The sequence below is a fragment of the Carica papaya genome, chromosome 9 (genome assembly GCF_054855325.1).
Source record: "Carica papaya isolate Zhongbai chromosome 9, ASM5485532v1, whole genome shotgun sequence".
NCBI lineage: Eukaryota > Viridiplantae > Streptophyta > Magnoliopsida > Brassicales > Caricaceae > Carica > Carica papaya.
In genome coordinates, this window is record NC_142317.1 from 12,805,863 (window position 1) to 12,921,372 (window position 115,510).

The 115,510-nt window shown below is 36.2% G+C and overlaps 1 protein-coding gene and 1 long non-coding RNA gene across 9 annotated transcripts; both read left to right on the top strand.

Moving 5' to 3' along the window:
- The first annotated feature begins 9,489 nt into the window (after window positions 1-9,489).
- On the top strand, window positions 9,490-19,145 carry LOC148239991 (uncharacterized). Its single transcript, XM_088211438.1, has 2 exons — window positions 9,490-13,160; window positions 18,827-19,145. Exons 1-2 carry the CDS (start codon window positions 12,473-12,475, stop codon window positions 18,883-18,885), a joined length of 747 nt encoding a protein of 248 aa, XP_088067564.1. The 5' UTR covers window positions 9,490-12,472; the 3' UTR covers window positions 18,886-19,145.
- A 2,176-nt stretch (window positions 19,146-21,321) lies between these two features.
- LOC110808778 (uncharacterized) lies at window positions 21,322-90,579 on the top strand. Of its 8 annotated transcripts, XR_015816561.1 has the most exons (5): window positions 21,386-21,903; window positions 33,867-34,350; window positions 83,535-83,617; window positions 83,992-89,319; window positions 90,231-90,579. It is a non-coding gene; the product is annotated as an uncharacterized LOC110808778 (long non-coding RNA). The 8 variants fall into 8 exon arrangements; XR_015816559.1 differs by lacking the exons at window positions 83,535-83,617; window positions 83,992-89,319 and adding an exon at window positions 35,309-36,470 and having other exon boundaries at window positions 21,427-21,903; XR_015816560.1 differs by lacking the exons at window positions 83,535-83,617; window positions 83,992-89,319; window positions 90,231-90,579 and adding exons at window positions 35,309-36,470; window positions 51,455-51,724 and having other exon boundaries at window positions 21,427-21,903.
- Window positions 90,580-115,510: the final 24,931 nt, after the last annotated feature.

Genomic DNA, 115,510 nt, shown 5'->3' on the forward strand with positions numbered 1-115,510 from the left:
ATGCCGTTGAACTCTAGAACATGAATATCAAATCACCCAAAGTCCATCAGGACAATTGGACTACATGTTCCATGAAGGAACTAAAACCAACACCCATAACCTAGTGGCTCTAGAATAAATAATCAAATCAAATACTCCTTGAAGAACATACGGTGAGTCGAATTTAAACTAGACTTTATGTTTAAGTTTTAACTTATAATTTTCTTTGTATAGTTTAGAGTTTTAAATTAATTCTAGAAACTAAAATTTTATTTTGTTTATTCTTTTAAACTTAATTTAATTTTTTTTGAATTTATTTATTAACTAGTGATTTAGTTATTTAATTTTTTATCAAGTCAAATTAAGCCATAAATTTTCATATTTTAATTTCACACATTCTTGATTCCCTTTTTACTTATCCAATGTTTGAGAAAGAATTTCCCTCATGCCCGCACTAGTGGTACAGGAGGCACTACCTGAAAAGATCCCTCAGCGTTTATAGATGTCTGTCAAATCAACATGGCGCATAGGCTCACTGCAATGTAGCATGGTGTGGGACAGATATAGAAGTGCGAATGCATCCCAAATACAATCTTGGTGCGTATATATGCACCGACGTGCATGGCAACACCATATTCATGTCCGCACGACATTCTCGGCACACTCGATGCTTGATAATGTTCGATGTCCGTATTGCACAGCTTTGTTGTGCTAATCCATATGCATGGATGTCTCTAAAAAAATCTGGGTGCCCAGCAGCATCCCTTCTGCACGGCTATAATGGAAAAATTTAACCTCTATTTAGCAGCAGCAATACGGTGATACTGCTTGCTATAAACAGAGCCTTTTTGGCTCATTTTCTCAAATTGATCTTCATTCTTTTGCTTTCCAAACATTGTTTCCGATTACCACACTGATAACTTCAAATTTCTTTCAAATTAAACTATTTTAAATTCATGAAAACCATATTATAACACCCACATACGCACACAACAGGATTAATTCACCAAAACATGTTATTTAAAACATCTAAAAATTGCATATCATGCATCAACAAGATTTCAGTCTATCTTGTCTGATGTACATGTAAGATATAAGCAAATGTTGCACGAAGGAATGCTGAAAATTTCAAAAAGTCTCCTCTGCAACTTACGGTAATTAAAACAGAGTATGGTGAGAGTTTTGATCAATTTTCAAGTTCATGATTCATTTAACTTTGAGAAATAATTTCCTAGCACTCCTAACTTGTTATTCTAACAACTAAAAGATTTTGGAAAGGAAAACACAAATTAGAAAAGAATTTAAACGAAAAAAAAACCTACCTGAACAAGGGTGTTGCTACTGTAATTTCAGTGATTGGGTAATGTATATAAGTGATCATAAACATCTAAAGAAGTGTGAAGGATGAAAATATGTTTCTGTCATGCACCCAAAACAAATGGATGCTCTACGTTGGGTGCATGGTTTCTCTCTCTAGCTTTCTCTTTCTCTCTTTAATGTTTTGCTCTCGAACTCCTTTCCACTCACTAATTAGCTTTCTCTCTCTCTCTCTCTCTCTCTCTCTCTCTTCGGTATATTTATATATAATTTAAATAGAGAAATAAAGTATATTCTAAAGGAAGAAGGAAGAATCACTTGAGCTTCTTCTTTAAAATAACTTCTAAGGTTTGATGAGCCTGTCATGAATTCTAGTTCATAGTCATGCAATATCATTTATGTGCATTGATTGTATGACAAAAGGAATTGTTTGGACATATAAGGTAATAAGATGATATGCACATAAATTTTAAATAAAATTCACTTAATTAGGTCATGCATGCATATGAAACTGGAAACATTTTAAAGACAAGGCGTTGCACGAAGTTTTCATATATAATGTAAATGGGGGAAAGAATTTTTTTTAATAAACAATAATAAGGGACGATAAATGAAGTTGTATATCTTGTTAACTTTATGTTAACAAATAAATTATTCAACTATAAACAGTTAATATTTACCAAATAAAAGTACATGGTAAGTGGACTATTTGAGAAGAATCTTTTTCATTTGCAATCTTCTTTAGTTTGGAATCCATGAATCCTATCTCTATAGGTTTGATCATCTGTATAATGACATAAAACTAAGTTACGTCTATTAATCTGCCCACGAATAAAAATATCAATTTCAATCTTATAGCATTAACTACTTGATCAATGACAGAAGGCATTTCTCTTGCCAACCCCTTTTGATTTTCCTCCTTGGTTGATATCTATAAATTAACATGCAAACCAAGTATATTTCAATCAAAATCTCACACATTGATGAACTATTTTATGCATTTATAATATTTTAGTATTAGAAAATTAATGATGACTTTAACATTTTCAATATATATATATATATACATATACTCAAAGGCAACATACAAAAGTCATCTTTTTATCTGCATCCACTACTTTCCTTGGCCTACCAACCTTCCTTCATTCTAAGGTACTCCCTTGTTCCCCATCCAACTTAGTTTTCCTTGGCCTGCCTACCTTCTTCCTCACTAGAGTATTCTCTTCTCCTATTGGCACTACAGAACTTCTCCCTTCTCTAGTTGACACTTTAGAATTGCTCCCTTCTTCTGCTTTTTGTTTTCTTGGTTTGGGAGTTGGCTTGTATGGTAGAACACACAAAGTGGAAAGTCAGTGACTTACACCATTGATCAGAATAATCCCTGTGATTCTCTATGTATAAAATTTTATAGTCCCACATCAAGTAAATGCTGTCAAGATTTTGGGGTAACTATAGATGCATGATCTAAGAAACCAATTTATTCACTTAAAAAAATTAACGAGACCTACTAAATCATATCTTTTAGTTGTAGGATGATGTCTTTCAATCGTCCACCTTTCAATTCTTTACTGAATTATGTAATGATGATTATTTTTGGGTGAAATAAGATCTTCAAAAGTGTACTATCACCAAGAAAATTAACCATTTAAAAGCTTTTCAGAACACCCGTATGACCTACAAAATGATATGAGAAATTTAAGTGATAAAAAACTTCATTAACAAGTTTAACATTATTAGCCATCTATAGAAGATCCTTAAGAAAGGTAAACGAAATTGTGTCTCTTCTAGCTATTGGACACTTGTTTCGTTTCTTGGGTGGCCGTAGACCCCCCACACACATTAAGTACTCTATGATCTAAAAAATTGATATACATTTAAATATATATACAGATTGTCGAAACAACATTTTAGTGTGTTCAAGAAGATGGACAATTTCTTGTACAAGTTTTCTGTAAGAAATGGGGACTGTTTGCTCGGCCTTAGGTGCAACATCTATCCCCTCTACTGCTTCATGTGCTTTCTTCTCATTTTTTTTTTCTTGAACCTTTGCTCTCAATTCCCTTACCATTTTTTGTTTTAAGATGGAGCATTTGGATAAGTTCCAAAGAAAAAAAACCATAAAATCCTTCCTATATTTGTATATTTCGAAACTTACTCCAACTACTGCTTGTACTTGATCGACGATGTTGGATACTAAGTTTTAATTTTCCCCACATTCTTTTTTACGTGGATTAGTATATTGTTGTATCTCGCAATCAACAAGTTTTGGCTCTTAATTTTCAAATGAAACATTTGTTACACATAGAGAGAGAGAGAGAAATGTATATCTAGAGAAGAATCAAGTAATGAATGATAATGCAAATTGAGTGTGGCGGTCTTGGATGGACTCTTCATAAAGAGATGAAGATATTTTATTACGATTTAGAGAAAAAAAATATTTTATTATATTTTATTCTTTTCGTCTAAACCTAAAAAATTATTAACTTTTATATTTTTCCCAGCCCATTTACATCTCTTTTTTTTTTCTCTCTTTCAATCAATTCCCTTTGCCCACTAATAAAATTAATACCTATGTTCTACATTTTTAATAAATCTAATCAATTTAAATATAAAAATTTACAATTATTTAATAACCACCTGTGTTGTAATTTTAATTATGATTTTATCTAATCCCACTAAGCCTTATAATTTATGTATATATATTTATAATAGTACAATATTATACATATAGTGATAATTTAAAAAACCCTTCTATCAAAATCTTGAGCACAACTAAAATAATAACTTTATGTTTTATTTATCATAAAGATATTCTCTATACAAATTTAACATTTTTATTACCAGGTTTTTTAAAAACTATGAATAAATGCACAAATGTAAACAAATAAATACAAAATATGTAAATGTGTTTACCTAGTTCTCTACTCTCTTCAGTATTTATTAGTAAGTATTGTTGGTTTTCGTATTAATAAAAATATATATTTAAATTTCTAAAAAAGAACAAAAATCTTCATGCATGTTGGATAACATTGAGAAAACGATTTATACAAACTATTGTTTAGTAGAGAAAGTAAAATTACCTCATGAAGTTCTTATTGATCATTGTCTTCACTTTGACCTTTCAGCATTTAACTTTTCCTCAGGGAAAATGAGTGTTGAATCTTTAGTTACCTTTAGTTAATTGGGATTCTCATGAAAAGGCTGCAGATAAATAATACAAATGAGTTTTATGTAATAATGAAAGTAAAGAAATTAATTTGTCTTACTAGGTGATGAGCCATCCATGAGATCAACCTTAGGGAGCTTTGAATTCTCAATATAACTTGCATAAGTCTTTACTACGCGAATTGACTGCGTGTACTCCAAAAAGAATAATTATTTTAAAAATTATGAGTAACTAATTAGAAAAAATCTAAATAATTAAAGTTGAATTAATTAAAATAAGCTTATGAAGTGATTGGTCACATATCCAAAGCAATATGTAATACGTCATGACTAATCTATTATACATGACTGATATGTTTGATGTTAAAACTATGTTGTACCTATACTTATTAGTTTAGTGTTAACTAAAACTGAAAATGATCAATTTGAGGATTTATAGAGAAACCAACAGTAATTTTGTACTAAGTTAATTTGGTTGTAATCTCTTCTTGAAGAACTTAAAGTTAATTTTTCTGAATCACTCGTCTAATGACATGATACCATTAACAACACAACACATGTTTTCTATAATATTGTGTTCCATGATAAATAAAGCACATAGAATTAAAGTTTCACTTTGTTGGATAACATGCTGCTTTTCATAAACTAGTAATACATGTCATTTCCAACAAAGATAATGGGTATGGGTTTATTGATTGAACTATTGGACTAGAAATTTATTTTAAAGTTTAAAGAAAACCTAAAGGGGTTATTTAAATCCAATCAAGCTCAACCTTGTAATATTTACTATTTTAAAATACATTCAATGTCATTGGTTTTATATATCATCTATATTTAAAGGAGTGTTAGAATTTCAACAAGTGGCAAATAATACAATCTAACATTTATACTTGATTTGTGTTATATTATTTCTCTACTTTCTGCTTATTAAATTTATTACATATTAAAAATTTTAAATAAATATTTTATTTTTCAATGTAAAATTATAACTATTGTTTCAAATTTTTCACTATGCACTAATTAGGACCTTTCTTCTTATACTTGTGGAGCAATTGTGCACAACCTATAAATATAAACAAGGTGTTGCATAAAACTAGCGATGAAAGTACCATATATACCTATATATTTATATCAATTATTACTCACATGTGGATATATATATACAACTATATGTGATTATGTATACATATAAAAGTTACTGCATACAATTAAATAAAGTAAGTAATATATATCATAATTATCTTAATTATTTAATCGTAGAAGCTAAAACGTGTCGATTATAAAAATCTCTTTGGTTATATATTATGTTTAGTTCAGGAAATATATGTATATTAGAATACTCAATCTTCTGAACTTATAAGTAGAAAGAAAAAAATCACGTTATAAATTTCTTCCTGCATGCAATTTCTTGGAGGAGTCAATAATGTTGTGGCAAATTCATATTCAAGGTACTCTGACACCATATTTGTACTTTTAATGTCCGACTATTGCACATGGCTATGCAATGGCTGCTATTCATCAATATTAATTTCATAATTTGTATATAGAGAAATTAATTAAAGTAACATACATAAATTTAATTTTTAAAATAAATTAAAATTACATAGAAGCTATTTTATATAAATACAAATAATCATTTCTTTTAGAAATATTTCAACATTCTATTGTGTTTAAGACTTGATAATATAAGGAATAATAGTTCTATATATGAATATATTCTAAAGGCAAATATGAGAAAAAGTATTATCGCCCTAATATCTTCTTGAAAATGAATTCTAGTGTTTGATGAACTTACCGTGAATTCTGTTTTAGAGTTTTGCAATATTGCATCTTCACCAATAAATTTTGCTCGTTTGATATGTTTGTCTATTGACAGCACAACAAGAGGAAAAAAAAGGTTTTTCATGGATTGATTAATTAATTTCAAGTAAAACTCACTTAATTGATATATGCATGCATTAGCAAACATATGCAAAGAACAACATTTTACACACTAGTAAAAAGCAAGTATATCAGTGTCCAATTTATATAGGTAAACAAAATCTTTTAATAATAAAAAATAATAAGGGATATAAATAAAATTATATATATCTATACGATTTTATTTAACAAATTATTGAACTACTTTCCAATAAAGTAAGTGGTAAATGGTAATAGGCTAAAATTAAAAAAAGAATTCTTAGGTTCAAAATTGATAATTTTCCTTACCCTTCGTACACATTGCATAAAAAATTGATAAACATCTATAATAAAGTTTTCAACAGTGATTCCTTTCAATATGTAAGATAATATTCCTGAAGAGACTATTTTGTGAATGATATTTATAGAAAATGTTATCCAAGTGTTAAAATATGATAGAGACAAAGTGTCAGATATCCATATGGTTCAAATAGAAGTTCTATCAAAGTAAAACATTAAAATGGAGGTAATACTCTTCCTTAGAGAATTTTTTATATCGAATAAATTTTCTAAAAAATTATGTTATGCTATTTATTCAAAACGTGAAATTTTTTCATGATTTAAGGATTTTGAACTTTTTTTTCATTGAGACATTTTTTAGATTTTTCTTAAAGAACTAGTGAAAGAATACTTGGTGTTATGAGTAGCATACTAATCATCCAAGTCTATATCTATGAGAAGTAGAATGCTTTACGTTTTCCTTTAATAGAAAATGAGGTAGTAAATTTCATAACAAGGTAGATTTAAGGTACACTTTTAAAGTTTACTTTGAGAAAGCTTTTCTAATCGATGTCAATGAAGAATAAGATTTCCCATTAATCTCTCTATTTCTTTTCAATCTTTTAGAAGAAGATATTCGAGTTATAGTTAATTTTTTGGAATAAGAGCAATGGCTATTAATTCTAGAATGATTCTTGATTTTGTTAATGAAACTTTTCCTTTAGCCTAATATGGGATGGTCAATGGAATTACGAGGGAGTCTAGGTACTTTCTACCGATATTAGACCATAAGATCAATTTTTCTAAAAATATTTTATGAGAATTGAGGCAGATCAAGAGTTGATAGATATAGAAACTAATTAGATTAATTGTTAAACGATCATATCTTCTTTAAACTATATATGAATATATTCTAAATGTTAGAAGAAAATGAAAATCACTTGAATTTTCTCTTAAACATGAATTTTACTATTTAATGAGCTTTAAATGGAATCTACTTCAAAGTAATACAGTGTTTTATTTGTATTTATAGTCTCTAGTTGTTGAATATGTTTATTTATTGATTTAGAGGAAATTTTTTTATTTTTATAGTTAGTTAATCAAATAGTACATATATAAATTTGAAATAAAATTCATTTAATTAATGTGTGCTTGCACACATAAATGAGCACATGAAGAAGATGAGGTTATGTATATTACTCACAAAGGAAGTATATTTATATATAATTTAAATAGAGAAATAAAGCATATTCTAAAGGAAGAAAGAATGGAATAATCACTTGAGTTTCTTCTTGAGAATAACTTATAGGGTTTGACATCATGAATTCTACTTCATAATATTGTAGTATTTTATTATTATCTATAGTCTCTGACTGTTGGACATTTATGTGCATTGATTGTATAACAAAAGAAATTTTTTAGACACATAAGGTAATCAGATGATATGCGCATAAATTTTAAATAAAATTCACTTAATTAGGTCAGACATGCATACGAAACTGTGAACATTTTAAAGACAAGGCTTTGCATGAACTGTTCATATATAATGTAAATGGGGAGAAAAATATTTTTAATGAACAAGAATAAGGGACAATAAATAAAGTTGTATATCTAGTTAACTTTATGTTAACAAATAAATTATTCAACTATAAACAGTTAATACTTAGCAAATAAAAGTACATGGTAAGTGGTGCCTATAATAATAATTGAAAAACAAAAATTCTAGGTTAAAATTTGATAAGCTTCAATAAATAAAATTCTCAATCTTCATTTTGAAAATACAGAATTATTAGTATAAGAAAATATCCCTTGAGAGTTTATTGGAAATGTACTAGAAATATTGCTTAAATGGTAAAATATGATTAAAAAAAAAGTTAGATCAAGATTGTTTAGATATATGTTTATCAAGGAATTAACATATAGGTAATAATTTATTTGGAAATTCTTTATATCGAACAATTTTTTTTCAAGATTGATTTCTTTATCTTTTTTTATTTTGAAGGATGATAATTTATCATTAATTTAGCATTTTACACCAATTTATTTGATATTGGAGATTTAAATTTTTTTAGTGAAAGTGCTAATGCATATAATGCTTGATATAAATTATGGATGGAATAATTAGCCACTCCTAGTTTGCATTTAAGAATAGCATAAAACTTTTAAATTCTCTTCCAATAGAAAATAAGTTAATTGAATTGATTATTAAAGAAAAAGGTCAAGAGATGTCCTTTTTAAAATTTACTTTCAAAAATTTTTTCAATCAATTAGCCTGTCTTACAATCCATATAAGAAAGAATTAGATTTAATTAAAATGAATTTGTTAAATTATGCATTGAATGCTTTTATTTCTCTATTTTAATTGTAAATTGTTCTCTTATTAATAAGTTTTTCAAGAAAAGAGACACTATAATGGGGGATCAAATGTCTATTTCTTTTCAATCTTGTGGTTGAAGGTTTAAGAGTTAGAGATAGTGCCTTACATATTTTTTTCCTCTAGATCTAGGGTGATTCTTTAGCTTGTTAATGGAACACTTTTTCTTTCCTAAGCTAATATACACAAAGATCATTAATTTAAAAAAGTTTTTGTGCTTTCAATTGTATCCTTAAGATAATTTGACTTACGTAACTTTCTGCATTAAAATTGTAACACCCCAAGTGTATTATTATTTTTATTTATTTATTTTATTTTGTAATTATTGGAATTTTATTTGATTTTAATTTAATTTAATTTAAATTGATTTAATTTAATAAAAATAAAAATAATAATAATGATAAAATTAGGTAAAAATATTATTTAGATTTAATTGAAATTGATTTTGGGAAAAAAAGGTGAAAATTTGGATTCTGTTGGTGTTTTTGAAAAGAAAATCGGAAACCGGGGGTCAAAACGCAATTTAGAAAAATTGTGCCACGTCAGCACTACGTCAGCAGCCACGTCAGCGACCCGGTCAGCAGCCCCGACCAACCAGGACGCGCCGCGTGGCAAGGAAACGCTGACCAGGGGACGGGCCACGTGGGCGATCCGCATGCGCGCGATCGGACGACCCATATCCGTTCCCGCGCACACGGATGGCCCATATCAAACATGCGCACAGACGGTCCAGATTCACGCGCACGGACGGCCCAGATTGCATCGCGATGAACGGCCCAGATTTAATCTCAATTAAATCGCGATCGAACGGCCCAGATTTAATCTTGATAGACGGTTGAGATTAAAAGGCAAAGGGTATAAAAAATCCCACCCACACCTGACTACAAAAACCCTAGCCGCCAGTGTCTCGCCGAAAAAGAAGAACTAGACGCCGGAGGAGCCGGCTGCCGCCACCCGCCGCCGCACCGGGGAAGTTTCCGACCGCCGATCGAGGTAAATTTTCTCCCCCTTGCTGTTTTTCGATACTGAGTCCGCCTATGGCCAAATCGGAGCCAAACCACCGGCCAAACAGCCAGAAAAACCCAGCCGAAGCCCAGCGGCGCCGCCGCGTCCCTCCTCGATTTTTGCCTCTAATGAGGCCCTTCCCAGCCTCCGTTCGATGCAATTTTTATACCACTGTGATCACCGTTCTTTTCTTTACAGGTTGATCGGAGCCAAACATCAAAACGCAACTCACGCCGGAGGAGCCGCTGCACCCGAGAGCACCGCCACCGGTAAGTTTCAGTTTTTCGTGATTTTTTGGCCCACCGAGGGCCCTAGGGTTGTTTTATCGCAGGGACCGATGCAAGTGTGGCCGAATTCGGCTGAAAATAGCCAACCTGAGGCGAATCACCGCCGCAAGCGGCAGTGCCATCACCGGAGCACGGCGGAGCCGCCGTGCCGGAATTGCGATATTGGCCGAAAGGGGCTCCAGGTCTGATTTGGAATTTTTTTGGGACACGTGCAGGTACCGGTAGTGCATTTTAGTTTTTCAAGAAAAATTCAGGAAAATTAGGGACAGCCTGTAGGCGCACTGTAGAGCCGTATTCAGACCCCAAAATAAGTAAGGACCCCTCACCCTATTTTCTATCACGGTATTAAAGCTAAATAAATAATTAAAATGTACAATGTGACTTTATAGATGTATAATTGATTAAGGTTGCCAATGGAGCCCAAATCTGATACTGTGTTGGTCTGTTATTGTTTGATTTAATTTCCATTATTAAATGCAGCATGATGTTTGATGTAATTATATTATGTTCTCGTATGCATGAATCATGGTTTGTTTTATTATGGTTGGTATTATGCTTAACCCGATACTGTGTTGTCTTATTTGGTGTCGATGACTAGTTTACATGTTTGTGTATGATTGGATGGTTGAGACCAAAGGAAAAAGACAAAAAAGTTATATGAATTGATAAATAAAAAATGTGGACAGTCTGACTAGATATCCTGGGAGATGGTGGACGGACCGGGTCCGTAGGGAACCCTACCGGGAACGTAGTCTCTCATACCAGACGGGATATGGAGACCTTATGTGTTTTGACACCCATACCGGACGGGGTATGGGGACGGCCCGTTTCACCCTCATACCGGATGGGGTATTGAGGTTCATGGTTTTGGCGCCCATACCGGACGGGGTATGGGGACGGCCCTGGAATCAGGTTGTAAATGTTAGTGGTTCACGTGTAGCGGGGACCCCCTATGGATCCCTAGGGATACTAGTAGGCTGGTAAAAGAGGAAATATATTTTCTGATGATTGAAATGTAAATGTATGATATGTGTTATGTTATAAAGTCTATATGATTTCATGATGATGATAACGTTATTGCTTTCATATGTTGTTTTCATGAATCTCACCGAGGTAAGTGGACAGTAAAGGTTTTTATGTTAATAAACGAGTTCGTTATAAATTATGCTCCATTGGTCATTTTTGTTTTCTACCCACCTTTACTTCCGTGGCGATGAGATAGTGTGATGTCTTTACTGGGCTGGTGTAGCTCATTCCTTATTTAACCATTTCAGATCAAGAAGACATCGTTCCCGAGCCCGTTCCGCAGGAAGACGGCGAAGGGGATGCCTAAAGACTCCATAGCTATATTTATAGTTCTTATCTCGATTATCTCTCTTAGTTAGTTTGTAATTTCATATTTTGAGTACGTTTTGGTTATTGTGTAAGGGATATTAATCAAAATTTTTATTACGCTTCCGCATTTGACATTTTTAATACATATATTTCATTTAAATTTTCGGGATCGTTACAGTTGGTATCAGAGCCGCGTTCCTCAGACCCATCCCTTACACAATAATGCTTAGAGAAATATTCTCCGATAAACCGTTACTCAACCATTCCTTATGAAATGCAGGTGCAGAGAGATGAGGAGAGGAAGACCCCCACTAAACCAAGCAGCCCAGGATGATTCCCTTCGAGAAGATGTGGACAGAATATTTGAGATACTGGAAAGGATCATGGCCGCCCAGCAAGATCGAGAGGGGAGAAGGGAGTTACCTGAACCTCCCCCACTACCACAGGTTGAGCCACTGCTACAGCAAGCGGATCCCGAGCCACCCCGGCACGAGCCTGCTCCACCACAGTACCACCGCCGCAGTATGAACCGGTGCTCCAACCACCGTACTGCCCGGCATCGCCACAGTACAATCCGGTGCCTCCACCATTTCAGCAGGTGCCACCACAGGGCCCCACAGTCTATCCCCAACTGGGTCCAGTCCCTCCTCCACGGGACCCCGCTCCTTCCTTGATCGACCCGGACTACATAAAGAGGTACAGGAGACTGAACCCTTCCACCTTTGCAGGGGGATCCTCTTTTGAAGAGGCCCAGTACTGGCTGGCGGAGACTGAGAGAGCTTTCAGGATCTTGGGAGTAGTTCCTGAGCAGAGAGCTGCCCTTGCTTCCTTTATGTTGGTAGGGGAAGCAGGATGTTGGTTGGAGCTCAAGCAGACCACCCTGCCTACACCAGCCACTTGGGAGCAGTTCCTAGTGGCCTTCCATGCGAAGTATCTCCCTGAGCACATCCGACACCTAAAGGAAACAGAGTTTGTTCAACTGGTTCAGGAAAACATGACAGTATCAGAGTATGCTTGTAAGTTCCTAGAGCTGGACCGATACTCCTTGATGGATGAGGGCCGAAAGGCTAGGAGATTCCAGTCAGGTCTCCGCCCAGAGATCAGGCAACACCTGGTAGTACTGGAGCTCAAGACATATTCAGCAGTCCTAGCAAAGGCACAGATCGTAGAAAGAAGCTTCAGCACCCGTCCACAGCTAGGAGGGAGTTCACGACCCTCAGCTCCATTCCGCAGGCCAGCACCTACTGCGCCTGCCCAACCAAATAAGAGGCCTAGACCAGCCATCCAGGCCCCTCCTCAGGCTCCAGGGGCAGCACGTGGGAAGATCTATCACCACTGCGACAGAGATCACGGGGACCGACCCTGCTACCGCCTCAACAACACTTGTCGTATTTGTGGCAGTGCCCAGCATTATGCTAGAGAATGCCCGAGGAACCAGAATCAAGGGAGGCCTCATATCCAGGGCAGAGCTTACAACCTTACCCAGCAGGATACCGACGCTGACCCGGATGTAGTACAGGGTATGTATACTATCTGTGACCATATTGCTCATGTTTTATTTGACACTGGTGCATCACACTCTTTTGTTTCACATGCTTTTGCTTTCAAAATTAATGTATCACCTGATAAACTTGAATCATTGTTGTTTATGTCTACTGCCGGGGGTGAAACACTACTAGGGGAAGCTATCTATAGGGCTTGTGCTGTAGAGATAGCAAATAGGAAACTGAGAGTAAACCTGACAGGGTTAGACACGGGGAATTTTGATGTAATCTTAGGAATGGATTGGCTAGCGGCGTATCACGCCACCATAGATTGCTTTAACAAGAAAGTTGTATTTAATCCTCCTAACGAGGAGCCATTTACAAATTAATAAAATTATTCAGTATGTATTCCTTGATGGCAAGTTTTCTTAACTTCTAGTGCCTTAATCTTGTTGTTTTCTCTGACTAGGCACGTCCAAGAAGGAAATTTGTGTTCAAGAGATTCTGGTAGTCCGGGACTTTCCAGATGTATTTTCGGACGAACTGCCCGATCTGCCAGTGGATAGAGAAGTCGAGTTCACTATAGACCTACAGCCAGGTACCCAGCCCATTTCGGTTGCTCCTTATCATATGAGCCGCATTGAGATGGAAGAGCTGAGGAAACAGATCACTGAATTGCATGACAGTGGTTTTATTAGACACAGTGTGTCCCCTTGGGGTGCTGGAGTCACTTTTGCAAGGAAGGGAGATGGAACGTTGAGACTGTGCATTGATTACAGAGGATTGAACAAGGTCACGATCAAAAACAAGTATCCCCTTCCTCGGATTGATGACCTCTTTGATCAGCTGCAGGGTGCACAGGTATTCTCTAAAATAGACCTACGATCAGGTTACCATCAGGTGAAGATAAGAACAGAAGACATCCCCATGACGGCCTTCCGAACCAGGTACGGACACTATGAGTTCCTGGTCATGCCTTTCGGGCTAACCAATGCCCCGACAATCTTTATGGACCTGATGAACAGGGTCTTCAGATAGTTCTTGGATCAATTTGTCATCGTGTTCATCGATGATATCTTAGTCTACTCAAAAAGTAGAGAAGAACATGCTCACCATCTGGCCCAAGTTTTGCAGGTCCTCAGAAACACGAGGTTATATGCGAAGTTGAGTAAGTGTGGATTCTGGCTTGAGCAGACCGCCTTCCTAGGACACATCATATCGAAGGAAGGGGTATCAGTGAATCCCGAAAAGGTTGAAGCGGTACTTGGCTGGGAGAAGCTGACATCAATTAAGAAAATCCGTAGCTTCCTGGGAATGACAGGTTATTACTGCAGGTTCGTTGAAGGATTCTCCAGTCTAGCAGCTCCTCTAACCCGACTCACAAAGAAGAATGCCAAGTTTGAGTAGAATGAAGACTGCGAAAGAAGTTTTTCAGAATTAAAGAAGCGGCTGACCACTGCACCCGTGCTGGCTTTACCGAGTGGATCGGGAGGATATACAGTTTATAGTGATACCTCCTATCTAGGCCTGGGTTGTGTCCTGATGCAGCATGGAAAGGTTATAGCATACAGGTCCAGACAGTTAAAGAATCATGAGAAGAACTATCCCACCCATGACTTGGAGCTTGCCGCAATCATTCATGCCTTGAAAACCTGGCGCCATTATTTGTACGGAGAGACCTTTCAGATCTATACCGATCACAAGAGTTTGAAACACATATTCACTCAGAAGGATCTCAACATGCGTCAAAGAAGGTGGATGAAACTCCTTAAGGACTATGATTGTGACATTTTATACCATCCGGGTAAGGGCACCGTGGTAGCAGATGCCCTCAGCAGGAAAAGTGCAGGTATCTTAGCTCATTTGATGGTTTCATAATGCAGACCAATTGGGGCCACGCAACAGGTTCGACTTCATGATCTGAGGAGAGTAACATGTTTGGGCCGCCTGACAGTCCAGCCCGAGTTAATCCAGAGAATAAGGGAAGCCCAGACAGTTGACCGTGCCCTGGTAGCCCGCAGGAAGGATGCAGAACAGGGAGGGAGCTCAGAATTCTGAATCTCTGCCGATGGATTACTTCGTTTCCAAGACAGGGTCTGTGTCCCAGATGACAGTGAGTTAAAAAGGGACATCATGATGGAGTCCCATAGCTCGAAGTTTGCCATGCATCCAGGAAGTACCAAAATGTACCAAAGCATGCGACCCCGGTTTTGGTGGCATGGGATGAAGAGAGACATAGCCGACTTTCTATCTAAATGCTTGGTATGTAAGCAGGTCAAGACAGAGCATCAGCGCCCAGGTGGGTTAGTTCAGCCTTTACCGATCCTGGAGTGGAAGTGGGAACATATCACCATGAACTTCGTATCGGAGCTACCCAAGGCACGTTCAGGATACGATGCCATATGGGTAATCGTTGACTGACTTACCAAGTCTTCCCACTTCCTAGCCATCAGGATGACCGATTCATTGGACAAGTTGGCAAGGATGTATATCTGGGAGATAGTCAGATTGCATGGGGTTCCAGTGACAGTAGTGTCCGACAGGGATCCCAGGTTCACTTCTCGGTTTTGGAGTAGCTTCCAGTAAGCTATGGAAACAAAGCTGTCTCTTAGTACTGCTTTCCATCCCCAGACTGATGGACAATCAGAAAGGACAATTCGTACACTTGAGGATATGCTCTGAGCTTGTGTCCTTGACTCCAAGGGCCATTGAGACGATCATCTGCCCCTGATAGAGTTTGCCTACAACAACAGCTACCAAACAAGCATCGGCATGGCTCCATATGAGGCGTTATATGGGCGCCCGTGTAGATCACCGATTTGCTGGGAGGAAGTGGGCGATAGAAGATTGTTCGGCCCAGAGTTGGTAGAGGAGACCACGTCCAAGATAGTTAAAATCAAGAAGAACATTCAGACAGCTCAGAGTAGGCAGAAAAGTTATGCAGATATCCGGAGGAGAGACCTAGCGTTTGAGAAAGGCGACCAGGTGTTTCTTAAGGTCACTCATTTCAAAGAAATTAGTAGGTTCGGTAGGAGGGGAAAATTAAACCCCCGATATATTGGACCCTTTGAAATCTTAAACAGGATTGGTACTACTGCCTACAGACTAGCACTGCCTCCAGAGCTCTCCAGAGTTCACAACGTGTTCCACGTATCCATGCTATGTAAGTACAACCCGGACCCTTCTCATGTCTTGGCTCATGAACCGCTTCCACTCCAAGAGGACTTGTCTTATGAAGAAGTACCAGTCGGTATCACGGACCGAATGAGCAGAATACTCCGCAACCGGGAAATATCATTTGTAAAGGTCGTGTGGCAGAACCACACGCCCAGGGAGGCTACTTAGGAGCTAGAATCAGAATTTAGAGCCCAGTATCCCCATTTGTTCGACCAAGAGTAAGAGGCAAATTTGGGGGACCAAATTTCTTTAAGGGGGGAGAGTTGTAACACCCCAAGTGTATTATTATTATTTTTTATTTATTTTATTTATTTTATTTTTTAATTATTAGAATTTTATTTGATTTTTATTTAATTTAATTTAATTTGATTTAATTTAATAAAAATAAAAATAATAATAATGATAAAATTGGGTAAAAATATTATTTAGATTTAATTGAAATTGATTTTGGGAAAAAGGGGTGAAAATTTAGATTTTGGGGGTGTTTTTGAAAAGAAATCAGAAACCGGGGGTCAAAACGCAATTTAGAAAAATTGTGCCACGTCAGCAGCCACGTCAGCGGCCCGGTCAGCAGCCCCGGCCAACCAGGACGCGCCGCGTGGTAAGGAAATGCTGACCAGGGGATGAGCCACGTGGGCGATCCGCGTGCGCGCGATCGGACGGCCCAGATCTGTTCCCGCGCACACGGACGGCCCAGATCAAACGTGCGCACGGACGACCCAGATCAAACGTGCGCACGGACGGCCCAGATTGTATCGCGATGAACGGTCCAGATTTAATCCCAATTAAATCGCGATCGAACGGTCCAGATTTAATCTTGATGGACGGTTGAGATTAAAAGGCAAAGGGTATAAATAACCCCACCCACACCGACCACAAAAACCCTAGCCGCCAGTGCCTCACCGGAGAAGAAGAACCAGACGCCGGAGGAGCCGGCCGCAGCACCAGGGAAGTTTCTGACCGCCGATCGAGGTAAAGTTTTCTCCTCCTTGCTCATTTTTCGATGCTGAGTCCGCCTATGGCCAAATCGGAACCAAACCACCGGCCAAACGGCCGAAAAAATCCAGCCGAAGCCCAGCGGCGCCGCTGCGCTCCTCCTCGGTTTTTGCCTCCGATGAGGCCCTTCCTGGCCTCTATTCGATGCAATTTTTATACCACTGTGATCACCGTTCTTTTCTCTACAGGTTGATCGGAGCCAAACATCAAAACGCAACTCACGCCGGAGGAGCCGCCGCACCCGAGAGCACCGCCGCCGGTAAGTTTCGGTTTTTCGTGATTTTTTGGCCCACCGAGGGCCCTAGGGTTGTTTTATCACAGGGATCGATGCAAGTGTGGCCAAATTTGGCCAAAAATGGCCAACCCGAGGCGAATCGTCGCCGGAGCACGGCGGAGCCGTCGTGCCGGAATTGCGATATTGGCCGAAATGGGCTCCAAGTCTAATTTGAGATTTTTTTGGGACACGTGCAAGTACCGGTAGTGCGTTTCAGTTTTTCGAAAAAAATTCAGGAAAATTAGGGACAGCCTGTAGGCACACTGTAGAGCCGTATTCAGACCCCGAAACAAGTAAGGACCTCTCACCCTATTTTCTGTCACGGTATTAAAGCTAAATAAATAATTAAACTGTATTGTGTGACTTTATAGATGTATAATTGATTAAGGTTGCCAATGTAGCCCGAATCTGATACTGTGTTGGTCTGTTATTGTTTGATTTAATTTCTATTATTAAATGTAGCATGATGTTTGATGTAATTATATTATGGTCTCGTATGCATGAATCATGGTTTGTTTTATTATGGTTGGTATTATGCTTAACCCGATACTGTGTTGTCTTATTTGGTGTCGAGGACTAGTTTACATGTTTGTGTATGATTGGATGGTTGAGATCAAGGAAAAAGGCAAAAATATTATGTAAATTGATAAATAGAAAATGTGGACAGTCTGACTAGATATCCTGGGAGATGGTGGATGGACCGGGTCCGTAGGGAACCCTACTGGGAACGTAGTCTCTTATACCGGATGGGGTATGAAAACCTTATGTGTTTTGGCGCCCATACCGGACGGGGTATGGGGACGGCCCGTTTCACCCTCATACCGGATGGGGTATTGAGGTTCATGGTTTTGGCGCCCATACCGGACGGGGTATGGGGACGGCCCTGGAATCAGGTTGTAAATGTTAATGGTTCACGTGTAGCGGGGACCCCCTATGGATCCCTAGGGATACTAGTAGGCTGGTAAAAGAGGAAATATATTTTCTGATGATTGAAATGTAAAGGTATGATATGTGTTATGTTATAAAGTCTATATGATTTCATGATGATGATAACGTTATTGCTTTTATGTGTTGTTTTCATGAATCTCACTGAGGTAAGTGGACAGTAAAGGTTTTTATGTTAATAAACGAGTTCGTTATAAATTATGCTCCATTGGTCATTTTTATTTTCTACCCACCTTTACTTCCGTGGCGATGAGATAGTGTGATGTCTTTACTGGGCTGGTGTAGCTCATTCCTTATTTAACCATTTCAGATCAGGAAGACATTGTTCCCGAGCCCGTTCCGCAGGAAGACGGCGAAGGGGACGCCTAAAGACTCCATAGCTATATTTATAGTTCTTATCTCGATTATCTCTCTTAGTTAGTTTGTAATTTCATGTTTTGAGTACGTTTTGGTTATTGTGTAAGGGATGTTAATCAAAATTTTTATTACGCTTCTGCATTTGACATTTTTAATACATATATTTCATTTAAATTTCCGAGATCGTTACAAAAATAGATCAAGAGTAGAAGTCAGTTAGATAAGTATTAAAGTATTGTATCTTCTTATAACGTGTATGCATAAAATCTAAAGACAAGAAAAAAAAGAAGAATTACTTGAATTTCTTCTTGATTGATAATTATATTATTTGATGAGCATATTATTGAATCTTCTTCAAAGTATTGTAATATTGCATTTCTACTTCTAACATTTGATTGTTGAAAATATTTGTCCATTGACTACATAACAAAATGTAATTGTTTTATACATATTATTTAATTGAATAATACTTGTATAATTTTGAAATAAAGTTCACTTAATGAATGCATACATGTATATACAAGTAGATACATATGTAAACAAGGCTTTAAATTAGTATTTATAAAGCAAGAATTCTATACGATTTTTTGAATAATAAACAAACAAAGGATAATAAATAAAATTATTTATATATTATGTTAACAAACGAATGAATTTAAAAAGTTAATATTTATCAAATAATTAAATCATAAATGGTGCCTACAATAATACTTAAAAATATTTTGTTAGTTAAAAACTAATAAATCTCTCTATAAATAAAAGTTCAATAATGATTATACAATTACAGAACTATCAATTTATAAAACAGTATTTCTTGAAAAAATAATTTAGTGAACAATAAATATAGAAGTACTGTTCAAATGTTAAAATATGATAGAAGAACTAGATATAGATAGCATTCTATCTAGGAGAGATGCTAAGCATTGAAATAGAAGTAAATAAGATTTCTTAAAGAAATCTTTATATTGGATAAATTTTTTAAAAATTCATTAATCGTTCTTTTATCTTATTCATTTATTTTGAATTGTATGGTAATGGTATTGAGAATTGTATGGCATTAAGTGATTGTGTTGTTAAATTGTTTTCGTAATGGATTGAATTGCATTATAATTGTTTTTCACTAAACGCATTAAAAAGGACTTTCAAAATGTTAATTGCGACATACTAGTACTGCTATTCTTATTGAGTTGACTGGAACTCACTCCAATCCAGGCTTTCTTTTCAGGTTAAGGAACCCGAATAGAACAATAGAGGAGGTGTGAGGAGAGTTCCCTAGCTTTGGGGTAGAATTGAGGTGGTAGATATTAATGTAAGTTTTTGTTTTCAATTTTTATAGTTTAAATAGTCTCATGTAAAATGATTTCACTCATGATTTCATTTCAAGGGATGTAGTCCATTACATTTGATAATAATTTCCTAGTCGTTTTTTTGTGATATCAATGGCTGGTGCCTTATACCTTGGTATTAGGGTCGGGATGTCACAGTTGGTATTAGAGCATTAAGGTCCAGAAACATCCCTTATACATGAGACTTAGGCTATTTAGAATATCCAAGATTTTAGAAAACTTAAGATATCTATTTAGGTACTATCTAAAATTCTTGGAGATGAGAGTACCACCTTAAGACTATGTATAGAACTATCCATTTGAACCACTATTCTGCATGGAAACCTAGACTTCTATTTCAATCCTAGTATCCTGTAATCCCTATCGCATAGAATAGTTGTGATAAGTTTTAGTGATCAAGGTAGCCAGATTTTGTTTAGAAGCCAACCAACCTTGATAGATAATTGGTACTCATTACTTTGCTTAGCAAATGCTAAGAGAGTTCCTTGCAGAGAATGCTTCCAAAGTGGGAAAATAATTTGGTTTTCTCCAGTCAATCGTACTCCACAGTAGTATTTCCTAAGTCTAACCAAAATTAGAAAGGAAATACAAATTCCAAATAAATAGGTTACCATTATAACCTGGCTCTAATACGATGCCTTAAAGGATGGAATTACACCATCTGTTCATTAGGAACCCAATTGAACTCATCATATCTTTGAATTTGGATATTTGATAGGAAAATATTATGATCTGAGTGGTTTTCCTGAAAAATATAAATCGTAATTATTTTTGTTTTAGGGAAACTATTATTTGGGTTCTTGGCTAAAACAAATTTTGAGGACTAAATTTCTAAAGGAGAGGAGATTGTAATATCTCAATTTTTTTTCTAAGCGTTATTTAAGTTATCTTTTAATTTCTAAGTAAGAGATAAATTTAGAAAATTTTAATATCTACTATTAATTAAATTTAAATTTAGAAGGATGTAAATAATAAATTAAATATGATGAAATTTAAAATATAGAAATTAAATTAATTAAATTAAATTTTCAGGGCTTAAATGAATATAAATTAAAATTTTAGGGGACTCTGGAATTAACAAGGGCCTAAATGAACAAAACTTTCCAAAACAGGACAGAAATGAGGTGGCAAGGCGAACCAGGTTGTTTTGCCACGTGTGCGTACATGTGGCAGGATTTAAAGAGGTATGGCTCAAATTGGGTCTGATGTGATCAAACGATTGGGAAATTAGGTACTTAAGGATGGTTTCCTTTCATTTGGAAAAGAGCCAAAACCAGGGGAGAGGGAGAGAGAAAGTTGAGTATGAGTGGGAGAGTGAGAGAGGGAGCAGAGAACGGCAGTCCGAGAGGGATGAGGAGAGAGCGGCAGAGGCACAAGATCAGGAAGAAGAAGATGACAGTAAAGGGAAAAGAGAGAGATCTACAGACGTTATGCAGAGAGAGAGAGAGAGAGAGAGAGAGAGGGAGAGAGAAGAGGAAAAAAAGAAGAAAGAAGAAGAAAAAGGCACAGTGACTTGGCATGTGCGGTAGAAAAGGTGACTCCGCGCGCAGCGGGTAGCGGATTTGTTCAAATCTACGTTGAGTATCATGCCGTGAATGCCAAAAAAAAAAGAAAAAGGGAACCCAAATAAGATGAGTCTGACACTGCAAAGATTTTCCTGATTTCATTTCTGTTTGAAATTCTGGTAAGAGTGAATTGGTATTTCTTTTCAATTTATTTTATGTATGTGTGTGTTTATATAATTGAATGTGTATGCAGCATGTATTATATATATGTAGGCATATTTATATGTATAGACAGGTACTATGGTTGGATACATGTGTATGCGAGATTTAATGCACGAAAATATACTAGTATGTATATGCAGGTGTGTGGATATATATATATATATATAAATATATACACTTGCAGACATAATCTATTAGGTATTTATATAAATATATGTATGTAATAACCTAGTAAAATCGGACCCCGAGTTACGTAAACAAAACTTAGAAGATTATTTGAAAATTTAAAAATAATTTAAAAAGAGGATTTAAAAATAATTAAGTTTCCTAATATGTAAAAATAAATTAAATTAGAAATATTAGGGGAAACAAAAAAATAATAAATTAATAAATTAAATTAGGAATAAATTATAAAATTAATTAAAGAATATTAAATTATGTAAAATAACAATAAAATAAATATTGGGATAATTAAAAATAATATTTAAGTCCAAGAAGTTAAATAGAAAATTAGGAACCTATACTCAAAAAACCAGAAAATCAGAGGTCGTTTGGGCCTAAAACAGGATCCGAGGACCTAATTGAACAAAGATATTAAAAATTGGGGTTTTTTGCAATTTTAGGAATTTCAGCCACGTTAGCAAGTAAAGTGGCCATGCAACCAACAGCCTAATGTCGTGTGGCGGACACGTGCGCAAGTCTACGCAAGTGTGGCTGCCCTAGTGGCGATCCGCATGATGTAGATAACGGTCTACATGTGCAAGGAAAGGTTTGATCATGGGGCCAAGATCCTTCCCTTTTGTGTTTTTGATGAATGACCATGATTGCATCTGGGCAAGCTAAATTGATGGGTAGAAGAAGACTTCATGTAGATTACGATTCAATAGTCCGTGTGTGTCACGATCGTGCAGTCAGGATTCGCTTTCATGCAGATTACAATCCAATGACCTAGATTGTTTCTGCCAAATCTGATCGAACAACTCATATCTCTTCTTGTTTGAAATTCAAATGAACGGCCCAGATCACATGAGATATGATCCAACGGTTGAGATTTTAAACTCACAAAAAGACCTTTTTTCCCTTAATGAAACACTAGATCGTGTTGCCACGATTTAAGGGGTTTAAATCCAACGACCGAGATTGTATCTCGCATGTAAAAAGATGGAATTACCACCACTTTGATCGAACAACCTAGATCTCACCGTAAAGATCTAACGGCCAAAAGGAAGAACATAGAAGGTAAACACAATTAAGGTTTCCCTCATTCAGGCCACTAGTGGCACCATGGAGGAAGAGAAGAGATCGCCCTTGCACGATCTACACTAGAGAGGGTGGCTCGCGGCATCCACCATGAGCTTGAGAGAAGAAGGGATCGCCCTTGGCGATCTTGCCGAAGAAGAACAAGAGAGAAAAGAAAAGAGGAAGTGGGGAAGGGAAGAAGAAGCCGCGAGCGGTGCGGTGCCACAGTGGAGAATGAAAAAGAAGGAGAGGAAAGGAGAAGAGAAGAAGGGGACCGATAGAGGAGAGAAAAAGGTGTGGTTTGCAACGACTCTACCATGTGTAGAGTGACAAAGAAGAGAAGGAAAGTCGAGGAAGAAGGAGGAGAGGAAAAGAAGAGAGAGAGAAGGGGTCGTGCATGAGTGGCTTATTTATTTACTATAGGTTATATGTATACTGTTTATTTATTTGTTTGTAAAGGTTATTACTGTTAAAGGATTAAAATGGAAATGGAATGCATGAATTGTAAAGGGAAAATGGTAAAGGTATTGTGACAATATGGTGAGTGACAGGTACGTTATGGAAATAACATGAGAGGGGGAAATAGTAGAGTTAGGTTGAATTAAGTATAGGATAGCTTAAGGTTTTATCTCCAAAGAAAATGCGTCAAGTATCTAATAGAACTTAATTCACCAAGTTGTCTAGTCTAAATTCGGTCCCTCTGATTTCTTTGGAGGGGTATTAATATTGTTATTGGTTGGAGTCACTAGGCTATGGGTGCTAGTTATTGGGTTCTATGTTGGAAGTTGATGGGTGTTGAATCCACCAAAAATAAATTTTTATTTAACCAATAAAACAAGATTATAGTAATGGTAGGCAGGGTCCGAATCCACAGGGAATTAGAAATCAATATTCTTCATTGACCAACGAATGAAAAGTAAACAAATGAGGTTTTGTAAAATCTAATACCCAAAAATATAAAATAAGCAATAAGCCAAATAATATGAAACAAACTCTTGGCTAGAAATTAGAAACTAAAATAATTATAGGAAGAATTCTTAATTGATGTAATAGCTAGTTCTAGTAATGTAGTTGATCATAGATGAAAAGATTCATTTTATCCAAAATATGGCAAATTAGTTATAGTTGTCAGAAACGTTTCGACAACCAATCCTTCCTTATTCCTAAATCAACCAAGAAACATTTGTTAGTTGATTTGCTGTCAAGTAGTCCTGGGAACGTCCACAGGATTTAACTTGTCAACGACCTTGAGAGCTAGAAGAACCTAATTCAAGTTATCAGATTCATCCGTGTTAATCGATCAACTAAGTGTTGGAACAACTCAAACGATTACGAATTTTAGGAGTTCAACTAGCTGCTTGCAATTTCGCTTCATGTATTGCGGGCCCTAGTCAAATGGATTCAAAATAATAAATATATATAGATGCAGGATGTAAATAAATACTAGTTATGAAATAAAAAATAAATTAATTCGATTAGATCTCATAAATACATTCCTAGATTTTGTTAGATCTATCAACTAGGGAAAAAAATAAACTAGCCACTCATGGTGGATTTCAATACAAAAGAGTTTTTCTAATGATCAAAGAGAAGGAAGAAGATGAAAGGAGAGTGCGGAATCTACCACTAAAGCTCTATGCGGTGTCGGGAAGAAGAATATGATCATCAACCTGCTTGGCAGCCACCATCTTTATAGAAAAGGGGTTTGGATTTTTTTTCTTTTGTTGATTAGGATTCTTTTCCTTGATTTTTGGCTTATCCCAAGATTTTCATAATATTTTTCAACCCCAGATCTTGACTGGAATGATATATTTTTTTAGATTTGAAAATTGTATGTTTTAATTTAAATCTACTACTGTGCGCGACTTTTAGCCTTGCCCAAGGCTAAGTTGTCTATCTGTTGGAACCAAGCCTTGTCCAAGGCTTGTTTATGGGTTGATGACTCTCTTCACTAACTCTTCCTCTTTTCATATTGTTTTTTCTCGTTTCGTTCTCATATCCTATCCTGTAATAAAATATAAAAATATCTTGGATTAAATAATATAGCATCAAGTTTAACAACCCAAAAGTGGATGATAAAGATGTCATTTTAAGGCTCTATCAAACTCCCCCATACTTATCTTGTGCTTACTCTCAAGCACCGCACAATACACACCATAAATTCTCATCTCCTCACCTCTAACCAATCGCAATCATTTTGCCACAACTCGTATGTCATATCTCAACCTTCGAATTGCGAAAATAACAATCACTAATAATTTGTAGGTTTGAGCTCCATGGACCCACACTAATGAATGGTTAATTTGACTAGTACCCAAATACAACTTGAGAGTGTTTTTCAATTTTCATTATGAAAATAAGTCAAGAGGAACAACCAATACATACTAGAACAACTATTGAACTTGTCTCGATATAGAGGTTTCATGCAATTGGTTCATGTAGAAAATATAAAGGCTATTAGTAAAAAAACTTGAGCACTTATTGCTTACTTGAAATGTCACCAACCTTTTGATGCAAGCACAAATATTTATAATGAATGGCCTTGGTTACTCAGTTGGTCACAGTTTCAAGTTGCTACTAACACTACTCATAGTGTTTCGAGATATCATTAACTTTTTGACCTGAGTACAAACATTTGTGATGAATGGCCCCAGTTATTCAATTAGTGTTCATTTCGAGTGACTAGAGGAGTAGATTATTATGCTTGCTTTTTTTTTTTTCAAGTACTAGGCTTGAACCATAGAAATTTAAACATGTAAAATACAAATAAGTTGCTATAGAGTTCTTTTATAGACATTGGTATCACTCAAATATTAGAACAATTCAATTTTGAATAAGCAATCCTCAAGCACGTAATGCTTAAAATACATAACCAAAGATAACTATTTCAGGTGTAAAAAAATGAAAAACAAACTACAATTTCTAGGAGATGGTTATAAGTGCAAATTGATTTTTGAAATGCTCCATTTGAGTTGTTTAAAAATAATAGGAAATGTTGTGAAGTTTGGAGTCAAAAATTGTTTGGAAGTGCAAGTGTGGTGTGATAAAAATTACCCAGGATGAATGTTAAAAAGAAAAACTAGCAACCTAAGATGCAAAATGCCTTTCCCCCATACTTAAACTACACATTGTCTCAAATGTGATACAAGATAAATAGTATGCACTGCATAAAATAGAATAAGAAATAAATAAGAATAAACAATAAAAAGAAAAGAAAATAAAAATCAAAAGAGAAGGGTAAGAAGACTCCCCTGGGGGTCATCGGTTGTGTGTGCTGATGTGTGCCCGGTTTGGGTTAGAAGCTACGTCAAGGAAAGAGGGGGTGGCTCCACTAAAAGTGATGAGGGGGTTGTTAGGGTTTTGGTTTTAAAAGGTTAAAATGGGCGTCGGGTAATATAAGCCTTGGGCAAGGCTTATGTGGGGAATGACACATAGTCGTGCCTCCCATGAACAAGATCGTGCTTCCCTTGCAAAAATGTCATGATGATACCGCATAGCCATGCCTTATGGGCAAGGCATGTATGTTGCCATCACAGAGCTGTGTCAGGAGAACACACACTTGTGCCTCCTATACAAAAGTGGTCGATTGATAGCAAATGGCCATGCTTTATGAGCTTGACATTAGCCTTGGGTAAAGCTTGTTCGGTCGTTCAAAAGTTGGCTTCCTTTTTAGTTTTATCACCCGAATTCCTATTCGTGTACTTTAATCACCATAGAACTCATGTTAACTTAGAGAAAAATGCTGTAAATAAATTAAAATCACTAATGCTAATAAATTCGAAAGAAAATAAAGAAAGAGAAAAATAAATAGGTTACTTCCCATTGAGCACCCTTATTTAACTTCCTAGGCTAGATATTATTAATTTTTAAGCACTCTAATCAATTTATCTTCTTCTAGCCTACTTAGTTCGTTAGAACTTATCACCAGAAAAGTCTCCTATCCTCCCAATAACAGATATTTCAAATGTTCAGGTGGCAGTTTGGACTCCAATTCTTGTGCCTTGGTCCTTGCATTTGGAGGGGTAGTTTCCTCCGAATTATAGAAATATTTTTTCCCACACTTATCCTTTCATTGCAGCTCAATTTTTTTTGTTGGTGCATACCTCCTTTAAAAACATGGCATATTGAGGTACCTATTTAATTACACTAAGTCAAAGACTATTTACCTCAACTTTGCAAAATGTTTTTAGAATCTCCTTTTTTTTTTCTTTCCTTAATGTGAAAATGGTGGAGGGATTATGGAGGATGCTGGTTAGTTAGAGTCTGGCTTTGTCCCATCTATCTTGCTGTCAATTACAGCTTCTGATTCTGTGCCTTTTTGTAAGCCTTGGTTAAGGCTTATTCCACTAGGATTTTTCAGCAACTATTTACCACTTCTCAATATGATAACACTTCCATTTTTCCTTGTATTGGTTTCAGTTTGGGATAATAATTTACCTTGGGATTCCAGCCTCTTCATAGATATCGTTAATTCGTTCACTTGGGTCTCTAAACTTTGAATGCTTGCTTTTGTTTCTTGTTAAAATTGTTGGGTGGTAGTAGCAAGTGATTTAACAATTTCTCCAAGAGACATACCTTGTTTTAGAGGTGTCGTTTGTTGTTGTGGGTGCAGTCTTGGTTGGTATTGTTTTTGTTGCCTTACTCCATAGCCTAAGTTAGAATGATCCCTCTTATCTCAGGTTACAAGTGTTAGAAAATGGGTCATATCTCATTTGTGTTTGGCCGAAAAATTCTCCTATAGCATAGACATGATGTTGGTCATCTTCTTGGAGTGTAGGACATATGTCTGTAGAATGTTTAAATTGCGCACAAATTCCACAAAATCTAACTTATTGTGTATTATCTGCAACTATATTTTGCACTAAAGTAGTTAGTTGTGAAATTTATGATTCAAGAAAAGAAAAACTTACCTCATTCACCCGCCGAAGGGTGCCTCGGTTGGAACCGAATTACTGGGAAGTGGATGCCATGATCGATATCATCTCCCTTGCTTACTATAGAATTTTGTTCATTATGGTACCACCACTTGTTACATCTAAGATTCTTCTTTCTGTGGGCAGCAATCCTTCATAAAGATAGTGAATGAGAGACAGACTATTTTGAGATATCATGTTGTGAGCAAATTGTGCACAATCGTTTGAACCTCTCTCAATAATCGTGTAAGCTCTCAGAATCCCTTTGATGGATTCTACATATTTCTCTTCTAATGTTGGCTACTCGAGATGCTGGGAAGAAGCGATTTAGGAAGGCTTTTACTATCTCTACCCAAGTCGTGATTAATCTAGGAGATAGGTAAAACAATCAATCCTTGGCCACATCATCCAAAGAAAAAGGGAATGCCCTCAATTTTATCTACTTTTTGGACACTCTATATGGCTTCATGCTTGAGCACATGACATGAAATTCGTTGAGGTGCTTGTGCGGGTTTTCATTCTATAAACCTCTAAACTTGCGCATCAACTGAATTAGGCCATATTTTAGCTCGAAAACGACATCCAGATCTTGACAAGAGATGTAGAGGGGTTACTGGTTTGTTGGGGGTGGAGGAGGGGGGGGGGGAATGCAAGCTCCTTCAGTGTGCGTTCTTGTTCACTAGGACGCTGGTGTTCAGCCTTGATGGGTTGGTAGGTAATACATTTGGAGATAAAGTCTATGATATCCCTCTTCATCTCGGGCCACTAAAATCGAAATCTCAAGTCATGATACATCTTGGTGCTACCACGATGAATTGATATATAGAAATAAGAAATAAGAAATGAAGTTATTTCACTCATAAAATTTATAAATGTATAGTGTGTAAAAATTAATCTAATTACAATGGGATCAATCTCTTTTTCCTTCCTTGTTGCCTTCCCTGTCATCTATAAGTACCAAAAAATAAGTTAATGCAATTTTCTTTTTTATGCACCTATTAATCACTACATATTATGTAATTAGGTCAAGTAAGTTACTTGAGTAAAATCATTTTCATTTCTTTTGGAATCCATGCATCCTCTCCAAAGACTTCATCATCTGTACAATGGCACAAAAGCAAGTTAAATGTAATAATTTGCCCACCAAAAACATATCAATTTCAATCTTATAGGTTAATTAACTACTTCATCAATGATAGAAGGCATCTCTCTTGCTACCCTCTTGTGGTTTTTCTTATTGGTCGATATCTATAAATTAACAAGCAAACCGAGTATATTTTAATCAAAATCTTACACATTGAGAAATTATTATATGCATTTCTAACTAAGTGGCTTAAATATATGTATATATAAAATATATACACTCCTCCACTCACTGATGGAGTCTTTTCTTTCTCCATCTTCTTCATGGGTTCCCTCACCACATGCACCTAGCACAACAAAAAAAAAATAAAACAAATCTAGATAAAATATTTTACTACTAGAAACTTAATGATGGCTCTAACATTTTCAATATGTATATATATATACCCAAAGCGACGTATAGGAGAAATCCCTTTTTCTCCATCCACCACTTTCCTTGGCCTGCCAACCTTCCTTAGTACTGGAGTACACCTTTGTTCCCCATCCACCTTATTTTCCCTTGGTCTGCCTATCTTCTTCTGCACTGCAGAACTACTCTCTTCTTCTACTTTTTTCTTACATGGCTTTTTTCTTCCATATAGGGGAAATCTCTATTTCCCCTCTTCTTCCAAAACCTTTGCGATTTAATCCTTTCTTTAAATTTTTTGTAACATCTAAAAAAATTTGTTCCCATTAAATTTTTGCAAAACTATCCCTAAGGTTCACCATTCAATCCTCGGGATGTTATAAACTACCCCACTTAAAAAAATTTGGTCCCCCAAATTTTGCACTAACAAGGATTTGAAAAATATTGTCTTTATTTAATTCCCAATGACTTCTTCACAAAATGGTGAGATTATAATATTGTATCTGTATAAGAGAATACCATCTTGGTTTATGTTGAACTTCCCAAGTTTTTTAATGCCTAATATCTCCTAATAATAATTTAGGTAATTGTCATTACTATTAAACCCTGGTTAGAAGCATCACGACTTATTTGCTCCTCCACTCTAAAGAGTCATTTAGCATACTATACATTCCCTATTCCCAACAAGGATGAGCTCTTAATTAATTAGATAATCCCAACACCATGGTAGGTTTACCTTCTTTCGAAATTTACCGTGGGAATTTTGAAAAATGTTTTATCATTCAATACTTTTTCTTCTTTACTCAATGGATCTATTGCCTTAGTAATCTACTCTTAGTTGCATCATGTTGTTACTAAAATTCCATCAAGCTTGGATGATATCTAATATTCCTCTGTACTTTATTAGACTTTCCTAAAATCCTTTAACATTTAAGCAAGCAGTTCAAAATTCATATTTACTACTGAAAATCATTAGGAGTCCTTGGTGGAGGAGTCATTAATAGCCTAACTAGCATGGGTTACACTCTCTACCTATTTAAATCCTTCCATGGTCAAATATTATATAATGTCCATGGCTTTCAAATAATTATTCTTAGGTATGGTCCTAAGAGATGGTTCATGTGATCATCACATCATCAATTATCCATTCATTGGTTTGGAAAGCATTCTTCCATATGTCATGGTTTACGGGTCCCCCACACTTTTGTTGCGATACTCTAATTGTATTTAACTTGGAGATTTATCCCGGTATTTATATATTAAATAAAATTTATGTTCCTCTTCGGTGTAGGATCATATTTTGGGGTATCACTTTAAGTGTTTTGATTACAAAACATGTTTTTAGGAAGTTCTCTTCCTTCAGGGATTTAAATTTAAAATGGATAAAAATTCATTAGGGAATGTTTTTGTCAAGTATACTCATTTCTTTAAATGTTTAGTTATTTCCTAAAAGAATAGACTGTTATGTGTAACAGACTATTGAAAGTTCAGTTGGGTTAGTTGGATCATCTACATTACTAATAGTCATATAATCTTTTATAAATTCATCTAAGAAATATTGGTCCATGGTATTATGATCAAGAATTGATCTTGTAATATGTTTGGATTTCTTTTTCTTTTATAGCATGATTGGCCAAGTATAACTAGCATGCTTTTATCAACAAGTTGGGAAAACTCGAGATCCTTTATAGATGAAAGCGCAATGAGGTAGTATACCCTTGTATTAGAAACAAACTGAAGTAGTATTAGGACTACTCACCATGTTCCTACTATACTTGATTTGTATATATGGTGCAAATTGAGTTTAATTTGTATTCCACTACATTCCATCCCCTAGGGATTTCACCTATTTCATATCTCTGATATATTTTTGTTTTCTATTCAAAAGACTCTCTGTAACACGTCGACGTGCAGCTTGGAGTCATATCTAGGGTATTATTTATCTTGGCACCTTAAAACATGATTTGTTACTAAACTTTACTCTTAATTTGTAAGTAGTTTATCTAGACATGAACTTCTTGTTTCCCACAAAACTTTGGTAAATATTTCTTCTTGGCACTAACAAGGATCTAGTCATAATTACTCTATTCCTTTTTTTAAGAAAAAATGGGTCATCTGGCCCCACCAAGTACAAGGCAATTCTCAACATAAATTTTCACGTCTACATTCTACCCAAAATAATTATATTACCCTATAGTGTTTTCTGCTGGCTACCAAAATTAAGGGTGGGTGAATTTTGGGAAGTGGGTTTTTTTTTGTAGTTACTACTGGGGTTTGGCTTCCCCGTTATTGCTTCCTGTTCTTGGTGGAATCTACGATTTTTTTTGTAGTTACTACTGGGGTTTGGCTTCTCCGTTATTGCTTCCTATTCTTGGTGGAATCTACCATTCCTCTTCACAAATTTTCTTTCCTTATTGGGTTGACCATCATCTTCAGGAAGTTGAGTTTCCAAAGGTGTTTATTGGTGTCTTTTATGTTTGCTTCTCTCCTCTTTATTTTCTTTCCAGAATCACTTGCCCGCCTGTAGCCCCTTTTCCTCACCTCGGTTCTGCTCCTCTCAAATTCCTTTTCTCACATATAGTCCCTTATACCCACCTATGCTCATCATTTTACAGCTTGCTCTCATTTCTACCTTCCGTTTCACTCAAACAGCCCCATCTACCGTTAATACTTCCCTTCAAGCTAGCTGTTACACTCCCTTGGTATCTTTTATCTATTCATACTTTTTGTTTTAACTGTTCTTCTTCTTTTCTTAGTGCCCCCTATGGTCTCCTCAACTCTAGGATATCTTTGTGATACCATTCTGCCTCATGATGTGATATATTGTCTCACATTAGCTCTCCCCAAAAAACCTCTCATTTAGCCATTATTCAAGTAACTAATCAGTAAAATAAATAGAAATAAAATTAAAATAGAATAATGTCATCCATATATTCATCTGCTTCAACTTCAGATAATTTCTCCAACAACACTCTCGTTCATTTATTGCCCAAATGTCCAAACTGATGCTAAGAAAAAAAATTAAAAAATAGTAAACAACATCCATTATATCCTTCTACTTCACCTGAGCCTCTCCGAACATGACTCTAATTTAATTACATCATAGATAACCAAACATATGCACATAAAAAGGAATTTAAAAGAGAAACATCATCCCATTGATTCTTTTGCTTCACGTTATTTTCTCTCCTTAAAACACTCACACAATTACTGCTCAAATGACCAAATAGATGCATAGTAAGGACATATTAAATAGTATACCTCATCCTATGGATCCATCCATTTCACCGTTGTCTATGGTGATAGTCATACCTCATTCTACCCGAATCAGTGAGCCATACTAGAGAACATTTACAACAATCAGTTCATGAAATAAATTCTAACGATATAAAGTGTATGCACACAATTATCAAGCAATGTCTGACCACTTAGTGGCCATACACACACCCTGTCATCAAATTAGGTTTTACGATATAGTTGGCTCTTTATGCTACTCAATAAGACCAATCCCCGGTGCTTCCCAACACTGCGCCCCTAGGTTCTTTGATCAGACCCAACAGTCCGTGTCCCTACTAGATATCTCTCTTAGTTGGTCCTTTGTTTCAATTTCAAGTCATCCTCCACCTCAATTGAATTTTCCCAGATTATTCCCCAAGATTATCTCTATTAGTGGCTCATCCCTGCCTAACTATTCTCTCTACTCAAGTAAATTTTCTTCTCTCTCTGAATCTGTTCTTTGTGATTTCTCTGAATGGGATCCGGTTAAAACTCTCTTTGTTTCTTAATATTTCAGTATTCTGTCAACTAAGAATGAATAATTGACCATTCCTAACTAGGACCACAACTCGTTTTACTCTCTCAACTCCCAACTCATGCATAAAATTAGATTTAGTATAATTACCCAAAATGTGAACCTCAATTTCGGGGTTTAGAACTCATATTAGTCTTACCTTAGAGGTTATCTCTTTTGATTTGTATATAAGTATAGATAGCCTAATGCCTCAATGTTCAGTTTTTGTTTATTGTATTGGAATGAATAGCTCCGCTGCTATGTACATATCTTTCTTTATGTCTGCTCTATCAGACATTAACGCCCCACTTGGCATTGGGATATCACAAGTAGTATTAGACCAGATTCTAGGGACATCTCATACAACTGAGGCCTAGGGTTAGGTTTTTTTATAATAGGATAGTATTCTATTAGATAACCTAGAACTCTAAATTTATTAGGAATGTTTGAACTGTTCTAATTCCTAAGTTTTTCTTTCCTTGTGTGCAGCATGATACGAGGAAGTGATTTTGTGGAATGCATTGAGGGTACCCCTACTTGGGCAGAAATCATTTGGCTTCTTCAAGTCATCCAAAAATTTGTTTTCATTATTGGTCATGATGAAACGCATAATGATGACCACCCTTGTTCAGTGGAGGACTAGCTTAATCCTGTTTGTGCTTTAGCACTCAGGGTAGAGTTAGTTATTGCCTAGCTCTGGTGATGCAACAGTGTTAGGATCTAAAATCAGCTAAGAAGGGGGCAACTTGACTGAGGTCTTATTGCTAGGAGGCCCAAAGTGACACCCATTATGGTTTTCACTCCTCTTTAAGTAGGCACTCATACTTCAGAGACACGAATACGTGTTTTAATTGCGGGGATCTAAGGCATTATACTAGAGATTATCCTAATCCCCACCGTCGTTAGGCTACATGGAGATGTGGGAACCAGTTGGTTGAGCTAGTTGCTGGGGTTACACCTGTAGTCATGGAAGGTACACTTTTTATTTCTAACTATTTTGCATGTGTCATCACTAATTTGGGTGTTATGTACTCTTTCGTTTTAATTAATTTTGTTGAAAAGATAAGTATTAATCTTGTACCCTAGGAAAGATAGTAGTGCCAAGAACACCAGCTAAGAATTTAGTTGCGTCTAGGTGATGTTTAAATCTTGTAAGAATAAGATAATAGGTAAAAACTTACTAGTTGATCTTCTACTCTTTGGTTTTCAAGGGTTTCAGGTAATCATGAGTATGGATTGGCTGGCTGTCTATCTTGTTACCCTTGATTATTTCCAAAAAACAATAATGGTTCATTCTTCGCAATAGAACATCTTATTCACAGTAAATGAATCAATATAAACAATAAATAATAAAGATATCCTATTTTGTATTTCTCTTATGTTATAATGTAACTAATTAAAAGTTTTCCTAAATATAGTTTAACCTACTAAATAAAGTTTTCTTTAACAAGAAGAGAAATGAATTTTAGAATGGGTATCTATACTAGTTTTAGATAAGTATGTTAGTTGCGTCTAGGTGATGTTTAAATCTTGTAAGAATAAGATAATAGGTAAAAACTTTCTAGTTGATCTTCTACTCTTTGGTTTTCAAGGGTTTAAGGTAATCATGAGTATGGATTGGCTGGCTGTATATCTTGTTACCCTTGATTATTTCCAAAAAACAATAATGGTTCATTCTTCCCAATAGTACATCATACTCACAGTAAATGAATCAATATAAATAATAAATAATAAAGATATCCTATTTTGTATTTCTTTTATGTTATAATGTAATTAATTAAATTTTTTTCTAAATGTAGTTTAACCTACTAAATAAAGTTTTCTTTAACAAGAAGAGAAATGAATTTTAGAATGGGTATCTATACTAGTTTTAGATAAGTATGTTATAGTCTTTATCGATAACATACTTGTCTATTCTCATAATATGACAGATCATTCAGTACACTTGACACCTGACTTGGAAACACCTACGACAGAACATGTTACATGTTAAATCTAGCTAGTATGAGTTCTGGTTTCCTTGTACGCACTGATGGTCTCTGAGTTTTTGTTACTCATGGCTACCCAATGCTTATCTTAGGATATCACTATAAGAGATTTGTACTCGGGGTAGATTTTAAAACTTGGGAAAAACTTTTATTTAAGAAGGGGAGAGAATGTAACAGGCAGTTATGTGCTACCATAAACTTTTATCTAATAAGGTATTTTAGTCATATGATTTATTAACTAATTTAAAATAAATTTTAAAGGAATTAACAATTTATGTACAATTATATGAAAGTGGAAAAAAATGAAACTTCAAAATTTTAATGAAAGAGATATTTTCAATAATGGTGTTTTCTAAAGATATTATAATTCTATTTTTTAATTGTTATTACTTTAAATGAATTAAAATATATATAATAATAATGATAATAACAATAATAATAATAAACTAAATATATATATCATATATAAACTGAAGTAAACTTTTGTATATAGATATCTGTGTGCATAAGTAAACACATTCCTAAATACATAAATGAAGGAGTAAATATATATGTATAAATATAAACCCAACAAAAATAACATTAATCCAGCCTTAAAATGGTGTGTTTATTATTATGTGTAGTAGATTAAAATTAAAACTTCGCTTATAGGTGTGTATATATATATTTACATACAAACTAAAGGGCGGGGTTGGGGAGGGGGGTGGGGGAACAAGGCAGACCCACAAGTGACAACTTCAGCCTGGTTTGATGTGACACCGTTACGCCAAATGGTGTTACTGCCTTAACCAGCTGGCTAGGACAAGCTTCTGGCAGGCCAGATGTCGCAGCTCTAGCTTCACTTATGGTAAGTTGTTGACCATTTCCTTACATGTACAGTTTGGAGCAGCTGCATGTGAATAGAAGGTTTAGATCAGTTGGACCTTTTCTGTAAGGCTTTTTCTACAACACACTTCTTCCTCATTTCTTCCAACAATAAACAAACCAACAAAAAAACCATGAGTTGAGAGAAATTAGAAGCTTCGGCGGTGAGGACGTTTGGGAAAACATAATGTGTGAGTGTGCGAGTGAAGATTGGGAGTCCAAAATATGATTTCTGTTTAATGTAAGCTTTTTATCTCCTGTATTCTTTCACTCTTCCTTCACACTTAAACATGTTTCTTAATAACCTTAGGAATCCGGATTATGCAGAAGCCTTATGTAATATAGAATCATAATAGGATATTAGGGATTTTTTAGAAATTAATTAAACAAAACTAAACACACTAGGAAACTAGAAATTAATCTCACTTTCTGCAACAATTCCGCATATTACGGAACTATTCTTCAAGCTTTCAATCCAACCTTTTCTTGTGATTCTTTGGCTTGTTGCTGCTACTTCTTTGAGGTAAGATGGGTAGTAGTTTAGTTCATACAAAGATGGCATTTGTAGATTGCATTTCATGGGATGTGTTCTTTAAAAATGCATAGATGAAGTGGATTTTTAAATGGAAAAAGGGTGGGTGTGTTCATCTTGTGCTTGATAGTTATGTAATATGTTTTAATTGTATTTAATAAGTTTTTTTTTATGTTTGAATGTGATTGATGATGATGAACGTCTTAAAACCATAATAAAATAGAAGAGGGACGAAAAACAGAGACCATTATCCTCGGTTAAGCGTTTGGGCATCAAAATGCCCCAAAAATTGTGTTTCACAGTTTCTTCACATGAAAGAGAGGGATTTTAGGTACAAATGAAATAACCTGAAACCACCTCTAGCAATTTGCCAACGCGCAAAGGCTGAGTCAAAGAGAGTTGAGAGTATTCGGGCACCTAAGTTTGCCAAAACAAAGACATAATAGTGTGCCTCTGCACATGGTCTATTCCCTTGGAGCGATAGCCTTGTGCAATAGGCCAGCAGGCCGTGCTAGCCCAACAGACATGAGAGCATGTTGAGGGGCCTTCACGGAAGCCCACTGGGCCACGGGCCAAGCATGGGGACTTCCCATGGGCTAAACATTTGGAGAGGTTGGGGCCTTTGGGAAGAATCAAGAAAAAAAAAATTAATTAACAAAATTGGAAAAAAAAATAAGTGTAATTAAGTGGAAAGTTATAAAAGTTATATTGGAAATGGTTAAGTGTAACATGAGCTAGAAATTTGGGTAAAATTTATGATGCTAGCATTGAAAATAATAATAATAATAAAACTTAATTTAAGTTTAGAAAAAAATTTAACAAGAATAAAAAAATATTTAAATTAATTAAAAAGAATAGAATTAAAAATCTAAATAATCAAAATAGTATAATTAACTACAATAAAAGTTTAAGTAGAACAAATAAACTACATAATAATAATAATTTTACATATTAGTAAAATAAATAGGATGAAATAACATATTAAATTTAAGGGAGAAATTATTAAAAAGTCTAAAATATAAATAATACAGTGTCTAATTAAAGTCGATGCACTGATTTCCTTGGAGGGATATAGAGGATAATATGGAAACCATTAGACTTTGAGTGTGATATTAGGTTCCATTTATAGAACCAGGATCAGTGGTTGATGACCATGAACTGATTGCATACATGTCTTGGAGCTCCAGGATATGGACAATAGTGACTGGAGTGATAACTGATTGATGACGATCGAAGAGTACTTAGTGATTTTTATGTATTTACGTTTTTATTATTACTAATTTATTGTGCTTCCATTCTTAGCTAGTTGGTGACTTGCGCCTCTATGGAAGTACTGTAAGTAGTTGCACGCGTAGGTTTTTAAACGGTGAAATTAAAATAATAATTTGGTATTAAAACTGAGTCAGAAAATGTGTCTAGTCGTGGGTGCGTATGTGTGAATTATGTAAGTGCATTGAATACGGTATTGATCGCCACTGATGGTTAAATTATTATTATGTCAATTGAGTTGTATATTATCAGTGTTTCCCAATTATTGCTTTTATCACTGTTTTCTTTAAATCTGCATTAAGAAAATGTTTTCAAAGCATGTTTGTACACCATTAATATTACCTATCTTGTCTAGTTTTCCTTCCAGGAGGATTTGGAGCAGACTTGTATATTTTGTTAAAAATCTTTAGAGGCTACTATATTTTATATAGGTTATTTCTTTTTATTTGTATATAAGTATAGATAACCTAATGCCTCAGTGTACATTTTTTTGCATGTTGTATTGAGGGGAATAGTTCCGCTGCTATATACATATCTTTCTTTATGTTTGCTCTATCGAGTGTTGGTGCCCCACTTGGCATCGAGACAATGCATTTTATATTTATAGTTAATTTTTAATGTTTAAATAATTATAATTACAATTTAATTAATGACATGCGTACAATTTTCAAATTTTTTTAGTTGGCACAAGATATAAATAGAAGGTTTATACTAATAGAGAAAAGTATCTTACTTATTTTACCAAAAGACATTTTCTATTTATATCCAAAATTTATGTATTTTCCTTATAGTGAAAGAAAAATGTTTTTTGATTGCTTAATAATAATGTTGTAGGTAAAACGAGTATACTAAATTGAATGTTATGGATTTTGCATATCTATCTTGTTCAGAATTAGATACTAAAGAGCATGAACCTTATTACCCATTATTAATTACCGTTTTTGTTTCTATTTAATTAAAATAACTTCCTAATATTAATTGCTCTAATTCATCTTCATCTTATAACCTATAATTATTAAATTTCTTTTTACTTTTCTTTTTAAATGTGTAAATGTAGGCCGCACTCTGAATTCCAGTAGCATAGTGAAAGAAGTGACCCTTATATTTTGTATATTGTAGTCATTTCTGGCCTCAATTTATGTATGTACTTAGAACATTATATATATCTGTAAGTGATTTGTTAAGGTTTGATTTTGCTGCATAAATTTTATCGTGCACTCGTTATTTTGAATCTATATCTAACACCCATTTGCCTTAATTAGAATATGAGATTTCACAGTATATATCCACATGGGAGTAATAAATGATATAAATATATAGGTATATATGGTACTTTCTTTGCTAGTAGTCTGCAACACCTTGTTTATATATGTAGGCTGTGCACAATTGCTCCACAAGTATATATAAGAAAAAAGGATCTATAAATGTAATTATTGCATAGTGAGAAATTTGAAAAAGTAGTTAGTATTTTTTATTGAAAAATAAAATATTTATTTAAAATTTTTAGTATGTGATAAGTTTAATAAGTAAAAAGTAGATCGATAATTAGCACACAAATCAAATATAAAGATTAGATTGTATTATTTGCAACTTGTGTAAATCCTGACACTTCTTTCATAAGAGGTGATATATAAAACCAATGAGATTGAATGCATTTTACAGACTTGTGGATCCACGAGATCCTTATAGACTTCAAAGGGTAGGTTTGCTTGCGGTTCCTCATTTTCTTCCTCATCTAGGGGAGTATGGAAAGAGTGAGTTTCATATGCTCAATAAGAAAAACAGTATTAAATTAACATTATAAGATTTCAAAAGTTTATTATTTTACTTTACCGTTTAGCTTCCTTCCTTACCTAACTCATCATTACAAAAACTATTTATTTAAATATAAAAATGGTATGTTAGCATAGAAAATCAAATATATATCATGCCAAATAATAGAGAAAATCAAATAAATTATGAAATGCACAGATTTTTCGTATTATGCTTCGCGAATTCATTACAAACTTCCATCTCTAAGGGCAGATGTAGATTTTCAACTACCCAAGTGGAATGACCAGATCAGATACACATACGACAATTTGCTCAGGCCCACTTTTAACTAGCCAAACCATGGTATGATCTATGACAACGGTCGTACTAACCATAATGGTCTTAACAAATATCTATAGTCACGACATTACTTAGCCACGGGTGACCCCTACAGATAGTGCGATACCATTCTCGTGAGAGAACATGCCGTCATCCACTAGGAGCGGTACTCTTACATCTTTCCAAACCAGATAGGGAAAGGATAAATAGATACCCCTTAGAGATAAAAAGCTTAACAAGATACTTGATGCAATGTGCATGTCAATACAGATACATTTCGGACCATACAGGTTTTATTCTACTTTTTTTTTTATTATTATAGGCTACCTATTACATTTATTAATGCAAATTCATCAAGTGTCAGTAATTCATACAACACACTTGAAAATTAGAACAATTTGACTCATTTGAACACAAAGGTATGTAAAACAAGCAAAATAACAATCATATTAAATTTGCTTCTCTAAAAATACTACTTAAGACGTCGAAAGTAATACTAGATTCTTTACCAAAACCTCGATGTTTTCTTCTTCACCGTTTTCCTTTCTTTCTCTTATTCTCTCACTAATTTACTATATCTCTCTCTCTCTCTAAACCTTTGAAAAATGGAAGAAATGAAAGTGTGGAGATGAAGGGAAGGGGTAGGGTAATTTATAGAATTTTGAAACCCTTGGATTCGCGCCAAGTGGTTACATTCGGTGAAGAGAGAGGAGAAAAAAATTCTTGGCACCAAAAATAAGGGAGGAAAATTTCCTCCATCGACGGTGGAGGCATGCCGCCCAAGGTAGTGGCGGTGCACTGCCCGAGGTGGCAGTGCCCGGTCGGTACGTTGTAGGCTAGCCTGGAGGCACACAAGCCTACTACCACGCAGGCAGGCCCTAGGCCCACAAGGCCTATCTGCGCAGGCCTGCTGCCCGGATGATGCGCACATAATGTTCAGCGCTAGTCTGTGTGCGAAGTAATGAGCGTATGGCCTGTCAGCATGTGACAGGACGCGCGCGCAAGTCTTGACCCCACATCATACGTGCGGAGGGGACGTGCTTGTTGTGTGCCTGTCCTGTGCGCACTGGCATGGGGATGGGACGTGCACGCTATGCGCACGCCTTGCAGCAACTGTGCATGAATGCACGCGCGCATAGTGCCCAGCACTTGCGTGGTCAACAGTTTTCTCGTGGGACTTTTCCCACAAGTAGGTTTCTCCCGTTTCGCCGTTTTTCAAATTTTTTTAAATTTTTCTTTTAAAATAAAATAAAATAAAAATAAAAATAATGAAATAAATAAAATATTAAAAATAAAAATAGATTAAAATCACAAATATCGAGAACAGAGTAAATTAATTTAAATTTAAGGCGGCTAAAGGCCCAGAAGAATAGAGTTTCCAGATCATTTTAGCATAATTATAGGTGGGATGTTGCAAGATAACTCAGCGAATAAGTTATCACAAACATCTTTATCGACATCATCTAGGAGGGCCCAGCATAGAAATGGTGAGTTCTATGAGACTAAGTATGACATACAGTATTAATTTGACACAACAAAGAATTTTATAAAACTATAAATGTTTAAGAAATGCATTTTGCAACTTACCATTTACAATGGTCCGTGGGAGTAGGAATTGTAAGAAAAAAAAACATTTATTTAGAGATACCAAGATCATCAAGACAATGTTATTAAGTCTTTTACCATACTTCGCCTAAAACCTGTTACGACTTTTTATCTACTGGCTAATACAGATTTCCAACTACCACTGTGGTGACACTATCGGTAACTAACAACTTGCTCAACCATAGGTGATTTACAGCTCGCTACACTATAACTGATTTGTGGCTCGTCACACCATAACACGATCTATTACCATGATCATGCCAACCATTGTGGTCCTAAAGACTGTGACCGTGATTGTACTTCACCATAGTGGTCCTATGATCTCCTATGCGCTTTTGCACCGTCATCCACAGGGAGTGGTCATTTCACATCTTTCTAGATAGAGTGGGGACAACAAAAGTAGATAAAATAGTCTAACAGATTAATTCATGATTTATGTATCCATTCATGCTTTTCATGCCATGTCAACAATTTCATGTAATTCTTTTCTCGTATCAATTACATTTCAATTTCATTCATGAAATAGCAAACTAAACCTTTACACAATGCATGTATAGTTAAAATCACGTTATAATTAATAACTCATCACACCCTTAAAATCATACTACAAATCATACAATAAGATCAATAATCGCTTTTACATTTTTCTAGAAATGCTTCTTAGAATGTGCAAAAAAATATTGAATCCTTTACCGATTACCAATGACTATTTGTAAGCTAAGCTAGCCCCTTTTTCTTCTTTTTTCTTCTTTCTCTCCCTAACTTTCTCTCTCTAAAATTTTTGTCTTAAGAGTAAAACTGGGTGAGGAAGAATGGGTGGAGAAGGTCAACTATTTATAGAAAGTGAGAACCATCGGATTTGCGATAAGTGTCACAAATCATAAAGAGAGAGAAAATGATGACATCATCTGCGTTAGTCGGCCAAGAGGGAGGCATGGCTCCTGAAAGTGTGGAGCGCGGGGCTCGAGGCACCGCAGGCAACAAGCTGCTTTGCGTGCTCGAATAATGCACTGACGCGAGCGTAGGATGAGGTCTACACGCAAAGGTTATCCTACACATGTCGTGTCGCGTAGGCACTCGCAGAGTGGCGCGCTTGACGCAACAGGGTTGCGCCTGGGATCTGCACGCACAAGGCACGCACTGAGCCGTACGCCTAATGTGCGCATTTGCTCATGGGATTCGCAAACGCAAACTGGGCATGGCATGGGCTCCCAACTGATGGGACGTGCACCTACGGTCACCTCCAGCAAGCTTGGTGCGCGTGCGCGTTGGTGTTTCTATGCAGGCGTTCCTGTGCAGGCTGGTTTACCCACAAATTTTTCTTCTTAATTTTTCCTTTGTATTTCTGAAAATCCTTAATAAATTAAGACAATAAAATAATATAATAATAGTAATAAAATAATAAAATTTTTGATAAATTAAGGAAAAATAGCAAAAATTCAATATAAAATAAAATGAAATAATATTATACCACAGAAGTTTAATTGCCAAAGTCCCGAATAAAATAGAATCTTAATACCACATGAAGCACAAAGATGTAGGGTGTTACATTCCCCTACCTTTAAAAATTTTGGTCCTAAAAAATTATTATGAATAGGTGGAGAAATTTCTTTCGCATTTCATTTTCCAATTCCCATGTAGCTCCTTCGGGGTGTAGTGTTGCACTACACCTTCACCATCGGGATCTTTTTGTTGTGCAACACTTTATCGGTCCATCCTAGTATCATTGTTGGGTATTCCGTGCACACCAAGTTTGAGTCGACAGGAGTTTCTTGAGTTGGGATGATTTGATAAGGGTTAGGATGGTACTTTTTAACATGGAGACATAGAAGATGCCATGCACATCGGAGAGCAATGCAGTATGCCACAGGATTAACACGCTCTCAAATTTCCATAGGGCAAACATGTCGAGGGCTCAACTTCCTGTTCTTCCCAAACCTTATCGCTCCTTTGAAGGGAAAGACCTTGACAAATACTCAGTCGCCAACAGAAAACTCTAAAGGCCTCCTACGGTTGTCAGCGTAACTCTTCTGGTGACTTTGGGCAATGAGGAGGTTCTTTCGGATAAGATCCACTTTGTAAATAGTCTCTTAGATAAAGTCTATCCCTGTATATTGCCTGTTCCTAATCTCATTCTAACAGGTAGGGTATCTGCATGGCCTACCATAAAGAGCCTCAAATGGAGCCATACAGATGCTGGAGTGGAAATTGTTGTTGTAAGCAAACTCGTAAAGAGGGAGGTGGCTACTCAAATTACTTCAAAAATCCAGAATATAAGCACGCAACATATCGTTTAATGTCTGAATGATACGCTCTGACTACCCATCAATCTAGAGATGATAGGCAGTACTGAAATACAAGTTGGTGCCAAGAAGCGGGAAGTAAATCGAGGATCTCTATCCGACACAATAGAGGAGGGTGCACTTTGAAGTCGAACAATTTGATCAACATATAAAGATGCAAAATTACTTACAAGATCAGTGGTTTTGATGGTAAGGAAATGAGTGATGTCTTGGTAATCTATCCACAATAACCTAAACTACATCGCAACCATTAGTGGTCCTTGGTAGACCAGTGATGAAGTCCATGGTCACGCGTTCCCACTTCTATTCAAGAATGGGAAAGTTATAAAACAACCCATCGAGTCTTTGATGTTTAGCCTTAACGCTTTGATAAATGAGGCCTCGAAAGACTTAATTCACAATGTCCATCTTTATTCCTGGCCACGAGTACTAATGTTTCAAATCACAGTACATCTCAGTGTTTCTTAAGTGGATAGACAACTTGGATACATGAGCTGCTTAAAGAACATCATTCCTGACAGTAGGAGGTGCCCAAACACTATTTTGGAACTAATATAGACCATTGTCTGATATCATGTAATCAGGGAATTCATTTGAGGTGAACTCACTGAGGTTTCGTGCGAGCTTGGGATCAGTAGACTGGGTTTCCCAAATCTTCATAAAAAGACCTGGTAGGGCTCAGATCTTTGCAAGGTAAGCACAATTATCATAATGGTTTAGATAGAGAGACTGCATTGAGTCTATTAACTTCCAACTGGATATCATTATTTCGGCCAACATGGCTGATTCCTTCTGACTCAGGGCATCAACTACTACATTACTTTTACTGGGATGATAAAGGATCTTGCAGTCGTAATCTTTTAACAAATCAATCAAGTGTCTTTGCCTCATGTTTAATTATCTTTACGAGAACAAATACTTTGGGTTCTTGTAGTCGGTGTAGATATCAAAAGTTAGCCCATAGAGTTAATGACGCTAAACCTTCGAAGCATGCACAATAGCTATTAACTCAAGGTATGCGTGGGGTAGTTACGCTCATGGATTTTGAGCTATCAGGAACCATATGCAACTACCTGCCCATGCTACATAAGGACACAACCCAAACCAACATGAGAGGCATCATAGAATACCTAAAACCTTTTTGTGTTGTTGGGGAGGATAAACACAGGAGTAGTGCAGAGTCAACGCTTCAATTCCATAAAAGATTCTTCATATTCCTCGTCCTAATGGAAACTCCCTTCTTGGTAAGGCGAGTCAAAGAGGCCGCAATCTTAGAAAAATCTTTGATAATACACTGATAATAGCTCGCCAGACCCAAAAAACTACAGATGTTGCTGACATTGGTTGGCTGTTTCCAAGTCATAATTGCCTCAACTTTTCAACTTTAGACGGATCGATAGAAACTCCAACACTAAAAATCTCATGGCTAAGAAAAGATACGTGGTTCAACCAAAAGAAATACTTATTAAACTTGGCATAGAGATGGTGCTCACGAAGGGTGATCATGACACGGGTAAGGTGAGCGGTATGCTCCTCTAGGCTCTTTGAATACACTAAGATGTCATCAATGAAGAAGATGACGTATTGATCCAGTGCATGATGAAAAGTTCTATTCATTAAGTCCATAAAGGTTGTGGGATAAAGTCTATCCCTGTATATTGCCTGTTCCTAATCTCATTCTAGCAGGTAGGGGATCTGCATGGCCTACCATAAAGAGCCTTAAATGGAGCCATACAGATGCTGGAGTGGAAATTGTTGTTGTAAGCAAACTCGTAAAGAGGGAGGTGGTTACTCAAATTACTTCAAAAATCCAAAATATAAGCACGCAACATATCGTTTAATGTCTGAATGATACACTCTGACTACCCATCAATCTAGAGATGATAGGCAGTACTGAAATACAAGTTGGTGCTAAGAAGCGGGAAGTAAATCGAGGATCTCTATCCGACACAATAGAGGAGGGTGCACCTTGAAGTCGAACAATTTGATCAACATACAAAGATGCAAAATTACTTACAAGATCAGTGGTTTTGATGGTAAAGAAATGAGTGATGTCTTGGTAATCTATCCACAATAACCTAAACTACATCGCAACCATTAGTGGTCCTTGGTAGACCAGTGATGAAGTCCATGGTCACGCGTTCCCACTTCTATTCAAGAATGGGAAAGTTATAAAACAACCCATCGAGTCTTTGATGTTTAGCCTTAACGCTTTGATAAATGAGGCCTCGAAAGACTTAATTCACAATGTCCATCTTTATTCCTGGCCACGAGTACTAATGTTTCAAATCACGGTACATCTCAGTGTTTCTTAAGTGGATAGACAACTTGGATACATGAGCTGCTTAAAGAACATCATTCCTGATAGTAGGAGGTGCCCAAACACTATTTCGGAACTAATATAGACCATTGTCTGATATCATGTAATTAGGGAATTCATTTGAGGTGAACTCACTGAGGTTTCGCGCGAGCTTGGGATCAGTAGACTGGGCTTCCCAAATCTTCATAAAAAGACATGGTAGGGCTCGTATCTTTGCAAGGTAAGCACAATTATCATAATGGTTTAGATAGAGAGACTGCATTGAGTCTATTAACTTCCAACTGGATATCATTATTTCGGCCAACATGGTTAATTCCTTCTGACTCAGGGCATCAACTACTACATTACTTTTACTGGGATGATAAAGGATCTTGCAGTCATAATCTTTTAACAAATCAATCAAGTGTCTTTGCCTCATGTTTAATTCTCTTTACGAGAACAAATACTTTGGGTTCTTGTAGTCGGTGTAGATATCAAAAGTTTGCCCATAGAGTTAATGACGCTAAACCTTCAAAGCATGCACAATAGCTACTAACTCAAGGTATGCGTGGGGTAGTTACGCTCGTGGATTTTGAGCTATCAGGAACCATATGCAACTACCCGCCCATGCTACATAAGGACACAACCCAAACCAACATGAGAGGCATCATAGAATACCTAAAACCTTCTTGTGTTGTTGGGGAGGATAAACACAAGAGTAGTGCAGAGTCAACGCTTCAATTCCATAAAAGATTCTTCATATTCCTCGTCCTAATGGAAACTCCCTTCTTGGTAAGGCGAGTCAAAGAGGCAGCGATCTTAGAAAAATCTTTGATAATACATCGGTAATAGCTCGCCAGACCCAAAAAGCTATGGATGTTGCTGACATTGGTTGGCTGTTTCCAGGTCATAATTGCCTCAACTTTAGACGGATCGATAGAAACTCCAACACTAAAAATCTCATGGCTAAGAAAAGATACGTGGTTCAACCAAAAGGAATACTTATTAAACTTGGCATAGAGATGGTGCTCACGAAGGGTGATCATGACACGGGTAAGGTGATCGGTATGCTCCTCCAGGCTCTTTGAATACACTAAGATGTCATCAATGAAGAAGATGACGTATTGATCCAGTGCATGATGAAAAGTTCTATTCATTAAGTCCATAAAGGCTGTGGGGGCATTGGGTAGTCCAAAGAGCATAATCCTTAACTCAAATTGGCCATACCTACAGCGAAAGGCTGTCTTAGGGATGTCTTCTTCCTTTACTCGTATTTGATGGTAGCCGGATTAGAGATCAATTGTCAAAAACATATAAGCACCCTGCAACTGGTCAAACAAATCATCTATGCGAGATAGAGGATGCTTACTTTTTATGGTTACCTAATTTAGTTTGCGGTAGTTAATACACATGTAGAGGGATCCGTCCTTCTTGGCGAATAAGATAGTGCACCCTAAAAGGAATGACTGGGGTTGATGAACCTCATTCCCTATAGTTTGGAAAGCTGGTGCTCTAATTCTACAAGTTTTGCACACATGCGCTATGGGGGTTTTAAAATTAGCTGGGTACCTAGAATTAGGTTAATCGAAAACTGTATCTCCCATTCGGGAGGTAGGGTTGGTAGCTTCTCCAAAAAGACATTTGAAAAATTGCATATAACGGGAATTGAAGAAATTTCTGGGTCACAATCCATGTTCCTGCCTAACAAACATGACCAAAACAACGAAATTTTTTAAAAGAAAACACTTTTTATTTATTTTACGTAACTTTTACAAACATAAAATAAAACAAGTTTACTGCCTAGGTGAATGTAGTTTTACAATTTGTTTCTCACAATCAGTAATTGCCCTATATTTTTCTAACAAGTCCATACCTAGGATTACATCAAACCCTAAGAAGTCTACTAGTATTAGATCTACAGTGAGTTCTTTCTCTGAGGCATTTACATTACAAATTTTATATACAAAAAATGCTTCTAATAGTCCCCTAAATGATGTCTCTACAGCTAAAATATTTTTTAGGGATTTCGGTTTAAGGTTTAATTTACAAGCAAAATTACAAGATACGAAAGAGTGAGAGGCACCTCTATTAATCAATGCACGTGCGGTAGTATTATGAATAGGAGTAGTGGGAATCTTGAGCTCGTCCAGGTGGTAAACACATCTTTAGGAAACTAGTCTAGTGAGGTCCTTAGGCCTTTGTGGGCAATCCTTCACCAACTATTATGTACTCCTACACTTGTAATAGGAGTGGTTCAGACATCGATAGGGCTGGTCACCATGGTAAAGACCACAATGTCAGCAAGGGGGAGAAGTCCGAATGGGATCTCTGGTACGAGGTGGCAAAGCAGTAGGGGCTGGGAATACAGGGGTCTCTTGTATAAGCGGTCAGGATCAGAGTGAGGAAATCTCTTTTACTGTTACTGTTTTGTTGTTTGCAAAAGTGGGTGATGTGCTACTTGTAGGTCGAGATAAGGTCTTCAGCCAACTGGGCATTCTCCAACACCTCACCATAGGAACTGGGCTTAGACATGGAAACCTGATAAAAAATATCTAGGTGAAGACCCTTAAAGAACTTTTGGGCCTTCCGAGCTTCAGTGGATACCAACAATGGATACCAACAATGGAGCAAACCTCGACAACTGAATAAACTTAGCTGCATACTGGCCAACCGTCAGGTTTCTGTGTTACAGTTCTATAAACTCCTCTTCCTTCTTATCCCGTACACAAACTAGAAAGAAAATGTTATAAAAGTTGTCCATAAATACTTCTCAGGTGGTGGGAGTCGACAGTAAATCCTTCTTTACTTTCCACTAATGAGCAGCTTATCTAGTGAACATAAAAGCAGCTAAGGAAACCTTTTACTTTTCCATCAAATCCAATACTGTGAAGAGTTTCTCCATTTTCTAGGTCTAGGCTTCAGCGACCATGGGATCAGGACTGCTGTCAAAGTGAGGAGGGTTTACTCTCTCAAACTCTGCGATGTGTTGGGAGATATGATGGTTAACGGGACGACGCTCAGGAGGTGGGGGAGGCTAAAAATTATTGGTGTGATTATGCACGATAGCTGCTGTTAAGCTCTGAATGGCTCAAAACAGCTCGATAAATTCAGCCCTGGTCAATGTGTCCTAGGCCTTGATTCTTTCTACTGATGGTCTCCCCCATGTCATTTTCCTATAAAATGAAAAGGAAGACAATAAGTAGGAATTTCAAGGAAGTTTCTAAATAAGGTTTTTAGAAAGAAGTCTCCTATATGCTAAGATTTTTTCTAACTCTAGATTAGCCTCAGTTTAAGAGATTTTTCTACTAATTCTGCTCTAATACCACTTGTGAAATCCCAGTACTGATTACAGTATAAGGGTGCTCGATACTAATATAAAATATGAGTGCATTTAAATAGAATATATGTAGTGAAACTTTTATAGTACAAAATCTCTTACAAAATATATAAGTTCCTAATTCAGTATACAACTAAGACAGGAAGTGGCAACAAAATATAAAATACAAAAAAAGGCCACTTCTTTCTCTATGTAAATGGATTCATCAGAGTGCAGAACAAGACATGCACTCGTCAACGATCATGGATCCACATGATCCAGGCAAGACTTCAAAAGTTAACTTGGCATACAAATCATCACAAATATCCTAGTCGACGTCACATGGGAGGGCCTAGCATAGAAAGGGTATGTTCTACGAAACTCTGTAAGACATACAGTATTAAATTGACATAACAAAAATTTTTATAAAACTAAAATAATTTAAGAAATACATTTTGCCACTTACAATTTGAAATAGTCCATTGGAGTTGTAATACTTCGCCCATCACTGTGCTAAAATGATTTGAAAACTCTATTTATTCGGGCCTTTGACCGTTTTAAACTTAATTAATTTATGATGTTTAACATTTATCGCAATTCATGATTTTGATTGATTTTTATTTATTTAATTAATTTTTATTTTATTTTAAATTATTTTATTTTAACTAAATTATTTTAAAAGGGGAATTTAGAAAAAAATTGGAAAATGGTGAAATAGGAAAAAAAATGGCCAAGAGAAAAATACCGTGAGAGGGTTGTTTGCCCCCGCGGGTGCTTGGCACTGTGCGCGCGTAGAATGGTTGCGGGGTGTGCGCATAGTGTGTATGTCCCATTTTCACACCCGCATGCACAGGACGTGCGCACAACGCGCACGTCCACTCCACACACCAGTATGCTCGAACGCACGGGACGTGCGCACAACATGCACGTCCCTTTCGCACACATCCACGCACGGGACGTGCACACAGCATGCACGTCCCCTCCGTACACACGCATGCACGGGACATGCTCACAGCGCACACCTCCCTTCCGCACATATGGCACTGAGTCAAGACCTACATGCGCGTCCTGTCGTGCACAGACAGACTGTCTGCGCATCATTTCGCGTGCGAGGAGGCACCACACACTGTGCGCGTGCTGTCCATGCAATAGGCCTCCGCGGATAGGATTTGAATGCCTGGGGACTACGCGTAGTAGGCCTGTGTGCACACTGCCCGACACGACTAGGCCCTGTGCACCGGCAAACTAGCTCCTGTGCACGCGGCAGTAGGCTTGTGCGCCTGCAGGCAAGCCTGTAAAGCGTTAGCTAGTCGGCCTGTGTGCACACTGCCCGACACGACTAGGCCCTGCACACTGGCAAACTAGCTCCTGTGCACGCGGCAGAAGGCTTGTGCGCCTACAGGTAAGCCTACAAAGCGTTAGCTAGAGCACGACCAAATCAGGCAGTGCACCACCGCTGCCTTGGGCGACGCACCGCTGCCGCTGGGGAAGGAGCCCCTCATTCCTCATTTTTTGTGCCAAACATCTTTTTTCTCCTTTCTCTTTAAAGGTTTAAAGAGAGAGAGAGAGATAGTAGTCTGACATCATGATTTATTTGATTTTCTCTATTATTTGGCATGATGTATGTCTGATTTTCTATGCAAACGTATCGTTTCCTTAATAAATAAATGATTTTTCATATTGTAAGATAGGTAAACGGAAAAATAAAATGGTAAGATAAAATAATTAATTTTTGAAATTTTACGATGTTAATTTAATATTGGTTTTCTTGCTGAGCATATAGAATTCACTCTTTCCATACCCCCTCCAGATGAGGAAGAAAATGAGGAACTGCAGGCAGACCTACCCTTGGAAGTCTATGAGGATCCCGTAGATCCATAAGTATGAGGACATGACTGTTCCTGCACTCTGATGAATCCAATAGTATAGTGAAAGAAGTGGCCATTATGTTTTGTATTTTGTAGCCACTTCTGGACTCAATTTATATATGTATTTGAAACTCATATAATTTATAAGGGATTTGTTATGATTTGATTATGCTGCATAAATTTTATCAGACACTTATTATTCATAATTTGTATCTGACACCCATTTGACTTAATTAGCACTTGGAATTTCACAGATGGTATTCGAGCAGAATTTTATAGAACAAATCTCTTGCACTGAGGCCTAGGGTAGATGAACCTTTTATAGTGCCTAGGGAATAAATAAGTCCTGTTTTCAAAGATTAAACTTCCAACTCGTGTCTTCCTTTCTTTTGTAGGAATGACGCGAGGAAGACCATCCATAGAGCGTATTGAACAACCTGAAGCCCCGGATCATCTGGTTAAGGCGGAGTTTGCAGAAATTTTCTGAGCCATCCAAGGATTAACTGCAGTCGCAGGACAAAACTAGGCTAACCCTTATCCACCCCTTGCCCTTGAATTCTCAAATACAGATCGGTCTATCTCCCACAATATAGTGAAGTTTAGGAAACTTAATCCTTCACACTTTGAAGGTGGCCCTGATCCTTTAGTAGCCGAAGGCTGGATCCTACAAATATAGAAGCTCTTCTCTGTCTTAGACCTAACTGAAGAACAAAAAGTTTTTCTTGCCGCTTTCATGTTAAACGGTGAAGCCGAACACTGGTGGCTACTTAAGAAAGAAGTCCTACTGACCCCTACTACCTGAGAAGTTTTCATGGATGTTTTCATTGATAACTTCTTTCTTGTCTATGTTCGGGAAAAGAAAGAGGACGAATTCTAGGACCTCCGATTAGGAGGCCTGTCTGTAGCCCAATATGCAGCACGTTTTATTCATCTGTCTAGGGTTGCCCCTTTGATGGTCACCTCCGAAAGTTAAAAAGCTAGGAATTCCTCAAAGGCCTTCGTGTTGACATTTATGGCCAGGTCGTGATGCTGAGACCTAGCTCATATGCTGAGGTGCTTGCACATGCCCAGTTGGCTGAAGATCTTATCTCGGTCAAGCACTAACTCTTTATCCGAGTCTGTATCCAACAACAACCTTAACAGCTTAGAAAATGATTGTTTGACAAAGTAAGTAACCCTTCAGACAAACGAACTAAAATTATCCTTCCTCTTGCCTTACCCCCACCTATAGCTACATCTACCCGAACTAACCAACCTTATCAGCATTGTGGTCACTCGCATGGTGACTTGCCCTATCGGTGTATCAATAACGCCTTCTATCGGTGCAGAAGAATCCAACACCTTATAAAAGACTGCCCTCAGTGACCAAAGGATATAGCCCGACCCGTAGCACAAGGTCGAGTGTACCACTTAAATGAATCCGATGTCCTCCCTACTCCTGTCCTCATCCAGGGTCTGATTTCAATTTATAATACTTATGCCAAGGTTTTGATCGATACTGCTGCAATTCACTCTTATTTTCTATGCATTTTCTTATAACCTAGAATTTAGATAAGAGGCTTGAGGAAAAGCACTGGTGGTGGAAACTCCCTCTAAACGACTACTAGAAGCTCTTTATGTATATAAGGACTACTATTAGATTATGTAGTATTTGATATAATATTATGAATGGGGATTGATTGAAAAAGTATAGAGCTATAATAGACTGTGAAAGTAAAATTGTAATCTTACGATCTCTGAAAAAGAAATAAAAATTGTTGTTATCATTTTCCTAATAATTGAATGAACAGGAATATGGATGTTGATTCTGCTGTGTGTTCCATACCAATTATTTGTAATTTTTTGGATGTCTTTTGCATCAAACTTCTTGGTCTACCTCCCAGACGTAAGGTAAAGTTCTTGATTGAATTGTTGCTTAAAACCCAGCCGATCTTGAAGCCCACATATCGTATGAGTCGCATTGAGCTAACAGAGTTGGAACATTAGCTTTTCAATCTTATCACCCGAAAAATCATTCACCCTAGCCACTCCCCTTGGGGCGCTCTGGTGTTGTTCATAAAGAAAAAGGATGGTGCCATTCGACTCTGCATGGACTACAGGGAATTCAACTGAGTGACCATTAAAAGCAAGTACCCCTTAGCCCAGATCGACGATCTCTTTGATCAACTGCAAGGAGCCATGGTCTTCTCTAAGATCAATCTCAGGACCGGGTATCACTAATTGAGAGTTAAAGAAGAATATATTTCAAAAACTATCTTCCAGTGCAGATACGGTTTGTACGAGTTCAGAGTGATGCTATTCAGATTGACCAATGCCCTAACAACCTTCATGGACCTAATGAACTGAGTCTTTCAACACGCATTAGATCGGTACGTCATTATTTTTATTGATGACATTTTGGTTTATTTTAAAAGCTGTGAGGGCTTTATTGTGCATTTGGCTGAAGTGTTGGAGACTCTCCACCAAAACTAACTGTCTGTAAAACTAAGTAAGTGCTCTTTTTGATTGGATCGAGTTTCTTTTCTCGGTCATGTAATCTCATGCGAATGAGTTTATGTAACCTCGTCCAAGGTAGAATCGGTGATCAGTTGGAGTCCACCCATAAATCTGGCCAAGGTACGTAGTTTCCTTGGCTTAGTAGGCTATTACTGATGATTCATTGACAGATTTGCCAAGATTGCTGCCATTGACTCACCAGAAAAGGCCTACCCTTCATTTGGAATTATGCGTTCAGTGAAAGTTTTATGGAACTAAAGTGTCGTCTCACGTCTACTCCTGTGTTAATCCTCCCTGACAATGTTGGGAGATTTCAAGTTTACTGTGATGTATCTCATATTTGTTTAGTGTGTGTCTTGATGCAACATAACAGAGTAGTCACCTTTGGATCTCGACAGCTCAAAGTTCATGAGCAAAACTACCATGCCCACGACCTAGAGCTAGCAGCCATTATCTTTGCCTTGAAGATATGGTGACATTACCTGTATGGTAAGACTTTTGAAATCTACACCAGATCATTATTCAGCCCTCAGATAAAGAGACGTCTACCCACCCAACTTTGGATCACTCCCCAACGGAAATCAATGAAGTAGAAAATGCACGGGATAGCCAATTGTCTTGAGATTTCGAGCACTAATTTGATCGTTCATGATTCTGCTCCATCTGCTCTCAATACATTGATGAATCAATCCACTCATGATGATATCAATGCGAGTAATCCTCCTTTACAGCAGTCTCATTGCCATATCTCTGAGAACAATCATTCTGATATCGTTCCAAAAGAAGGGACATTGGCAGATATCTTTTCGAAGAAATCCTATTCTGTTTATAGAAATGAAAAGATCTTTCTTGCAGTTCTCTCTCTTAAATGCATGCATAGATAAGACTGGGCCCAAAGCATTGCAGGTAAGCAGATCAGCAAGTCTTAAGTACATCTTTTCTCAAAGGAAGTTAAACATGAGGTAAAGACACTGGATGAATGTTCTGAAGGATTACGATTGCTAGATCATTTATCACTCTGGGAGAGGGAATGTAGTCATCGATGCTCTAAGTCAAAAGTAGCTTACTGTGCTGGCTCAAATCATGGCCTTCAATTGAAAGATGATAGACATTATACAATCACTCTGCCTTAGCTATTATGACAAGGGCACCTATTTTGCCTAGATATGAGCCCTACCGAATCTCTTTATGAAGATTTGGGAACCATAAGTCATGGATTTAGAAATCATCAAGAATTTGGGTAAGTTCACTTCTGATGAATCTCCTAATTTCAAGATTTCTGATGATGGAATGTTCAGATTTTAGAACAGAATTTGGGTCCCCATTACTGTATGTATAAATATACTCAAGACCGCCCATGCTTCCAAGTTATCCATTCATCCCAAGAGTACTAAAACATACTGGAACTTAAAACAATAATATTGGTGGCCGTGAATGAAGAAAGATATAGTTGACTATATTTCATGATGCCTCACTTATCAATAGATAAAGACAGAACATCAGAGATGTGGTGGCTTGCTACAGGGTCTTCCGATTCCCGATTAAAAATGGGAGCATGTGACTACATACTTTGTCCTCGGATTGCCCAAGACATGTTCTGGTCGAAATGCCATTTGGGTAATCTTGGATAAGCTGATAAAAACTTCCCATTTCTTGCCTATTCGAACCATAGACTCCACCAGTAAGTTAGCCCGCCTATATGTTGATGAGATTGTTCGACTTTATGGAGTTTCCTAATCCATTATGTCCGACCGCGACCCTCAATTCACTTCGCACTTTTGGGACAACTTTCAAGAAGCTTTGGGGTATGGGTTGTACTTCAACATCGCTTATCATCCCTAGATGGATGGTTAGTTAGAACGTACGATCCAAACATTATAAGACATGTTGTGTGCTTACATTTTCGACTTTGGTGATAACTGGTATGAGTATCTTCCTCTTTGTAAATTTGCTTATAATAACAGTTATCATTCCAGCATCGATATGACCCCATATGAAGCATTGTATAGAAGGCCTTGTCGTCCCCCTACTTGCTGGGTGAAGTCAGGAACCAACGCCACCTAGGACCAGACTTCATTTAAGAGATCATTGAGAAGGTCACAATCATCTACAAGAATTTGGAAATTGCCCAGAGCTGTCAAAAGCGTTACGCCAATAATCGTAGGCAACCCTTGGAGTTTATTGTGGGAGATTAAGTTTTCCTAAGAGTCTATCCCTACAAAGGCAATATGCGATTTGGAAAGAGAGGGAAGTTGAGCCCTCTTTATATGGGACTTTTTTTGATCATCAAGCACATTAGACCAGTGGCATACTGCCTCACTCCCAAGAGTTTGCGAGTCTGCACGATTTCTTTCATGTCTCGATGCTCAAGAGGTACTACCCTAATCCATCTCATGTTATTTCTCGTGATAAGGTGAAAGTACAGGCCGATATGACCTATGAGGAGGTTCTAGTGGAAATTGTCGGGTTGAGCGATAAGGTCTTCTATAACAAGACGATTCTTATGGTGAAGGTACGATGGCAAGATCATACCTCAGAAGAAGCAACATGGAAATTGGAGGATGAAATGAGGAAAAAGTATCCAGACTCATTCGAGACAAATTTGGGGACAAAATTTTTTTAAAGTGGGAGAGATGTAACACCCCACCCATCACTATGCTAAAATAATTTGAAAACTCTATTTATTCGGGTATTTGGCCGCTTTAAACTTAATTAATTTATGTTGTTTAATATTTATCGTGATTCGTAATTTTGATTGATTTTTATTTATTTAATCCACTTTTATTTAAATATTATTTTATTTTAACTAAATTGAATTAAAAGGAAAATTTAGAAAAAAATTGCCTTCGAAAAAACTCTCGTGATAGAGATGTTTGCTCACTCCGGTGTTGGGCACTGTGTACACGCATGCATGCACAGTGGTCGTATGGTGTGCGCACAGCGTGCATGACCCATCTGTACGCCCACTCACACGAGATGTTCACACAGCGTCCCCTCCGCATGCACGCCCGCATGGGATAAAGACCTGGGCGCACGTCCTGTCACGCGCATGCAGCCCATTTGTGCGGGTCCTGTCGAATGCAGGCGGGCTATCCGTGTATAATCTCGCGTGCGGATAGGCACCGCACACTGTGCGCATGTCGTCCGCGCAGCAGGCTTGTGCGAATATCCCCTGTGCGCTTGGTGCTTGCACGCAATAGTCCTCCGTGCCCAACACCCAACGCGCCTAGGCCCTACGTGTGCGCGGTAAGCTTGTGCACCTGCAGGGTGCTGGTAAGAGCACTGCAACCTTGGGCTGTGTGCCATTATTTCCTTGGGCGGCGCATCGCCGTCTCTAGTAGAGGAGGCATTCATCCCTCATTTTTCGTACTGAACATCTTTTTCTCCTCTCTCTTTACGAAATTTCACCACTTGGCGCGACTCCAACGGTTTCAAAATTTTATAAATTGCTCTCCCCTTCCCTTCCTCTACACACTTCCATTTCTTCTAGTTTTTAAAAGTTTAGAGAGAGAGAGAGAGATAGTTGTCTAGTGAGAGAAGAAGAGAAAGAAAGAAGAACGGTGAAGAAAAATCATCGAGGTTTTGGTAAGGAATCTAGTATTACTTTTGACGTCTTAAGGAGTATTTTTAGATAAATGAATTTAATATCATTATTTTCATTGATGACATTTTCATATATTTCAAAGACTGTGATGATCATGTTGTCCATCTAGTTTATGTCGTGAGGACTCTCTGATGGTATAAATTGTATGCCAAATTCAACAAGTGCTCATTTTGATTGGATCAGATCTCTTCCCTTGGTCATGTCATTTTTTATGATGGCGTTTTTGTAGACCCCTCTAAGGTTGAGGCAGTGATCAATTAGAATCAGCCGACTAATGTGACCGAGGTCCGAAGCTTCTTGGGATCGACATGATATTACTACTACTTTATTGAAGGCTTTTGATGTATAACCCAAGATCAACTAATATGATTAAAAACCTCACATATACTTTAGTATTCAGAATATTTAAACTCTCAAAAATCCTCCCAATTTAACCTGCATTCAACACATGAATGTCAACTAAGGTAACTAGGATAATGATTTGAATTGATTAAACGCCACAAGACAGAACCTTGATAAGTGAAATCAATTAAGAGGGATTGCTAAAACACCACAAGGACTTACCTTGATAAGTTAAATCAATTCCTACTCAATAATAAGGTTGACAAAAGCTAACTAGTTGAAAACTAAAACTTCATAGTTTTATTATTCTCAAAATTGAATTATTACAATTGTGAATTGAAGAGCTATTTATAGAGTAGGCCATGTGCATTACAAGAAAATAAATTTCCTAAATTAATAGTAAAAATTATAAGAAAATTAAATATTGTCTTGAATAAGAAAATAATAAAAATTAAATTTTTTTTTAACTAGAATAGGCTAGATAGGATCTTCCCTTTTTAAATGGGAATATAATAATTAATTATCAAAAAATTAGGATAAGTAAATATGGTTAATTAAGGCTAGCCATTAAAGGAGCAAAGTGGCCACCCATATCTTTCCTAAACCATGGGGAGGGGGGGATTTGGTTCTTCAAGGAATGAGATTTAATTTCTTCTTCCTTTAAGATATAACATTGTTTAGGATAAAATCTTCCCTCTTGGATGATTCTCCCTTTAAAGGAGAAGATTTTCTTTTTCCTTTCCTTGCTCACATAAACCACTTCTTCTTATAAAACGATCCATCCTCAAATCAGACACTTCTTATGTCGGGATTTCACCAATTTTGCTTTCTACGAGAAAATATCATCAGCCAAGATGTTGTATAAGATCATTCTAAAAAGTTACAGGAAATAGGTAGTAAACAAAATAATACTCCCTCACTTTTCTTCCTTCAAGCTTAATGTCAAAATTGAATTCTTTTAAATCAAGGTAATCAAGTGTTGTTTAAGACACTTTAAGGAATCTTAGGAAAAGACAGTGGTAAGACAATTCTAGAAGTAACGAGTTCAAACACATAAATGAAGATAACGTATGTTTTATAGATGATATTGAGTAACTAAGATGCAAATTAGTTACTTAAAGATGTAACAGAACAAAAACACAATGCAAAAAAGAAAGTTAGAGGACAAGAAGAACAATATGGATATGATTTTTTTTATTTTTTTATTTTTGATGTGTATGAACGGATACAAAGTGTGTTTTTTCCCTCTTTTTTTTACTATAAAGAACAACAAATATGTAAAATAAAATATACAAGATAGTAAGATTTATCTTGAGTCTAAGCTCTGATACCGAGTTATGCAGAACCCAAGATCAACTAGCATGATCAAAAACCCCCCACATATAGTTTAGTATTCAGAATCTCTAAACTCCCAATGAACCCTCACTATTTGACCTGCATTCAATATGTAAATGTCAACCAAGGTAATTGGGATAATGACATGAATTGATTAAAAACCATAAGATGAAACACTGATAAATGAAATCAATCTAAGAAGGATTGATAAAATGCCACAAGAACTTACCTTGATAAGTTCAATTATTTCCCACTCAACAAGAATGTTGATGAAAGCTAACTAGTTGAAAACTAAAACTTCAAAGTTTTATTATTCTCAAACTTAAATTATTAAAATTGTGAATTGAAAACCTATTTAAAGTAGGCCATGTGCATTATAAGGAAATAAATCTCCTACATTAATAGTAAAAATTAAAAGAAAATTAAATCTTGTCTTGAATGTGAAAATAAAAAAAAAAATTCACTAGAATAGGTTAGATAGGATCTTCCCTTTTAAATGAGAATATAATAATTAATTGTGGAGGAATTAGAGAAAGTAAATATAGTTAATTAATGCTGGCAATTAAATGAGCAAAGGGGCGACCCATATTTTTCCTAAACAATGAGAAAGGGGGGATTTGGTTCTTTAAAAGGAATGATATTTGATTTCCTTTTCCTTTAATATATCACATGGTTAGGGTGAAATCTTCTCTTTTGACTGATTCTCTCTTTAAAGGAGAAGATTTTCTTTTTCCTTTCCTTGCTCAAATAAGCTTTTCTCGCATGCCTGCTTCTTTGACCTGCCTTACCATGAAAGGTGTTCAATTCTATTAAGATCCCAGTTGTGAGGAGATTTTTTTTAAACTCAAGCATAGGTTGACTACCACCCCAGTCTTGATTCTTCTAGATAATGCCAATGGTTTTTAGGTATACTGTGATGCATCCCATATTGGCCTAAGTTGCATGTTCATACAACACAATCGAGTAGTAGGTTATGGTTCCCGACAGTTGAAGCCACATGAACAGAACTACCTCACTCACGACCTTGAGTTGGCGGCCATTGTTTTTACTCTCTAAATATAAAAATACTATTTTTACAGTCCAACTTTTGAGATTTATACAGATCATAAAAGTTTCAAGTACTTGTTGTCTCGGTAGGAACTCAACATGAGATAGAGATGTTGGATGGATCTATTGAAAGGTTATGACTGCAAAATCTTGTACCATCCAGGTAAACACAATGTTGTTGCAAATGTCTTGAGTAGGAAAATGCTACCATGTTAGCTATGATCTTGACTTCAGGTTGAAAAATGCTCGAGGTAGTTCAGCAACTTTGGTTGAGTTATCGTTGTGAAGGTGCTTACATTGCTCATATGTGAGCCCAACCTATTATTATTTGGAGAATTAATAAAGCCTAGCTTATGGATCCAGATTTGCAGAAATAAAGAAGTTAAACCACATAGATCAGTTCAAATTTGGAATGTCTAATAATTGTGTCATTACATTCTGAGAATGATTATGGGTGCTTAATGACCCCGAGCTCATATTGGATGTTCTTAAGGAGGCTCACGCCTCTATGTTAACTATCCATCCTAGCAGCACAAAAATGTAATCAGATCTAAAGCACTACTTTTGGTGGCCATGTATGAAGCGTGACATTGTTGATTTTGTCTCCAGATGCATTATGTGTCAATAGGTTAAAGTGGAACATCAAAGGCCTAGTGGATTACTCCAATGTCTCCCTATTCCAAAATAGAAGTGGGAACATGTGATTGTTGATTTTGTCTCTAGATTTTCAGGAACGGGATTTGCGCCCAATGCGATTTGGGTCATAGTGGATAGATTGACAAAATTGGCTCATTTCTTACTTACGAAAACCACAAATTCGGTTAGTAAGCTTGTTGGATTGTATGTTCGAGAGATAGTCAGACTCCATTGTATTCCAATTTCTATAGTGTCTAATAGGGATCACCATTTCATACCTTAATTTTTGACCTACTTCTAGGAAGCTCTAGGCACCAGTCTATCTTTCAGCACTGCCTATCATCCATAGACAGAAGGCTAGTTTAAGAGGACTATTTAAACACTAGAGGACATGTTGTGTGCCTGCATGCTAGATTTTGGTGGTAGATGGGATCACCACCTACTCCTAATCAAATTTGTCTACAACAACAGCTACCACTCCAGTATTGGCATAATGCTATATGAAGCACTCTATAGCCGACCTTGCTAATCTTCTACTTGCTGGAGAAAAGTTTGAAATGGACAATATCCAGAGACTGACCTTATTCGAGAAACAATCAGTAAGATCATTCTAATTAGCAAGAATCTTTTCACTACTTAGAGTCGACAGAAGAGCTATGTTGACAACCATATAAAGGACTTGGTGTTTGAAGTGGGTGATCGTGTTTTTCTCAAATTTACCCATCTAAGGGAAGCATGCGTTTTGGCAAGCGAGGGAAACTAAGTTCTTGCTTTATTAGACCTTTCGAGGTTTTGGAGAGCATTTTCCCAGTGGCCTACCGTGTCACCTTGCCACTAGAATTCATGGGTTTGCACGATCTCTTCTATGTCTCTATGCTTAAGAAATATCACCATGATCCTTTTCATATCATTCTATATCGATGATTTCCAGTCCATTCGGACATGTCTTACCTAGAATACCCCGTCGAGATCATCGATCGATAGGAGAAGGTTTTAAGGAACAAAATAATTCCCATAGTCAAGGTTGTTTGGGAGAATCATTTGCCCAATGAGGCCACTTGGAAACTAAAAGACAAATTATGAGAGAATCATCTTGAGATATTCTGAATCCTCAAATTCAAAGGACCAAATTTTTGTAAGAGAGGAGGATATAACACCCCCTCAACCTATATGGATGACTGTACTAAAATTTTTATTTTATTTTACTATTTTATTTTTGAATGATTTTTATGCATAAATTATGTATTAAAGTTTTATTTTATTTCATGAAAATTAAAAGGGGGGGGGGGAACTATCATAGATCACACGCATTCCTCTTTACTTATAAAATACGATCTCTCTCATTTTCTTCTTCTTTCATCTTCTTCATTTGATAGAGAGAGATAAAGCCTTTTACCAAGAGAGAAAAAGAGTCTTGAGTGAAGCAGATAGAGCCTCGAGCCTTACCGTGTCGACACGACTCCATGGTGGGTATTTTTCTCTTCTTCTGGTCTTATTCTTTTCTTCAAAGTGAGGGACCACTTACCTAAGTCTCCTTCTTCTTCTTTTCTTCTTTCTTCCACCATTGTAGACCCCTCTACAATAAGAAGACCTTCTACAACTCTGATTGCTGCAGCAAGCTTCCCTCTTCGAACTACCCCCATAAAACTCTTTCATTCAAAAACCAAGGACCTAGCAGACAAAATAAGGGACATAGTAATTCTCTACATTCTTCAATTGCGTATTTTTACAATTTTAAAATCATGAAAAGGATTGAAACATGTTTGCATGTTGATGTTCCGAAATGCATGATAATTTGTTAAAGGTTGGTTCTATTTCAATACAAATGAACATGAAATTGATATGCATGATAATTTTGTACATTTGGTAATGATTTTGAGTTGAAATGAAGGGAAACACCATAGGAAAATGATAGAAATGGGTTCGGTTTAGTGAAGGCATGATTATGACAAAACATGTGCACATTGGTATGTGAGCAGGGATGCACACGTGTATGTGCACGTATGCGTGTAGGTCTGTCAGGCATGCTAGCATGCCGAGAGGCCTGCAAGAATATATCTGTGCTTTGTGATTGAGTGTTCGCATGCATTGTACGTAGGAAAAGGCCTATTCTAATAGCCAAACGACTGGGATAGCTTATTCATGGCGCACTGTGTGTGTAGCTTGTCAAGCATCTGTGCCTTCTTGGCACGCTTGAGTGCGAGCATGCCAATTGGGCCTAGGTTTGGGCCCTCGACCTCACTCATAAGGTGATAATCGAGAGGGTTTTCCAAATAGTTCTCGCCCAAAAAAAGAAAACTCAAAGGCCCAGTTGTATAAGGACCTTAACGATCTGGGTTTTTAGGCCTAGGTTGGGCCTTAGTGGGCCAAAATGTTTTAGGGATCCTACCAAACCTGAGTTTCATTCAGGTTGGGCCTTTATGGGCTAGGTTAATTTAATGGACCTTAACCAGTCCAGGTAAGTCAATGGGCCCTCAGTTGGGCCGGGTCAGTTATGGATCCCTATCGAGTTTGGGGTCGGGTTAGGTAAATAGATCTATTTTAGATCCGAGTTCGGTGTAACGCTTCACTCATCATTGTGCTAAAATGATTTAGAAACTCTATTTATTCGAGTCTTTGGCTGCATTAAACTTAATTAATTTATGCTATATAATATTTATCGTAATTCATAATTTTAGTTTATTTTTATTTATTTAATTTTTATTTAATTATATTTTAATTAATTTTATTCTAACTCATTTACATTAAATATAAAAATTGAGAAAAAAATCAAAAAATGGCAAATTGGGAAAAAAATCCTGTAAAAAATCCTACGAGGAGTTTGGTTGCCCGCGCAGGTGCTGGGCACGAACACAGTGGCTGCGAGACGTGTGCACAGTGCTCATGTCCCTTCCCCACGCACGCATACATGTATCATGCATATAGCTCGCACGTCTCCTCTGCACGCACGCACGGGACGTGCGCACAAAACGCATGTCCCCTATGCGCGCATGGTGCAGGGTTAGGACCTGCGTGTGTCACCTCGTGTGCAGAAAGGCGTAGCACACTGTGCACATGTTATCCGCTCAACAGGCTTGCATGGATAGGCCCTGTGCGCCTGAGGCCTGGGCACAGTAGGCTTGCGCGCACGACGCTCAGTGCACCATGGGCCTATGCCTACGAGGAGGCTTATGCGCCTGCATGCTAGCTTGCAGCACGTCGGCCAGAGCACTGCCACCTCCCTTATTTTTCATGCCAAGCATCTTTTTTCCTCTCTCTTTACTGAATTTTGCCACTTGGCATTATTTCGACGGTTCCAAAACTCTATAAATTTCCCTCCCCCTTCCCTTCCTCTCCACACTTCCATTCTTCCATTTTTCAAAGGTTTAGAGAGAGAGAGAGAAATAGTAGTCTACTGAGAGAAGAAGAGAAAAAAAAGAGAACGATGAAGGAGAAAACATCAAGGTTTCGGTAAAGAATCTAGTATTTCATTCGATGTCATAGGGAGTATTTTAGATAAACAAATTTAATATTATTTTTATTTTACCTGCTATGTATGCCTCTATGTTTAGATGAGTCAAATTGTTCTTGTTTTCAAGCATGATATGTGAATTGTAGACACTTGATGAATTTGCATGTAATAAATATAATATGTAATCCATAATAGTAAAAAAGTATAAAAGAAAAGGAAAAGAGAAAAGTAGAATGAAGCTTGTATGATCTGAAATATATCTGTGTTGACATGCATGTTGTATCAAGTATCTCGTTAGACTTTTTATTTCTGAAAGGTAACTGTTTCCCTAGTCCTTCGGGGTATTTTTTTCTCCCTCCCCTATCTGGACTAGAAAAATGTAAAAGGATCGCTCCTAGTGGATGAGGGCGTACCCTCTAATGAGAGTGATGTTGTACTATCTTTAGGGGTAACCCATGGCTAAGTAATATCGTTACTGTAGATATCTATTAGGGCCATTATGGCTAGTATCGTCGTGGTCATAGATCCTACCGTAATTTGGCCAGCCGAAAATAGGCGTGAGAGAATTACCGTATTTGTATATGATATGGTCATTCTACTTGGGTAGTTGGAAATCTGTATCTGCCCTTAGAGATGGAAGTCGTAACGATTTCACGAAGCATGACACAAAAATTTGAGCATTTCATGGTTTATTTAATTTTCTCTATCATCTGGCATGATGTATGTTTGATTTTTTGTGTTAATGTATCGTTTTCTTAACAAATAAATGGTTTTCCATAAATGATTTTCTGTTCTTGCACTCTGATGAGTCTAATAGCATAGTGAAAGAAGTGGCTTTTATATTTTGTTTTGTATTTTGCTGCCACTTTTGGCCTCAGTATATGTATGTTTTGGAACTTATATGTATTTATAGGGGATTTGTAATGATTTTGTTCCGCTGCATAAATTTTATCATACACTTGTTATTCTAAATCAATATCTGATATCCATTTGTCTTAATTAGTACTTGGGATGTCACAGACGGTATCAGAGTAGAATTTTGCAGATCAAATCCCTTGCACTGAGGTCTTAGGTAGATGAATCTTTTAGAGTACCTAGGAAAGAAATAAGTCCTTTTTTCAAAGATTAAACCTCCAACTCGTGTCTTCCTTTCTTTTGTAGGAATGACGCGAGGAAGACCATCCATAGAGCATATTGAGTGACATGAAGCCCCCGATTATCCGACCAACACTAAACTTGGGGAACTTTTCTGAGCCATCCAAGGATTAACTGCAGTCGTAGTATAGAACCAGGCTAGCCCTTGTCCACCCCCTATCCCTAAATTTCGAAACATAGATGAGTCTATTTCCCACAATATATTTAGGACACTTAACTGCCCACACTTTGAAGGTGGCCTTGATTCTTTAGTAACCGAAGCTTGGATCATAAAAATAGAGAAGCTCTTCTCTGTCCTAGACCTGATTGAAGAACAAAAGGTTCCTCTTGAAGCTTTCATGTTAAAAGGTGAAGCCAAACACAAGTGGCGAATTAAGAAAGAAGGCCTGCCTACCTCTACTACTTGGGAAGTTTTCATAGATGCTTTCTTTGATAGCTTCTTCCCTGCCTATGTTCGAAAAAAGAAAAAAGAAAAAAGAGGAGTTCTAGGATCTCGGCCAAGGAAGCCTATCTGTAGCCTAATATGCAACATGTTTTGTTCAACTGCCTAGGTTTGCCCATTTGATGGTCACCCCCAAAAGCCAAAAAGGTAGGACGTTTTTCAAAGGCCTTTGTACCGACATTTATGATTAGGTAGCGATGTTGAGACCCCACTCGTATGCGAAGGTGCTCAAACATGTCCAGTTGGCCAAAGATCTTATCTCAGCTAAGCACCAATGTTTTGCTCGAGTCTGTACCCAACAACAACCCAAACAGCTTAGAAGAAGAATACCTGACCCAGTAGGTAACCCTCCAGATAAATGAACCAGAGTTGCTCTTCCTTCTGCCTTGCCCCTGCCTACAACTCCACCTACTCGAGCTAACCAACCCTGTCAACATTCTGGTTGCTCATATGGTGACTTGCCCTTTTGGCATATCAATAATGCTATTATCGGTACCTTATAAAGGACTGTCCTCAGCGACCAAAGGATGTAGGCCGACTTGCAGCACAAGGTCAAGTGTACCACTTAGATGAATCTAATGCCCTTCCTGCTCCTATTTTCATCCAAGGTATGCTTTCTATTCATAATGCTTCTTTCAAGGCTTTGATCAATAGTGGTGCAATTCACTCTTTTATTTCCTATGTATTTGCTTGTAACCTAGAGTTCCTAGTAGTCCATGCATAGTATAAGGGAGCTATCCTTCTTTTTCACGAATAATATCAAAGCGCCCCGAGAGGAATGACTAGGATGAATAAACTTTTGGTCAAGCAGCTCGGAAAGTTAGTTTTCTAGTTCTGCGAGCTCAGCACGACTCATGCGATAGGCAGGTTTTGAGATTGGTTGGGTTTTAGGTAGTAGTTTGATTAAAAATTCTACCTCTTACGGGGGAGGTAGACCAAGTAGTTCAACGGGAAAAACTTCTAAAAAGTTGCAATCAACCGATATAGAATACCTAGCAGGATCAACATCCATATTATTATTTATTCAATATTTAGGAAAGATAAAAAAAAATAGATTTTTATTTCTTTTTCAGAGATCGCAAGGTTACACCTTTACTTTCACAATCAATAATTGTTCTATATTTTTCTAACCAATTCGTTCCTAGAATCATGTCAAATCCTGAGAAGTCTAATAGTATTAAGTCTATAAATACTTCTATTTCTGAATCTTTTATCTTGCAATTTTTATATACACAGTGAGGTTCTAGTAATCCCCTAGAAGGAGTCTCTACCGTTAATATTTCCTTTAAAGGTTCTGCCTAATATCTAGTTTACAAGCAAGTGCAAAGGAGATAAAAGAATGAGTAGCACCTGTATCGATCAAAGACTTGGCAGAAACATAATGAATAGAAAACATACCCTGGATAAGGACGGGAGTGGGGAGAGCATCGAGTTCATCTAGGTGGTACACATAACCCTGGACCACCGGTCTGGCCACATCCTTCGGCCGCTGAGGGCAATCCTTTATAAAGTGCTAGGTTCTTCCGCACTGATAGCAGGCGTGATTGATATATCGACAGGGTAGGTCACCATGTGAGCGACCACAATGTTGACATAGTTGGGAAGGTCGGGCAAGCTGTCCAGTAGGTGGAGTTAAGGTAGGGGAAAGGGCAACTTGGGTTCGTTGATCAGGGTGACTACTTATTGGGTCAGGTAATCTTCTTCTGGGTTGTTGGGGTTGTAGTTGTTGGTTACAAACTCAGACAATGCATTGGTGCTTGGTCAAGATGAGGTCTTCAGCCAATTGGGTATGTTTTAGCACCTCTGCATACGAGCTAGGTCTCAACATCGCAACCTGATGATAGATGTCAGCACGAAGGTCTTTTATAAACTTCTTACCTTTACGACTTTCGAGGGTGACTATTAGATGGGTAAACTTAGACAGTTGGACAAATCAAGTTGCATACTAAGCAGCTGTCAGACTTCCTTGACGGAGGTCCTAAAATTCCTCCTCCTTTTCTCGGACATAGACTGGAAAACAATTATCAAAGAATACATCCATGAAAACTTCCCAATGGTAGGGGTAGGTAGGACTTCCTTCTTAAGTCGCCACCAGTGTTCTGCTTCACCGTTCAACATAAAGACTACAAGGGAGACTTTTTATTCCTCGGTTAGGTCTAGGATAAAGAAAACTTTGTCTATCTGCAGGATCCAAGCTTCACCTATTAAGGGGTCAGGGCCACCTTCAAAGTGTGCGGGTTTAATTTCCTAAACTCAACTATGTTATGAGAGATGGACCTCTCAGTTGTTCGGTACTCCGAGGTAGGGTATTGATAGGGGTTAGCTTGATTATGTCCTATAGCTGCGATCAATCCTTGGATAGCTCAAAAGAGTTTAGTAAACTTGGCCCTGGTTGGATGGTCTTGGGCCTTGGGTGTTTCGGTACGTTCTACGGAAGGTCCTCTTCACGTCATTCCTACAAAAGAAAGGAAGACACGAGTTGGTGGTCTAATTAGAGAAAGATGACTTATTTTTCTAGATATCCTAAGGGTCTTTCTACCTATAGCCTCAATTGTAAGGGATTTTGTCTGCATAACTGCTCTGATACCATCTATGACATCCTAGATGCTAATTAAGGCGTGGTTGTCATATATAGAAACAGATTATGAGTGAATGATAAAAATTATATGCAGCGGAGCAAATTAATACAAATCTCTTACAAAATATATGAGTTTCAAATATACATATAACTAAGGCCAGAAGTGCATACAAAATACAAATGTCAAAATATAAAAGGTCACTTCTATCATTATGCTATTGGACTCATCAGAGTGTGGAAACAATCATGCACTCAAGGTTTACAGATCCACGGGATCCTCATAGACTTTAGTAGGTAGGTCAACTGGCAGTCCCTCACTATCTTCCTCATTTGGGGGGAGCACATAGAAAGAGTGAGTTTCATATGCTCAGTAAGAAAAACAGTATTTAAATAACATCATAAGGTTTAAAAGTGAATAATTATATCATAAAAACTTACCATTAGGTCATGTCAGTCCTATCCTATCTTATGAAAATAATTTATTTATTAAGGAAACATCATATCATAGTTACAACAATAAAAAACAAACAGCATACTTGACAATAAAGAAAATCAAATAAATCATGAATGTTTAGATTTTTGTGTCATACTTCTCAAAGTCATTCCGACTTACATCTCTGAGTGATTACCCATGTGGAATGACAAGATCAAATACAGATACTGACAATTTGCTTAGGCATATTTTTAGCTTGTCAAACCATGGTATGATCTATGATCATGGTCGTACCGACCATAGTGGTCCTATTAGATATTTTATAGTCACGACAGTACTTAGCCAAAGGTGACCCCTAATAGATATTTGCATCACAACTCTCATTAGAGGTACGCCATCATCCACAAGGAGCAGTCCTCTTATGTCTTTTCAGACCAGATTGGGGAGGGAGAAATAGATACCCCTCAAAGATAAAAAGCCTAATGAGACACTTGATGTATTATGCATGTCAATACAGATACATACGTATTTTGGACCATTCTGGCTTCATTCCATTTTTTTTTCTTTTTTTTGTATATTTATTTTCCAAATAATCTTAGGGGTTTCATATTATTTTATTTAAATGTAAATCATCAAGTACCTACAAATCACATAACATGCTTGAAATCAAGAACAATTCATTTTAGTAAAACTACTAAATATAGAACAAGCAAATCACACAAAATAACATATTCATTATTTTAATTTCTAGAAATACTCCTTAAAATGTCTAAAGAAATACAAGATTTCTTACCAAAATCTTGATAGTTTTTCCTACACTGTTCTTCTTCTCTTTCTAGATCACTTTCTCTCTCTTTCTCTCTCTTTCTCTCTCCAACACTTGGAAGGTGGAAGAATAGAAATGATGAGAAAATGCGAGGAAGGGCACCTATTTATAGAAAATGGGGGCCTTCAGATTTGCGCTAAGTGGTGAAATCCGGTGAAGAGAGAGAGCGTAGAAATGGGAGAGATGTTTGATTTGATGCGGTGCAAAACATGGAGGAGAATCATCCTCCACCAATGGCGGCACACCCCAAACGACGGTATGCCGCTTAAGGTGGGCAGCAACACACTGCCCAAGGCGGCCGTGTGCCTCACCTGCCCAATGTGCGCTGTAGACCTAGCCTGCAAGTGCCGGGCTACCCTGTCGTGTGCAGGGCCTACGGCATGCTGGGGCCATGCGTGCGCCGGGCTACCCTATCGCGCGCAGGGCCTACGGCATGCTGGGGCCATGCACGCGCAAGCCCTAGGTGCGTAGGCCAATCGGTGCAGGCCTACTGCGCAAACGACACATACACAATGTACGACACCAACTTTATTTGCGCACAATGTGATGCACGTGGACGGGCCTGCCTGCGCGCGACAAGACGCACGAGTAGTTCTGGCCCCGTGCCTTACGTGGATCAAACGTGCGCATTGTGCGCACGTCCTGTGCCAGTTACGCATGTACGCGCAAGCATAATGTGTGGTGCCCCCGTGGGCAATCCCTCTCTCATGGGTGTTTTCTCGCAGGATTTTCCCCCATTTTTTCGTTTTCTCCTGAAAATCGTTTATTTAAAGAAAATAATAAAAATAATAATAAAAATAATAAATCAAAATAAAATTCGGTAAAATTAAACAAAATTAAATAAAATAATAAAATAAACATAATTTATGAATTAAGATGTAAGACTGCGAAATAAAATTAAATGAGTTTAGTGTGGCCGTAAGGCCCAAATAAATAAGATTTTCTAAATACATTTTAGCACAATGGTGAGCTGCAATAATTGCCTAGGTAAACCCTTTCCTCTAATTGAATCTACAGATCTAAAAAGAATGCAAAAATAAAGACTAAGAAAAACAAATAAAGAAAGAAAAAATGCCACGAACTTATAATAAGTTGATCCCCACTCCTAGGCTCAACAAGACTTCTGAAGACTCTTATTTTTTAAAGAACTTGAAAAAGCTAATTTAGTAAAAATTCTAAAAATAAGAAAAGCCAAAGTTTTTAAGAATTCTCTCAAATTGATTGTAATTGGTGTTGTTTACAACCTATGGGCAAATGTCTATTTATAACATTTCCCAAGCAATCTGGATGAGTAGAAACTCTTAGAATAAAATAATAAAATAATATTTTAGATAAAATTCTATCTAAATATAGAATAATTACATAATAAAATAATTATTTTATCCTAAATAAATTAATTAAATAATCTTAAGGGATAGACTTATAATAAAATAATAATTAAAATAACATAATATTTATCCCATGTGAATTTTATGTAAAACACATGTGAAAATTAATTTAGACATATGAGATTTTAATTTAAAACATTGGTAATTTAAAAAGTGAGTCCCAAAGCCTTTTAAATACTAAAATAATAATAATAATAAATTAATTAATTAAAATGGTCAGTGAGGGCCAGTTTGGGCAACCCGTACGAGTTGGGTCGGCTGACGCACACGAGTCACACAAGGCAGGCTCACAGGTTGGTCCACGAGCCCATTTGGCTGGCTAGGCAAATTCCTAGCCCAATTGCTCGGGGCACGCGTGTTCAGTCCCATGGGCTTATGCGCGCAAGGCTGCTTCTGCAAGCGAGACTTGCAGGAATTTTAGTCTGTGCTAGTGGGGCTGTTGCTCCGCTTGAACTCGCATGTGTGCGGGCCTAGCAACGCATATGCGCGTGGTGCATGCATGTGGGCCATCTTCTTCGAGAGTGGGCTACCCATGGGTTCAACATCCTAGGCCGGTGGCCCATCTTGGCCACAAGGCCTTGAGGCTTCCTCGAGTTGGGCCCAAAGCTTGGGCTTCCTTTTTTATTCTTCAAGCCCATTAATCTTACTTGGGCTTTAAGTCTTCTAGTTTGGACAAACTTGGCCCATCTCTTGGAATAATCAATTAGGAAAGTATTCAGGGATGAAATTACTTTCCTGTTCTGGGCGTTTCTCATTGATACAAGATTGCATCTTTGGAACTAATTATAGGCTATCTAGGATCACTTCATCCAACCCCTTTTCAAAAAGATTCATCCTCGAATCTAGACCTTCATCATAAGGGAAAAGATTAGTGATTACAATAGAAAACAAACCATACTTCCCCGACATGTTTACTTTGTTGTTGATCTATGTCATAGCTTGATTTAAAATTCCTTCAGGATCTGGATCAAATCTTTGTAGGCCACTTGCATGGTAATTAGTCGTAAGAGAAAAATAGTATCACTATGCAAAGAGTGGTTAGGGTCAAAATGAATCTCCCTGTAGGTAAGTACAATTAAACTTCTCTTTTCACTAGAGATATTCCTTAACATTTTGTCCCTGTCTTCAGGACACTCCCCTGTTTTTTCTCTTTGGTTTTCTCTTTGGTTTTCTCTTAATGGACCATATTTACCTATCTGTTAGGCAGCCTTTATGCTTAATGGGCCATTGACTTTTTCTACAACATTTTTTCTCTTTTATGCCCTTTTTGAGTATTTATCAAAAGACCATTTAATTTTGACCTGATCTTCATGTGGCTGTTTTGGTGATAAAGGCGTAAGGACATGATTTAGACCATTTTTTCATAATGAATATCGATTGGTGCAGCCGTCACATCGTACTAGACTATCAAACTACGAAGGTCTCCCAAGTATCAGGTGACTAGCATGCATAAGTACAATGTCACAACATACCTCATCGTGATATTTCTCGATGGAGAACGTCACTATGACTTGCTTGGTAACTTAGGTTTCACCACACTCATTCAACCACCGTAACCGGTAGGGAGTTAGATGCCTGATGTATGTTACCCTGCTCTTTTCACGAATAGAGTGCTTGCCACATTGGCATAGGTACCTCTGTCAATGATCATTCCATATACCTTACCATTGAAAAGACATCGCATGTAGAAAATATTCTCCCTCTGCTTGTCTTCACTCCTAACTTGCACGTTGAGAGCTCTTCGGACAACAAGGACATTACTCCTAAGTGGAGTATCTTCGATGGATTGAGGCATACTGTATACCTACAAGAAATGTTAGTGAAAAGAATACATTCTCTCCCTTAACTTCCCTCGTGTTTACCTGAAAATCTCTCAATTGATAGCCTTGTTTGTCGAGTTAAGCGTTCAAAATCAGAATCACTTGAATCAAGTTTGCACATCAGTCCTTATGACACAACAAAGAACCCTAAAAGGATCTAATTTATGCAGAAGCTTAGAAATAAGCACACAGAAAAAGTAACAATGTGCCTTTTGGGTGTTAAGAAATTAGTATAGATTAGTCACTTAATTATGTAATGGAACAAATAAAAAATAAAAGAAAGAAATGTAGATCACAATGATTGACAAGACGGACTAATGCGTAGGGACCCGATCAATCCCGATTGGTATAATCCCGATCAATCCCAATTTTTTCATGCAACGTTGATGCAAAATTATAGAAATGCAATTCGAGAATTAAATGTGGATAGTGTGTGGAATGAAAACACAAGTTTTTGCTCACACCCATTAGGTAATGTACTTTGCCTTCGATTTCTCAAAGAATTTCGAGTCACCAGTCAGGCAGCTATTCTGCTTTTGCTATGCAAAATACAAATAATGTGTCAATTGCCTTGGGGTATAACTGGGATACTTTGATATTTTTGATATATATATATATTTTTCGAATAATAAACACGAACCACTTAAATTGAACGGATAGATATGAATCCAAGTGGGATGCAATATGAATTAACAAAAAAATAAATTTGAATGTTAATTTAAGAACAAAAATGTTGAAAGCAATAAAGATAGATTTTGAGTTTTAGGAGCCTAAACTCTTGTAACAAATGATGTGACATCCTAAGTGCTAATTAAGACAAATAGGTGTCAGATACAGATTCAGAATAATGAGTGCATGATAAAATTTATACAGCGAGACAAAATCATTACAAATCCTTTACAAATATATATGAGTTCCAATACATATATATACTGAGGCCAGAAGTAGCAACAAAATACAAATCAAAACATAAGGGCCACTTCTTTTACTATGCTACTAACTCATCAGAGTGCAGAAACAGTCATGCACTCAGACTTGTGGATCCTTAGGATCATCGTAGACTTCCAAGGATAGGTCAGCCTGCGTTTCCTAACTTTCTTCCTCATCTGGGGGGGAGGCACGAAAAGAGTGAGTTCTATATGCTCAGTAAGGAAAATAGTATTAAATTAACATCGTAAGATTTCAAAAGTTAATTATTTTATCTTATCCTTTAACTTCCTCATTTACCTATTTCACATTATAGAAAACTATTTATTTGTTAAAAAAATGATATTTTAACATAAAAAATCAACAATACATCATGCCAAATAATAGAGAGAATCAAATAAATCATGAAATGCTCAGATGTTCGTGTCATACTTCACGAAGTCGTTACAACTTCCATCTCTGAGGGTAGATACGGATTTCTAAATATCCAAGTGGAATGACAATATCAGATACAGATACGGTAATTTGCTTATACCCATTTTCAGCTGGCCAAACCATGGTACGATCTATTACCACGGTCGTACTAACCATAGTGGTCCTAACAGATATCTATAGTCATGATATTACTTAGACACGGGTGACCCCTACAGATAGTGCAACACAACCCTCGTCAGAGGGTACACTGTCATCCACTGGGAGCGGTCCCCTTATGTCTTTTTAGACTAGATAGGGGAACAAGAAATAGATACCCCAAAGGATAAGAGGAATAGATACTCCTCAAAGATAAAAAGTCAAACGAGATACTTGATGCAACATGCATGTCAATATAGATACACTTCAGACCATACAATCTTTATTCAATTTTTTTTTCTTTTCTTTTATACTTTTATTGTTGCCGATTACATATTATATTTATTACATGCAAATTCATCAAGCGTTTATAATTCACATAGCATGTTTAAAAACAAAAAAAAATTCGACTCATCTGAACATAGAAGCATACAAAACAGGAAAAATATAAATCATATTAAATTCATTTATCTAAAAATATTCTTTAAGACAGAGAAAAAAATACTAGATTTCTTACCAAAATCTTGATGTTTTCTCCTTCACCATTCTCCAGGAGTTGCCTACAATTATCGACATAATTCTTCTAATGACTCTGGGCTGTAGCCAAGTTCTTGCGGATTATCACAACCTTCTCAATAATCTCTTGGATGAAGTCCAGTCCCAAATGATGCTGGTTTCCGACTTCACTCCAACAAGTGGGAGAACGACAAGGCCTACTATACAATGCTTTATATAGAGCCATACTGATACTAGAATAATAACTATTATTATAAGCAAATTCACATAAGATGAGATACCCATACTAGTTTTTGCCAAAGTCAAGGATACAAGCACGCAACATGTCCTCCAACGTGTGTATCGTACGTTCTGATTGACCATCCATTTGGGGATGATAAGCAGTGCTGAAATACAATTAAGACGCTAGAGCTTTCTAAAAGCTGTCCTAAAAGTGGGAAGTAAATCGATGATCTCGATCAGACACTATAGATGAGGGAACAGTATAAAGTCGAGCAATCTCATCAACATAAAGATAAGCTAATTTACTGGTGGAATCAATGGTCCTGATGGGTAAGAAATGGGTGGTCTTGGTTAGTCTGTCAACAATGACCCAAATAGTATTCCAACTAGAACAGGTCTTGGGCAATCCTTTGACAAAATCTATGGTCACATGCTACCACTTCCATTTAGGAATTGAAAGACCTCGTAACAAACTGTTGGGTCTCTGATGTTCTACTTTAATTCTCTAGCAAGTAACGCATTGAGAGACGTAGTCGACTATGTCCTTTTTCATACCTGGCCACTAGTATTGACGCTTCAAGTCTTAGTACATCTTGGTACTCTCGGGATATATGGATAACTTAGAAGCATGGCAGTTTTGAGAACATCTGCCCTTATAGCAACTGGAACCCAAATTCAGTTTTGAAATCTAAACAATCCATCATCTAAAATCCTGAAATTAAGAAATTCATCAGAAAACAAATTACCTAGATTCTTGGTGAGTTTCAGTTCCGTAGATTGAGCCTCCCAAATTTTCATGAAGAGATCCAGTAGGGCTTAAATATGAGTAAGATAGGTGCCTTTTCCATAGTAGCTAAGGCAGAGTGACTGTATGGTATCCATCAATTTCCAACTAGAGGCTATGGTTTAGGCCAACACTGCAGACTCCTTTCGGCTTACTGCATCAGCAGCTACATGTTCTCTACCAGGGTGGTTGATGATTTTGCAATCATAGTCCTTCCGGAGATCCATCCACCATATCTGTCTCATATTTAACTCCCTTTGCAAGAAGATATATTTCAAACTCTTGTGGTTAGCATAAATCTCAAAAGTCTAACCAAACAAGTAATGGCACCATATTTTCAGGGCAAAGATAATGGCTGTCAACTTCAGGTCGTGGGTAGAGTAATTTCACTTATGAGGTTTCAACTATCGGGACCCATAAGCGACTACTCTACCATGTTGCATCAAAACACACCCTAAGCCAATATGAGGTGTATCACAATAGACCTAAAATCTTCTAATAATGTCAGGAGGATCAACACAGGAGCAAAGATAAGACAATGCTTCAATTCTATGAAGCTTTCATTATATTCATAATTCGAGATAAATGATATGCCCTTTCGAGTGAGTCGGGTCAATGAAGTAGCAATCTTAACAAATCTATTGATGAATTGCCGATAGTAACCTACCAAGCCAAGAAAACTACGTACTTCAACAACATTGGTGGGCAGATTCAAGTTGACTGTTATTTCAATCTTTGACGGATCCACAAAAACTCATTCACTTGAAATTACATGACTGAGGAAGGAAACTCGATCCAACTAAAAGGAGTATTTGCTAAGTTTAGCATATAGTTGATTCCGATAAAGGGTCTTCAACACTTTAGTCAAGTGTACTGCATGTTCTTCAATGCTTTTAGAGTATAATATGATGTCATTAATAAATATGATGACATACTAATCTAGTAAGTGCTGAAAAACTCTATTAATGAGGTCCATGAACACTGCAGGGGCATTAGTTAACCCAAATGATATTACCCTGAACTCATACAAACCATACCTATACCGAAAAGTTGTCTTCAAAATATCTTCTTCTTTGACTCTCAGTTGGTGATATCCCGTCCTGAGGCCAATTTTGGAGAAGACCGTGGCTCCTTGTAATTGATTAAAGAGGTCGTTGATTTGAGGTAAGGGGTACTTTATTTTAACTCTTACTCGATTGAGTTTCTAGTAATCCACGTAGAGTTTGAGGGAACCATCCATTGTTTTCACGAACAATACTAGAGCACCCCAAGGAGAGTGACTAGGGCGGATAAACTTCTGGGTAATTAGTTCAAAAAGCTGATTTTCTAGCTCTGCAAGCTCAACACAACTCATATGATAGGTAGACTTTGAGATTAGTTGGGTTTCGGGCAACAAAGCAATTAGGAACTCTACTTCTCGTGGGGGAGGCAAAATAGGAAATTGGATGCGAAAGACATTAAGAAAGTTGCAAATAATTGGTGTGGAACACACAACAGGATCAACACCCATATTCCTATTTATTCAATTGTTAGGAAAAACAATAACAGTAGATTTTATTCCTTTTTTGGGGACCGCAAAGTTACAATTTTACTTTCACAATCGATGATTGCTCTATAATTTTCTAATTAGTCCATTCCTAATATCACATCAAATCTTAAAAAATTTAATAATATTATATTCACATGTACTTGTATCCCTGAAGCCTTTATTGTACAATCTTTATATACACAATGAGCTTTTAATAATCTCCTAGAAGGAGTTTCTACTATTAATATTTCCACTAAAGGTTCTGGCCTAATGTCAAGCTTATAAGCAAATGCACAGGAAATAAAAGAGTGAGTAGCACCTGTATCGATCAAATCCTTTTCAGAAATATCATAAATAGAAAGTATACCCTAGATGAGAACATGAGTGGGGAGAGTACCGGGTTCATCTAAGTGGTACACACGACCCTGTGTTATAGGCCTGGCCACGTCCTTCAATTGCTTAAGGCAATTTTTTATAAGATATTTGGTGCTTCTGCACCGATAGCAGGCGTGATTGATATGCCAACAGGGTAGGTCACCATGTGAGCAACCATAATACTGACAAGGTTGGGTAGGTCGGGTAGGCTGACCTGTAGGTGGAGGTAAAGCAGGGAGAAGGGCAACTAGTTCATTTATCGAGGTGGCTACTTACTAGGTCAAGTAATCTCTTTTTAAGCTGTTGGGGTTGTTTTTGTTGTGTACGGACTCAGACAATGCATTGGTATTCGGCCGAGATGAGATCTTCAGCCAACTGGGCATGTTTTAGCACCTCTACATACAAGCTGGGTCTTAGCATCACAACTCGGTCATAGATGTCGACATAAAGGCCCTTTAGAAACTTTCTAACTTTTCAACTTTTTGGGGTGACCATTAAAGGGGCAAACTTAGACAATTGGACGAAATGGTCTGCATACTGGGCGATCATTAGATTTCGTTGGCGGAGGTCATGAAATTCTTCCTTTTTTTCTCGAACATAGGCAATGAAAAAGTTATCAAAGAATGCATCCATGAAAACTTTTCAGGTGGTAGGGGCAAGTAGGACTTCCTTCTTAAGTCGCCACCAATATTTGGTCTCACCGTTTAGCATAAAGCTACTAAGGGAACTTTTTATTCCTCTATTAGGTATAAGAAAGAGAAAAGTTTCTCTATTTGTAGGATCCAAGCTTCGCTTATTAAGGGGTCATGGCCACCTTCAAAATGTGGTGGGTTAAACTTCCTAAACTCTGCTATGTTATAAGAAATAGACCTCTTAGTTGTTCAGTATTCTGGGGTAGGAGGTGGACAATGGTTGGCTTGATTTTGTCTTACGGCTATAGTCAATCCTTGGATGGCTCGGAAAAGTTCGATAAATTCAGCCCTGATCGGGTGAAGCCCTAATAAGACAGAGATGGTTTAAAACACTTTCCTCTTTAATTCAGAAAACACGTAGTATCTACACCCTAATTCATTAACCAACCTTATAAATCAGTTTATTTAGTAAACATTCAGAATTCATTATTTTAGTATCATAACTCAAGATATAAACAGTTCAATGAATAACATAATTCAGTATTCAATATCACAATTTAGACAGTAAGTAGTTCAGTAGATGTTAATTCAGTATTGCAGTATCATAAACATTACACATAATTTCCTATTCATTCATATTAGTTTATATCCTATTCATTTAGAATTTATTATTTTTCTCGGGCTGGGTTGTTACACCCAGAATCTTAACCCAATTGGATGCAATATCAAAACTCAAACAACTTCATTAAAATCCCACCCCTTAATTGAAATGACAATCCTAAAATTAAGAAAGTAATAAGAAAAACTAGGGAACAAAAATGAGGAAAAGAAAGAAAGATGCCACAGACTTACCTAATAACTCAATCCTAGCTCCTCGGTTGAACTAAGACTTCAGCAAGCTCACTGAGCTTGAAAGAACTTGAAGAGAAAACTTAGCATAAGGCTAATCAAAGCTCAAAGCTTTATTTTATTAATTCTTAAAAGATTGTTTTTACACTGCTTGAGCTAAGGCTTTTATATAGGTTCTTAATTACTACTTCTACATAGAGTAGGATTTAGAATTCCTATCCATATTCTAATTCCTAATTTAGTTGAAAAACAAATATTTAATTAATTAAATAATAAAATTTTATCCTAATTTTGAATTTAAATACATAAAATAAATACCTATCCTTATCCAAATCCTAATTAATCTTATGGATAAGGTTTACATTAAAATATTAATTAATGGTCTTCTCCTCCTAATTTTTTAAGGATATCTTCTCTTCAACCTTGAATAGAATTCCACCTTCATAATTGGCATATTTTGCACATGAAAAAATTGGAAAACTTGGATACCTTGTAGAAAATAAGAAATGTTGAATTTTTGGAGTCCAAAAAGAACTAGGAAAAACAAACAACACGAGTGGGCTGGTTTACATCCAGATTGGGCCATGGGCGTTGTGGGCTGGGCCATAAGCTTCGCTAGTCTAGCTGGGCCACAAGCCACGTTAGTCGGGATGTGGGTCACACGGATGGGCCAGTTGGACCGCACTGGTCTACTTCTTAGGCGTAGGCTACTCGGGTTGAGCTTGGATTGTGCGGGCTGTTCGGGTTAGGCTTGGATCGAGCAAGCTACTGCTGTGTGGGCATGGGCCCATACACGTGCGCCCTTGTTGGGCGTGAACTTTATTTCCTGCCCGCATGTGGAGCACTTCCTACGCACATCCATGTGTGCGCTTGGCATGCAGAGTTGTTTGTCCGCATGCCTCGCTTGCTGTCTCACGCGGGTGATGGACCCTCATGTGCAAGTGGGCTCTTTCACACATGTGGTTGCCCGCACATGTGCCAAAGGGATGCCACATGTGTGACACATGCTATCCACCATTCTCTTTTAGGCCTTGCCCTACTTTAGCCATGAGATCTTTGAGCCACCTTGGGTTGGGCCATAAATGGGCTTTTCTTCTTGCTTTGTAACTTCCCCAAGCCCATGAAGCATTACTTGGAAAAGTAGTTAGGGATGAAGTTACTTTCCTATCCAAGGTATTCCTGTTTAGGGAACTGGAATTTATTTTCCTATTTAGGGTGCTCTTATTTAGGAAACTAGAATTTATTTTCTTGTTCAAGGCGTTCCTATTTAGGAAATTGGAATTTACTTTTTTATTTGAGTCAATCTCGTTTAGAAAATAAAAGGGTTCTGGAATTGCTTGCTTGTTTGGGATGGGACCTATGGGAATCCTTGTAAGAAAAGGATTTCATCTTTTTTCCACGCCTACGCATGTTCATCTATTGTACCGCATGGGTAGGAACTCGTGCAACGGTGGACTCGCGAGTAATTATTTTGCAGGAGTTCGAATTTCCATGGAGTTCCTTTTTGGTGTGAGATTTCATCTTTGGAACTAAGTTAGGGCCATCCAGGATCACATCATAAGAGATGACATGAGCTGGATCACGATGGTATTTTCGAAGCATAGATATATGGAAGATGTCATGAATTCCAAAAAGCTGAGGGGAAGGTCTAAGTGATATTCAACAGAGCTAACCCATTCCAAGATTTGAAAAGTTTTAATGAATCTAGGACTTAGTTTTCCACGTCTCTCAAACCTCATGATTCCCCTTACTTGAGAGACCTTGAGAAAAACATGATCTCCCACTGCAAATTCTAAATCCTTCATACTGTTGTCAGCATAGCTCTTTTGCTAACTTTTAGCATAAAGAAGATTTCATCTAATGATCAAAATTTTTCAATAGTTTCATGAACTAGGTTGGGCCTGAATAGATCTCCCTTCTTAACTTCACCCCAATAGGAAGGAAAATGGCAAGGTCTGCCATACAATGCCTCATAGAGTGTCATCCCTATACTGGAGCAATAATTGTTATTGTATGCAAACTCCACTAAAGGCAAATGTCTATCCCAACTACCTCCAAAATCCAAGATACATGCCCTCAACATATCATCTAGTGTCTATCTAGTCCTTTCAGGTTGCCCATTTGATTGAGGGTGGAAGGTAGTACTGAAAGAAAAACGAGAATCGAGAGCATCTTGAAAACTAGACCAAAATCTAGAGGTAAACCAAGAGTCTCGGTCAGAAACCATGCATACTGGGATACTGTGAACATGGACGATCTCTCGAATATACAACTCAACTATTCGACTTAGAGGATCAATTGTCTACATACCGAAGAAGTGTGCAAGCTTTGTCAACTTGTCGACACAACTCATATAGCATTATGTCCATAACTAGTCCGGGGTAGTCCAATGATAAGCCCATGGTCACATGTTCCTATTTCCATTCAAGAATAGGAAGAGGCTAGAGCAAACCACTAGGTTGTTGATGCTCAGGCTTCACCTATTGATAGGTAATATGCATGGAGATAAAGTCCATGATGTTCCTTTTCATCCCTAGCCACCAAAAATGGGATTTCAAATCATGGTATATCTTGGTGCTACGAGGATGAATAAATAATCAAGAGGAATGGGCCTCCCTCAATATATCATGTCTCAACTGTAAATCCTCTAATACCCATAAGTGGTTTTTGAATCATACAATATCATCATCAAAAACCCTAGTGTTAGTCTTAACCCCAAGAGAGATCTTTTCTCTTTGTTTCATGATCTAGGGATCTCTAGATTGAGAATCCCTAATTCTCTCTATGAAGTAAGGCTGACAATGCATATGGGTGAGATAGGCACCATCATCAGTGGTGATAATGTAACACTCCGCCCATCACTGTGCTAAAATAATTTGGAAACCTATTTATTCGGGCCTTTGGCCGCCTTGAATTTAAATTAATTTACGTTATTTTCGAGATTTGTAATTTTGATCTATTTTTATTTTTATTTCTATTTATTTTATTTCAAAAGAAAAATTGAGAAAAAAATTGAAAAACAACGAAACAGGAAAAAACCTACTCGTGGAAAAAATCCTACGAGAAAATGGTTTGCCCACACGGGTGCTTGGCTCTGTGCGCGCGCACATGCGCACACAGTGGCTGCGGGGCATGCGTATAGCACACACGACCCATCTGCCTGCTAGAATGCATGGGATGTGTGCACAACGCGCACGTCCCCTACGCATGCACGCATAACATAGGACGTGTGCACAGCGTGCACGTCCCGTCTACACACACGACACGGGGTCAAGACCTGCGCGCACGTCTTGTCACGCGTAGGTGGGCCTTCCGTGCACCACTTCGCGTACGGACTGACGCCACACGTTGTGCGTGTGCCGTCCGTGTAACAAACCTGTGCGGACAGGCCTTGTGCACCTGGGGCTTGCTCGCAATAAGTCTACACGTGTGACGCCTAATGCACTTAAGCCTTGCGTGTGCGACAACATGCATTTGTGCCTGCAGGCTAGCCTGCAGCGCGCCGACCAGGCACTGTCAACTCTGGCAATGCACCGTCGCTACCTTGGGTGATGTGCCCTTTGACGAGATTGATATCGCACTATCTGTAGGGGTCACCCATGGCTAAGTAATATCATGACTATAGATATCTGTTAGGACCACTATAGTTTGTATGACCGTGGTCATAGATCGTACCATGATTTGGCCACCCGGAAGTGGGCTTAAGCAAATTATCGTATCTGTATCTGATCTAGTCATTTCACTTGGGCAGTTGAAAATCTATATATGCCCTTAGAGATGGAAGTTCGTAACGACTTTGCGAAGCATGACAGAAAAAATCTCTGCATTCCATGATTTATTTGATTTTATCTATTATTTGGCATGATATATGTATATTTGATTTTCTATACTATCGTACAGTTTTGATATGCAAATAAATAATTTTTTCCTAACGATGAGTTAGGTGAACAAGGAAGTTAAATAGTGAGATAAAATAATAAAATTTTGAAATCTTATGATGTTAATTTAATACTGTTTTCCTTAATGAGCATATGGAACTCACGTTTTTCATTCCCCCCCCCCCCAGACAAGGAAGAAAACGAGGAACCACAGGCAGACCTATCCTTGGAAGTTTATGAGGATCCCGTGGATCCACAAGTCTGAGTGCATGTATGTTCCCGCACTCTGATAAATTCCAGTACCATAGTGAAAGAAGTGGCCCTTATATTTTGTATTTTGTTACCACTTCTGGCCTCAGTTTACTTATGTATTTATAACATTATATATATATTTGTAAGAAATTTGTTAAGGTTTAGTTCCACTGAATAAATATTATCATGCACTCATTATTTTGAATCTGTATCTGACCCTATTTGCCTTCATTGGCACCTGGGATCTCACAGGTGGTATCAGAGCCAAATATCGCAGAACAAAGCTCTTATATTGAGGCTTAGGATAGATAAACTATTTATAGTACCTAGGAAATATAAATGTCCACCTTTCAAAGATTAAACCTCCAACTCATGTCTTTCTTTCTTTTGTAGGAATGACGCAGGAAAGACCATCTATAAAGCGTACTGAACGACCTGAAGCCCTGGATCATCCGACCACGGCTGAATTTGCATAAGCTTTTCAAGCCATTCAAGGATTAACTGCAGCCGTATGACAAAACCAGACCAACCCTTGTTTACCCCCTGCCCTAAAATTCTGGAATACAGATCGGTCTATCTCCCATAATATATCAGAGTTTAGGAAACTTAACCCCCCACACTTTGAAGGTGGCCCTGATCCTTTAGTAGCCAAAGCCTGGATCCTAAAAATAGAGAAGCTCTTCTCTGTACTAGACCTGACCAAGAACAAAAAGTCCCTCTTGCAGCTTTTATCTTAAATGGTGAAGCCAAACACTGGTGGCGACTTAAGAAAGAAGTCCTGCCTACCCCTATTACCTGGGAAGTTTGCATGGATGCTCTCTTTGACAAATTCTTCCCTGCTTATGTTCGAAAAAAGAAAGAGGAAGAATTCCAGGACCTCAGCCAAGGAAACTTGTCTGCGGCCCAATATTCAGCCCAATTTGTTCAACTATCTAGGTTTGTCCCTTTGATGATTGCCCCGAAAAACAGAAAAACTAGGAAGCTTTTCAAGGGCCTTCGTGCTAATATTTATGACTAGTTCACAATACTGAGACCCAGCTCGTATGCAGAGGTGTTAAACATACCTAATTAACTGAAGATCTTATCTCGACTAAGCACCAACACTTTGCTTGAGTTCGAGCCCAACAACAGCCCCAACAGCTTAGAAAGAGATTGCCTGACCCAGTAAGTAACCCCTAGACAAATGAATCAGAATTTTCCTTTCTCCTACCTTGCCCCCACCTACAGCTCCACCTGCCCGAGCTAACCAACCTTGTCAACATTGTGGTCACTCGCATGGTAACCTGCCATGTCAGTATATCAATCACGTCTGCTATCAGTGCGGAAGCACCCAACACCTTATAAAGGACTGCCCTTAACAATCGAAGGATGTAGCCTGACCCATAGCATAAGGTCGAATGTACCACTTAGATAAAACTGAAGTCCTTCCTGTTCTTGTTCTCATCTAGGGTATGCTTTCTATTCATTATATTCTTGCCAAGGCTTTGATTGATACTAGTGCAACTCACTCTTTTATTTCTTGTGCATTTGCTGGTAACTTAGAATTGAGACCAAAAGCTTTAGGAAAAATGCTAGTAGTGGAAACTCCCTTTAAGGGACTACTAGAAGCTCATTGCATATATCAAGACTGTAGGATAAAAACTTCAGGGATAGAAGTATGTGTAAACTTTATACTATTAGATTTTGTAAGATTTGATGTAATGTTAGGAATGAATTAGTTGGAAAAGTATAAAGTTATAATAGACTGTGAAAGTAAAATTGTAACTTTGGGATCCTCGAAAAAGGAATAAAAGTTGTTATCATTTTTTTAACAATTGAAGGAACAAGAATATGGACATTGATCTTGCTGTGTGTTCCATACCCCTTGTTTGCAATTTTTCTGATGTCTTTTCCATCGAACTCCCTAATCTAGCTCCCGCATGTGAGGTAGAGTTCCTGATTGAATTATTGCCCAGAACCCAACTGATCTCAAAGCTCGTGTATCACATGAGTCGCACTGAGCTAACAGAGTTAGAACATCAACTTTCTGATCTTATCACCCAAAATTCATTCGTCCTAGCCATTCTCCTTAGGGCACTCTAGTGTTGTTCGTAAAGAAAAATAATGGTACCCTCCGACTCTGCGTAGACTATAGGGAACTCAACTAAGTGACCGTTAAAAGTAAGTACCCCTTACCCCGGATCAATGATTTCTTCAATTAACTGCAAGGAGCCACGATCTTCTCTAAGATTGATCCTAGAATTGGGTACCACTAGTTGAGAGTGAAGGAAGAAGATATTCCAAAAACTACCTTTCGGTATAGATATGGATTGTACGAGTTCAAGATGATACCGTTCAGATTGACTAATGCCCCAGCAGCGTTCATAGACCTAATGAATTGAGTTTTCTAACACGCACTGGATTGATACGTCATCGTCTTTATTGATGACATTCTAGTGTATTCTAAAAGTCACAGGAAACACATTGTGCATTTAGCTGAAGTACTGGAGACTCTCCGCCAAAACCAACTTTATACAACACTAATCAAGTGTTCCTTTTGGTTGGATCGAATTTCTTTTCTCGGTCATATAATCTTAAGTGAAGGAGTTTCTGTAGACCTGTTTGAGGTGGAATCAATGACCAGCTAGAGTCTGCCCACCAATGTGGCTGAGGTACATAGTTTCCTTGCCTTGACAGACTACTATCGATGATTAATTGACTAATTTGCCAAGATTGCTACACCCATGACTCGACTCACAAGAAAGGGTGTACCCTTCATTTGGAATTATGCATGTAGTGAAAGCTTTATAGAACTAAAGTGTCGTCTCACCTCTGCCCCTGTGTTAATCCTCCTAGATAATGAAGGGAGATTCTAAGTTTACTGTGACGCATCTCATATTGGTTTGGGGTGTGTCTTGATGCAGCATGGCAGAGTAGTCACCTATGGATCCTGACAGCTCAAAGTCCACGAGCAAAACTGCCCTACCCATGACCTAAAGCTGGCAGCCATTGTCTTTGTCCTAAAGTTGTGGCACCATTACCTGTATGGTTCGAAATCTACACTGATCATAAGAGTCTCAAATATATCTTTTCGCAACGAGAATTAAATATGAGGCCAAGACGCTAGATGGATCTTCTGAAGGATTATGATTGTCAGATCATTTATCACCCCATGAGAGGGAATGTAGTCGCTGAGGCTCTAAGTCGATGAGAGCCTATTATGCTGGTCCAAACCATGGCCTCCAGTTAGAAGATGTTGGACATTATGCAATCACTCTGCCTTAACTATTATGGCAAGGGCACCTATCTAGCCCAGATCCAAGCCCTACCAGATCTCTTTATGAAGATCTAGGAAGCACAAGCCACGAACCCAAAACTCATCAAGAGCTTGGGTAAGTTCACTTCAGATGAATGTCCTAATTTTAGGATCTCTGATGACAGATTATTCAGATTTTGGAACCAAATTTGGGTCCCCGATGCAGTACGCACAAATGTACTCAAGACCGCCCATGCTTCCAAGTTATCCATCCATCCCAGAAGTATTAAGATGTACCAATACTTGAAACGACAAAATATTGATGGTCAGGAATGAAGAAGGATATAGTTGACTAAATTTTCTGATGCCTTACTTGTCAACAGATAAAGGTAGAACATCAGATACCCGATGGCTTACTACAAGGTCTTTCAATTTTTTGAATGAAAATGAGAGCACATGACTATGGATTTTATCACTGGATTGCCCAGGACCTATCCTGGTCAAAATGCCATTTGGGTAATTGTGGATAGGCTGACCAAGACTGCCCATTTCCTACCTATTCGAACCATGGACTCTACCAATAAGTTAGCCCACCTATATGTGGATGAGATTGTTTGACTTTATGGAGTTCCTTCATCTATTGTATCCGACCGAAACCTCCGGTTTACCTCCCACTTTTGGGATAGCTTCCAAGAACCGTTGGGATCTGGGTTGTACTTCAGCACCGCTTATCATCCCCAGACGGATGGTTAATCTGAGCGTACGATCCAGATATTGAAAGACATGTTATGTGCTTGCATTCTCAACTTTGGTGATAACTAGTACTAGTATCTTCCTCTTTGTGAATTCGTTTATAATAGTAATTATCATTCCAGCATTGGTATGGCCCCGTATGAAGCTTTGTATGGAAGGCCTTGTTATTCCCCTACTTGCTGGAGTGAAGTTGGGAACCAGTGCCACTTAGGACCAGATTTCATTCAGGAGACCATTGAGAAAGTCGCAATTATCCCCAAGAATTTGGCAACTTCCCAGAGTCCCCAAAAGAGCTATGTCAATAATCGTAGGTTACGATTTTGCCGTAGAAAATCAAGTTTTTCTAAAAATCTACCCCCACAAAAACAAGATGGTGTTTAGAAAGAGAGAAAAGTTGAGCCCTCATTAAGTGGGATCTTTTTCGATCATCGAGCGCACTGGACCTGTGGCTTATTGCCTCACTCTATCCCGGGAGTTTACAGGTTGACATGATGTATTTTATGTTCGATGCTCAAGAGGTACCACCCTGATCCTTCTCATGTTATTCCTCGTGTGAGGTACAAATAGAGGTCGATATGACCTATGACGAGGTTCCTGTAGAAATTCTCGAGTGGACTGATAAGATCTTACGTAACAAGACGATTCCCATAGTGAAGGTACATTGACAACATTACACCCCGGAAGACAACGTGGGAGTGAGAGGAGGAAATACGGAAGAAGTATCCAAACTTATTCGAGACAAATTTAGGGACCAAATTTTTTTTTATTGGAGGGATATAACACCCCGCCTATCACTGTGCTAAAATAATTTGGAAATCCTATTTATTCGAGCCTTTAGCTGCCTTGAATTTAAATTAATTTACATTGTTCTCGAGATTTGTAATTTTGATTTATTTTTATTAATTTTATTATTATTTTAAATTATTATTTTTATTTTAAAAGGAAAATTTAGTAAAAAAATCAAAAAATAGCAAAATGGGTAAAAACCCACTAGCGAAGAAAATCCTGCGAGAAAACGGTTTGCCCATGCGAGTGTTGGGCACTGTGCACATGAGCATGCGTGTAAAGTGGCCGTGGGGCATGCGCACAATGCACATAACCCATCCACACGCCAGCGCGCATGAGACGTGCGCATAGCGTGCGTGTCCCCTCCGCACGCACGCACGCACGGGAGTGCAGACAGTGTGCACGTCCCCTCCATGCGCACGACATGGGGTCAGGACCAGCGCGCGCGTCCTGTCAAGCGCTGGTGGGCCGTTTACATGTCACTTCGCGAACGGATTGGTGCCGCACACTGTGCACACACCGTCTGTGCAGCTGGCTTGCACGGACAAACCCTGTGCGCTTGGGGCCTACGTGCAGGCTAGCCCATGCACGCGATGCATAGGTCTATGCGCTTGCAAGCTAGCCTACAGTGCACTAGTCGAGTACTGTCACCTCGGGCAGTGCACTGAAGCTACCTTGGGTGTCGCACCAACACCACTGGTGGAGGAAAGTTTCCTCCCTCATTTTTTGTGAAAAAAATCTTTTTTTACTCTCTCTTCACCGAATTTTTCCACTTGGTGTGAATCCAACAGTTTTGAAATTCTATAAATTGCCCTTCCCTTTCCCTTACTCTCCAAACTTCCATTTCTTCAATTTTTTAGAGGTTTAAAGAGAGAGAGAGAGAGTAAAATAATGAGAGAAGAAAAGAAAGAAAGGAAAACAGTGAAGAAGAAAACATCGAGATTTCGGTAAGAAATCTAGCATTACTTTTAATATCTTAAAGAGTATTTTTAGGTAAACAAATTTAATATGATAGTTATTTTTCCTGTTTTGCATGCCTCTATATTCAAATGAGTCGAATTGCTATGATTTTCAAGCATGTTATGTGATTTACTGACACTTGATGAATTTGCATATAATAGATGCAATATATAGTCCCTGATAATAAAAGTAAATAAAAGAAAAAAAAAAATAGAATGAAACATGTATAGTCCAAAGTGTATCTGTATTGACATGCATATTGCATCAAGTGTCTCGTTAGACTTTTTATCTATAAAGGGTATCTATTCCCTTTGCCCTTCGAGGTATCTGTTTTTCACTCCCCTATCTGGTCTAGAAAGATGTAAGAGGACCGGTCCCAGTGGATGACAGCGTGTCATCTGACGAGAATGGTATTGCATTATCTGTAAGGGTCACCCGTGGCTAAATAATGTCATGACTATAAATTTCTGTTAGGACCACTATGGTTAAAACGGTTATGGTCATAGATCGTATCATGGTTTGACTAGCCGGAAGTGGGCTTGAGTAAATTGCTGTATCTGTATCTGATTTGGTTATTCCACTTGGGCAGTTGAAAATCTGTATCTGCCCTCAGATGTGGAAGTTTGTAATGACTTCGCGAAGTATGGCACGAAAAATTTGTGCATTCCATGATTTATTTGATTTTCTCTATTATTTGGTATGATATATATATATTTGATTTTCGGTGCTAACGTACTATTTTGATGTGCAAATAATGGTTCTTCCCTAATGATGAGTTAGGTGAACAAGAAAGCTAAACGATGAGATAAAATAATAAACTTTTGAAATCTTACAATGTTAATTTAATACTGATTTCCTTATTGAGCATATAGAACTCACTCTTTCTATTTTTCTCCAGATGAGGAAGAAAATAAGGAACTGCAGGCAGACCTATCCTTGGAAGTCTATGAGGATCCCGTGGATCCACAACTTTGAGTGCATGTCTGTTCCCGCACTCTGATGAATTCTAGTAGCAAAGTGAAAGAAGTAGCCCTTATGTTTTGTATTTTGTTGCCACTTCTGGTCTCAATTTATGTATGTATTTGGAACATTATATATATATCTATAAGGGATTTGTTAAGGTTTGATTCCGCTGCATAAATATTATCATACGTTTATTATTTTAAATTTATATTTGACACCCATTTGTCTTAATTAACACATGGGATGTCACAGATAATGTGTAATAACAATATATCCATTGTCCACTTTTGAGTACTTAACTAGAATAATTGTTATCTAATTTAAGCTATTTCATTTATTTTGATGAGGATAAAAGATGGGGTCGAAATTAGGAAAGCAGCATAAAAGGGCACGCTTTTTGAAATTAAGAGCAAATCTCGTTGCAATTGGGATTGACAACTAAAAATCAAGGAGAAAATAATTTTAGAAAGCAAACGGGAGGCAAAAATCATTAGGGAAAATCCCATTCAAAGCAAAACAGGAAACCCTAATCTTTTTGGGTTATAAAAGGAGACCAAAGGCAGAAAACTAGGAAGATCATCATCATAGCCACATATTGCAGTACCTACAACCTTTTGCAGGTTTGTTTCTTCTTCTTCTTCTCAGTATTCAAGAACTTTATTTTGTATTAAGTCCACTATGAGTGGCTAATAACTTCTTTTCACAGTTATCAGATCTAGCGAAACACCATTTTGTATTGTGAGATCGAAGTAAATTAATTCTTGTTTTATTTAAGTTCAAGTATTTGTTTATTTCTTTGCACATATATTATTGTTGTTTGTTAATTGTTTAAATAGGGCCTATTAGGCATGCAATGTAGCAGCATATAACCATCTCAGCAGCTTAAATCCGTAATTGTTTGAGCTGTTCGGTACCCAATGGAAATTAGTTCCAAACTAAGGGAGTAAGCAATTTAGTTGACCAGTTCACGCAGCTGAATTTGGCAACCTGAATTAGGTTTTTCTGTCTCTCAAGGCTATTGATAAATTAAATTCTAAGGGCATTCCTAGGACTATTTGATTGATGAGAATCAGTTAACGAACATTTCTTGGTTGATTTCGGATTAAGAAAAAATTGGTGGTTGGAACGTTTCCAACTACTAGAATTGGTTTGTTGTACTTTAGTAAAACTAATTACTGCATCTATGATCGATTACATAACTACAAATTAGTTATTTCTTTAACTAATAATCATTTTTATATCTTATTTATTCTCTAGACTGTTTCAAAGACTTCTTTGTTGTTTTACTTCATTATAGTTTGGTGTTTATATTTTCCTACTTTTTAAACTAAAAGAAAGCCCCCATTGTTTTGTTTTTCACTCACTAGTCAAAGAAGAGAATTAGTTCTCAATTCCCTGAGGATTCAACCATGCTTACAACGATTACAATTTTTTCTTAGTAGTTAAATAGGATCTTTATTTTTGGTGGATTCGGCATCCATCAAGTGTCTAAGGACAAGTCCTTGACAGTTGTGAGTAAATATAGCTCAAATACCATCACCTGTGTAAAGAAATCATAACTTTTCCTATTGAGGGTGTCAGCTACAACATTACCTTTTCTAGGATGATAGGAAGTGGTGTAATCATAATCCTTCAACAGATCCAACTAACGTCTCTATCTCATATTTAATTCCTTTTAAGTGAAGAGATACTTTAAACTCTTGCGATCAGTAAAAATCTCAAAGGTTTCACCATAAAGATAATGTTGCCAAATCTTTAAGGAAAAAACAATCACCGCAAGCTCAAGGTCATGTATAGGGTAGTTGAGCTCATGTGTTTCTAATTGTTTAGAACCGTAAATAACTACTCTACCATACTGCATAAGTACACAACGCAAGCCTAGGCGAGAAACATCACAATAAACTATGAAACCACCAGAGCTATCAGGAATGGTCAAATAAGAGCTGTGGTCAATCGATGTTTCATCTCTAAGAAGGTCTCTTCACATTCGGAATTCTAAATGAACTTGGAATCTTTTTGGGTCAATCGAGACAATGGAGCAGCGAGTTTTGAGAAACCCTCCATAAAACATCCATAATAATCAATAAAACCTAGAAAGTTCAAACCTCTAACATAGTAGTTGGCTGTTTCTAACCAAGGATTGCCTCTATCTTGGAGGGATCAACGAAAATGCCCACACTAGAGAATATCTCCAACAAAAGCTACATTGTCAGCCAGAACTTGCACTCGTTAAATTTAGTGTATAGCTTGTTCTGCCATAGCGTCTCCAAGATATGCATCAGATGTACTGAATGATCTACTAGGTTCTGAGAATAGACAAGTATGTCATCAATGAAGACTATAACATACTTATCTAATACTGGCCTGAATACCCAGTTCATGAGATCCATAAAGACTATTAGAGTATTGGTTAGTCCAAATAGCATAATTAGGAATTCATAATGTCCATAAAGAGATTAAAAAGCCATCTTAGGAATATCTTCGACTTTAACCCGTAATTGATGATAGCCCAATTGTAGGTCAATTTTAAAAAAGACCAATGCATTTATAGCTGCTTCAACAAATCATCACTCTTAGGTAATAGATATTTGTTTTTTACTATCACCCGATTCAATTCACGGTAGTCTATACACATTCTCATAGATCCATCATTTTTCCTCATAAAAAGAACTGGAGCACCCTAAGATGAAGTACTCAATTGTAAAAATCCCTTAGTCTGAAGCTTTTGTAACTAACTACCCGATTCTTATAACTCAACACGACCCATCCGGTATGAAGTCTTTGAAATAGGAAGTGTACTTGGCAATATATTGATAGAGAATTCAACTTCTCTTTCCGAAAGCATGACTGACAACTTATCAGGAAAGATATCCAGAAAATGCCTCACAACTGGGATATTGTGAATATCTAACTCAGGATTCGTTTTGCCTAATTTCAAAGAAAAATTTAATTAGTAGATAATAATTTTCTTGGGAAAACTCTTGATTAATAAATTATAGAATAAGAAAATACAAAACAAAATATTTTTATTATTGATTAATTACATTGATTTTTTTCAGTGAGTACTATTAGGAGGATGAAACAAGACTATTTGATGCAAATAATCAAGGGTAACATAATAGGCAACTAACCAATCTATACCCAAAATTACATCATACCTTTGAAAATCTAAGAGTAGAAGGTCAACTTGTAATTCCCTACCTGCCACCTTAACCCTACAGGATTTATACACCAAACTAGATACAAGTAAATCCCTAGCTGGTGTCTCTGTTACTATAGTCTTATCTAAATGTACAAGAATACTAGATAAAAGCTTAGCAAAATTAATAGACACAAAGAAATGAATAACATCAAGATCAATAAGATCACACGTAAAAGAGTTAGAGATAGAAAGCATACTCTCAATGACTGTCGATGTAGCCTCTGGATCTAGCTCTATCATCTGGAATGCTTGACCCTTGAAAACTAGCTCACGGATTGCTTGGGGGCAATTTTTCACATAATGACTGGTCTAACCATAATAGTAACAAACATTGGTGGCCTTATAACAGGGACGATCACTGTGCCTAATACCACATTACCTATAAATAGGACCAGAAGGAGCAACAATACTGGCTAGTGATGGAGCGGTAACAAGAGTAACTCTAGGTCACTTATCAATTGGATCCTGAGATGGTTGCTTCCTCTTTAGATGATCAAGAATCCTAGAATCACTAGCTTGCTTGAAAAAAGCAGTAAACAACTCTTATGCTAACTAAGCAATGGTCCAGTACCTCAGGATAAGTGGTTGGCCTAAACATGGCTACACGGTCATAAATATAAGCTTTGAGGCCCTTCAGGAAACATTAGGCCCTCTTGGCCTCAATAAATACCAACTCTAGTGTAAATCTGGATAATTGTGCAAACTTTGCAGCGTAAACACTCACTAACATGTTGCCCTACTTGAGTTCCTAAAACTCATCTTCTTTCTTCTCACAAACACATATTAGAAAGAATTTCTAATAAAAAACATCTAAGAACTTGTTCTAAGTGATAGAAGTAGGCAAGGTATCTCTCTTTAGGCACCACCATGTTCTGTCTTACCAATAAGAACAAAGGCAGCAGGGGGAACTTTCTGCTCATTAGTCAGATTCATAATAGTGAAAATATGTTCGATCTACACAAGCCATCACCTAGCTAACATAGGATTAGGATAACCAACGCATTATGGTGGATTGAGCTTCCAAAATTCAAAAATACAACTAGTAATGGTTCTATTTTGTGTAGAATGATTATCAACTGGGCATTGACGATCAATATTCTGTTGCAGATGCACCTGCCAATCAACAATATGGGTCAAACCTTGGATAACCTTGAGTATCTTCGTAAACTCTGCTCGAGTAGGGGTATCATCAAGGTGCTCAACAGGTGGTCTTCCACATGGCATATTGCCTACACAAGGAAGACAACTACTTAGAAAGTAGTAAATATATCTTAAGGTTACTAAGATTTCCAATTCAGCTAAAGTGGTTTTCTAATTTGTCCTATCTTAACCCTAACCTCAATTATATGGGATGTTCATAGGAATCTACTTTGATACCACCTATGACATCTTGATGCCAATCGGGGCACTAATGTCTAATAGAGCATATATAAAGTAAATATATATAGAGCAGCGAAACTATACATCCCAATATAAAATAGACAAAGCTATATAATGAGGTAAACAAGCTATCTACATTTACATACAAGTGTTGAGGTATTTTATATACAACAATAGCCTCTACAGGTTCAACAAAATATACATAGTCTGCTCCCATAACTAATCCTCCTAAAATGGAATCTAGACAAGGCTCCTTAGTACAATCGTCAAAATCTGCATCTAGGAGGAGGGTTAGAATTGGATGAGTTCTAATATTTAGTAAGACAAATAATATTAAAGTTACACAAATTTGTTTTGAAAACATTCTGTAATGCAAAGTTAAAATAATACAGTGATATATCCAATGTCAATAAACCATAATTTCCATACTATACAATTTTCACAATAATAATTCAATCATCATAGGCACTCAATACAACATTCAATGTGTTTAAGTGACATTCAACCAATGTTAATGATGCTCAATACCATATTCAATGGTTTACAACACACACACGCATACACAAGATTAGACTCATCTTTGAAGTTTTTATCACCATTTTAAAGTATAAATTATGTCACATTGATTATAAATTTACATGCGCAACCACTTATGTTTATTTCCAAGGAGGGCACCAGGTCACCAACTAGTTAAGGGTGGTGCACAAACAATCAATTACAATACAATAACATGAAAGAATACGTACAATCACTCAATTCTCTCCAAGTGTCATCCCATAATTTTCATTCTGGTCGTCGTCATTCATTTTCTCAAGCCCCAAAATAGTGAATAGCAATCAGTTTAGCCTCCTTGACTACTGAACTTGGTCCCATAAATGGAACCCAATACCACATCCAAAGCTTAATGGTTTTCCTATTAAACTTAATATCCCTATAAGGAAATGCAATAAACTGGATTTAAACTACATTCTTTGTTATTTAAATTTTATACTCTTTAAGTTTCTTAATTTAATTTTTTATTTTTTATATTAGTTTGTCCTAATAATTACTAAAGTTTTAAATTTAAGTTCCATTTAGATTTTTAAATAGATTTTATTTTATTGTATTCTATTTCTCTTATTTTGAATTATTTTATTTTTTTATATTATAGTTATTTATTTCTTAGCTTAATTATTCTGAATTAGTTTTTCTTCACCGTTTCCTTTCAATTTCCAAAACCATACGAATCCTTCCCAAATTTATTCCAATTGTTACTTTTTAATTTAATTTTCTCAAATTATATTAAATTTGTAATTTCTTCCTCAAGGCCTATTTTGTCCAGGTTGTACAGCCCAAGAGATGAATTTCTCTTGTTGGGCCTGTGGCCTAGCAGGCTTCTGTGAAGGCCCCTCGACATGTTTATGCTTGTCGGGCCAGCACAGCATGCTGGCCTGTTGTGCAGGGCAGCTGGCCCATGGGGTATGGGCAGATGTGTAGTGGAACACCCGCGCATCTCCTTATATGCCAATACGCACATGGTGCTTGACACAAGGTGTCCGGCACTCATACGACTCTGCTAGCATTCACGGAATGCCTAACAGAGCCTCTCCTTGACTGGCGCAGCAATTTGCTCAACAACATTGTGTCAGGGACGTTTCTTGGTGCTTCTGAATGCCCAAAAATCACCCCCTTACGTAAATTCACATGGGCAAGTTGTGCATGCCCAGCATTTTGGCACTTTGGTGCCTGACACATCTGACATAAGTAATTTTGCTTCTGTCAGCACCCCCTTTCCCCTTTTGTTTAGCAACTCATCGTTTGATTCATCTTGTCAGTATTCATTCATCAATCATCAGTATTCAAAAATCATTCAAAACAATTCAAATAAATAATTTAAATGCATTCATGTACTCACCTACACATTCTATTTAAAAATGCCAATTTTTCTTATTTATAAAGAGATTTACTGAAAGAATTGCACTCTATAAATCCATATCTGCATTAATTAAATTATCACCCATCTTACCTCAAAGGAATTTATAGACTTAAGCTAGAAGACACAAGGATATAGTTAGGTTTTGAAGACTGAAGGAAGGTTCTGCAACACGGTGAAGTTGTTGCAGAAAACTAGAATTAATTTCCAGGTTTTTGAAGTGTTTAAATCTATTTAGCTGATTTCTAACAGGTTTCCAAGATCCTATTATGATTCCATTTTGTATAAGGCTCACTAAACTAATTAAATGGAAGAGAAAAAATGGAAGGTTGGTAGCATACCTACTCAGTCTGTAATTTCTTGGAAATTTACAGAAAAATTGGCTTCAGTTGAAGCCTTCTACACGATTTCTGGCAGTTCTAAAACTTATAAAGGCTGGATATATGTCTAAGGAGAAAGGAAGAACATATTTTGGGGAATGGAAGACTAACCTCAAGTAGAAAACTAGTTCCTACACGCAAACTCACCCAAGAACACACCAATTTTGTTTTCCTGATCATCCTCATCGCCAAAAGTTCTAATCACTCTCAACTTGTCGAATTTCTTTCTGTTTGTTTGTTGGTAGAAGGAATGAAGGAGTTGTTTAATTGGAAATAGGTTTTTAATGAAATTTGTCAGTCGATCCTAGTCCTCCATTTGCATGAAGTCGTTCCCCACCATAGATGTAAGGAATGGTTGACAATATGCTATAGGGGAAACTTAAAATGTGGCATCTGGCCTGTCAAAGGTTTTATTTAGTCAGGTGGTTATGGCACTACCACAAACCTAGAATAGAGGTGTCAATCTAGGCCAAGCCAAAAATGGCCCCATACAGGTTTTTCAATCCAAGGGAAAAGACTGTGGGCACGGTTCGCGGGTGCAAGATTCGTTCCACCCGCAAGCTTACGGGCAAAACATGCAAAGCAAATAGACGAATGAATGTCCATTTTCTTATCTTTAGACAAATGCCTCTCCCATTGGAAATTCTTATTTAGGATTCAACCACGTGGTGAATGAAACAACATTCATTGAATAAGTTGATTGGGGGGGGGGGGCCTGGAGGTTACGCGTCAGCTCCGACACTACCATTACGCCCTTACTATCTTAAAGGGTTGGAAACCAACATAGTAAGTCACTTGACTCCTGACTAACTAAAACCTGATGCACTGTAAGCATGAGGTCACTGAGGGTTAAGCTGCAAGACGGGGATCCATTTTTTATATGTTTTGTAGGAGAAAGTTGGCTTGACTTTGGCCCTTAAACTTAATTATCAAAAATTCGATAAAATATGTAATGTAAAAAAGAGGCAATTTGTCATTTCCGTAAGTACAGGTAGCCACCCTGGGGGAAAGACGAAGTGACTCTATTTTGCATGTTTGCATGATTCCGTGGGCAAGCAGATGTGGATTTTGGGATTCTAAAATTGGGATTTTGTGGGCAGGAGTCTCGCAGAAAAGAAATCCCCCACAATCTGTGAAGTTCTAATTTGTTTTTCTGAGATGAATTTCATTAATGTGTAATTCCAATTAAAATAGGTTAAAATACAAATAAAATTAAAATATAAAAATCTTATAAAGCATAAGTACATGAAATACCTCTTTTATTAAATAAAGTTATACAACAGTTTACACCTGATGGTTATAGTTAGTTTGCCACCTCATATTCCTTTTTGCTGCTGGATTTTAACTTCTCAATAGGAGTTAAACAGATAGTATTCATAAATATGTTGGATATTAGCTTTGGAGCAAAGTCGTTTATGCTATCACTGTCAACTTCTTAGCTCTTGGCTTTCCTACTCCTAAGTGGAAAATTTGAACATGTCTAGTCTATATATAGATAAATTTTGGTAAGACTCATTGAAGCAAATCCCATATTGAAATTTTTTCTTGAAGAATCTTTATTTCATTTTATAAAGATATAGCCTAGGATTTGGTTGATTTTCTCTCTTTTCCGGGGTGTTTTTTGTCATAGTAACTTGGTCATTCCTACAATTAACCTGAATGCACGATCCAACTTTCTCTTCCTACTTTTCCAAATAACCTTTTAGCAAGTTGGCTTCTAAAGCATTTATTTAGAAAATAATATCCAGAACTTTATATAATAAACCATATTTTTATAAGTAAATGATGTTATTATCTTTTGTTCACCTATAATAAAGTAAATAATAACATTCATATATTTCTATCTTAATTATCATTATCTCAATTAATTTTAACATGATTCAACTATAATGTACTGTAAATTACTAATGTATTCCTAAAACATTTGAAATCTAATATGTCTGATAATGTCTTAAGGTCTGAAAGATCAACTTTGCAAACAGAATTGTCTTTTTATCTCCTGTTTTATTTTCACAAGATCTCACAATCTCAATGATTCTTTGGTTTGGTCTTACTTTCCTGTTTTAGAATTAATAAAAAAAAAGAGTGAGCCACCACATATTCAGTATGAATAATTTAAAACTCCAATTCAAAAACAAGAGATAATATATCAATTCGACACTTTACTTTTACCCCAAACTTACCGAAGTCTTCACAACCATCTGATTTCAATTCCCACACTACAACTTCGTCGATCTATTAACCAACTGTTTTTATTTCCCACACACTTCAATTTCATTCAAGTGACATCCTCAGTTGCATAACTTATATTTCCGTAATCATTTTTTATTTATTTTCAATCTCATAAATATAATATCATAATCACATTAATTATGCATGTCATACATAGTGTGCCCTTCTTTAAATACACATTCACCTAACAAAATATTTTTATCATTTAATAACACAGCCAAGGCATGTGCATAAAGCTCATGACTGTATCATATCACATCATTTATAGGAAGAAACGATATTTCTACTAACAACAAGGATCTAGTCATAGTTACAGTTATAGTTATAAACACAATGCGAGGGTCCATGAGATAGTGTTCGTAATTCTCCCTCACTAATCTTGGACTGCATGTTGATTCATACCTTTCTAATAATGAAACCTTTACTATCACCCCAAATATCTACTATCACAATTTACTTCATATTATACTTTGACATTTTTACTTGAGTTATTTTCATTTTACCTCCATGCGAGTCGTATTCCCTTATTTTCAAAAATCTAATTCTATTGATTCACAAATTACTCACTCATCTCTCCAAAATCATTTTAGTTCCAAAGATCTCCAGAAATATTTGAGTTTCATCTTAGTCTGCAAAATCTCCATCTCATAAAATATTCCTATCTTCTAGTAAGCCAAATCATCACAATAATTTCTCATAAGGCTACTTTCTATTTATCTCAAATGCTCACATTCCTTTTATTACTATGTAAATATTATACACATTCCATTATCATTATTTTTGGTCCGTAACATTTATTTATTAATCGATAGTATAACTGTCATGAAATATTTAGCCATTTTGTGTTGTAACAATTTGTTATTTAATTGACCAATTATCAGCCCATTATTCGAGACTTAATTCCCTCAACAATTAATTTATTCATTTCATAGGTGGGTATTCACTTTGTTTTGTTAACTCTTTGGATTTAGAAACCCAATAAAATATCCTTATATTGCCCTATTTAATTCTAGTTGATGTTCTTTCACATGATCAGGAAGCCCAATAAGGCTTAACCTAAATAGACTGATGGTTCCTATTCATTCTTATTATTCGTCCCCATGATGTGATCTTAGATGGTCTAAATTTAGCCCCAAGGATGCCATCCCGCATGACCCAACCCAAATAGCAAAGCAATTCTCAAATCTTTCTATTCTTAAGTGGGATCATCTCAAATGGAAAAGTGAGCCCTAGTTTCCTAAACTAGAACAAGCCGAAGAAAAAAGTAACTACATCCCTAAATACTTTTTCAATTGGGATTATTCTAAAGGGTGAACTAAATTTATTCAAGCAAGAAGGCTTAAGGCCCAAGTGGCAATTCATGGGCTTGAAGAACTGTAAGAAAAGTTATTCGCCCAACCCGAAAGAGGCACAAGTCTTTGTTTAAAACAAGAAGGCATAACGGCCTCACAGCCAAGGAAAGGCTTGACCCAAAGAGATTGCACTAATGGGAAGAAGCCTGAGCCATGACGTGGGCTTGGAGGCCCATTGGGTGCACAAGTGAAGGTGCCCATGTGTGGAGTAAGTAGCCCAAGTCGCACTTGCTTGCTGGATAGCACGCCTATGTAGCACAGCCCACTGCACATCCATGAGGTGGACCACACACAGAGGCAGCACGTGCGCGCAGATAAGTTGCGCTCACACACATCATATCGCACGCACACATCTAGCTGGTAAATGCAAGCCGCACGTAAGAAGAAATCATTCACACAAGCACATGCGCACAAGTAACTGGCACGCCTGTAGCTTGCCGTTCTTGTGGTCATCCCTCCCACATGTGCTGTATGCTTAGCGTGATTTTGTAGGAAGCCTATATGAGATTCTATCCTTTTTCTGCAAATTTCCCATGTGATTTTATCCCAAAATCACATATGATAAAAGCTCCACTTATTTTAATATTTTATTTATTATTATTTTAATATACATCTATTCTATAGGATTATTTAATTAATATTCTTAGGATAGGAATTGTGATATAGTTTTATTTTATTATTTTTTTAAGAGTTTATGGTTGTTTAGAACTATTTGGGTGAAAGTCTATATAAAGGCCTTGTAATTCACACATTTAGATTTAGAAAATCAATAAAGCTTATACTTTAAATTCAATCTACTAATTTTCAAGTGAGAGATTGAAATCACTCAACAAAATGTAGCTGTCGAATCTTACTAAAATGTTTTTGGGCTTCAAATCACATTGTGACTTCAAATGCATAAAATCTGTGCAAAAAAGAGAAGGTCACAAATCTTTTAAAAAAAAATAAATGAATAAATTTAAATAAGTTCGAAATATATAAAATTGAGTTTTATAAGTTATGTGAATAGCTTGTTGAAAATTTTAATACTTTATTCTATTTAATATATTTAAGAATATGTTTAATATACTATTGAAATATAATTATCTCTTGTAATATTATCCGTATTAGTAAAAATATATAATATGTTTAATATATTAATATATAAATAGGTTCATTAACTTGTAAACCAAATTCCTTCATATTTGAATTTGGCTCTTATAATTATAATATTTTGGGACCATATTAAAATATGAAAAGAAGATTTATTAATTGATAAAGATGAAAATGAAGATGGGTATCTATATATACATATATATATATGCATAAATATGATAGAATCAAGAAGGTGCAAAGAGGAACGTTTGAGACTTCAAAGAAGGTTCTTATAATTGGGAATTATATAAAAGCCCATGCACAACCCATGAATTATCCATTTCCTCCCATGCTTCCTTATTACAACTCTACATGATTTATGTGTGTCTCTATATATATATAACCTTCTCAATTTATCAATATATATATATGTGTGTATAGATAATGTATGTAGGTATGTCACGATAGTAATTGCGTTGAATATCATAATAATAAATTAACGATTCATATAATCATATAATATATTTTTATAGATACAGATATTTAGTGTTGTTGTACATATGTATCGGGCAACAGCTTCGTTGAAGCATTTATCTGGCTGTTGTTGATGAAGGACGTGAAGATCGCCGCCAAGATAGAACTCAATGAATAAACAGGACCACCGATCACAATCTGACTTGAACTTATAATCTCTTGTAAAAGAAGAAACGCATCAACTATTAAACTAATTATTTAATTAATTAAGTATACACATATAGTTAATTAAATTAATAATTATTTATCTATTGTGTGGATATCTAAGTACTTTTATCTTTATCTATAAGAGTATAAGTTCAAATCAGACTATACATCTCATGACATATCATTTAACTATTAAAATGTATGAATTTTTAATAATAAGAATTGTACTTGACAATTTTTATTATTAAATGTATATTACAAGATCAATAATAACACACATAAATTCTCCAAATTAAAGCATTTTGAGCCGTGATGATTAGTATTAATTATATACCTTGAGGAGGCTCATTTAATCTTGATGCAAATTGCACAAATCTTACCGAAATCCACATAAGATACTTTGTCCCTACAAATTAAGAAAAGAAGACCAAATAACTAAAACCTATTAATTAATCAAATATGGTTAATAACTACTCATATCCATATCGAGATATATACCATGTACACATACAAAGCTTTAGCCATGTCCGATAAGATGATTTTAGATTCAGCCATGAAGGTGGAAAGCATATCATAGAAATAATTAGGACCACAACCAGTATCTCCTTTCATTTCATATACTGCTACAAGAGAGTGATCTACCATATCATTTAACATAAATCGAATGCAAATCAATTAATGACTTCGATATATATATATATATATATATATATATATATATGATCGATAAACAAATAAGAGAAAAATAGATCAGATGTTAAGCACTAAACCTCTTGTTCCATTGAGTGGATCATGTGGAAGAGCTGTGTGCTTCGATCCTCCTATTCGAAATGATTGGATAAGAGCTGTAACACCCATACCTCCATAGAGAGTTGGGGTACCGTAAGAACTTATATTTCAAGCAAAAAATACAATAAACTTCTATTTTTAAATAAAAATAGGAACATCTAAGTGTAGTGTTCACATCCTTTGCTTGTGAGGTTTAACCGTTACATCTATCTAAAATAAAAAAAAATATCCAATTAAAGTTTGTGTAACTTATTTGAGAGAATGATTGTGGCTAATGCTAAACCCAGATGAAGCAAAAGTTGTTGAATGCTATATGTTTAGTTTCCTTTATGAGCTAAGCTTTAGTTTCTTCTATGAGCAGATCTCATAAACTTGGAAGTTTGTAACAGAGATTTAGTTTCCTTCATGAGTTGATACTAAGAACTAAAAACTAACAAGTCTATAGTCATGCAAAAATATGTAATGAATAAAAATATGAATTTGTAAGAAATATCTTATCATCACTCTCTAATCACTCTCTCAGACAATGCTTTATATACCAGTAGAATTTTTTTAACTAATCTGGAATCAAGCAATGAAATGTATTAAAAGTTCTATTGTCAAGCATTAATTTAGATGGTACAGTGATGATTTACGAGACAAAAAAATACCATAACCAATCAAAAATGATTTACAAGAAATAGAAAATGTCATAATCAAACAATAGAGTTAAAAAAATATAAGGGTATTCTCGATTTACAATGAACTCTTTAAAAGAACATTTTTCACTCCTATAGTACTATGTATATGATATAAAATCTATAAACAGGAAACAATTTGTTTAATCTCCAATCCAGGAAGATGTTTCAAACTAATGCTAATCCTAAATCAACATATCATCTTTATATTAAGACTTATGATACCCGAATCACAGCTCAAAAGCTTTAACCCCCAAATAGGTAAGTTGAGCCACAAATTGAAGTTACTTATCCTTGTGTGAAAACAACTTCAGAATCTTATATCATGTAAGTCTGTTGGGAGTTCTTCCGACCATGCTTTCTCTTGGGGTTAGCACTTATCATGCAAGAGAAGGCATTGACAAGCTTAGAACCCTATTCAGTTATCATAATTTTGGCTACACTTAGGTCTGCAAGTAGAAGCTTAGCCACAAGGTATCTAGCAATTGACCATGTCTGGAATAACCATGCTTGCTTCCTGATGAACCTTCCTCTTTTTGTGTCATAGTATTTAAGCCAATTGTCTCTTGATATGCGTCTTTCACCAACTTCAACAGTTCTTGCAACGATTTCTGGTCTTTTCATCTTTATGGCTGCAACAGTAAGCTGTTAAAAGTTGAAATGTTGAAATCTTAAGCCGCATTGCCAACATTCCTTCCTTATTGCTTTATTTTATAAAATATCAACAATGTGCCATATCCTATTGGATCCAAGCATGACAACTCAGGAAACTTAAATATAATTTCTACAAAGGGTTCTTTGGAGCAATGAATAAAAAATTAGCAGCAGGGAGAATATTTAAGCATAACAAACTAACCTACCATAGCAGAGTTGGCCAAGAACCATCATTATTGTAATACCAAGGCTTGCATAAGAAGGAAATATAGTGAGAAATGTTGAAGATAATGAAGAAATAGATCATAAATAAATAATACAAGAGCAGATATCTTACGTGTTCTTAGGATCACTACCAGTGATTATTTGCCACTCCTAACCTTCAAGAGCGGGATAACATATCTTGAATGGCATGTCTGCTACCAAATCTGCCCATTTCGCTTCAATAAGATCTAGTATGGCATGTGACTAATCAATTGTTGTTAGACTACTTGTGACAAACCACATGTTTCCTGGAGAAAAAAATTGGAAATCTATATGTGCTGCCTGTAGATTTCCAATTAGATAACCTCTTTTATTAGGTCTATTCCACCAACCAAGAGAAATTTCATTTGTGTAAATGTTGAACTTATTAACTGCATCACATGAGTACTCCTCACTCTTGTAACGATAAATCTTATTCAGTTTTCGCAAATCAATCCAAAAATACTCCCTGATGTGGAATAAAAGAGCAAGTAGGTGATTATTCAGTGCTCGAATAAGATCAGCTGATCCATTTTGGAGCAAGCATTTCACGTGTATAGAGTAAGGCAGAATAAAATAGTGTCTACAAGAAAACAAAAATAAGGATTAACTGGAGATACCACAAGAAAAAAAGATAAACAAATAAGATTTGTTAGTTACCAACTTATAAACTTAAATAATGGCCGATTATGTAGGCTAGTGAGTCAGATCATAATCTATTGTTTCCACCAACATGTTACAAACATACTTAATGGACAAACCAGATCTCCATGTAAGCTATGAACTATCTTGAAAAATATAAGCTATAAACTATATAATCTCCATCATTCTGGGGAGTTACACCATTTGAAAGCAACCGAAAATACAATGAGTAACAATTATAATAGTTGAACATTTTCTAAATCGACCAGACTAGAATCATATACTTATTACACCTACCAGAAACTCATTTGAGAAGCAACAAGATATGGTATCAATTTAACTCAAGCTTGTCAAGTACTTAATCCTAGCTTTATTTTCAAACTTCCACTATTGTTTCCCAAATTGATTTAGTTTTATAATTTCACTTCTAGCATAGTTGCTGGAACAAGCCCCTATTACACCATGTGCAGAATTATTCCACACAACCACTCTTTTGCTATACAAGTTGCAAGCTCAAAAAAATCAAAAACTGAATACCAAATGTCCATTACCATTTCAAATGAACCATAAAGGCAATTTTTTGATTTCTTGAAATAAATAGTTGACGAACACTTATGGTTATTCAAACAATGGTTAGAACAAAAAAGTGAATCAACCTTGATGATTCCTTCATTCCACATAATAGAGTTAATTACCTCCCCTATTTATTGAGAGGGTTAGGTTTTGAAACTTATAAATGTAAATAGAATGTAAATAGGAATTGAATTGGTCTAGTACCAAGTCAGTGTTGGATGACCCTCTTCTCCATTTGCTTTGTTTGATTGTAAGAGGTATTGTTTCCAATAGTGAAACCTTTTCACACCGTACCCAAGTTATTGTTGTTTCTCTCAATAGTTTGTCGATTGGCACGTAAGGGGTGACCGATGGATACGGTTGATGGAGTGGGGTCATTGTCGATCGCAGAAGAGGAGGATGGGGCTGGGACTTAACTGAATTTGTCCCTGAACTACAAGAGTCGTATGTGTGACATCTCATATGTTAATTAAGGCATAAGAGTGTCATATACATTAATCGATTACGAGTACATAATAGTTAATTATATGCAGCAGAGCGAATTATTATAAATTCTTTACAAAATATATGAGTTCCAATTACATATATAACTGAGGCCAAAAGTGGCAACAAAATACAAAATTTCAAACTACAAAAAGACCCACTTCTTTCACTATGTGAATGGACTTATCAGAGTACGGGACAAGTTATCCACTCAAGGTTTATGGATCCAAAAGATCCTCATAGACTTTAAGGGGTAAGTCAGTGATCGGTTCCTCACTATCTTCCTCATCTAGAGGGAGGCATGAAAAGGGGTGAATTCTATATACTCAATAAGGAAAATAATATTTAAATAACATCATAAGATTTTAAGAATGAATAATTATGTCATCAATACTTACCACAGAAGTCATGTCAAAGTTCTTTCTTAATTTATGAAAATAAATTTATTTATTAAAGAAAACATAATATCCATCATATCAGGGTCATATCAATCAAATCAATCATGCTGCTAATAGAAAAAATCAAATAAATCATGATATACACAGATTTTTGTGTTATTACTTTACGAAGTCATTCTGACTTCCATCTACTGTGAGCAGTACAGATTTTCGAGTACCCATGTGGAATGACCAGTTCAGTGATAACAACAATTTATGGCTTGTTAAACCAACAATCCATTTGCAGCATACCAAACCATGACACGATCTATAACCACAGTTGTGCCAACCATAGTGATCCTATCATGTAATCTATGGCCACGACCATATTTTGCCAAAGGTGACCCCTACAGTAATATCACATCACCACTCTCGTAAAAGAGTACGTCGTCATCCATAGGGAGTGATCCTCTTACGTCTTTTCAGCAGATGGGGGAGAAATAGAAATTCCTCAAAGATAAAAAGCTTAACGAAATACTTTGTGAATTATGCATGTCAATATAGATACATATTTCTCATAACATTTCATGCTTAATCACCTTTTCACATTTTAGTAATTGATCATGAGAATTATATCTTTTAAATTACATGCAAATTATTATGTTCACATACGATCATGAAACATGCATTATCAAGTAAAATTTACTTCATTTAGACATTTAAGGATAATCATGCAAATCATAAATTTAAACTTTATAAATTTGTTCTAAAAATGCTTCTTACGATGTTTAAAAGTAAATACTAAATTCTTTACCGAAACTTCAAAATTTTTCCTAACCTTTTTTTCTTCTTCTCCTCTCCCTCTCTCTAGATCACTCATTCTCTCTCTAAACTCTTGGAGGATAGAAGAATGGAATGGAAGTGAAGAGAAAATGGTGAAGGGGGTCCATATTTATATAAAATGGGGACCATCGGATTTACGCCAAGTGGCAGGATCTAGTGAGCAGAGAGAAAGTCAATGGGAAAGGAGTAATGTGATGGTCGACGAATGCAACGTGATGGCAACATAAAAAATAGAGGCACGTCACCGAAACGATAGTGGCACGTCACCCAAGTGACAGCGGCACACCATCCAAGATGGCAGTGGCTTGCCGCCCAATTGACGGTGTATTCCACACAAGGCGGTGCATGATACCCATGGGGGGCGGCATGCACAGCCCGAGAAAGTAACACGCTACCCCAGTCGATTGTGCGCTGGAGGCCTAGCCAGCTGACGCGCGCATGACCTACAGTGTGCAAGGCGCTGCATGCAACCCTATTGCGCACAGGCCCATTTGCGCAGGCCTACCACATAGATCTACTGCGCAGATGGCTCAGGCACAGGGCACACAGAGCGTGCCCGTCTGCGTGTGATGGAATGCGGGCGAACCATGCTCGTTTGCATGCGATGGGATGCGCACGCAAATTGGGCCTCGTACCCTTCACAAATAGGACGTGCGCACAGTGCGCACTTCCTGCGTTGGCCGTGCTCACTCACACACGAGCGGCATGCGATGCTCGCGTAAACAGGACCTTTCTTGCGGGTGTTTTCTCGCAAGATTTTCAGCTTTTCCCTGTCGTTTCTCCTGTAAATTCACTTTTAATAAAAAAAATGACAAAAATAAAATTTTCTACAACAACAAAATAATAAAAATATTATTTTAAGAATAAATTAAAAAAACACAAATTTGATTTATGAATTACGATATTTAACTAAAATCAAAACTATGTAATAATTTAAGAGTTTAAACGACCTTAGGGCCTAAATAAATAGGGGTTCATAATTACAAATTAAGTGCGCGAAGGTTTGCGAAGTGCTACAATATGTCCTCTATTTGGTGGGAAGATTCTTGACGGAAGCGGTTATGAAGTTTAAACCAATGAAGAATACACTAACAGACCTGTGGCGACCGATAGGGGTAGTAAATATTATAGATCTCAGTTCTAGTCGTTACCTATACAGATTTTTCTACGAAGTGGATATCCAGAGAGTGCTCAATAGAGGGCCATGGACTTTTAACAACCATTTGTTAGTTATGCACCACCTTAGGGAGGGAGAACATCCAATGAATGTAGGCATTGACATTAGCCTCTTCTAGGTACAGATTCACTCACTCCCGTCGGGTTGTGTACCGAAAGCAATAGCTAGGCAGTTTGGGAACCTGTTGGGGGGCTTTGTGGATTGTGACACATATTAATCTTCTGTGTGTAAGATGGGGGGTTTTCTATAGGTTCGGGCGACCATTGATGTTCAAAAGCCTTTGTTCAGAAGAAAGAGGCTCAACCTGAGAAATGAGGAATCAACATTTGCAATCTTCAAGGATGAACGCCTGCCTTTATTTTGCTTCCTGTGCGGTCAGTTGGGGCATTCAGAATCTTTCTGCAAACTCCACATCTATTCTAGTGTGGGGCTGTTGCAGTAGGGATGGGATGAGTCCCTTCGCATAAATCCCCGACAGAATCCCGCTTCGACGAGCAGATGGTTACGGGATGAATAGGGGGGAAAAATGACGGAATCATGGGTGAATATCCCAACAAGTACTCGAGGATAGGGGGAAGGAAGGAAGAGAAGAGTATCTCGGCCGAAGTGAGAAAGAAGGGAGATTCTTTAAATTTTTATTAAAAAATATAAATTTATACATTTTATTAATTATATATTACTTATCCACTAATGATAATACAACTCATCAATAATAATATATAGAATGCATAGTTTATAGTCTGAACTATAAATACAACTTTTATAGATAATGGTGAAAGTATAAATGATTTATCTAAGAAATATTAAATATTGGTAAATTTATATTTAATTAAATTTTAAAATGTTAAAATAATTTTTAAGAAATAAAAATTTATTTTATGTAAAATTAAAATAAAAAATTTTAAATTTTATCAATTTTTATTATTCTCTAATTTGTTTCATCTCGTAATTAAATGAAATACGAATTTAGTAATCACCTTAGTGAATAAAGTGGAATTCACTTATATTTTGTTATGAGTTGATAATTGATACATACCCAATAAAATTAACTACAGTTATTTAACTTTTCTTATCGTCAGATCTTTTTGAGAAATACACATACACACAGATATATATATGTGTGTGTGCATTTTATAAATTTAAAGAGCTATTATAATTTGATGTAATGCTAAATCACTAAAATATTTTCAGTGAAATTTATAATAGAAAGTGGATATGATGATGATGATAATGATTGTCATATTATACATAAGAATCACAAAATATATATATATATGAGAAACAAATACGTTTTTTGGTTATGATAACTAAAAGTTGAAAAATAAAGGAAATGAAAATTATAATATTTTGTTTGGTTTAAATTTATAACTGAAAAATAATTACTATAAGAAAATAATTAATAATATCAATTATTAATATAATGATGAGTTAGCTACTGAGAATCAAAATAGAATTTTTTTTAAAAATTAATCCTTTCCTATTTCATCTTTTTTTAAGAGTTCTTTTGTGAAAAAATATTTTTCATTCATGAACGATAGCATAATTACTATTGAAATAATTAATAATAAATATTTTAGTATAAAATCCCAAGTCTATTTCTTCTTCTTTAATATTTATGTTAATAAATAATTTAAAAAAATGCTAATTCAGATTTTTTCACTTATTAGAATTGTTCTAATTAAAAGAATCTAGTTGTTATAGAATATTATTTTCGTTTGGATATATCATGACTATTTAGAATAAAATCCAATTTGATTCCTATATCGCTACCAACACAGTCATAAGTTAAATCTTTTGATTCTATTGAATCAAATATTATAAATAAAGTATCATTAATCCATATAATTACATCTAAACAGTGATAAATCTTACATTTTAATAAGATTAAGACTTGTTGTCTTCAAGAAAAATGTAAGAATCTTAACTATTCAAACATCAAGTTTATGATAATTTATTAAAATTCCTAAAAACTTCATTGTAATGTGTGCTTAATTGTGGTAAATGAACAATAATCACAAACTTTCATGGGGGCATTTTTAGTGCATGAAATGCATGTTCCCATGTTAATGGATGTTAGTGGCTATTTTCTCTTTTTCAATGATATCATCCTATGTTACTTTATAAATAGCTAACTCCTCTACTTTATCCTATCTTATTGCTACATTTCTTTATTGATCTCCCTTTTATCTAGTTTCTTTCACTTTCACTTTTCCTAAAATTTTCTTGAAAGATTTCTAACTTTTACTTTTTTAGTTGTGTAAATTAATAAAATCTATGATCTATAGCTAAGCTTATTGTATCATGCAATTAACATGTCAAAAAGCTCTTTTCTATACTCACCTTATCTGATTTACCTAGTGCACACCTCAATCCTTATAATATATCCTCAAATTTTAATTCCTATTTGTATAGAGAGTAAATGTCTAAGGTAAATTTTTCTATCTTTTCTCACCAAGATATTTTTACATGAAACTATTAAATATCAATGATTCATCTCAACCAACAACAACAAAATTTATAATTTTTTGAAACAATACCCTTTAGTTTGTAACTATCTTTATAAAATAAATATAAGTTTCAAATTAAAAAATTAAAAATTAGGTCAAGATTTTGACCTCCTATAGTTTCCTCAACTAAGGGAACCTAATAACCATGAAATGTTTCTTTCGCCTAAAAACATAATAGGCATATTGAGATTTAACTCAATTTAATCACGGTGTCACCACCAACACAAAAAAAAAAGTTAGAGTTTAAGTTTGTTTTCCATGAAAAAGGAATACTTATTACAACATGCAGAGAATTTATTGGTATTGATTTTTAGAAGTTTCATCCACCCCATCTACCCAATAAAAGAAAACATAATTACTTTATAATATTGTTATTGAAAGAGATGAAAATAGATAAAATACTAATAGTGAAAAATTAAATATTGAAGCTAACTTTTATAAATTAAATAAAGGATAATAATTACTTTAGTTAAGTTACAGTAGTTAAAGAAAAATATAAATCTTATTTTATTCTTAATTAATTTAAAATCGAATTGAATTAGTTAAAAAGAAATTGTATTTGTTACAATAGCGAAGTATTCAAGAGTAATATTCTCCATTTACTAGACCTATTCAAATTAAAAGATTAAGGAATTAAAAAAATAAATAAGAATCGAATTAAATAAGTTGTAAGAAGCAAGAGTACCTTAATTTAAAGGAGTGCGTTTGTGCTCGAAAGTGGTGATGTTTGCTTCCAACTGCATCACCATACATACCCCATTCATTGAATAATAATAATAATAATAAAGATTTTAAAATAAAAATCTACAAAGTTTAATATTTGAAAAAAAATAGTTTTACTTTTTATTAAAATGTAAACTTTAAATCTTCAATGAAACTTAAACTCGTAAATCTTAAATAAAACACAAATGTTTTAACTACTACCATATTATTATAATTCATTATAATTGTTAATGGCTATAATTATGCAGCCAGCAAAACAGATTTTCAATTAAATAAAACTCATAATGTATAATTCTACAAATTTAAATTCAGTTAAAATTTTCACAAAATCCATAAAAGAAAAAGATATATATGAAAATAAAATTTTGCAAAATATATAAAATAAAATATTACCTTAAAAAGGATTTTTATTTTTTCCTTCATCAATGTAAATTAATTTTTTATTGCATCTAATGCCACTACGCACCTTTTTTTTAAAAATATATATATATATAGAAAAAAACACAATAAAGAGATATGATAATTGATTTATGATGTCAATTATGTATGAAAGCTTACCCTTCTTTACTCTTTTCATCAGATGCTTTGATGAATTCCTCATATTTCAGCGCCATTCGACAAACACCAAGGCTGCAATTAAAATTAGCTAATTATTTTTTAAATAAAAATTATGTAAATCTATTAAATAAGTTATACACATCAATCATAACGAAATATAAATAATCTCCAAGTAAGAATACACACAAAAGTGCAGTTTGAGTTGAGATTAATTAGGCGATATACACTAATTGCAGTACATTTGTATGAGAAGAGGGAGATTATTTTTTTTTCTCAAATCTGTAGTGCTCACCGAGGCGGCTGAGAGTAACAATAAGTTTAGTATTTATAACAAATTTCTAATAATCTAGGTCATTTCTAGTGATTAATATTTAGATTATCAATATTATATGCAATAATGAACTTACATATTTTTGTATTTTGTATTCCGAGTTTGGATTAATTTTACCAGTAGTTTTATGAGAAATATTTTCTTTTAAAAAAAAGAATAGTTTAATTTAATCCATTTATAATATTGTATAAATGACAAAGATGCTTTTTCTTCAAATAAATTACTTCAACTGATAAAAGGCATTATATTGGCAGACACCTTTGAGAATGGTTAATTGCTACTAAAAATTATACAATAGACGATAAAATTTTACTGTCATATTTATATTGTCACTAAAAGTCAAAATGCCACAAAGTAAATTTGCGGCAAATAGAGGAAGCCACGTATCCATTTTATGCACAACCTGTCCATTTCTTTATTTGAAAAAAAATTATTTAACTTTTATATTGACAAGAAGTACAAAAGATACCAGAAATAAAATAGTTTATCTTTATGTTCTAAAACCTAAAGAAAAGTCAATCTCCTCTGTTGTAAGAGTCTAAAACTTCTCTCTCTCTGTTAGTCACATCTCATTACAGTCATCACCCATTATCTCTCCTTATTCATTGAAGTATTAGTTTTCCTTATCAATCGTTAAATACTGTATTTTAAACAGTAAATTTACGTTGCTTAATTCACTCATTTGTATGAGATTAAATTATTTCTTCAAGTTATATCATACCTTATTATTTGACTGAACTACAAATTTAGCTGTATTTCTCTATAGTACTATATAAGTATGCAAACAATGTAAGTTAGTATAATAACATCCAATAAAACATTTACTTCTTCTTTTTTTAAAAAAAATCATGGATAAAAACCATTCTGCTTAAGCAAGTGAACAAAAAACTGAGACTCATGAACAACTATATATCTTTAAGAACTCTTTACTACAGCTCTCGGTATGTTATATACTATCTGATTACACTTTTACATCCAATTAAGAAGATAGAAACAAAATGTAGAATGAAAGTTACTTTTAAATCCCACTAAAAATTAGACAATAAACGACACAATTTTAACGGGTGATAGAGGTTGTCACTAAAAGTCAAAATATCGTTAAGAAATAAATATACAGCAAATCAAGGAAGCCACTTGTCCATTTCATGAACAATCTATCCATTTATTTGGAAAAAACTTATTTAACTTTTATATTAACAAAATAAATACATAAGAAGCTTGAAATAAAATAGTTCATCTTTATGTACTCAAACCTAAAGAAAATTTGATCTCTTCTATTATAAGACATCAAAGCTTCTATCTTTGTATTAGTTGCATCTCATTGCAGTCGCCATCAATCACCTCTCATTATTTATTAAAGCATCAGCTCTCGTGATCAATTGTCAAAACATTGTATTTTAAATAGTAAATGTACGTCATTTGATTCATTCATTTGTATGAGATTAAATAATTCATTCAAGTTAAGTTTTACTTTGTTATTTCATTGACTTACAAAATTAGTCGTATTTCTTTCTAGTACAATATTAGTTTAAAAAATGTAAGTCAATATAATAGTATCCATTATAATAATTACTTTTTTTTAACAAGATGTCATCATCCATAAATAGTAAAAACCATTTTGCTTAAGCAAGTCAACAAAAAACTTAGGCTCATGAATAAATATATATCTTTCAATAGTCTTTACTACATTTCTTGCTAAGTTATGTACTATTCGATTAAACTTTTAAATCTAACTAAGAAGAAAAGAAACAAAATACGGAATGAAAGCTTAAACATCTTTAAGTAACAACACAAACTTTAGAAAAATATTCATCAAGTATAAAATTTATGCATGGTACCTTTAATAAAGGTCCTATTAGAGGTAGAAATTATACAATAGACGATATAATTTTAGGGGTTGATTTAGACAGTCACAAAAGTTGAAATGTTGCTAAGTAATATGGGACAAATAGAGGAACTCATGTGTCCATTTTGTGCCCACCCTATCTATTTCTTTACTTGAAAAAAAAAGTTGTTCAACTATTGTATCAATAAAAAGGAGTACAAAAAAAATATATATATATATAGTTCATCTTTGTCTTAAAACCTAGAGAAAATATGATCTACTTTGTTGCAAAATACCAAAGCTTTTATCTTTGTGTTTGTTGCATTTCATTATAGTCACCATCAATCGACTCTAATTATTCATTAAAGTGTCAGTTCTCATAACTGGTCGTCAAATACTATATTTTATGCAATAAATATAAATAATTCAATTCACTTATTTATTAAAAAATTAAATAATCATTCAAATTAGGTTATACTTTATTATTTGATTGAAGTATAAATTTAGTAGTATTTGTTTTTAGTACTGAATCAACTATGATTTTTTTAAGGAAAAATCATTATTCATTGACAATAAAAAACATCATGCTCAAGTAACTGA

What these genes read in the sequence shown, in the direction of transcription:
- LOC148239991 (XM_088211438.1), top strand. Translation starts at nt 12,473, where the DNA reads ATGTTGGTAGGGGAAGCAGGATGTTGGTTGGAGCTCAAGCAGACCACC. An exon ending in TGACCCGGATGTAGTACAGG is followed by an intron (nt 13,161 to 18,826) that starts GTATGTATACTA and finishes TAACCATTTCAG; the next exon opens with ATCAGGAAGACATTGTTCCC.